The sequence below is a fragment of the Myotis yumanensis genome, unplaced genomic scaffold, assembly GCF_028538775.1.
Source record: "Myotis yumanensis isolate MYYU_CA2020_CCGP unplaced genomic scaffold, mMyoYum1.0.hap1 SCAF_3, whole genome shotgun sequence".
NCBI lineage: Eukaryota > Metazoa > Chordata > Mammalia > Chiroptera > Vespertilionidae > Myotis > Myotis yumanensis.
The window spans coordinates 132,931,867-133,076,045 of record NW_027223754.1 but is presented as its reverse complement, the minus strand read 5'-3'; the positions used below and the strand labels follow the sequence as shown (position 1 = coordinate 133,076,045).

At 37.5% G+C, this 144,179-nt stretch overlaps 2 protein-coding genes and 1 pseudogene across 4 annotated transcripts; 1 reads left to right on the top strand and 2 right to left on the bottom strand.

Annotated features, from left to right (window-relative positions):
• Window positions 1–53,794: 53,794 nt before the first annotated feature.
• Window positions 53,795–83,634, bottom strand: RASSF9 (Ras association domain family member 9). Its single transcript, XM_070407606.1, has 2 exons — window positions 83,333–83,634; window positions 53,795–56,132 (listed from the first exon to the last, which is right to left on the bottom strand). Exons 1-2 carry the CDS (start codon window positions 83,377–83,379, stop codon window positions 54,872–54,874), a joined length of 1,308 nt encoding a protein of 435 aa, XP_070263707.1. The 5' UTR covers window positions 83,380–83,634; the 3' UTR covers window positions 53,795–54,871.
• Window positions 83,635–87,441: 3,807 nt separating this feature from the next.
• Window positions 87,442–109,335, bottom strand: LOC139006333 (MSL complex subunit 3-like; annotated as a pseudogene).
• NTS (neurotensin) lies at window positions 93,594–122,575 on the top strand. 3 transcript variants are annotated; one of them, XM_070407609.1, is made up of 5 exons: window positions 93,594–93,757; window positions 116,148–116,233; window positions 118,508–118,569; window positions 121,255–121,479; window positions 121,909–122,575. In XM_070407609.1, exons 2-5 carry the CDS (start codon window positions 116,161–116,163, stop codon window positions 122,059–122,061), a joined length of 513 nt encoding a protein of 170 aa, XP_070263710.1. In that variant the 5' UTR covers window positions 93,594–93,757; window positions 116,148–116,160; the 3' UTR covers window positions 122,062–122,575. The 3 variants fall into 3 exon arrangements, with proteins under 3 accessions (XP_070263710.1, XP_070263709.1, XP_070263708.1); XM_070407608.1 differs by having other exon boundaries at window positions 93,595–93,757; window positions 116,060–116,233; XM_070407607.1 differs by lacking the exon at window positions 93,594–93,757 and having other exon boundaries at window positions 115,999–116,233.
• Window positions 122,576–144,179: the final 21,604 nt, after the last annotated feature.

Here is a 144,179-nt window from a genome sequence, read left to right as displayed (position 1 = left end):
TCTTTGTACCTATTCACTTTTTCCCCCCTTTTTTTTCCTTCTCTCTCTCTCTCTCTCTTCCTCTCTCTTTTTTTGATCCAGTTTCCATCCTAGTTATAACTGGAAATAGTGTATTTATACCATAAAAGAACTAAACTATGAAAAAGGGAAATCGGGTTAAAAGAAATAATTCTTGTAAATTAAGGATATACTCACAGAAATTGTTAAATAATAATAGTCTAATGCCATTACTTATACATATAAATACTACTGCATGCTGCCTCAAAGAAACAGAGAAACATTGTCCACAAACACTTGAATTTCCAAGGTAAAAGAAACTACTGAGTACCCAGTAAACTGAAATTCTATTCTAGACAAAAAGGGAAGTCTGAAAGCTCCAGAGAGAAAGAGAATAAAAAAGGTGATATACAAGTGTGAATGGGAAAGATATAAGGTTTCTGATCTGCTAGAAATTGGTGAAATGATGCCTTCAAAATGCTGAAAGAAAATGATTTGCAACAGTCTAACTTTTAATTTAGTAGGAGACTAAAACAAAGTCATTTTCAAATTTATGTTGATTTTTAAGAAATACATATATTACTTTTATGAATATATTAAATGAGTCAAATATTTTATTTCACCCAATTAAAACAAGTTCAAAGGGAAGGAAATTTGAATATGTATTTAATAGAAAAACAAAAATTAATTTATAATTATGAAAATTATTAATTCCTATGGAAATATGAGGTAATGTTTGAGATAATCTTTTCTGTAAGGCTAAATCAATTGTATCTCTACCTGCTAGATAAGACTTATTTGCATTACTATGAGAAAGTTCCTTTGAATGACTATCAGCTTCAACACCTTGACTTATACTCCTTCACAATTATAAAATAGTTTGGCCAAAGGAGATTTTCAAAGAATCACACTCCTACAGTTCAGGCAGTCCCTGAAGGGTTTTCTAGGTAATGGGCACAACTCCACCGGAAGGACACTTAATAATCTTTTTGTCCATTTTGAAGTCTATGACATTTTTTTCTGATATGATAGAGATCTCTCATTTTTAAATTCTTAAGCAGTTAGGAAGTGATTGAAATGTGATCTTCAACACAATAAGAAGTAACCCAACAAAAAAATAATTAGAAATTTCTGGAGGATAGGCAATACATCCAGAGCATCGCTCCATTATTGCAGGAGAAGAAAATAACAACTCCATCATATCTAAGCATCAATCACAACAGTTAACTATTCTGAAGGAGCAATATAAAAAAATTAAAAATGCAATTATATTACATATATGGAATCACTTGAGGTCACTATTGCCATGTTTTGACCAATCTTCTAGTATATGTAGAAAAGAAAAAAAAGTAGTAGATTCATAAGAAACTAAACCAGTGATGGCGAACCTTTTGAGCTTGGCGTGTCAGCATTTTGAAAAACCCTAACTTAACTCTGGTGCCGTGTCACATATAAAAATTTTTTGATATTTGCAACCATAGTAAAACAAAGACTTATATTTCTGATATTTATTTTATATATTTAAATGCCATTTAACAAAGAAAAAAAAATGAGTTCATGTGTCACCTCTGACACGCGTGTCATAGGTTCGCCATCACTGAACTAAACAAATGAAAAAAAATGTAATTATAATGCCAGGAAAAACCACACTATCTATCTATCTATATATATTGGAGTCCATGTTGATGAAAACACCTTGGCAGCTGTGGCATCCAGCAGTGGCAGCAACATTGGAGTGATGGGGGTGGTGCCTTCCTCTGATCAGCCCAGTCACCTTCTGCAGAGGGAGGCCCTACTGAACGGGCCTAAGCCATCAGTAGGACATCCCCTGTGGGCTCCCAGACTGTGAGAGGGGGCTGGCTGAGCTGAAGGATGCCCCCCCAACCCGTGCAAAAATTTCATGCACCAGGCCTCTAGTTTTATATAAAGATAAAATAAATGCAATGCATTTCTTGGATTGATAATAAGCCATTTTTATATATCAAAATAAAATAAGCACTGTGTATTAATTTAAGTCATACTTATGACATAACTAAATTGGGTTACTGCATGATGAGGAAAGGTGGTTGACATAAGAGAGATAAACCATCACCTACAATAACAAGAAATAAATAGGTGATGTCTAAATTTGATAAGTTAGAAAATAAAACTTTAAGACTATCTTTTTTAAATATTATTTTTAAATACCTAGAAAAAATGAATGTTTGTAAATGTTTGTCTCTGGGAAGAAGGTCTAGGTTGTGTTAAAATATGAGTGTGCTCTTAGTTTTCGTTAAACGTCATTTAGGAAAGATAAATATCACATGATCTCACTCAAAGTCCAACCTATGAGGGAAGGCGGGGGATGAGGGGGTAAGAGATCAACCAAAGGACTTGTATGCATGCATATGAGCATAACCAATGGACACAGACTGTGGGGGTGGAGGAGGGCATGTGCTGGGGGGTGGGGACTGCTCGGGAGAGGTCAATGGGGGGAGAGGAAAAAGGAGACTTATGTAATACTTTTAACAAAGAATTTTTTTTTAAAGTCATTTAGTTTTACTTGATTTCTCAACTATGTGCATTTATATTGTTAACAGAAATAAACATTAATTTCAAATAAAATGAAGAACAATGTAATTGCAAAGTGTAAGGAAGCAGTAGAAACAAGATTAATTTACGTAGGTGGGGGATGTTGGGAAATTATTCTTAGTTTACATAATATTTGATTTGGTTTCTGTAATGAGATTCAGCATTTACTTGATAGCAAAAGAGAAATAAAGGCAATTCAGCAGAGAAAATATTATGTAAGCTGGTCTTTACCATTCAAATAAGTAATAATTTTATTGAGTTATGGAAATACCTGAGTTGGGAACATAATTTTATACTCAATTATCTCTGACATTTCCAGACTACTTACATAAGATTTAAATCTCTATACAAAGAAATGCATAAAGATGACTTAAACTTAACTCTTTGTATCCTTGTCTCATGGGTGTCACATAGATTTGCCAATGCCTTTGCTTTTCTGATATCTAGTATTTTAATTTTCATTGTTCACGAGAGAACAAAAAGAATTTTAAAAAGAATTACATGTAGATTGCCATAAAGAATGTTCACATTCTTGTATAGATAGTAAGTCTTTAATATATGCAAGCATATATTTTCTTATAAGCAGAAAATATACAAGTAATTAAACACAGGTGGTGTGGTTGACATGCTGAAAATGCTTAAAAGAGAATTAGCACTTAGCAGAAGAGCAGATTTCTTTTTTCAGATAACATTATTTTGGCTTTAATATTTCAGATTTCTTTTTCACGTAATACCTTCTTGGAAAAGGCATGTTCTGAGCCAGTATGAAAATAATAATGCACTAAATAGAAATTATAGATATAAAGTGATTTTTGAAGGAATGATGCTACCTAGCATAAGTAAAAATGATAGCTAATACTATATTATGTATGAGTTACATTTATATATTCTACTTATTTTTCCCAATTTTTATTGTAGTGATATTATTATATTTGTTTTATTACTCACTGAGCAAATTAAGCTTAAACTTGCTGCTTTGATAGCATAGTATTCCTGATAATTGTAGTGAATAAGACCTGCATCATTCTATCAATGTTTCCTATAGAAAGTGTGTCTAACTACTTAAAGAAATTATAAATGATAGTAAGTGAGGAAGAAATTGGGGGAACAGTACTCTTAATTTTTAGCTAGGAGATAGATAATGATTTCAAATTAACATTTTTTATAAGAAAATAATGTTAACTTTTATTTTTTAAATGTAACACTAAGACATCTACACCATGTTCACAGCTTAGACTAAAAATATTAAATGTATTTGAAGTTTGTTTTTTTCTATCTCTCTTTATAAAAGAGGAAAAAGGGCAGACACTATCTCAAATTTCTGGTCTGTGCCAGATTTTTTATGTTAAAAAACATAAAAGATCTTGAATAATTTTATCCCCCGAAATCATCTCTTCTACACAAAGCTTTTTCCATTGACTTCAAAGTTGGAATCAGAGAAGTACATATTAACATAGAAATTAATGAAAAATAGATTCAAATTTTGGAATGAGCTTAGTGAATTGAAAGATAACTAGTAGAAATAGTAGATCAGGTGGGCTGACAGATCATTTGAGTTTCTATTATATTAAGTAAAATGTAAAGATGAGCACACTTTCTGCTATGGATATGGAAATTTTCAGACGGTGGAAATGCACATTCACAAGAGGGGAAAGAAGGAAACATTAACTTCTTACAATAAAATGTTACTATGACTTAATGAAGCAGAAAGAATACTTTACTCTTGGACTCTCATGCTAAATCTCAGGATACACAGGGACTTTGGTGACAGCAGTTCTTAATAATTCCCACAGAGAATCTTTTAAAAATTAAAGACCCTAGACGAGTTAGATAACTCTGGTATTGTCTTTCTGAGCACATGTTAATTCTTGGAAAAGAGTAAGATTCATATAAATCTCTTCAGAGGCAAGAGGAGAGTATAGAAGATTTATTTTGGGGACCTTTGAGTTTTATTCTTTCTATACATTTCTAAATTATCTTTTAACTCTAGGATAGAGCATTGCTGATTAGCTTAATTTATTAAATATGTATTGAACATGTTAAATAGTTTCAGGAAGGAAAAAATGTTACTCTATTTGCCGAGCCAGCTCAGCCAAGGGTTCGAAAGTCTGAGTGAGGGCGGTGAAAGGATGAAGAAATGACAGACAAAGAGAATAATCCGGGTCTAGGTGGATCCTCCTGTGCCTGGCTAAGGCCACAGAGAGAGATATCCAGAGGTAAGCTGAGCCTCTATTTTATACCAGAGGTAAACAAGGTAGTGGTCACCATAGTTACAATGTTCTTGTGAGTTTCACTGTTTTGGCAGCACTTGCTGCACCTCCCACAGCCTATTAGCTACCCAGAAAAGATACAGGGAGTGTCATAAGGTCAAGCCTAATTATGCTAAGAGGGCTGTGCCCTCTAAACTGGGACTTGTTTGTGGCTTTGCCAACAGGTCAGTCTGAGGCTTAACCCTATAGCTGTGCCCTCCAACTCTACATTTTGGCTGGTCTAACAAATTAAATCAACAGGAGACAGATTAACAAAAGAAAATAACCAAACTTAATTACACACATCGGCCCTGCCCTGAGTATGACAGTGGCGGTGCCCCAACCCCCTGATCGGCCCTGCTCTGTGGGTGATAGAGGGCGGTGCCCCAACCCCCTGATCCGCCCTGCTCTGTGTGTGACAGGGGTTGGTGCCCCAACTCCCCTGTCGGCCCTACTCTGTGAGTGACAGGGGGGAGCTCCTCAACCCCCTGATGGGCCCTGCTCTGTGCATGACAGGGTGCAGCGCCCCAACCCCCTGATCCACCCTGCTCTGTGTGTGACAGGGGGCAGTGCCCCAACTCCCTTATCGGCCCTACTCTGCGAGTGACAGGGGGGGAGCTCCTCAACCCCCTGATCAGCCCTGCTCTGTGCGTGACGGGGGGAGTTTCTCAACCCCCTGATCGGCCCTGCTCTGTGTATGACAGGGTACGGAGCCCCAACCCCCCTGATGGGCCCAGCTCTGTCCATGACAGGGGGTGGTGCCGCAGCTTCCCTATCGACTCTGCCTTGAGTATGACAGGGAGCGGTTCCCTGAGGGTGACTAGGCGTGACTGGGCATCAAGATCTGGGCATCGCTACCTCCTGATCTGCCCTGCCCTGTGCATAACAGGGGGTGGCGCTCAACTCCCCAATCGGCCCTGCTCTGAGCCGGACCAGAGGCTGCACCTGAGGATTAGGCCTGCCCTCTGCCACCCGGGAGCAGGCCTAAGCCAGCAGGTCATTATCTCCTGAGGGGTCCCAGACTGGGAGAGGGCACAGGATGGGCTGAGGAACCCCCTCTCCCCAGCAAGTGCACCAGGCCTCTAGTATTTCTATGATGCACAATCTGTATATTGCATTGTGTGCCTACCACCCAAGTCAAATCTTCTGTCACTATATATTTGACCCTCTTTACCCTTTACTACCCCCAATCCCACTTTCCTCTGGCAACCACCGTACTGTTTTCTGTGTCTTGTTTGTTTACTTGTTGCTTTCAGTTTTATATCTCACATATGAGTGAAATTAAATGGTTCTTAACTTTTTCTGTAGGACTTATTTTGCTTGGCTTGATGTCCTCAAGAACAATCCATGTTGTTCCAAATGACGATATTTCATCTTTTTTTATGGCTGAGTAATATTCCATTGTATATATGTATCACATCATCTTTACTCAATCATCTATTGAAGGACACTTGTTTTTTTTCCATATCTTGGTCACCATGAATAATGCTGCAATGAACATAAGGGTGCATATATCTTTGCAAATAAATGTTTTCAAATGTTGGGGGTAGATACCCAGAATAAGGGCTTCTGGGTCAAATGGTAAATCTATTGTTAATCTTTGGAGGAATCTCCATACTATTTTCCATAGTAGCTGTACTAGTTTACATTCCCACCAGTAGTGAATGAGGGTTCCTTTTTCTCCACAACCTCTCCAACACTTCTTACTTGCCTTGTTGATAATAGCCATTCTAACAGATATGAGGTGGTATCTCATTGTAGTTTTGATTTTCATTTCCCTAATAACTAGTGAGTTGAGCAGTTTTCATATATCTGTTGACCATTTGTATGTCTTCTTGGGAGAGGTGTCTGTTCAGGTCCTCTGCCCATTTTTTAACTGAATTATTTGTTTGGTGTTGAGTTGTATGAGTTCTTTATATATTTTGAATATTATACCCTTGTTGGAGCTAATGTTTACAAATATATCTTTTCCCATTCAGTTGGTTGCCTTTTTTTGTTTTGTTTTGTTTGTTTTGTTTTTTTTTTTCTGTGCAAAAGCTTTTTAGTTTAATATAGTCCCATTCATTTATTTTTGCCTTTACTTTCCTTGTCTTTGGGGTCAAATTCACAAAATCTTCTCTAAGACCAAGGTCCATAAGCTTAGTACCTATGTTTGCTTCTATGTAATTTACTGTTTTGGGTCTTATATGAACAGTAAGATTGGCTGAGCTTCCAAATTGATGAACACATTCACATGATGGCAGTGTGGTGCACCTCAGTTCCATGGGGTAAAAGCTCCTGAGCTCAGGACCTTTCAAGACTTTGTCCTACAAACCTCTTTATCTGGCTGTTCATTTGTGTCCTTTATAATGAACTAGTGAATGTAACAAAGTATCTTTCTGATTTCTGTGAACCATTCTCTCAAATTATGAAACTTTAGGAGAGAATTGTGGGGACCTCAATTTATAGTAGGTTTATAGCAGTACTTTTGTCAGAAGTATGAGGGCCAGACTGGAGTGGGAAGCAGTATGTGGGACCAAACCCTTACATGTTGGAGTCTGCATAAACTCCAGGCAATAGGTGACAGATTTGAATTGAATTGTCTAACACCCAGCTGGCATTAGAAGAAGAGAATTGGTTGTTGGTTTTGGAACAATAACCTTAAAATTTTTAAAATAAAGAAAATCGCAACATTAAGAGGAGAGTGGAGCCCGGCCAGTGTTGCTCAGTGGTTGAACATGGTTGGATTCCTGGTCAGGGCCCATGCCCAGGTTTTGGGCTCAATTCCTAGTAGGGGGCATGTAGGAGGCAGCTGATCAATGATTCTTTCTCATCACTGATGTTTCTATCTCTCTCTCCCTGTCCTTTCCTCTCTGAAATAAATAAAAATGTATATTTTTTGAAAAAGGAGAGTGGAGCATTATAAAAGATAAACATAATAATAACATCAAATTTTATATGAGAGTTAACATATACTGAGTAAAATTTGTTTAGCATAGAATATGTGTATAAGTACAGTATTTAAAATAACAATAAACCACCATAAGAAAACCAAATATAAAAATAACCATGACATAAATTTGTGGTGGAAAGGGTAGTAAAAAATAATGTATCAATTATTCAGCTTTCCTGGGAGCACCAATAGATATAAAAATGGAAATAATAAATAAACTTGTAACATTTAAAGTTATATAAGCAACTATCAGAATAACAAAAGCATAACTGTTTTTTGTCATTGTTAGAAGTCATAACATTTATGAATTTGGAAGATCAGTCAGTATATTTTCTTCAACATTCACATGTTTTATTTAATTTTTTGTACGTATCACCACCACCCCGATGGGCCCACAGCCCCTCCCCCTGGCCGGCCCCACCCCTGATCACCCCCCATACCCCAATAGGGGGCAGGGCCAGCCAACCTCTTGCAGACCCTCCCCCAGCTCCACCCCTAATGAGCCCCCACCACCCTAATCGGCCCACAGCCCCTCCCCCTCACCAGCTCCGCCCCCAGTTGGCTCCCCCACTCCGATCAGGGGCAAGGCCCATGGCCAATTGCCCATGGCCCCTTCCCCAAGCTGGCCTTGCCCCTGATAGCCCCCCCCCCCCCACCAATCGGTGGTAGGGACAGCTGGCCAAACACCCATGGCCCCTCCCCATGTCCAGCCCCACTCCCAGTCAGCCCCCACTCCACCAATCAGTCCGCAGCCCCTACTCCCAGCCAGCTCCACCCACAATCGGCTCCCCACAAACCAATCAGGGGTGGGGCCCACTGGCCAATCTCCCATGGCCCCTAACCCCAGCTGGCTCAGCCCTGATCAGACCCTGATCAGGGTGGACCAACTGGCCAACCTCCCACTGTCTCCTCCTCCTGACAGGCCCAGCCCCAATCCACCCAAATTGGGGCCAGGATGGCCAGACCACACCTGTGCATGAATTCGTGCACTGGGCCTCTAATACTTTATAAAATCCACATATCTATATATATAAAAGCTTAAGTGACCATTATGCCTGGACGACACTCAATGCAGGAACTGCCCCCTGGTGGTCAGTGAGCTCCCACAGCCAACCTCCCACAGCCAGCCAACCTTCCATGGTCCCTTCCCCTGGCCGGCCAACCTCCCAGTTTCAATAGGTCCAATGAAATGAGGATTGGGTGAAATGGCCCCGATTGGCCCCGATCCCCGGCCAGACCGAGGGACCCCACCTGTGCGTGAATTCATGCACCAGGTCTCTAGTTTGAAAATAAAAGACATAGCTCTTAGTATGTGTTTTTTTTTTTTAATTTCATTACACTACACATGCAGTACATTTTACACCTATTGTATATTATAGAACTCTTTGTTTGCTTATTATTAAAGTAATACCTACCTATTTCAAGTTTACAGATAGACATTTTGAACTACTTTTCAAATGCAACATACCTAGGTTGCGGTTCCATCCTGGGTCCGGGTGCATATGGCCTATTGATGTTTAGCTCTGATGTTTCTTCCTCTCATCATTATTTCTCCCTCTCTTTCTCCCTTTCTCTCTCTCTCTAAAAATACATCAAAAAAACATATTGGGGCAGATAAATTTTATTAAAATCATGTTTTGTTTTTTCAGATTGTATTCTAACTCATCCACACAAATACTTTCTTTAGATTATACAATTAATTATTCATAGACTACTATGTAGTGTAATGATATCAAGCATTAAACTATTTCTTTCAAACTTTATTCCATTACATTTAAAGAGGCTTTTTAGTGAATGTCTTAAAAATGCAGTTTTAAGGAACTTATACAGTGCATAATTAATTTATTCAAGAGCCATCAATGTGGTACGGTGAGTTTCTGAATAAGAGAGCTTTAAAACCCACTTGAAACTTTGTTAATTTTGATTTATAATGCATTTCTATCAGAGTAGTTAAAGTCTTCACTGTCCATGAATAAAATATGAAAAAAATTAGGGGAATAAAGTTGGAAAGTACTCTGAGAAACATAATGTCTTCCCATTTATGTTTTCATGTACATCCACGCTGGAATTTGTCTTTGTGAAGCTTTTTCTCCATGTAGCCGCTTCCTTGAAGTTTTTCTTTCATGAGCTCTAATGGGAGGAGGAGTACAAGGAAACTACCCCAGTACAGACTTCTAAGGATGGTCTCACTTGGATTTGAAAGTTGCTTTCTACAAAATAGTCTTTGTTCCAAAACAGACTCTAAGAATATGAGAACAATGTACCTGAGGGGAAAAATAACAAAACTTATAAATAAATAAAACTATTATACACATAAATGATAGTTTATTTTGGTTGTTTGATAATGTCAGTTCAAATCAATGGTAATAGTTCATTAATCTGAGATTTTTTAATCTTTAGTTTTATTAGGTAAATTTTAGAAGTCTTATAGGATCCCTTTGCAATTTAATCAATATCCATTTATTTTATAATTTCAATATGCTGCTCACTTCCTCAGTTTTTCTCTTTTAATCCATCATTTCACTTTATCCTTTTCCTCTTTTGCATGACTTCATGTTGACTGAGCCCTCCATGATCTGTTATTTTTATTCCTGTAGCTATTTTTCTTTCTGTGCAAATAGCTATTTCTGTGCCCAGGCTTCTTATGCTCTCCTTATTTCCTAGGGCTAAATGATCACTTCAAATCTGTGCTTTAAATTGTATTTCTAGCCCTGGGCTGGTGGCTCAGTTGGTTGGAGTGTTGTCCTGTAAACCAAAATGCTGCTGGTTTGATTCCCAGTCAGTGCACATACCCAGGTTGCGGTTCCATCCTGGGTCCGGGTGCATATGGCCTATTGATGTTCAGCTCTGATATTTCTTTCTCTCATCATTGTTTCTCCCTCTCTTTCTCCCTTCCTCTCTCTCTCTAAAAATACATCAAAAAAACCTATCCTCATCTAGGGCTAAAGGATCACTTAGCCCTAAAATGTAAAGTATCATGTAGCAAATGCAACTAGCTATTAAAAGAATGTTAATTTGTATTTCTGGCTCCTGACTCTATATTCTTGGGAAATTTTGTTTACTTTCCATAGAAAACCTTGTGTGTAAAGGGCTGCCCAATCAACAGATGGTCACAAGAGCCCAGAACATAACAGAAACATTCTCTTAATGGTGCTCCCTGGCTTCCTCCCTTTAAAGCGTTCACTAACGAAACTAAAAAGTAGTCAAAACTTTGATATCCTCTAGGGCAATAACATCTGGTTTAGGAGACATGACAAGTTACATTATTCTCTCTCAGCACTTCTGTTTTATCATCTTCAAACATAGGAATAATAGTGCTTACTTTTATAGTTTATTTAAGATTCAAATAAAACCAACAGATGTCAAAACTCTTAGCACAAGGTCTAATGTACAGAAGGTACATTTGGGGATTCTAAAAACCACTGCCTAATAAGTATTTATCAAAGGCCTTTTATTTTTTCTTTTGTTCAAGCCTGAAAAAGGGTATTTAAGAGAAGCTAAAAGAATCTGTGGATGCTTTCTCAGTTAACTGTAATTGAAGCTATTATATAGTGCTAGTTGCATTTGCTACATTATACTTTACATTTCAGAAAAATTAAAAAAAAATGCAATAAAATTACAAACCATTTCAAAGATCTTACCAATGACCTTGGTTGACCAAATATGGCCAAAATGGCATGCTCTAACTGCAGGCTTTCCAGGGAGGTCTACCACCACATCACATGCACACATGCAGATTTCTCCTTTTGAGTTATAATACTGTAAAATCAATGAAGTAATATATATATTTTTTACTTCAGCTGTTTGGCTTTCACTGTTCAGTGTAGTGTCGGTTTTTATACCACATGCCAACAAATAGACAAAGCCCAGGAGGTAGAGAAATCAAATTACACTATCTTAAGGTTTTTTAACTAGGTAGAGGGGAAACCCTTAAAAAATTAAATATGCACCTAATTTCACACAGATGAAAACATGTTTGTACAAAACTTAGAAACAAATGCTCAGAGCAGCTTTATCTATAATACCAAAACCTGAAAACCATGAAATGTCCTTCAGCAGGTAAAGCAATTTTACTATACTCATACAATGGATATTATTAAGCAAAAAATAAATGGTTGATACACCAAAATATTATTGAATCCCAAAATATACTGATTGAAATAAACCAGCTTCAAAAGAGTACATATCATATGACTTTATTTTTGTTTCATTTACACACAATTGTGGGCAATGTAAATTAATCAGTAGTGACCAAAAGCAGACCAATGGTTGCCTGACGATGGGGTGGGGAGATGTTATGGACAGGAGCAGGAGGGAAGGATTATAATGGAGCATAAATAAACTTTTGCATGGATATGAGCACGAGCATTATCTTGGCTGTGCTAATGGTTTCAGGGGTGTACAGTAGGTCCCCTCCCGCATCCTCAGTTTCACACTCTGAGGTTTTAGTTCCCCCAGTGAACTGGAGTTCAAATAAAAGTTTGAACAAAAAAGTTTCAGAAATAAGTGTTAAATTGCAGATTTCTCAGTAGGTGATGAAATTTCAGGCCACCCTGCTTCATCCCACCAGGACATGAATCATCCCTTTGTCCAATGCATTGCTGTACACATCACCTGCTCATTCTTACTTAGTAGCCATTTTGGCTATCAGATGGACTGTTCAGGTATTGTAATGCTTATGGTCAAACAAGTTTTATTTTATTTAATAATGGTCCCAAAGCACAAGAATAATGGTGCTGGCCATTTGGATATGTCAATAGAAAGCTGTAAAGTTCTTATTTTTAAGTGACATACTTTTAAATGAATGATGGTCCAATAAAAATAATCACTGTAAATATAAAAGGTATAATGAAAACATCATTTGGTTTTTTATTTGAACAATAATAAATTCCATTGGAGAAAAAAAACAAGTTATTTTTTAAATTTTACTTTGTATTTATATAGCATTTTTATATTTCTGGATATTAAGAAATCTGTAAGAAAGATATATAATCCATTTTTGTTTTCTTGAAAATAAATTCAGAAAGTGGTAGTAATACATTTATTTACTAGATTTATTTATTAAGCATCCAAGATATGCTAATTTGGAAAAGACAATTGTATTATGAAATACTTTATTATAGATTTTTAAATTTATCAAGTTAGTATAATATATTTACCTTATGGTGAGTGAAAATTAATTTTATCCTAATATTTATTTTCAAGAGATCTTAAAATTCTAAATTGCTAAATTACATAAAATACTTTCTTAGTAAAAATGAATCTCTTTCTCATTACAATATGATGAAAGAGCTATTGTTCCTTATTGCTACATGTAATATGATAATTGTTCTCTTTGAAATGCTTGACTAACTTAAAGTGGTGCTTTCATTCTTTGCAAAATTAAAGTAAAATCCAAAAATGTAACCACTATCTCAAAAAGTTATAGCTCTTATTTTTAGTTTTTAAATATGCTTTTATTGATTTTAGTGAGAGAGAAAGAGAAAGGGAGAGAGATAGAAACATGGATGAGAGAGACACATTAACCGGCTGCCTCCTCTATTCCCTCCACAGGGGATAGAGCCTGAAACCCAGGCATGTGCCCTGACCTGGAGTCGAACCAGGGACCTCTTGTTCAGAGGTCGATGCTCAACCACAGAGACAAGCAGGCCAGGAAAAAGTTATGTTTCTTTTTTTTGTCATTGTTGTTAATCCTCACCCAATGATATTTTCCCATTGAGTTTCAGAAAGATTGAAAGAGAAAGACAGAGAGAAACACTGATGTGAGAGAAACACATGGATTGGTTGCCTCCTGCACATGCCCTGAACAGGGCCTGGGCCAGGGAGGAGCCTGCAACAAAGGTACTTCCCCTTGACCAGAATCAAACCGGGATCCCTTGGTCCACAGGCCGATGAGTTATAGCTCATAATATCTACCTTTACTAAGTTAGGACACCTTTTTTATGTTTGATTATTTAATTAAGTATATCAGAAGTCTTTCAAAAAGTAAGTATGACTAAGAATGGTTTAGTAAAAACATCTTAATTACAGAACAGAAAATTAAATATAAAAAAATCCATTTCAGCTCTTGAAAATATTTTTTTAAAACGAGAAATCATTATTGAAATTTTTACTTTTATTTCACTAAAACTTTTATTGTATAAAAATAATTACTAAGACACTTTTTGCCAATATTTTATATTTTCATTTATCAGGATGGCAGTAAAATATTTTTTTCTCATGAAGTAATTTCCAACTTCTTTCTTCATTACTCACATTGAAGTATAAAATGGATAGTATTTCTTGTTTAAGAAAGAAAAATGATGAGATTCAGAAGTAAAATTGATGAAAACATGTTACTCATAGGATAAGCGAAACAAGAGAAAGAATCTTGGAAATTATGTTATCTTATTCATTTCACAATTGTATATTTAATGTTAGATGGATGCTGTGCTAGATGCTGGTAAAATAAGACACGGGCCTTGACTTTGTAGAACCTTTCCAACATGCATACAGAATATGTGTAAAATATATTTTCCAACTATAATAATGTGTAGGTACACGATCTGGGTCAAAATGATTACTCTGTTTTGACTAAGCAAGAAGAGAAATGGGCCCTAGCCAGTTTTGCTCGGTGATGAGAACATCAGCCCATGGACTGAAAGGTCTCAGGTTCAATTCTGGTCAAGGTCACATACTGTGGTTGTGCCTCGATCCCAGGCCCCAGTCAGGGCGGGTGCAGAAGGCAACCAATTGATATGTCTCTCTCACATTGATGTTTCTCTCTCTCAGTCTCTTCCCCTTCCTTCCACTCTCTTTAAAAATCAATGGGAAAAATATCCTCACCAACAACAAAAAAAGAAGAGAAATAGTAGAAAGTCATCTTTCTTCTTTGCCTGGAGATGGGAATTTTTATTTATTATAGACTTAAAGTACACTAGAAATTTCAAGAAAGCTTGGCAACAATCAAGAGGTATCAAATTATTTGATTCAGATCACACATTTCTTTTTAGGGATGAAATTTTACTCCACTCCTCATGATCCAAAACTAGTAGTTTCCTATGTCATGGCATAAAAGAATGGACTTAGCTGATCACATTATTGTGTATACATCACTCATTTTCTTATATATTTTAAAGAAAGAGGGCAAATCCCCCTCTTTTATTAAATTCATACAATTAAAAATTGATAGATAATCATATTTGGTATGGCTTTATAAATATTCTTATCTCTCTTTTGCTTTTTGTTTTTTCTTGCTTGACCTTAAAAAAAAACACAGCAAAAACCTCAGGCTATTTGATATTCTAACAATAAAGGACAGCTTGGACACAATACTGTCTCTGTAATTAAAACTTTAATTAGCAATATTTAGAAATCTTCAACATTACTTGCCACACTTAATATATAGTGTACATAAACCATTGTAATAGAAATTTAATTTCATTAGAACCTAATAACTATTTTGTATAAATCACTTTCATTTCTATCTACTTCTTTATGTATATTGTATTTTCATTTAATTTTATACTTGATAAGATACTGGACCAAGAAAATGAAGTTAGGGACAAGAGCAGAATAAATGAGTCAAGAATGACAATGGTTATAGCTTTGGTAACAAAGTCTTTTAGGCTTAGAGATTGGAAAGGGACAAAGTAGATGAGTTAGGAGAAACAGAGATAGAAGGGATATAGGCATATCACATTTTATAGCATTTGCTTTATAGTGCTTTGCAGATACTGCACTTTTAAAATTTGAAGGCAAGATCCTTCGGCAGCAAAAAAAAGTTATGACTTGCTGAAGGCTTTGATGACGGTTAGCATTTTTTAGAAATAAAGATTTTTTAGATTAATGTATACACACTTTTTAGACAACATGTTATTGCACACTTAATAGACTACAATACACTAGTAACATATAACTTACATGCCCTGGGAAACTTACCATTTTATGTAACTCCCTTTACTCTGATTTTCACTGTATTGCAGTGGTCTGGACAGAAGCTGCAATATCTCTAACGTACCCCTGAGGTAGGTTTACAGGTGAATTATAATGGGAACGGATTTGTATTGTTAAGCTTCCAGTGCCCGCATGACTGTCAGGTGGTAATGGCTAATAGGTAGTAAAAAATATAGATGTAGCAAGGAGAGGGAGCATGATGAAATAAATATGGTAAGACCTAGTATTTGAAGTTATTAGATTGTATTAAATTCTTTGCAGGAATCTTAAAAAGGGAGAGAGAAAAAAAAAGAAAGTGAGGAAGAAAGAAAAAAAGAATGGAAAGAGCAAAGAAAGAAAAAAAGGAAGGAAGGAAGGAAGAGAGGGAGGAAGGAAGGAAGGGAGAACAAAATGGTTTAGGAGTCAGACTAAGATTAGCAGTCTAAGATTAGATTAGTAGGAATAAGCCTAAAGGAGGACACAATATAAGAAATTTAATGCATGAAAAGAAAATAAATGATTCATAATTTGTGAACAGAATCTGAGACTCAAGTTTTCTAGCAAAGAATATAGAGGAAGCAGTTCACAGGATTCATATAAGTTTTGATGAACCACTGGAATGATCAAGCTTAATTTACAAGAATTGCAACTATGTAAAATTTTAAAATCAGTATTCTCATATTTCAACTAATGAATGGACTTAGGAAGATAAGAAATTTAACCAAAAGTGAGTTTAGAAAATAAGGAGCATAAAGATATTTATCAGAGAAATTAAGTTTCACCTAAGGGGTTTAGTTAAAACAACAACAAAACAAAAAACAACTCTAGTGCAAATACAAAGTAAACCCCTGTAAAGCCCCCCTAAGGTTCTCAGTATTTTCTATTGTGTCTACAGTGAGGCTCTTTAAGGCAGAGATAAATATAGTTAAGTCATTTCAGCTGACAAATCTATAGAAGTGGGAAGTCGGGCTTACGCACTCAGTCACAGGCAGCTGGGGAACACAGACCTGCCCAAAAGGAAAAATATTGGACCCAAACTTAAGGTGTAGGGCCTCAGGCTCGTCTTCTCTCAGGTTCTCCCCTCAGATTAGTCACTCTTTTCCTATGGGTAGATTAAAACTCAAAAAGCACATTCCCAAGAAAGTCCCTCCACAGAAGAACAAGAGAATTGAGCACAAATCATTCTCCCCTAACAGAATACTAGAGGCTCTTCTCACAGAAGGAGAAGATAAAGATAATGAGAAAATTCTATCATTTCCCCATATCCCTCTTTTAAAAGCTCCCCACAGAAGGAGAAGATAAAGATAATGAGAAAATTCTATCATTTCCCCATATCCCTCTTTTAAAAGCTCCCCCACCACCACTAAAAGCAGCTATGTGTGACTGAACAATGATTCCTCCCTTTTTGTACTGTTCCACCCAAAGCAGGAAGGGTGGGGTGCATGCTGTCTTCCACACTAGAGCTGAGGAAGAGCAAGGCAGTTAGGATTTTGATAAGAGGCTACATCTTGTTACCCTGCAAGTCACCAGAGAGGCCACAGAGGAGGTTAGTAATAGCAAGAGGAGTATTTATTTTATAGTGGTTTCACTCTGATAGTAAGACAGAATCTGAGACTCAAGCTTCTAGCCAAGATAGTAGGGCAGGATATTTCTCTTCTTCATCACCATCTTCTAGGCACAAAATTTGAAGAAACATATATAACTTCCTCAATAAAGGTGGAAAGTGAGTGTAAGTAGATGACTGAGGGCCTGCCTTAGAGGAAAAATGAGCTGGGGATTTCCTGTTTCCCCCCAAAAAACTTCCAGGTTCTATTTAAGTTGTTTATATTTACGTCTATAAAATATCCTCTCACCAGAAAAATATTATGTCCACTACCTGTCCTGTAATGTTTTTTTGATTCTGAGTTTTTGACTAAGACATCACTGTAGCCTTTTTGCTGGCATCGGTCTCTTCCTAACCTGAGCTTTGGGTGATTTCAATCCACCATGGAGGTATTTATCATATCTGTTTCTGTGAGTTCCTTCAGCACCCTCTCAGCGACTGTGCATTTTACAGACAAAAGAACATTGTGAAGCGATTTTAAAAATTAAATTTATTTGAATTCAATCCAGTATTTTTTCTTTTTTTAGTTTCCATGTGTAGCATTACATTCAAAAGTCCCTGGTAAATTAAATCAAATGGGCTTTTAATACTTCAAGATATTAAATCAAAGCCTCAGACATTTTCTCCTGCCACATTTTGCTACAATTAGTCCTTTATCGGCTTTATAATTCATACTATTATTCTTTCAAGCAGTCTTCAACAATTTTTATTTAGAAACTTAGTTTCCTTCTTTGTAAAGTTAGCCTTTTTCTTTTCATTTTTAAAAATGTAATTTGCCTTTTGTGTTTTGGAATGACTTCATACCAATCAAGAGTATTGTATTTATACAAGAAGATAAAAATTGCACACATATTATTGTAAGTTGTTGAAAAGATTCATAGTCACATGAAAAAGATAAGCAGAAGTTTATAATTTTTACACTCTGTTTTTTAAGTTCTGCAAAGGAGATAATGAAAATTAAATGAACAGTGATAGGCTAATTTCTAAAGAATTAAATGAATAAAAATATGTAAAATTAAATAATCTAGACACTTTTATTCCACATTCATGTATTGATAGTACATTCATTTACTTTTCACCCAATTCAGTCCTTTGCTATGGTATCCTCTATTGTTTCAGTATTACATTTGTGTCTGTATCAATGAGGGATTTTTTTGTTTGTGGTTAAAGCAAATAGGATTTTTTTGGGGGGGGGGGGCGGGTGGGGGGGGCTAGTAATAAAAGTTAAGAAGTAGATAATTGAGGTCAGGGCATTTAATTAGGGAAATCATCAAGGACCAAGGCTCACACTGGCTTCCTGATCTGCCATTGTTAGCATCTAACTTTGGACACTTGCAGAGTTCTCGACCACACTGCAGGCAGAAAGAAGGGCAACCAGCAGTCTGTCTCAGCAAGGGACCTCCATTCATAGCATTGGTTAGAACACAGCAACCCTCAATGAAATGATTTTTACATGTATGTTTTAACCAAATAAAAACATGGCTTTGGAAACCAAGATGGCGGCATAGGTTAACGCTGGAGTTTGCTGCCTTGAACAACCACTTCAAAAATACAACTAAAAGACGGAACGGACATTATCCAGAACCACAGGAAGGCTGGCTGAATGGAAGTTCTACAACTAGGAGGAACCGAGAATCAGAGGAGGTGCAGTGCTGAAGTAAAATACTAAGGTGCGGAGTGCGCGCAGCATGGGCTGGTGGCTGAGGGCGCAGTTGTCTGTTTCAATCCAGAGGGAGCCTCAGACTCTGAGCTCCAGATCCGGGGGAGTCTCTAGGGACCCAGACTCAAACGGGAGAAGCAGGACTGTCTGGCTACGGTCCCTCCGAGGTTTGCAGCTGTTGCTGGGACAGAGAGGCAGAGCCCCTGGGGACGGACTGAGAGCAGCCATAACTGCTCCCTCCTCCACCCTGTTGATCCCGTGGGACCCGCCCCGCCCAAGCCCTGCACAGAGGAATTTGCCGGATAGCCTCAGGCAAAGCTAGATTAGCACCTCCTTGGAGGACACAAGTTCTTCCACTGCAGACACAGCTGATTATCACAGCCAGTCGGCCTGGAGGTCAAATCCGTCTAGTATTTACTACAACAATCAAGGCTTAACTACAACAAGACTGCGCACAAAGACCACTAGGGGGTGTACCAAGAAAGCGTAAAAAATGCGGAGACAAAGAAACAGGACAAAACTATCAAGGGAGGGTATTGAGTTCAGAACCACACTTTTGAGGTCTCTCAAGAGGCTTCTAGAGTCTGTCGATAAACTTGATGAGATGTACAGGAAATCTAATGAGACCCTCAATGGTGTGATAAAGGACCATCTAGAAAGTAAGCATACACTGACTGAAATAAAGAATATTATACAGACTCCCAACAGCAGACCAGAGGAGCGCAAGAATCAAGTCAAAGATTTGAAATGCGAAGAAGCGAGAAACACCCAACTGGAAAAGCAAAATGAAAAAAGAACCCAAAAATACGAAGATAGTGTAAGGAGCCTATGGGACAGCTTCAAACGTACCAACATCAGAATTATAGGGGTACCAGAAGATGAGAGAGAGCAAGATATTGAAAACCTATTTGAAGAAATAATGACAGAAAACTTCCCCCACCTGGTGAAAGAAATAGACTTACAGGTCCAGGAAGCACAGAGAACCCCAAACAAAAGGAATCCAAAGAGGACCACACCAAGACACATCATAATTAAAATGCCAAGAGCAAAAGACAAAGAGAGAATCTTAAAAGCAGCAAGAGAAAGAAACTCAGTTACCTACAAGGGAATACCCATACGACTGTCAGCTGATTTCTCAACAGAAACTTTGCAGGCCAGAAGGGAGTGGCAAGAAATATTCAAAGTGATGAATAGCAAGAACCTACAACCAAGATTACTTTACCTAGCAAAGCTATCATTCAGAATTGAAGGTCAGATAAAGAGCTTCACAGGTAGGGAAAAGCTAAAGGAGTTCATCACCACCAAACCAGTATTATATGAAATGCTGAAAGGTATCCTTTAAGAAGAGGAAGAAGAAGAAAAAGGTAAAGATACAAATTAAGAACAACAAATATGCACCTATCAACAAATGAATCTAAGAATCAAGTGAATAAATAACCTGATGTACAGAATGAACTGGTGATTATAATAGAATCAGGGACATAGAAAGGGAATGGACTGACTATTCTTGGGGGGGAAAGGGGTGTGGGAGATGCGGGAAGAGACTGGACAAAAATCGTGCACCTATGGATGAGGACAGTGGGTGGGGAGTGAGGGCGGAGGGTGGGATGGGAGCTGGAAGGAGGGGAGTTATGGGGGGAAAAAAAGAGGAACAAATGTAATAATCTGAATAATAAAGATTTAATAAAAAAAAGAAATAAAAAAAACACATGGCTTTCTTAGTAAGAAAATGATATATCTATCATTGTACTGCTTTTTGACAGAAATGGGTTGCCACACTTTATAATGATTGCAGAATTTTTCAAACTTCAGAATGATTAAAATTCATCTAGAAAGTTTATCAAAGTTGTGGCGTTCAAGTCCTCAAAAGGACTGATTTTTATCCAGTGGGGCAGAGCAGGGTCCAGAATTTTATATTTTAAACTATCATCACAGCTCATTCTGATGCAGATGGTTCATGGAGCAGCCTTTGAGAAATACTGGCATACTCTTGTAAAGTTCATTGAAGATCTTCTTCATTATGATTAGCGAAGTTCAAAGATAATTGGTGCTTCCCATTTATTTGAATGTTATGTTTCAACTTCTGGTAATTTTACTTGCTTACTTCCTCCACATTTTTTCTATTTCTTTTTTTTTCTTTCTCTATTTTTATATGTGAGTCTATCTGACTCTTGCCATTTGCAAACCTTGCCATTTCTAAAAATAACAATACTGATTAGGTGAATGTAAAAATTATTTTCTATCTCCATTGATTCTTAAGTCACAGTCAGTCTGGAAACTGTTACATACTTTTGGAAATAAACTCGTGATCCATTACTTAAAGTAAATTTTCAGACATATTTGAAGATGTCAACATATTGAGAATTTTTCAAGTTTGAGAGTATGCAAACATCAACTCCTCAGAATTGCTGGTGAAAGAAGACTCCTTTTCTATATCTTCCTTTTGATTTTGGTACTTCTGGGGGGCCCCTGGCAAGACACAATGGGCGTTCTTAAAAATATTGTCAACTGAACCCAGGGCGCAGGCAGAGCCACGCCGTGGAGGTGGTCCTAGCCCAAAGGCAAGGATGTCAATCAGTCTGACCTTTCCAGCCCAGGTGCTAGGGCAGTGATGGCGAACCTGTGACATGCGTGTCAGAGGTGACATGCGAACTCATTTTTTTGGTTGATTTTTCTTTGTTAAATGGCATTTAAATATATAAAATAAATATTAAAAATATAAGTTTTTGTTTTACTATGTTTGCAAATATCAAAAAATTTCTGTATGTGACATGGCACCAGAGTTAAGTTAGGGTTTTTCAAAATGCTGACATGCCGAGCTCAAAAGGTTCGCCATTACTGTGCTAGAGGGTGGATCTCACTATGTCACCAGAAACTCAAGGCCTACACAGATGTGATGTAACTTCCTGTTACTTTGAGTATAAATTAAACTTACTTCCGGTGCTGGGGGCTCTGTTCATTTATCAGAGGGCAGACACCACACCCAGGCCCAGCTTTTCCCTCTATTTCTGTCTCAGTCTCGTTTTTCATTCTTCCTTAGCCCTCATCGCATTCTACTCAAGATTCTTGAACCCCCGCCTTCTCTCTTTTGGTGCTGGTTGCGGGAAGAGAGAATGTACCCCCATAGTACTTATTTTAGAAAATAGCTTTCTTGGCTTTCTAATAAACAGAATGTGGTCTACCCTAAAGGAAGCAAAGGGGCTTAGTAGTTATAAATTACTAAGCAAATCCACCCCTCCTTGCTCATATTCAGTAATATGCTAGAGCAGGCTCCTGTCAGCTAGTTAAAAGAAATTGTTAGCATGTATTGCCAATTCCATGTCCAGTGATATCAGGTTGGCCTTGGAGGGTATATTTTACACCACGGAAATAAGCAAATGCTACAAACCAGGCTTTTGATTTGCTTTGTTTTTACTAGAATATCACTGCCTATAAAGTTACTTGTCTTTCCTCACCTTTAGAATTAATCTTGTTTTAGATAGCTAAGGAAGGTTGAAGGGAGAAAGTGAAGAAAGAGAGAGAGAGAGAGAGAGAGAGAGAGAGAGAGAGAGAGAGAGAGAGAGAAATGGAGGGAGGAGAGGAAGGGAGGAAGAAAAGAAAGGAATAAAGTAAGAAAAGAAGACAGTGAAATCAATTAAAATCTGGACCTGCCTTGTTTTCAATTTTATTCATTTTAAAACAAAACAAAAAGAGGAAACATCAATTAGAGTCTGAAGATCTAAAATAGAAGTCTTCTTGATAAAATAAAAATAAAATTATTTTAATACAATAACTAGTTTCTACTTAAAAGGTTTTGGTTACATTAAAATTGTTTTACTCATCCTTCTCCAAATAAAGAATCCAGGCATTTTTGAAGGATGGGTCATGCCCCAGGGAGTAAAGGCATGGAATAACTCTAGAACAAAGTGAGTTATATAAATAAATGATTTACCATGTTCTATAAGATCATGGATTACTGAGACCATCACAATGGAAAATATTGATTTGCTTATAACAAAGTAGAAGGTCAGAATGACTCAACCCTCAAAGAATACTACATTGATGCCCTATAAAATCCTACAAAGACAAGCTGCATTGTTTGTGCCTCCATACAACCTTGTTTTGCAAGATGCCCTTGACTGATTCATGGAGTCAGCTATCCTTAAATCAACACAGTGCATTATTAATGAAGAAATAATTTTTAATTGCTTTAGTTAGTAGAAATTCTATGAAATTTCCAAGGCAAATTGTATACTGCAAAAGGGGTTAACTTATTAAATCAGTACTTCAAGATTATAGTCAAGATTATAGTGAATGATAAATGACCTGTAATACATAAACTCTAGTTAAAAGTTTGTACCTTATAAGTCAATCTAAATAAGTATGGCAGTCCTAGCTGGTTTGGCTCAGTGAACAGAGTGTTGGCCTGTAGACTGAAGGGTCCCAGGTTCAATTCCAGGCAAGGGCATATCCCTAGGTTGCAGGCTCAATCCCCAGTAGGGAGCGTGCAAGAGGCAGCTAGTCAATGATTCTCTCTCATAATTGATGTTTCTATCTCTCTCTCCTTCTTCCTTCCTCTCTTAAATCAATAAAAAAATATATTTAACTAACTAACTAAATGACTAAATAACTAACTAAATACATAAATAAGTATGGCACACAAGATGTGAAAAATAACATCTCAACTAAGGCTATGCATTAGAAAGGCAGACATACTAAAGAGACATTGAAAAAATAAAGTCACCACCCCTTCCAACATAATCGAAGGTTATTCTTAGAGTATCTAAATTGATAAATTGCAATATGAGTCAATAATTTCAAAATCACAGAAAGCCTGAAATAGATATTTCAAGAACACATGGTTTTTCCTGTTCATTTCATGGAAGAGCATCAGAAAGCCATTAGATTAAGACTTTGTTAAAAAATACTGGGAACAAGAATGCTCACCAGCAATGTTTTGTCCTGGAGAGAAAAGGAGTTATACCAACTTGAACTAAATTGGGGAATAGTTGATCAACCTCAGTTCTGGGAAGAAGGAGAAGTTGTTCTGTAGATAAGCAGCTATTTGTTGATCAATTCAAATTTATGAAGAAGGGTGGAGGAGGAAAATTTATGGGCTAAGGTCATGTGTAAGTTAAGTGGGAAGGAATAGCTGTAGGAGGCAAGGACATGCAAAAGCCACAGTGGAAAATCATGTCTTTCAAGGTTTTCTGCAATTTGATTCTACTTTATGGAGTATGGACTCATCTCTTATCACTTATGTTTGGGTAACATTGTTTAGATTACATATCAATATAACATCTTATTTACTTACAAGAAGGACTAGCGTTTTGGATTCTTTTTAAAAATAAATTATTTGAATTTATCCTGATCAAAACACAAAACCTAACCAAAACACAACAAACATTAAAAACCTTCTTTTACTTTTTGTTACAAAAAATTAATAAGTATGTAAATAAATAAATAAGTAAATCCTTGATAGTTTTACTCTGTGTTCTAGTGTAATATATAATTAGATAATAAAAAGTATGTAGGGCTTGTTTAATGAATTAGTACAATCTTATATAATAAAAGCCTAATATGCTAAGTGTCTGGTCGTCCAGTCAGCCGTTCAACCAATCAAAGCATAATATGCTAATAATATGCTAAGACCATTCAACTGCTCGCTATGACGTGCACTGACCACCAGAGGGCAGACGCTCTGATCAGCAGGTTAATTTGCTGCTGGGGTCCGGCTGATCAGAACTGAGCCAGATGGGCCAGACATGCCCTGGAGCCCTCGACGGTCCATCCTCTGCTGGCCAACCTCTCATGTCCCTCCCCAACCTCTATCGTGCACCGGTGGGGTCCCTTGGCTTGGCCTGCTTCCTCTTGCAATCTGGGACACCTCAGGGGATGTCGGAGAAGCAGTTTCAGCATGATGGCTGAACGACCAGTTGCTATGACATGCACTGACCACTGGGGGGCAGATGCTTAATACAAGAGCTGCCCCCTGGTGGTCAGTGTGTTCCCACAAGGGGAGCGCTGCTCAGCCAGAAGCTGGGCTCATGGCTGGCGAGCACACCGGCAGTGGCAGGAGCCTCTCCCGCCTCCATAGCAGCGCTAAAGATGTCTGACTGCCAGCTTAGGCCCGCTCCCAGGGACATCCTCTGAGGGCCCCTGGACTGGGAGAGGGCGCAGGCTGGGCTGAGGAACCCCCCACCTGAGTGCATGAATTTTGTGTACCGGGCCCCTAGAATATAATGTAATACAATAGTTAAAAGAATGAATTAATTTACCAATTTAATGCTAATTCATTTGATATCTATGTTACCTTTAAAATATATTACATGAAAAATAATATCAATAATTCATTCTTTGGAAACCACACAAAACCTTGAAAATGTATGAGAGCTGAATCACATTCATTTTGGAAATTTGTTTTTTAATACTGTATTAAAGTAGTGCTATTCATCATAAAATATTCTCAACTGATGTACAGTGGGCTTTCTTGCATAATAATTATTGGGTAATACATAGATAACAACTAATAGCTGTCAACCAATGGTCATTGGTGCCAATTCAAAGCCAACAGGAATCCCCAGTTTGGGGTCTGAGCGATACAGCTTGGCTGGGCTGTGAACACAGCATGGCTGTGAGACAGCCCTGGACTCAGGTGGCCCTGGGGCCAGGCTCCACTCCAGGTAGACAGTTCTTCTCTGCTCCTCACTGGTCTGCTCTGTGTGCTCTGTTCCTGCAGGCATCTTTGGTATTTCAGCTTAGCCAGGGTAAGTGTGCTCCCCCAGCCCAAGGGGAGCTGACTTGCATAGATCTAAGTCTCCACCCCTGGTCCCTGATTGCTCTGTCCTCATGGGAATGAGGACTCCAAATCCTCACATTTTGATTGATCCAAAAGGCACTGTTCTCATTGGTCAGAACGGAACTCTTCTGATTGGTTGGTGAAAACATTGATGGGAGCTATGGCTGCACAGTTGGACTGGATGGGAAAAGCCTCCGTCCTATAGTTGAAATAGGATTCCAGGAGCTCCTTTTAAAGGGCTGGATCAGTGACAGAAACAGTGCAGGCAGGCAGTTTAGGGAAGAGGCAGGCAGTTCATTGCCGACTTCTCCCTGAAGTACAGTTTGCATGAGGGACTCCTGTGTAGCAATGGCTGCTAGGCTCTGTCTTTTAAAAATGTGAGCCCAGTGAGCCACCAGAAGCCCTTCTTAGTAGGTGTCTTCTGTGTCCACACAGCCTAATTTGAAACTACTGATTGCTCTATTCTTGTGATTAAAATATGTCCAATCTGCTGTGTATTTAAATGTATCAATATGGTGACAAAACAGGTTTAACTGAGTTTTAAGGGTTCCCAGTCATCATCACAAAACAGCATGAAAAGAAAAGCAAAAAGCAGGACTGCCTCTAGACACACAGTGTATTGATTTGACCCACTTATCTTTAGGTCAGACTGGTTTTGAAAACAGAGCATTTGTATAAATAATAAACACAGTTGCCGCAATAGATAACCTCTCTGTTATAAAAATAAATAAATAAAATATACTAGTTACCTCATTTCTCCCACAGCATAATCTGGTGAGTATAATAAATGCTTCATCTTCCAATATTTCATTGACTATATATATTTTAAATGAACATTAATATAATGTAGTGCCATTGTGCCTATCATACATAGGAAACTGTTTTCATAATTTAGGTAATTAAGGTTTACTCAAACACAACTGCTTGCCAGTGGATTAAACTGAAGATGTATAATAAAAATTATCTGAAGTAGGAAGTTTGTGACCAAATAGTTAATTTCTTGTAAGAGTAAATGTAAATGTTACCTTCTCTCCTAGCTGAGAGCCTGTCAGAAATAAATGCAGCAGATTGAGTAATGTTAATTGCTTCACCTCAAAATAAACATTTTAAATGTATCAAAGCCACAGGACACCCTCTGCACAGCCTTCTCCATCCTGCAGAAACCCACTGGCTTTACATTTCTGCCTGTAAAGAGGAAAATCCCATAGTGATTAGACAAATAGGTTTAGAGACAGCAATCTGGATTCAAACCTCGGCTTCACCACTAACTACCCTTAGAACTTTTGACAAGTCACTTAAAATATCTGCCTTTTTGTACTGATCTTTTCAAAAAAACAGAAATAAAATTCTAACTCAAAGTATTGCTTGATGTTTAAGTTGTTGGATATGTGCAGAACACTTTATTTTTTGTTACAATATTATATTAGCTTCAGGTGTACAACATAGTAATTATACATTTATATAACTTATAAAGTCATCAACATGATGAGTCAAGCTCCTGACACCACACACAGTTATTACAATATTATTGACCATATTCCCTATGCTGTGCTTTACTCCGTGATTGTTTTTATTGCTGGAAATTTGTGTATCTTAATCCCTTCCCTCTTTTTACCTATCCCCTAACCCACCCACCCCCAATCTGGCAGCCATCGAAATGTTCTCTGTGTCTGAGTTGTTTCTGTTTCATTTGTTCACTTTTTTTTCTAATTCCACATGTAAGTGAGATCATATGGTATTGTCTTTCTCCATCTGACTTATTTCACTCAGCATAATGCTCCCTCGGTCCATGCATTTTGTTGCAAATGGCAAGATTTTATTCTTCACTGAAACTCTACACAACTGTTTGCCTTACTCCAGAAATGCTACATGTTCTAATGCCTTTAGTATCCTTTCTTCCTCCTCTTCATTCCTTAAGCTAAGATTCAAATATTTTTCTCCCCTGAATTTTCATATTCTGGGTTAGCCAGTGGGGTAATTATTGTTTTGTTTTTATCTGCTCAGATCCCTTTTCTCACCTCTCACAAAAGTAGGAGGACAGATCCTTACTCCACTGGCAATAATTATTGGTCTAGGACTGATTTAGCCTGTTCACTCAGAGTCCCTTTCAGATATATGTTTCACTGTACTATAGGAAAACTCTCTATTTTCTTCCCAGCACATAGAACAGGAAATATGAACCTACATCAGCTAGTAGCCATATTCCCATCACTTGGAAAAGTCCTTCTGTAAGATAAAGAATGTTGCCAAGTAGAGAAGAAAGAATGGTAGATAATATTGGCAGAGTTGAATTCTTCTTCTAAAACCTGAGGATCCCAGGGATACCAATGTTTCTATAGAACTTCATTGAATTGTGATAATGTTTTTTTATCTTTTCAACATACCTCCATTTTTGTATAACAAATTATTAGGTTTCTGTCACTGACAACCACAGATTCCTAACTAATAAAAGTATCCACCCTGAACCACATATATCAGAGCACTCGTGTTTTCTATTGCATTTCATTTGTTTATTTTATTCCCCAAATAGACTGAAAATTGGGGGAGAGGGGACAGGTGGTGCTTCATGTCTGATTCAGCAAAATATTAACAAAATAAATAATACATATTGTTGAATAAATATGTTAATATATGACTAACTTAGCAAAGCTTTCAAAATAAAGCCCATTTAAACATTATATATAATTATAAACTTTGAAATAATAAATTTTATAAATTGTATTTTATTTTTTTATAATAAAGTTATGGGTTATAATATTTGACTGAAGTTGTCATATAACCCAAAAATATTTTGCAGATGAAAGATATAGGTTTCCCCCAAATGATGAAACTTTACAAAGTCACATAATTAAAATGTGACAATCTTCTCAAACTTATACTGGGAAGAGGAAAAAAATAGTAAAAAAGGAATATACAAGCAAAACTAAATGAGTTCAATCAGATAAAATTGCTTAGTTATCTTTGTGTCATTGCTTTAAAGATAACTAAGCTGTCTTTATTTATATTTATTGTGTCTGCTTTTAACAATAAATTTTCCAGAAATTAGAATTCTAGTCATTATAAGAAAATTAATTTCTTTCTCTTTTATAATTTATGTTTGTCTAACAGAGAGTAAATCAATAGTAAAGAAGAGAATGAGTTTGTCAATATGACATTCCGGGATACATAATTGATTCTTTAGCTTTTGACATTTTCTCTAAGTACGTACTATAAGTATCATCCATCAAGACTTTTTAAAGATTTTTTTTCCTTTATTAGAATAAACAGTAAACATTGATGTGAATAAGTTTTACAAAATTTTCTCTGAGAAAGAGTTCTCACAGAGTACTTAGTGAGGAAATAAATCTTCAGAAATATGTGTAAATGTTTTGGTGTTAAAGTTATAAAGAATGCTAAATCAAATAAACAGCAAGTGAAGTTTATAAAGGCAATACTCACTTTTTTCACTAAAAAAGAAACCTTTAGTTTAAGCTCTTTATATGAAACCTCTATTAGTAATGACAGGGATTAATTTCATCTGTTTAATTTAGTATCTGTGCACAAATAAAAAACCCTCTTTTGTTTAACACATACACCACATGTATTCTTTCAGTAAGAAGTTCATAACATCAAAGTAAATCTCAAGTTTGATTACTCCTCACCACCTCCATTTCTATACCCTTCATTTAAGTCACCATTATATCTGACCCGAATTATTTCAATAGATTCTTAATTAGTCTCTGTGTATTCCTGTCCAGTATACTCTACCTTCAGCTTTCTGTTCTACATGCAATACCCATAGAAATCCTCTTATAACAGTTTTGATTTTGTCCCTCCTACGTCTTCCCATATTACCCTGTGATGACCCACCAGGCCTACACAATCTGGCAGTTGCCTCTCAGACTTCCAAGTACAGAGTCCTCATGACCATACTTCCAACAACCCTCACTTTTTTACTGTCCTGTGAACATATCATGCATTCCCACAATTCAGGGTCTGTGCTTTCTCTTTCCTCTGAAGTGCTTAGCACCCTGTCATTTATATATACAGTATATATATATATATATCTTATTTACTGCTTTAAGTTATTTATTCAAATGTCACCTATTCAGAGACATCTAGAATGACCATTGTCTATCACCAGCTAAAGTGGTGATTTTCTATCTCCATTCACTATTATATAAGGTGCATGAGGGCAGGGACTTTGTTTTGTTGATAGCCATACACTCAGAAATAAGTGATGGTTCAAAAATACTGAATGGATAAAAGAATCCTATATAATAGGATAATCAGTAAGATATGCAAATTAACTGTCAGCCATGATGGCAGCCGGCAGCCACGCAGCTGAAGCGAACATGAGGCTTGCTTACTCCAGTGACCAAGGAAGCCAAGGTTCCCCGCCTGCCGCAGCTCAGCTCTGAGCTCCGGATGCAACAATGTTGCAATTATAGAAGCTAAACAAACTCCAGAAACCTGCTTTCAGCTGGCAGCGGGCTCAGAGATTAGAGCGCCAGTGATGGCAACAGAGTTTCAATTATGGAAGCTAAACAAACCCAGATACCTGCTTTCAGCCAGCCATGGCCTCAGAGCTGGAGCTGGCTCTCAGCTCCAGTGACAGCCATAGAAGGTAAATAAATCCCAGAAGAAAAAAAGAGGCTGGGAGCTTCAGTCACCCGCCAGCCTGAAAACGGCCCTCAGCCCCTCAGCCAGACTGGCCAGGCAACCCAGTGGGGACCCCCACCCTGAAGGGGGTGTGACCAGCTGCAAACAGCCATCAGTCCATCATCCAGGCTGGCCAGGCACCCCAGTGGGGACCCCCACCCTGAAGGGGGTGTGACCAGCTGCAAACAGCCATCGGCCCCTCATCCAGGCTGGCCAGGCACCCAAGCGGGACCCCCACCCTGATCAGGGACACCCTTCAGAGCAAACCAGCCGGCCCCCTCCCATGCACCAGGCCTCTATCCTATATAGTAAAAGGGTAATATGCAAACTGACCCTAACAGCAGAAAGACTGGGAATCACTGGTCACTGTGACACACACTGACCACCAGGGGGCAGACTCTCAATGCAGGAGCTGCACTCTGGTGGTCAGTGTGCTCTCACATGGGAGGAGCTCTGCTCAGCCACAAGCCAAGCTGAAGGCTGCCAATACAGCAGTGGTGGTGGGAGCCTCTCCTGCCTCCTCAGCAGCCCTAAGGATGTCCGACTGCAGCTTAGTCCTGCTCCCTGCTGGCAAGTGGACATCCCCTGAGGGCTCCCAGGCTGCCAGAGGGATGTCTGATTGCCACCTTAGGCCCAATCCCCAGGGGAGCGGGCCTAAGCCAGCAAGTGGTCACCCCCGAGGGGTCCCAGACTGCGAAAGGGCACAGGCCGGGCTGAGGGACTCCCTACCCCAGGGAGTGCACCAGGCCTCTAGTCCTATATAATAAAAGGGTACTATGCAAATTGGCTGAACGGTGGAACAACCGGTCACTATGGTGATCACTGACCACCAGGGGGCAGATGCTCAATACAGGAGCTGCCCCCTGGTGGTCAGTGTACTCCTATAGGGGGAGTGCCGCTCAGCCAGCAGCTGGGCTCATGGCTGGCAAGAGCAGCGGCAGTGGTGGGAGCCTCTCCCGCCTCCGTGGCAGCACTAAGGATGTCTGACTGCTGGCTTAGGTCCGCTCCCTGCAGACATCAGTCGGACATCCCCCGAGGGCTCCTGGACTGCAGGCTGGGCCGAGGGACTTGCTCAGTGCATGATTCATGCACTGAGCCTCTAACAAATAAAATAAAAGAATAAATGGAACAGCAGCATCAGTAATCTATATCAACGTACACTGATCTGAGTCTTCACTGGAAGATAGGGGTAGGGTAGAAGGGTGGAGAGATTTCCTGGAGCACAGAAATCAAGGGGCAGGGATGGAGAGTTAGATTCTCCATTGATCCCAAACTGTGGCTGCCTAGCTATGAACCTGAGAGTTGAAAGCTATAGCTCCTGTAATTCAAAAGGGTGGTGACTGACTGTAAAGCATAAAACATCTCTTGTGTCTTAATAGTGTACAGAACCCAAGCTCTGCTAAGGGCATGTTATAGTCCCTCCATTAAAAACATTTGAAGCTAGTGGTAGAAAGAATCTTCCCAAAGCCAAGACAAAGCCCCTACCCAGCTCAATCATAGATTAGATAGATTCAGCCTCACCAAAATGATGGTCTGAGAAAGAAATGTGTGTGATCTTATCTGGCAGTCAAACATTCTTTACTCAGTCTTTACTAATGGTATTTTTTATATACAATGTCTGGCTTACAAAAAATTATTAATCAGGAAACAAAGAAGCAAGGAAATATGACCTATAATTAAGAAGCAAAGCCACAAAAAGCATACATTATTTACTATCTGGTTATTTTCAGTAAAAGTATGCCAATCCTTAATGTAGGAAAAGAAGAAATGATATGTTTAGGAAGCAATATTAAGAATGTCATCAGACCTCCCATAAAAATAATGGAAGGTAGAGCAACATGTTTAAAATGCTGAGGAAAGAAAAAAATTCTCAACCTAATTCTGCTTTGGCATTCATTTGCATTTATCAACAATTTTGTTGTGAAGTGCATAGGAGCCAAACCCAAATATTTTTATAATTACACCTAAGAAGGTAAAGTTAAACAGTATCAAACATAGAATGCATAATTAAATTTAAAAAAAAAAAGAATATGCTCACAAAGAAGTTAGAGGAGCTATGCTTTATAATAATACTAGTGGCCCAGTGCACAAAATTTGTGTGTGGGGGGGGCATTGTCCCCCAACTACCCCCCTCTGCTCGCCCCCAACTTCCCCTCCCTGCTGGCCTGATTGCCCCCAAATGACTTCCCCTGCTGGCCTCATGGCCCCCAACTGCCCTCCCCAGCCAGAGGCCCTCCACGGTCAGGCACAGAACGCTTGCCTCATCACTGGGGCGATGACGCAAACATTCTGCACCTGGCCAGGCCAGAGGCTCCGAGGGCGGGAATGCTTGCCTCGTTGCTGGGGTGATGATGTAAGTGCTCCCCGCAACCCCGGCTGCTCCATGCCCACTGCCCAGAGGCCCTCCGCGGCCATGGTGAAATTCTTGCCTCGTTGCCACAGTGACAAAGCAAGCATTGCGCCAGGTCGCTTATGCTACCCGCTCTCAGCGGCAGCCCCCCAAGGACTGGGGGACTCTGGTGGGGCTGAGAGGACTGGGTGCTGCCATCTTTGTGGCAGAGTGACAGTTAATTTGCATATTCCCTCTTTATTAGATAGGATATGTGATAATAAGTCAGAGTTTTAAAGGACAGGGCACTCAATTTTAGTTACCCTGTTATGTTGTGTGGTGAATCCAACAGCAGTTGGAGATAGGAGATATACATAGAATGGAGTCATAAGTCTACCTCTTCAGTGTTTTTATGATAACTTCTCTCAGTAGTGGTTTCCTCCTTTATAAAATAGAGTTAACAGCTTTCCTACCTACTTTGTATGGTTGATTTTAAAATCATGGGAATGGAAATGAATGCCATGACCAATTGAATGCCCCCAAAATATAAGTTGAATTAGTAAAACAGAACAACCAACCTCCTACTATCAGTGAAAATCAGTAAGTGCACTCTATGTACTCTGTATGCAATCATAGGTCACTCCAGGAGTGTTGATTTCTGAAGTTCACTCATCAAAAGAGCAATAGACCTTTAAGGGACATGTTTAGGGGACAGGGTTGAGGAGAATTCTAAGAGTCTTAAGTGCAGAATATTTGAAAGAGTGGAAGATTAGATGAGTAGTATCCTTGAGGTAAGAGATTCAAGGGGTCCCAAATATATATCTACTAAATGATTTAAAAATATTTATATTTGTTTATGGCTATTATCATTACTTCAATCACTTTCATTTCAAAGTTTTTGGGTTTTACTCTAAATTCTGCAATTAAAGTTAGATGTGACTTTTAAGTAAATACAGAGGTCCTCCTTCTCCTTGGTTTCACTTTCCACAATTTCAGTTACCCACAGTCAACCATGGTCCAAAAATGTTAAATGAAAAATTCCAGAAATAAGAATTTATAAGTTTTAAATTCTCTGCCAATCTGAGTAGCATCTGTTGCTATCACCCTCCCTTCAGCCTAGGACTTGCATCATCCCTTTGTCCAGTGTATCCATGTTGCATGTGCTATCAGCTTTGTAATTACTTAGTAGCTTCCTTGTTTATCAGATGAACTGCTGTGATAGCACAGTGTTTTTATTAAAAATGAAACCAGAAAAGTTGGTGTTTGTGCTGCCTGTCACTACCAGAACCAATGAGGAGAGATGAGGATTGAATCTTTATTGGGTCTTTATTCAGATGGCCGGCAATCTGGAAAGACAGTGGGTTGTGCACCATAAAGTTCTTCTTACATCTCATTTCAAGTTGATCCTTTTTATAAGAAGAAGAAAAGTGTAGGTAAAGGTTTTGGAACTCAGGAGAAAGTAGGTAAGGGGTTAGGAATTTAAGGAAAATGTTCAATCAGATAAAAGCTGAAGTCCAGCGATTTTCAGAACAGCCCTTCATCTGCTGACCTGTTATTCTTTTCTAATGTTTTTTAAATTAATTTTAGAGAGAGAAAAGGAGAGGGAGAGAGATAAAAAGATCAACGAGGAGAAACATCAATCAGCTGCCTTCTGCATGTCCCCTACTGGGGATCTAGTCTGCAAACTATGCATATGCCCTGACTGGCATCAAACCATGACCTCCTGGTTCATAGGTTGATGCTCAACCACTGAGCCACAGCAGCCAAACTGACCTATGATTTTTTAAATCTGCATTTGGAAGTTCTCTCCCTGGTGCAGATACCATCTTGGTTGTTTGCTGTCCTCCTGTGGCACAAGGGTCAAATTGCTTATGGGTCCCCTGAAGTCAGGGCAGGTCCAGTTATACATTCCAGTCCCTGGAACAATAGCTTTCTACATGCATCAATTACCAAGCATATCCTATATAATAAAGAGGTAATATGCAATTAACCCTTACACCCTCACAAGATGGCTGCCTATGACCAGGCTGGCAGTGGGGTTAGTGAGGGACGACCAAACAACTGAACAGCAGGCAGTGTGGGGTGACCAGGCTGCGGGGGGGGAAGTTGGGGGTGACCAGGCCGGCGGGGGGGAGGGGGTGCAGTTGGGGGCGACCAGGCTGGCGGGGGGAGGAGCAGTTAGGAGTGACCAGGCTGGCATGGAGGAGGCAGTTGGGGGTGACCTGGCCAGCAGTGGGGGGAAGTTAGGGGTGACCAGGCCAGCAGGGGGGCAGTTAGGGGCAACCAGGCAGGCAGGTGAGTGATTAGGAGCCAGCGGTCCAGAATTGTGAGAGGGATGTCCTACTGCCAGGGATTAGGTCTAAACAGGCAGTCAGACATCTCCCGAGGGGTTCCAGATTAGAGAGGGTGCAGCCTGGGCTGAGGGGACCCCCCCATGTATTAATTTCATGTACCAGGCCTCTAGTTAACTATATAACCACAACAAAAATTTTTGACTTACTGAGTTCCCCATCAAAATCACTATTTTCCTTAATAATGCCATACTCACATAACCTTTATTACATTATATTTTTGTAATGTTCTATTTTATTATTAGTTATCTCTGTTGATCTTTTACTGTGTCTAACATAAACTTTTTATATAGAAAAAAAACAGGGTTTTATGCTATCTGTGATCTTAGGCAACAACTTGGAATCTTGAAACATATCCCCTATGAATAATAGGGAAATACCCTATGGCATAAATATGTATTTCTTCCAGGTTAGTGAGCTTGAGAATGTATCCTTCCCCATGTGAGCCTTCAGATGAGACCATCTTGATTATAGCCTTGCAAAACTTCTGAAGGAGAGGACCCATCTCAGCTGTTTCCAGGTTTTTGACCCACAGATACTGTGAAATAATAAATTCATATTGTTTTTAGGCTACTATATTTGGGGATAATTTGTTATGCAGCAATAAATAATTCTGCATGAATTTATTTGTAGATAAAAATTAAAAGAATTTTTCTGGTGTTTCCTAAAAATATTTATTTATTTATTTATTTTGGGGGGTGAGCAGTGCAGTGCAGTAATTTATCATTAGCAAAGTAAAATTTATCCCAAAATAAATTTTTCTTAACTCTCAATGGCATCATCACTTACTCTAAAAATAATCAAAGCTTTTTAATGCTTTTTTAAAATAAGGAAATATTAGAGAAATTATTCCATAATATATTATATGTAAAAGTTAAATATACATTTTTAAAATTTTGCTATTTGTTTTCCACATACTCTTTTATTGTTTTTAAAAGAAGTTGCTTATCTGTGGAACTTTCCATTTCCTATCTCAAATAGAGCTTTTCTGATTGTTTATTTCGTTTTGGTTTTGGCACATTCCTGAAATTATTCTTTGCCTACATAATCTCTCACCTAATTTTATGACCACTTTTTTCTTTGTGATTCACTATTGCTTTTCTTGGTTTACTGTCATTTTTCTTTCCTCACCGTGATATTTTAAATTTTCTTCTTTTACTTTATATAATTAAGGCATTGTATTTCAAAACAAAACAAAACAAAAAAACCCAAAACCAGAGACCAGCAAGGCTTTAGGAGTTACTATTATACTTGAAGGAAATCACATTAGCACATTTGTGCCACAAAAATATAATAGAAAAAACTCCATGAAAGAAGTGGATGGTTAATAACTTGACTATGAAGAGAATCATCCAGTCATGTAAAGTATGCTCAGGTTTCAACAGGTGAGATTGAAACAGAGACAGTCTTACTATTTTTAAATAGTTTTACCCTGAAAAGAAGCAATTACTGGTCCTTTTTCTCCTATCACTGAGTTGCATTATATCTCTATGTAATTGCTTACTGTAACTTGGCCCAAACCCTTTATCTCATTAGATTACTGAAATAAAACAACATAAAAACTGCTATATTTCTTTATTTCCCATCACTTATGTCTATTTGTATAAATTCAACATGGAGCTTAATTATGTGTCTTCAATATAATGCAATTCAAACTATTCGTTATTTGTTCTCAGAAGTCCTTACCTTCAGGTGTAAAAAAATAAGAAAGAAAAAACAACAAAATGACTTTTTAATCCTGAACAATAAAGGCATATACTTTCTTGTTTCAAGTTATTTTCTACACAGGAACTAGTCCTTGGTTCAGCAGATACATTCTATTGTAAATTATTAATATCCTGATTTCCTGCAAGTTGAAGTGTTAGTTTGAGCCCATTGAAATTGCAGATTCCTTAAGTGAAAGTGGTTTAATAGCAGTAATTATACTTGAAATAAATAACCTTAGCACATTTGTGCCACAAAAATATTAAAAATAAAACTCCATGAAAGAAGTGGGTAGTTAATAACTTGACTTTGAAGAGAATTTTATATTGCTCAAACTAGCAGGATACCAGATTTCCAATTACACTTTTAAGAAACATTAACCTACATTTGGGTTATTGTTCTCTTGAAAGGAATATTTTTTCCCAATTTGTTTTTAAAACATTTTAAACACATTTGCATATGAAAAGATTTTATCTTTCCCAACCTCAATCATAATCGTATTTTTCAGCATATGTTCAGACTAGAGTAAACACAATATTACATATAACATCGACTAGATTACCTCTTGACCCAGGTGTGCACCTGAAGTTGGCAGTTTTTTTTTCAGTTTTGTGTTTGTAATTTGCTGTGAAACATAAATCAGCCTTTTAAAGCTAGGACTGAACTTCTCTTGTGACCAGTGGAACATGTAGTCAAGTTGATTTTATATTGTTATTGCAGATGTAGTATATACTCATTGTAGAAAACTTTAAAATATATAATTATTTGTGTGTGATTACATAGAAAAAGGTATGATTAATGTGCCTGTTAACATTCTTTTTCTGAATTCTTGTTACTGTATTAGCTCTATTATGCTGTATCTATAAACACTTTAAAATATTTTTATTGATTTTGAGAGAGAGAGGAAGGGAGAGAGAGAGAGAGAGAGAGAGAGAGAGAGAGAGAGAGAGGAAAAACATGGATGTGAGAGCAACACATTGTTTGATTGCCTCCTGTACACCCCATACTGGGGATGGAGGCTGCAACTTGGACATGTGCCCTGACCAGGAATATAACTATAACCTTTCTGTGTGCAGGAAGATGCCCAACCAACTGAGCCACAACACCAGGGCTGCATCTATAAACATTAGGAGGCAAACACTAATCTATTAATAATTCTATCATGTCATATTTTTGTAAAACTATGAGTATCTGTATATTCCTTTAACACTAGTACAAATGTGTGCTTCAACTCACAGAAAATTAAATGTAATGAAAATGAAGCTTTTTCTACTGAGTTAAAGGCAAAATAGAATTAGTGGGCTACTTAATTCAATAAATAAAGTAAAATTGAAAAAAGAAAAGAAAATCCAGACAAATTTAATTACTTCTCAATGAATGTGGAAAAAATCATTGCTAAAACTACATTTCAATTTGAATTTGATTGGCCAATGTTTTCCAAAATGTTTCATAAAATGGTTTTTTAGTGGATCTTTGTGGATGTAACAGAAAAAAGAAGTTCAATAAGCAAATAAGTTTGAACACACTTAAGTAAAGCAGGTTCTTTGTTACTTATTATTGTGTATTTTTTGTCTCTTCTTAACACAGACATTCTCAGAGCTTTTACTATGCTAATATCCATTACAAATATTCATAATAGAAAGTAGGATACAGTATTTCCCTGAATTTTTGCTCTTGGAACTCCTTCACTCCTTTGATTTAAAAGATCTGACTAGCATTTCTTTTATTTTTTTTCTTCCCCTACCCCTGCTATCTTTTTTAAAACTATTTTTTATTGTCTTAAGTTTTACATATGTCTTCTTTTTCCCCAATTTACCCCACCTCCACCCCCACCAACCATCATTCCCAGCCCTGGCAAGCCCTCCTGACTAGCATTTCAATGAGCAATTTCTGAAAAATGCTTGTGTAAAAATATCAGAAACTATTTTCCTTGAATGCTTAGTCTGCTATTTCTTTTTGTGGCTTCCATTTAGTTGTCTTTGTAGACTATAAGCCTTATGCAAATTTTCTAATATCAGTGACATCATCATATCCTTTAAACTCTGTAAAATTAGTGACTTTTAGTCCTCTGAATCTTTAGTCCCCAAGGCACTTTGATACCTATTTCTACGGTTTAAACTCTTGAAATATTTATTGTTAACCACTTTTTCTCTCCTACTTCTTAACTTGACTGAACAAATTCCCAACCACTAGAATCACAGTATTTCAATGAACCTCTTTTTTTTCCCCTCCACTTTGATTTTATCAATGAAACCAATTGGAACTCCAGGCTCCACCATTTTTATAACATGCTTACTATTGTAAAATCTCTCAGAATCTGTTGACCTATTTTTCTGTCCTTGTCAATTTCTAATCATGTGTGAGTCATATCAATAGCAAACATTTCACAATCACCCATACCCAACTTCTCTAAGTACAGAGCTTTATTGAGAGTTGTCTCAAGACTATGCTAATAAGAGTTACCACAAATTTCTGTTATGCATCTTCATTGAGCCTCCACTGCTAGTCTGAATGTTGTGTGTGTGTGTGGCTTATTGATAAGATTACCAAGGTTTGCACATACCCCCTGCCTACTTGATAGTCCTGAAGGTGCCTATCAGACCTTAAAACCCTAAGAAAACCGTCTTGTCTCTTCATTTTCAGAGACTCCCAAATCATTCTTCCTATTTCATATCATTTTCTAAAAAACAAAACTTTCCTATGTGCTAGAGAAACCAGAAAAGACAGTGTTCGATCTACCTGCCACTACTAGAACCAATAAATAGATACAAGGATTGAATCTTTATGGGTACTTTATTCAGTGATCTGAGAAGACTGTGGGTTATGCACTCTAAAAAGACAGTCTTACACCTCATCTCAAGACGCCCCTTTTTATATGGCAAAGAAAAGTGTAGGTAGAGGGTTTGGAATTCAAGAAAAAAGATTCATCAAATAAAAGCTTCAGTGCCGTGATTTTCTGAGCATCCCTTTATCTGCTGACCCATGATTTTTAATCTGCATCCTGGGCAGTGGACAGTATCTCCCTGGAGTACAGTAGCCCAAATACCGTCTTGGTTGCTTGCAGTCCCCCTGGAGCACAAGGGTCAAATTGCTTGCATGTCTCTGAAGTCAAGGCAGGTCCAGTCATACATTTCAAGGCCCAGAACAACAGCTTTCTACATGTATTAATTACCAAGCCTATTAATTATATATCTAAAGCTAAAAAAATGTTAACTTCTTGAGTTCCCTATTATTCCTTTTTAAATTCTTGAGTTCCCCATCACTAAGAATAATCCTCTGCATAGATTTTGCATCTCATTGTTTCTTACTTTCTCCTAAACCCAATTTCTCAGTGTTTTATATACATCTTCAATCTGTCTCACAATCCTACTTCTTTTCGTTCAGTTTAAAATACTCATATGTCTACCATAATATAAGTTATCAAATTTCTTCAATTCATTTCTTTCTCTTCCTCAGCTCTCAGACCACCAAAGTGTTAATTTACATGAACTCCTTTTTTTCAACACCTATTCTCTCTGTCAATTGTAATATGACCTTTCCTACATTCCTGAAACTGATTCTTCAATCAGGAGGTAACTTCCTTATCATAAACCTGAAACCTTTTTTCAGTCCTCTTTCTAATTGTGTCTGAACAGTTGGCCCATTGATTATGTCTTTTTATGTGACTTCATCACTTGGCCTTTGGGTTCTTGCACTATCTGCTTTGTCCTACCTGTGGCTGCTTCTGTATCATTTGCTGACTCAGCATTCTCCTGAGTGAGTATTTACTCACCATGTGGTGTTCTCATCCATATTCACAACTTCAAATCTCACTCTCTATGGTGGTGCTTCTCAACCTTGGCTGCACATGGAAATATTTAAAAATGATTGAAGTTTAGCTGCACCCCCAATTATTATGATTTCATCCTTGCATACTGGGATCTCTATAATCTTCTAAAAGTCATTACAACAAATAGCCAAGTTAAGGCCACTGCTCTGTGGATTTTCTCTTAGTTATAGCAACTAATTTTTAAATTCTAACAATATCTCAAAATCAGTGAATCAGAATCTTTATTCTTATCTGTTCTTAATTATTACTACGTCCCAATCAATTTATAATTTTATATATTTTCTCTCCTTCTTCAATCATAACCCAAATTTTAAAATACTTCCCTACAAATAATATTGTGAAACATCTTTTATTCTTTTCCTCTATAATCCCATTTAGTCTCCCTTTTGTGCTTTATTGCCTCTTGCCAAGACTGTTGTAATAGCATCTCTTCATATACCATCCCAGAACAATGTTCTCCAAAAATTTTTGATCATGTTACTGATCATTTATTGACTATTCATATTCAAAACAAGCAAATGCAACATTTTTTATCACTTTTCTTTTTTTTAATCTTCATTGTTGAAAACATTACATAGGTCTTCCTTTTTCCCTCATTAACCTCTTCCAGCCTGCTCCTATCCCCCCACCATTTTATCACCTTTCTTGTCTGTTTCCTTTAGCCAGACTCCAGTTCTAAGGTCTTTTGCTTATTCATTTATCATTTTATTCCTTTGCTAATGATGACCTTTTTCTCTCAACTTATAACTTTCCAAGTTCTTCATATTCCAAATTAAGATCTTTGACATCATGCATTTAGTTTCAGATCTCACTTTATTATCATGGGAACTTTGCTCCACTCTTTTTGTCTGTTTTTAAAATAGGTTTGTTGGAGATGATAACATCTCTCAGAGTTGTAAAACTGAAATAAATTAATTATTGTAAAGTCCCTTGTTAAATATACATTCTCAAAAATATTGGTTCCTTCCCCAGATGATTTTCCCTTCCATTTAGACCAGACTACACCCCTCTCTTGAATCATACTTCTTATCTGTTCATCACAGTATTTACCTTGTATTATATTCATGATTGACATCATGAAACTTTTCTTGAATGGATTTTGCTAAGTAAATGATGAAATTTTCTATTGATGTACAAACCAAACTCTTGCAAGTTTTAATTATGAAAAATTTCTCAGGAGCTCCTAATATATAGATTTAAAAAGCTATGTACATTTTGGTATTTAAAAAGAAAACACAAAAGAAAGAAAGAGGAAGAACAAAACATAAATGGAAATCTTATTGTTGAAAATAAAATGCATATACAGTTTAAGATTAGATACTGATACAAGTGAGCCAGAAAACTAGTTTTATTCCCTGCCTACAATGTTAATTATATGGTAATGCTGGGAGGCAAATACTCTGATCTGCTTTTGTTTCAACATCACTAAAATGTAGGTAAATACACATTTAACCTCATCCATGTGAGTTGTGATGGTAAGACAATATCATATATGGAAAAATTGAGGGTTTTTTTTTTTTTTGTATAGCTTCAAAGAGCTACATATATAAAGTAAGATCATCATTGCATATACTAGTACTATAGGTATTGTATAGGTGTGTTTCTTCACAGATATAGAATGTTTGGTTTATTCTTATAATTTCTTCTTATTAGTCATGATTTTGTGTTTACATGTCATTCACTATACATCTGATCTATTCTTACTCCCCCGCCTCTCTTGAAGATTGTGCTACCTGAAGTCCAGACCTATTCAAATTCAGCTTCCTCGCCCATCCTAGGGTTGTGTACATTAAGTTTCAGGATAACACCCAAGATGTCTTTATTGTAATCACACTACTGTAAACTCTTGACTATCTATGATGATGGATGCCTGGGAGAGCCTGGATAAACAAATCAGTTTGGAGATTTGTCACCTTGAGTGATCTCTCCCATGTTGGTCCTTGGGAGTGGCAGAAAGGGTGAGAAAAACAGGCACAGTGACTGAAATTCCAGAGGGTTAGTTCACAGATAATTCTGGAATGTCCCTTGTCATTCCCCTCTGAAGGATGAAAAGACCAACAAAACTGAAGGCTTTTAGCAACAAAATTTGTTGAGTAAATAAATGAATGAGAGAGTCACTTAGTGTCTTCCATAGAGGACTCTTCTTTCACTCCTTCACAAGCTTGGAGTAAATAAATGAACTCAATAAACAAAGATTGTGGTAGTGCTTACTCTTAATTAAGGAAGCTGTACTTAGATGAGAGACATATCTCTAAGTGTTCTATAAAATATGTTCAAACTATATTGCAATAAAGCAACATATAATGTAACATTTAAAAATAAATGCTAACTATAGAATAACATTTCCTTACAGATTGTCAGATATTTATAACATTCAGAAATAGTCTCTCTTCTGCACTTTTGGAAATGGCAGCTGATTTTCCTATAGTCAATACACGGGAAAATATAAACTGCTTGTTGCGATAGGTGAGGAGGTTCATGCCTCATAATTGTGCAACGGGTTGTCAGATGACTGATGCAATTTGAACTCAGCCAATATTCATTGGATACTTGTCAGTTGTAGGCATTTTTCTCATGATTAGGACAAAAAGATAAACAAGATACGGTACCTGTCAATTTGCTGCTTCTAAGAATGTAAGGGGGGAGTTACAGAAGGATTTGAAGCTAGTCTCCAGCTCTTCCGGAACTACATGGTACTTTCCTATCAGTTCTGCTGTTTTTTTCCAAACAGGGAAATGACACAAAGGAAAGCTGCAGCTTAATTAGAATATCAGAATTAGAACAGCAAGTGTTACGTTCACACAGGGACTGTGGGGAATCCACTTTTCTATTAAGAGTTCAAAGGCCTGAATATCTGTCCTATTTCCTCCATTACCTATCTATAAAACTCCAGCTGTGCATGAATCACTTTACTCTTTTGTAAAATGACATATTTAGACTACACAAACTCTTTGCTTCCTCTCTGGCTCCAGCTGCAATAAGACATTGATAAAAGAAAAAAAAAAATGGGACTGAAAAATACATGGATGGCAAAAGCCATGGGACTTGAGGACACCGAACATAGTGATTTGATATGAGGAGTCTAAGGAGATTCTAAGTATTTCAGTTTGGATCACTGATGTCTAGGTAAGTTTTAGAGAAGTTAGTGAACTGGTAACTCCCTGAAAATTCAGGCAACACAAGGAGAAAGCACCAGTAGGATGAGTCACCTATTTTACAGTGGAGCACTGATTACCTGGGAAAGCTATAACCTATTTTTCCCCTCTTTCCCTGACTTGTGTATTCTAGTTCTAACCATCTGGAAAAATTCCTCTGGCATTATGCATAATAGTTCATTACTCACTTAGCAGGGAGAAAGCGCACACACTTCAAGCCTCATTTAATGAGTGTGTACAGGGAATGATGAATGCTAAGCAGGGGCTCTAATTATGATTTTAAGGTAGTGGGTAAAGCATGAGGTAGTGCCCACCCATGATCCTCGCTAATGGTGGTGTCACATGCAATAAGGTGGAGACAGAGACTCACAGAGCCAGTTTCAGCTGCGCTCCCATGGCAACGGAGGCCTGCCTGCAGAAGCAGTCAGTTTGGAATGACACATCACTACTACATCAGGCTTCAAGTAGTGAATTCATATCACATACTCCAACTCTGCTGTACGTGGAAAACTGCTTATTTATTTTTTAAACATATATATTTAAAAAGTTGGAAAAAATTTAAGATCAAAATAAGCAGATAATTTTATTTTTTTGTAGTAATTTGGGAATTCCTCACTCTCAATCCTTACAACTGGTATTTAGCACGTAAAATTTCCCCCCTCTGGTATTATTATTGCTCATCTCTCCAATTCATTAGTTGCTAAAACAATCTTTTGAAAATTTTAGCATTAGGATAAATGTCAGATATGATATATTCCCAACTGTATCATAACCATCATGTACTTCTTTATACAGCAAATTCAGTCACAAATTCAGTCTCCTCTCTAGCTCAACTACAGTGAAGTAAAATTAAAATCAACAATCTCTTGCTTCTTTTGGAAATTGGGACTTGCTTTTGTCATACTTGATGTTATCTGTTACTTATTATAAAATACAATGTATTATACATATAATGCATATTTGCTCAATAGTAGGTTTGTAATCTTCACCTGAGGATATTTTTTCCATTGAGTTTTAGAGAGAGTGGGAGGGGGAGAGACACAGAGAGAGAAAAACATAGATGTGAGAGAGTCACATCTATTGGTTGCCTCCCGCACATGCTCCAACCAGGGCTAGGGATTGAGCCTGAAATCTAGGTACATGCCCTTGACTAAAATCAAACTCAGGACCCTTTAGTTCGCAGGCTGACGCTCTATCCACTGAGCCAAACCTTATTCATCAAAAGCTAATGAATAAAAGAAACTACATGCTCTAGCATCTTTAACCAACAATTATATCACTTTCCTTTTCTGTTATAACAGTTTAGTTTTAGTCTTCCCATTAAGAATCCCTAAACTGTTCTACATCACTTTTGAGCATTGGCAATTATGACTAGTTCATATGTTTATAAAATACTGATTATCAGAGCAAATAATTATGAACTTGATCTTTTTATCTTGAGAAAAATCATCTATCTATCTATATATATACTAATAAAAGGGTAATATGCTAATTAGACTGGGAGACCTTCTGGATGTCCTTCCAGAAAAAGCCATGGTGGCGGGGCTGAGGCAGAGGTGGTTAGGGGCGATCAGGCCAGCAGGGGAGAGAAGTTAGGGGGATCAGGCCAGCAGGGGAGGGCAATTGGGGGGAATCAGGCCAGCGGGGGGGCAGTTGGGGGTAATTGGGCTGGCAGGGGGGTGGTAGTTGGGGACAAGCAGGCCAGCAGAAATGGCAGTTGGGGGCGATCAGGCCGGCAGAGGGGGGCAGTTGGGATGATCAGGCAGGCAGGCAGGTGAGCGGTTAGGAGCCAGCAGGCCCGGATTGTGAGAGGGATGTCAGACTGCTGGTTTAGGCCCGATCCTGCAGAGATTGGGCCTAAACCGGCAATCGGACATCCCCCAGGGGTCCCTGATTAGAAAGAGTGCATGCTGGGTTGGGGGACCCCACCCCATGCACGATTTCATGCACCGAGCCTCTAGGATATATATAAAAGCCTAAGCGACTGGCTGACTGGCCAACTGGCTGACCGGCTGACCATCCAGTAGCTATGATGTACAATGACCAGCAGGGGGAAGATGCTCAATGCACAGGCATGGAAACATGGAACAGACTGATGAATCTCAGAGGGAATGGGGGAGGGCAGAAAGAGATTAACCACAGATTTTATATGCATAATAGAGACCCTGCACCCTCTTGCAATCCGGGACCCCTCAGGGGATGTCGGAGAGCCAGTTTCGGCCCGATCCCCGCAGGTCAGGCTGAGGGACCCCACCAGTGCACTAATCCATACACTGAGCCACTAGTAGAATATAAAAAATCAGCATCTCTCTTCTGGTATAATTTGTTTTCTTAACATAATTACTTTAAATATTGTTGGGAATGAACTTTTCCTGAAAATCAGTCAGATGTTTTTGACAAATTGTTATTTGGTGCCTGAGAGATAGGCTTCTTAACACAAAAGTTACTCACCCTAACAATACCTCTTAACTTTGAAAATTCTGTCGTCTGTTCTGAGGTGCTTGGCATTTTTACTGCCTTTAATTGTATTATCTGTTCTGTGAATAACCAATCCCTTCATAATGTATTTCAATGACCAAATATAGTGCAACTTTTTCTTGATTTATTAGATTTTGTAAAATTTTTTATTGTTGTCTTAAATTAAATATAAATATACAGTCATCTTCCAAGGAAGGGTGCATGCATTGCTTGTAAAACTTATATTAAATACCTCATTTCAAAGCTCTATCTGTATCCTCTTTTTTCCCCACACACACATTTTTAATTTTAATGCTGGATTGTAGTAAAAAATGTTAAGTGAGTTTTTATGATGTAGTACAAATTGTATAAAAATCCAGCTGAGCCCTAGCTGGTTTGGCTTAGTAGATGAAGCATCGGCCTGCAGACCTAAGGGTCCCAGGTTTGATTCTGATCAAGGGCATATGCCTAGGTTGCGGGCTCTATCCCCAGTAGGGGGCATGCAGGAGTCAGCCAATCAGTGGTTCTCTTTCATCATTGATGTTTCTCTCTCTCTCTCCCTCTCCCTTCCACTCTGAATCAATAAAAATATATTTTAAAAAAATGGTGTTATTAAAAAAAAAAATCCAGCTGAAATGGCAATGGGATACATAGACCGACATTCTATAAATGATCCCACAACACTGACAATAAACACTGCAGCATAACTTACTTTTCAACCTGGTAAGCATTTAAATCTTTTTTTGACATAAATAGAATGATCTATGTTTCTTTTATTATCATTAACATATTAAAAAGTAATAAAATCATGAAAGTATTATAGCAATAATTATTTCCATAATAATAAAAGCTTACTATATGCCAGGTGCAATGCTGTTATGCCCAGATTTCAAGATCCCCAAGAAACCAACATCAGGGAGCCAGCCAGTCCGATGCAAAAGCATAAGAATCTGTATTTCAAGCTAGCTTGAGCTCCCCGTCCACCAGACTCGCCAACACAATGGCAAGCCAAGTGGCCGAGAGAGTGAACCCCCCGCGTAGAGATGGGCTTTATGGGGGGGGGGGGGTGTTGGAGTAAGGAGGAGAAAGGACGTAGCCCTTACCCTGAGGCAAGATGGAGGGCGTAGCCCTCGCCCTTTCAATGCAAGTTTATTTTTCAAGCTACATTTCTTATCCTTAAAGCATTTCAAAAAGCCAGATATTATTATCTCAATTTTCTGAGTGGGGAGACTCAGGCACAAAATGGTTAAGTAATTTGACTAAAGTCATAGAGGTAATAAAGGCTGGAATCCAAATTTGAAGAAAATCTGTCTGGCTTCTTAAATGAGAACTGCCTCAGCTATATTACAGAAGGAATCACATTTAATTTGAGGCGAGGAAACACAACACTTTTGGGCAGTTTATTATTCTTAATATGCAAGCACATCTCTGGCACATTTGAAGGAGTATAACATCAAAAATACCTAGAGCACTCATTTGGTCACAGTAGTCCCCCAATAGCCAATTTCTTCTGTCATTTTTACTTCAGATTAAGCACTATCTAGAAATAGAACAATAAACCTCTGTCCTTGGGCAGAAGTCTGCAGTCTTTGGAGCTGCTTTTTAATAAGTTTCTGTTTCCAGACTGCCTTTGGCTTTGGATCCTGGAACTGTTTATGTCTTTTCAAAGCCAATGACCGCTCTTGGTCATCTTGAGAATGCTTGCTTTTCACACTTTTTAATGTTTGCTTAGTAATGTCTTCAGTTACTCCCCAACTCTGCTAGAATCAGCAAACCACACTTGAATGCCATTGCTTTAAAAACATTTGGGAAGCTAGTTAGAGCACAAAAGTTGGGGCCACAGTCCAGAATTCTTCAATCGAATTCCCCAGGGTAAATTTCAGGAATCTGTATTTTAACAAGTACTCTTTGTGATTCTGTTGTGGGGGCAGGTTTGGTAATTACTGCAGAAAGGCTCATGGCTCAGGGTGGCCTAAAAGTGAAATCTCCTATCCACAGGCATTTTCCTATCTAGGCTGTCTTACTTTTGAATTACCAATCCCAGTTAGCATTACTATACTCCCATCCTTAATAAAACTGCTGTTCCTCTCAGTATTTGACATTTGTGCATTTTATAATCATTTGGAAGATGACCGCAGAAATGGGTCTTGCAGGCTGACACTAAAAAAAAGGTAGATAGCTTTCTCTTTGAGCTTTCCCCCCTTTGGGTAACTTGAATTTTGGTCAATGATCTGTACTTGAAAAGCAGAAAAAGCACTAACAATCACTATGTCAAACATCTGCCCTTACTAAAGGAGAATGACTCATGAAAAATTCACATACCTGAATGTAATGCTAAGAAACATTTCAAAATCTTAGTTTTGGTTCTAAAAAGGTATAAAACTTTCTGTACTCTCTTATCTGGGTATGACAAATGCTACCAAGAGTGGAAAAAAACACCCCACTTTAAAAATAGGGTTTGGAATGGAAAACCTTATCTTGAATGTGTATCTTTATGAGTGCCAGTATATTTGTGCTGAGTGATAGACGATGGTATATACTTTCCCAACTACTTAAATTATAACAATGAAATAATTAATTTACAGGAGAGGAAGAGGTAGTGTTTATTTTGAATATAGTATATAAGCATAGTTTACTGAAGAACAGAAGCTTTACTTTTCTCTCATTTATATTCACAGAACAACTCATATTCTGGAAACTGCTAGCTCTTTCCTTACATATCTAATTTTATTAATGTGTGTGTGTTTTTTTTTGGCAAATGCTAGATGCAAATCTTATTTAGACAGTAGAGAGGTATAAAAATAATAAATACAGGTTACTTTCCTCCCTGCCTCTATTTCCAGCATAGTTTTTCTGTTCTGGAAACTCAATGATATTCTTTTTCCCTGGCCACATATTATTTAACTATCATAACCATGACTCATTTGTCTAACAAGGCTCATACTAACCACTCTATAGCCCTGTCCTAACTAATTTGGAAAAAAATAAGAGATAAGAATACAAATGTTGACAGAGGCAGAGTTTTGAGTTTTACTCACTCTTTTGAGAGTTTTTGCACTACTTTATTTTAATCCTGTGTAGGCTCTACCAGAGATAAAATGAAGAACAATATGTAAATATCTAATATTTGTTGTGCATGTATCAAATCCATTGAATACATTAGCTTACATAATATAACAAAGTTGAAAGGACCTTAAGAATTATCTAATTTATTTTTTTAACTTTTTATTTTCTAAAAAAATTATTTCATTTGTAGAAATCTGCCATCCTTGGATGCAAATTATAATTCTCAATTTTACCAGGTGTTGGAGACGAGTTAACTCTAACAAAATAACTGCTGAGTGTTTTCTCTCACTATTGAGATATACCGGCTAAAAAAAACAGTGTTAACTTACTTCTAAGTGTTGTTACTGAACATTATAGACACTATTTATTAGAGTCATTTTATAACGATTTATAGAATGAGCAAATGTTTCCTTATTTTTAAATGATTTAGTTATTAAACATTAGACAAAATTAAACATCTATTTTGAGAAATAAGGATAGTGACAAATTAAATAATAGAAAAATTTACACTTGAATATTTTTATTTTGAAATGGAGTTTATTGTTTTATTTATTTATTTATTTATTTATTTATTTATTTATTTTAGTCCTCACCCGATGATATTTTTTCATTGATTTTTAGAGAGTTTGGAAGACAGAGGAAAAGACAGAGAGAAACATTGAAGTGAGAGAAACACATCAATTGGTTGCCTCCTGCACGACCAGGAGATGTCTGCAACCGAGGTACCAGCTCTTGATCGGAATCGAACCTGGGACACTTTATCCACTGAGTCAAACCGGCTAGGGCTGGAGTTTATTTTAGAAAGCAAGATATCAGGCCATAAACCCGGCCACTTAGCACAGCAGTCCCCCTTATTCACGGTTTTGCTTTCTGCAGTTTCAGCTACCCATAGTCAAATGTTAAATGAAAAATTCCAGAAATAAATACTGTATAAATTTTAAGTTGCACAGTTCTGAGTAGTGTGATGAAATCTCTCACCATCCTGCCCCTTCCCACCCAGGATGGGAATCATGCTTTTATCCAGGGTATCCATACTTCATACACTACCTGCCTGGTAGTCACTTAGTAGCTGTCTCAGTTATCTGATTGACTATTGATATTGCAGGGATTGTGGACAAGTAACCCTTATTTTACTTAATAAATGCCCCAAAGCCATTCACATAACTTTTTAATTATAGTGTCCTATATAATAAAAGGCTAATATGCAAATTGTCTCTTCCACAGGGAGTTTGACCAGGGGACGGGGCCTGCCAACCACCTGCAGCCCCTCGCCCAGGCCAGCCCTTCCCCTGATTGCCCTCCCACCCCAATAGGGGGAAGGGCTGGCCTGCCAATTGCCTGTGGCCCCTCCCCCTGGCCAGGCCCTAATTGGGGTGGGCCAGCTGGACCTCACCCATGCACGAATTCGTGCACCAGGTCTCTAATATTGTTTTAATTTCTATTTTATTATTAGTTATTTTTAAATCTCTTACTGTGCCTAATTTATAATTTAAACTTTATCATAGGTATGTATGCTTTTGAAAAAACATAGTATAAATGTTTTGGTATACTATCCACAGTTTTAGGCATACACCTGAGGTCTTCAGCCATATCTTCAATGAATAAGGGGGAGTTACTGCATAAAAGTGAGAATATTTTTTAATGGTAAATTGAAACAAATATGTATGAAACCTAATAAAAAGTTTTGTTAGATCTTATTTGCTATACATTTATATTGTCAGAAAATACTATCTGATCTTAGATTGTGTGAGTTAGGTGAGCAATTATATAATTTCAACTGATATAAAAAATTTATATATATATATATAATTTCAGAGAAGAAGGGAGAGGGAGAGATAGAAACATCAATTATTAGAGAGAATCATTGATCAGCTGCCTCCTGCACACCCCATACTTGGGTTTGAGCCCACAACCTGGGCATGTGCCCTTGACCAGAATCAAACCCAGGACCCTTTAGTCCACAGGCCAATGGTCTATCCACTGAGCCAAACTGGCTAGGGCTAAAAATTTATTTTTAATATAGCTAAGTATTACACCCAGAAAGACAAACAATACCATATAAAAGGGTACACTATTTCTTTTATTATTCTAAATTAGTTACATAGAAAGAAATTATATATTTTTTTATACTTGTCATGACAGGTTTGTTAAACCAATCAGGTAGTATGAAAATAAATAGACTAATTTTTTTTTTAAAAAATCTAGATCTGGATAAGAAGATACTCCTTTTGTCACTAGAAAAATACATTTTAAATAAAACCATAATCCTACTTTGAAAATTATAAAATGCAGCCACAGAAATATATTTTGTCAGGTACAGTAAATGTTTAAATAAATATAAAAATAAATTTTAATGAATTAAAATAGCTTCTATGCATTAATAAGGGGCAATAATTTTTATTAAAAGAAGAAAATAGATTATTTCATTTAGGATATTTCAAAATTATTTTGTGTTCTACCATTTCAAATTCAATTATATATAAGATATACATATATATATACATATATATATATATATTATGCATATAATGCAGAGAAAAATGCCATAATTAACTGAGGGGCTTTTAAAATGACATTTTTTGCATTGCTTTAAACCAGTAAACTGCTAATTAGAAATAAAATAAAATAACTGATAACACATTAATTTTTTTCATAACAACATGAAGATTTAGTACTTCCCCCAAAGAATTTACAAGTAGAATTTCTGCTAATATTCTGCTAAAATGCATATATAAAATGCACAAGCATCATTTGCCATATATACATTTTTTAAAGTTATAATTTAGCATTTGTAAAATCTTCTAAAATTTCAAAATTCAGCTAAAAAACTAAGTAGGGGCAAAGAGGTTGATTGGAGGGAGTAGGGTTAACAAGATAAAAGACAAAGTAATAGACAATCAAAAATACATTGGGGGAAGGAAGTTAGATAAATTCATAAGTAAATATAAGCTACGCCACAATATAAATGCTCTTCTCTGAATAGCACACCTAAAATATTTGTGGATTCAGAGATAAGACATTTGAACTGGTTGAATGCAATAAATTTTTCCTAGAAGAGATAACATTACTGACTGAGAACTGAGAACGGGTAGGATTTCAGTATATGGCAGATGAAAAAAAAAGAGACATTCTAAGTGGGATGACAGTCAAGGCACAGTAAGTGAAAATCTAATTTTTGTTATAAGAAGGAAGACTAGTCAGTTTTGTTTGCTGATTCTAGCTACATAAAGCAATTGCATAGTTAACCTGTCAGGTTACTCAATAATTTATAAACACTTTGTTTTAAAACTTCTATAATCAATTAAAATATTACATTTCTGTCAAGTTCTATATTCATAATTCAAAGTCTGTTAATTTAATAAAGAATAGTTAAGTTTCCAGAGATGAGTGCATTGTATTTTATTATTTTTATTTGTATTAGTATACTACTCTAAATTAGAAATTCACCATGCTATCTGGGGATTTAATATTATAATAAACCAAAAGCAGAAATATATTTGCATAACTAAAAAACAAATGGAAAATCTAGAATGAATTTAAATATCAACTTTACTGCATCCAGATAAGAGTTTTTAACATTATTTATTATAAAAATGTGGAAGAATTGGTTCTTAGAATGCATCACTGTGCTTAACTGTGTAAAAGCAAAAGTTAAGTCAAAGTTTCTGAAATAAAATGACCTGTCTGGTCCTGCTTCTATATCAGAATCTCTTTTTAATTCAGAAAAGTAAGCAAATTTATAGCACATAAGCACTTTTTAAAATTATTTTTCACTAAAGTGTAATCCAGAGATTACTTTCACTTTAGAACAAGCATTACAATTTGTTTGTCATTGATGATAATCTAAATTTGATCCCCAGAAATAACAATAACACTATCTAAATAGCTTACCATTTTGCTGAATGATTTGATAGATTAGACAGATAAACTACCCTTTCTCAGATGTCTATTCAATCCCTTCTCATTTTTTAAAAAATTAAACCCGTTAGCATTATTACTTACTCTTTATCAATGTACTTGTTCTGAAACAAAAATTCCTACTTTTCTTGCCAGTCAGCTTCATATAAAGCATTTAGCAGTATTTTGGTGCAAGAATTGATAACATAGATTCTTCCCCAAAGTGAAATTCAAAATATTTTCCCAAAATTTGATGAAAACTCTGGAGGTTGGAGGAATAAAAAAAAAAATAGATTAAAAAACAATTAAAATATGCACTACAGTAAGCATAACAACAAACAGAAGAAATGAGAAATTCTGGAAATCTTAACCAATATTCATATGTTAGTTATTCATATATAAGTAAAATAATATTTCTACTTACATGTGCTGTGGCATACAAGATAAGTGTCAGCTAAATAAAAATAAACTGTGACAGTATTCATTTAACAGCACAATAAAATTGTTTCCATATGATTTATCATGTTCACTGGCCAGAAGCAAGGAAGTGAGAGGAGAAAGAGAGAAAACAGGAGAAAGACAGGAACTTCTAAACTAAAAACCAGGCAAAACCAAGGATAGTCTGGCACTATAATGATTGTTAGTCAAGGCAGGATGTAAAAAAAAAAAATTCATTTTATTTGTTGTATATTTACTAGCATGATTGGGGGTAGGGGATTGAGCTAGTACTTTTTTTAGTTTGCACCTTACATGAAGTACAACAAAGATGATCTGAATTACAGTACAGCAGAATAAATGTGTTTTTGTCCATGTGAGTTCCTCTCTGCACTCTGCATGTTCACAGATAAAATGGCCTATAGACTCTATTTTACCCATTCAAAGGACTCTGAGTTGCATCCCTTCAACTTTAGTAGGAAGTAAACAAACAGGACTATGACCATGTGATTTTCTCTTTAACCCACACCATACCTCCTTCAAAGAATGAAGCTGCACAGACCATTGGTGTAATCAGAAGACTGGTATTGCCGGCGAGAGAAAACATATGCTTATGTCTTAGTCACTTCAAGCTTCTTTAGAAAAAAATTGCTCTTGCATGCAGCCCTTGGCCCTTTCTCATCTATACCCCCATCCAATCCACTGCTGGTCTTTGTATATGTCTCACCAGCAGCCCTTCCCACTTCCTGTTGTTTAAGTCCAGAAAGGTAGAGAGGGGTTCAGGAAGTGACAAAAATAATGTACATTATAAGTATCAATGAGATGAATCAAGATTTGAATTAATATAGTTACAATACAGTGCCTGTCATATACTTTACAGATATAAAAAATTTCAATAATACAGCATCAAAAAAATCTATTACAGCATTTTAACTGTTCATGAGTGTAGCTTGAATAATATGACTGCCTAATATTAAGAATTTGTTTTATGTCTGAATAAATCATTTCTCATAGAAGTTATGGGAGGTTATAACTCCCATCAAATCATTTCTCTTATACGATTGCAAGCTATTTGTGCTGCATTCCTAATAAACAGTTCATCATTTGAACTAGTAATAATGAGGTCACCTTGGATATCTTTAATCAAAAACAAGCTTACACATTTCTCTAGCTTTTATTAACTAGTGAAGATTTTAACAGGATTAACTTTTTTTTTCCAGCATGTAATATTTGAAACAAAGTTTCCTGGTAAATTGAACAAGCATGAACAACACGAAAGTAGGTCAGAAAGAAGACATTCCAATTACGTTGACAACAGCACCACATCAGCTACGGTGGTTTCTGAGTCCTGACTGTGATTGGAGCTGATGCCAGTGTCCGAGTCTGTGTCATTTGCGTACACATTACATAGTCTTTGAGAAGAGGGAGGAACCTCCCCACAGCTGCCGGGGGCCTCGGGCTCCTTCCCTCTGCTTTCCTTCAGCTGGCATCCATCTTTGTTGCTAATATGAGCTGAACTGAACTCCTTGGCCAGGAGCTCATATTCTTTTGCTTTCATTTGGAGCAGTGAGTCACTGTATTTAATCTCTTTCTGGATGCCACTCAAGTGAGAGTGGATTTTCAAGCCAGCTTTCATGCTTTTCTCCAAGTCACCCTTAACGCTTTCTAAATTCAGGCTTTCAAGTTCACTTGCAGCTGCCCCTTCCACATCTTCATGTATCTCCGTGCAAAGACTTTTGACCTCTTTTTCGATTTCAGCGGAGAGCTTATCGATGAGCATTCTGTAATATACGAGCTGTTCCTCCAGCTGCAGGATTCCGTCACTTTTGCTCAGGCTCTCCAGAATCTGGTTTCCATCACACTGCAATTCTAGCTTCTGCTCCCCGTCACTGAAACTGGGCACTAAATAGGCATCCTGGACGTAATTTTCTCCGTTATTTTCTACCCGCTCCAGGTGGAACTTAGCCTCACACTTTTCAATTTCCAGATCCAGTTCTTTCATTCTCTGGACTTGCTGATGAATGGTGTGGTCCTGGGAAATAATCAGATGAACTAAGGTCTCCATACTGTCTCGATCATGGGAAACTGTGTCCTGCTTAATTTTAGCCAGTTTCCGGAACGTTTTCCTGACTATTCTTTTTTGCTTATCTGGTGGTAGCGTCTTCATGTAATTTGCAGGGCTGAGCTCCCACAGTCTTTCTGTGTTTTGTACTAATTTGGCTTCAGCTGTCCGCCACAAGGGAACTGGTAGAAAAGCGTCAGTTTTAACCAAAACGAATTGCATGTTGGGCTGCTCATCCCCCCATGCTTTCCAAAGCTTCAGGATTCTAGTTAGGGGAGGCAGAGCCCGTTCCGAGCCCCTCCACTTTTCTATGATGCAGTAATCATTGGGCTTCCCCAGAAGAAATCGTTTCTCCCCAAATGTAGTCTCGTGTTCTTCCAGCAAAGCCTGAATGACATCAGCCGAGGTGGTACGTTTAGTTAAACCACAGACAATCTTCTCTTCTTGGCAAACCCAAACCACAATTTCCTTCTCTTCCGAATCCATGTCTTTAGTTGGAGATCTGAAAGAAAAACAAAGCACATTATAATCCTGTCATCACCTGTGTAAAGTCAGAAAGATGGTTTAACTTAAATACCCTTGAAAGACACACATTTTGTGGTTGGTACTACATAAGAATCAGAAGTTTTAGTCCATGGAAAAATCTTAAAACCATGGAAGATATCTTAATTTCCTTTCTTAGTGGTCTCAGAAAGTGCCAATTCTCATCAAAAACAACTGAGGCTATTTTAATTTATTTTTAGAAGTCAACCACAATATAACTAAGTTCAAACTGCTAGAGTTAAGACAATCAAGACAATTATCAAAGTGAAGGTGAATCGGGGGAGAAAGAAAATTTTCAGGGAAACCTTTTTCGTATGTTCTTCCTGGAGTAGTATGCCTTGAGGGTGCCACATAAAGTGATAAATAACTAGCTTTCACAACAAGCCAATTACTACTCAAAAATTGTATGTCTTCATAAATCATCTGGGGTATAATTCATTTCATTTGTTTCTTAGCATTGTTTAAAAGAGATATTATGACAGTCAATTTTATTTACAGTCATGATAGAGCCTTAGGACTAGGAAGGACCATGGAAGCAAAGGTAGAAATGCTGAAATTATATTAAAGTCATAGAGTTGAAAACAGTCCATTTTTAAAATTGTCATTCTTTCATTCAACAAATTTTTTTTTGTTTTTTTTTAGTTTTAAAGATGTTTTTGCCATAATGAGTCTAAAAATGGTATAGTAGTAATTGTGTTTTTCTTTTTTTAAAAAAATATTTTTTTTCCTTTATTGAATAAGATATTACAAATGTGTCCTTATCCCCCCAATGTCCCCTCATCCCCCCAATCCTGCCCTCACCCTCACCCCCTGTTGTCCACATCCATCACTTATGCTTATATGCATGCATACAAGTCCTTTGGTTGATCTTTCCCCCTCACCCCCACCCTCCCCTGCTTTCCCTCCGAGTTTTGAGCATCTGATCGATGTTTATTGTATGCCGATCATGTGCCAGATATTTCTGAAGATGCTAAAGATACTATAAGCAAAGGAAATGAGGACACAGACACAAATGTGTACTTAATATTAAATCAGACAGTGGTATATGCTAGAAAAAATATTAAATGGATAAAGGGATACACAGTGACTTGAAAGAAGTCTATTTAGAGTGTTTAAGACTTAAGACTTCTCTAAGAAGGTGATATTTGAATAAGAAAGTAAGTTATGAGAAGGCAATCAGAGGCCTAAGGGAAGAATTCCAAAAAGAGTGAACAGACGTGCAGGGACCGTGAAATATGTCCCAGGGACAGAAAAAAAAAAATGTGACTAGAGTTGGAGGCTGAGGATAGTGGAGTCAGGGTTGTTGCTGGTGGGAGAGAGGGGTCAAATGACAGGTGATGAGATCTAGAAGACAGGCGTAGCCTGCAGGCCATGATAAAGGATTTGGATTTTGTTTCAGTTTTAATGAGAAGCCATGAGAAAGTTTTAAGCAGAAGAGGAATATGATCTAATTTATGCTTTAAGTGTATCTGGCTTCTGTTTATGGAATAGACTGTAAAAAGGGCAAAAAAAGGCAGGAAGTCTCAATTGAAAGCCTAGTGGAGTGGTCTGAGAAAGGGATGAGGACTGCCTGGACTAGAGTTGTAACAGTAGAGATCATAGGAAGTGGTTCAAGTTGGGACATATATAGCAAGTAAAAACTTGATAGTAATTTCCTTTATGATATAGAGGAGCATGGGGGGAGGGGAACAGTTTTCTGAAGAAAAAAAGACATAGGTAGTGAAAGAACCAAGAAAATTGCATAATTTCTAGGCTACACCTTTTGGCAAAGTTTTACAATCACATTTCTATCCTAACTGTAAATAAAAAAGGCTGTTTTTCATAATATCTCTTTAAAAAATGCTAAAAACAAATAATATGAAATGAATTATAATCCATATGATTTATGAAGACATACGATTTTTGAGTAGTAATTGACTTGCTGTGAAAGTTAGTCATTTATCACTTTATTTATGTAGCACTTCAAAGCATATTACTGCAGGAAGCACGTACCGAAAAAATTTTCCCTGGCTTCTAGAATCATTGAACACTTAGAATTTAGTTTATAGTGTTTATGTTTCAGTAGCAATAGTGATTGATCATATATTGTTATCTTTATTTTAAATGACTGACTATTATACTTTGGTTATTGACTCTCCTGAGATCATAAAGTGACTACTAAAGAAGAAAGAACAAATTGGTGATACCAAATAACATAGAAGATTAGATCTAGTTCAGTGTACTAATAAAATTTTATCAGTTATTGTTCAAAAAGTCATTCTGAGTTGTAATTTCTCTCTTATAAAACATGTTACATTTAATGACAATATGGATTAATGTGATATCTGATATTTATGACACATCATTTAATAATTCTAAGCAGCATAAGGATAGGTTAGAAATTAAGATAAAATTACTTTCATATTTCAATTACTAGAAAAATAATACACAAATACACTCTAAACCAAACAAATATGTTCTCCAAGTAATTAACTACTATCTGCTTTATGACTGACTTTAACAGGACATTACCTCTAAATTAATGCTTACCTTGATATGTTTTAAGCATGTATATAAAATATTCAAATTTAACAAACATTTTTATACACTGTGTAGTTAGGAGTTTACTAACTAACTTGGATAATTTGAAAAGAAGTAACACAAATTCAATGTACATACTGTATGTTAAATTACAACTAACTTCCATATGAATTTTTATAAGTCATGGTAAAAATAACAAAATAGAGTAATTGTCATAATTATTCGTCTCATAAGATAATGGCAATAGCTATTGTGTTATAACTAAGGACATCTTTATTTTATACTAGAGGCTTGATGCATGAATTCATGAATGGGTGGGGTCCCTCGGCCTAGCCAGCAATCGGGGCCAGCCGGCGGGGGGGAGGGACCATGGGAAGTTGGCCGTGGGAGCACACTGACCACCAGGGGGCAGCTCCTATGTTGAGCGTCTACCCCCTAGTGGTCAGTGTGTGTCATAGCTACTGGTCGACTGGTCATTCAGTTGTTTGGTTGACTGGTTGCTTAGGCTTTTATATATATAGATAATGTTTTAGCCTTTAGTGTTAAACTCTAAAATAAATACTATTAAAAACAACAAGCAGCAGCCCTGGATGGTGTGGCTCAGCTTGTTGGAGCATTGTCCTAGATACCAAAAGGTGGCAGATTCGATTCCCAGTCAGGGCACATACCTAGGCTACAGGTTTGATCCCCCATTGGGGCCTATACCCAATTGATGTCTCCCCCCTTCTTCTCTCTCTCTCAAAAAAAAGCAGCAATAAAGATTATAATAATCAATTATAAACTTTTAATATATGCCAAGCACTGTTCGAAGCTCTTACATATAGCAGTTATTTAGTCCTCACAAATCTGAGGTAGAATGTTTGTAGGGTGGCAAATATTATCTATCTATCTATATATATATATATATATATATATATATATATATATATATAATCTACATATCTACACTAATAAAAGACAAAAATGTTAATTGCCTGTACCTTTGCTATGCCCATCAGCCAATCAGAAGAATATGCAAATTAACCCAACAAAGATGGCCGTTAAATTTGCATACTGCAGGCGGGCAGCACAGTGCGATCCGCCTGCTCAGCTGCCTGCCAGGCCTGCTGTCCATGTGCATGGCCCGGCGGGCGGCGGGGCGGGGCTCGGTGGATTGCGATCCGCCCTCCCTGCTCCCCGCCCCACCCCGCCACCTGCTGGGCCTGCCTTGTGCGGCAGGCAGCGGGGCGGGGTGACGCTGCAGAGGGCCTGCCATCTGCGACCCAGCGTGGGTTCCGGGCCTGCCATCTGCCACCCAGGGAGTGGGCCTAAGCCAGCAGGTGGTTTATCTCCCAAGGGGTCCCAGACTGTGAGAGGGCACAGGTCGGGCTGAGGGACACTGCCCCCCCCCGCCAGTGCACAAATATTTGCGCACCAGGCCTCTAGTATATATATAAAAGTGTAATATGCAAATCAACCGGATGGCAGAATGACCGGTCACTATGATGTGCACTGACCACCGGGGGGCAGACGCTCAATGTAGGAGCTGCCCCCGGCTGGCAGGCTCTGATGGGGAATGGGGAACCGGGGGTGGGTGGTGGCGCCAGACCAAGGCAGGTGTGAGCAAGCCGGGCCTGTTTGCCCCGCCAGTCACCCCACACACAGAGGGTGACCGGTGGCAGGGGGCAGGGGCAGAAGTGGGTGGGAACAGCCAACTTCTTGGTTACTCCCCCTGGCTGGTAGGCTCCGATCGCCTGATGGGTAACGGGGAACAGAGGGTGGGTGGCTGCAGACACGGGCAGCAGGAGGCAAGGCCGGCTGTCGGCAGCCAGGGAAGATCAGCCTTGATCGCAGGCCAGGCCAAGGGACCCTACCCGTGCATGAATTTCATGTGCTGGGCCTCTAGTTTTATAGATAAAGAAACTGAAGCACAGAGGGGTTTAGTGACTGTCTTAAGGTCACACAGTTAGTGGTGCAGTGAGGATTCAAACCTAAACAAGAAAGCTGATTCCAGAATGCAGTTCTAACCATTACACAAGAAAAACAAGTTTATAAATTTGATGAATTAGATATGCAGACTAAATTGAAAAAAATCATAAAACAGACTATTTTTAGGAGAAACTCTATGACATAAATTAGCCTTTGATAGCAATTGGAACTGCAGTGCCCTATTGGAGCACTCAACTGGTCAAGGAAGGCTGTTTCCCAATGGCCAGCCTTGGAAGAAAGTGTGTGGATAGGTGTTATGTTCTGTGTCTTTTTCTTCTTAATCTTATTCCTACTCTGATTTAGTCAAAGGGATTTCTGACTGGCCTGGTGCCTCCCTTAGCTGACAAAACTCTCACATATATAGAAGCAGTTATTGTTATCTCCTTGGAGTAGTTCCTATGTCTTATTCTACTTTCCGGCTTGGAAACACCAGTTCTGGGTAAACTCAACCCTACGCTATATCTGTGAAGAGGGCTGAGAAACAGAGGTGAATAGATTCTTTAGAATAATAATAACCACTTATGTGCCAACTCTCTAATACTTTCATGACCCCTATTCCAATTGAAATTCTTATTGTTTGGAAGGTTCAAGTTCTTGTATATTATGTCTTTCCCTAGAGATCTGTTAGTTTTCAGCTCATGTGGATAATATAACACTGATGGGTATTATTCACAATCAAGAAAGATATTTTTATTTCTGTATAACATATGAGGAAGTTAGTGCCTTTATTAATAACCTCACAATCCTTTCCAGCCTTTGCTTTTAAGTCTGCCCTAAACGTCCTTATATTTTCTTGGGACCATTATTTCTAAATGTTTTGTGTAATTTTTACAAGCGTTATTCAAACCAGAAAATTTTCAGAAATTATGCCGCTTGACTGAACATATTTAAAAGCAATGACTGCTCATTATTGAATTTAGGGAATAAATCTTTCACACCTAGTATAAGCTTCATCATTTTAAAATTCTGCTTTGTAGCCCTAGCCGGTTTGGCTCACTGGATAGAGCATCGGCCTGGGGACTGAAGGGTTCCAGGTTTGATTCTGGTCAAGGGCATGTACCTTGGTTCAGGCACATCCCCAGTAGGGGATGTGCAGGAGGCAGCTGATCAATGTTTCTAACTCTCTATCCCTCTCCCTTCCTCTCTGTAAAAAAATTAATAAAATATATTTTTAAAAAAATTCTGCTTTGTTAACATGCTTAGGATTTGGGAAAACTATATTTATTTTATAGTATGGCTCTGATTGAGTTTCTATTCATTCATTTGACAAATATTTGCTGAGCACTTCCTGTGTGTCTGGCACTGTCACAGAAATGTGGATTGTATAAAGACAATACTATTTATAAGACATTGTCCCTGGCCTATTGTGGGAAAGAGTGCTAGAGTTGGACAGAGAACACTTTAGTGTCAATTCTAGAGCTATGTTTCTTATTTCATTAGTGCTTCCCAGAAACGATAACCCTCAGCATCATATAAAAAAAAAAAAGAACCTTCAAATAAAAAATATTCATCAAAATTAAACCAATTTATTGATCTTAATTACAATATTTTAGAAGTAACTGTTTTTATTTCTTCATAGACCCATGCAAATCTAGTCATCTGATATAAATAAAGAATTTAACACTAGAATTGGGACTAAAAATAATGTTTCCTTCCAAACCAATGGAAATTTATTATCTAGTATAAATAATGACATCTATAAACACATACATAATAAAGGTTAAAAATACAAACTTAGACTACATAAATTGGTTTGTCATGTAATATAATGTAACAAACAGTTCTTACCTAATGATTCAAATCTAGTAGTTAGTCATATAGCTTCCAATTATAATGCAGCAAAATCAAAATAAATACAGACACTGTATGTCTAAGAGTATTGTTTTTGTTTTGCTTTGCTTTACTGTATGTTTGTTGGGGAGAAGTGATAAAAATTTTACTGGATCTTAAACTTCACAGAGAATGTACTTTAACCATGTAAAAACTGAAAAACCATAGAGCTTTAATTTATAAAGTTTTATCTCAGTCATTCACTTCTATTTTTAATTTTATCCCAGTATTTTAGTTCCATTCTTCATTGTCAATTTGATTAATATTATTAATTCTTTTCTTTTTCTTTTTAGCTCCTCATACTCTGCCCTTGCACACTTGATGTTACTTAATAGTGCAATTAAAGTTTTTTTTCTGTATAATGAAGATGTTTCTTGATATTTACTATTTCTAACTCAGCTAAGTTACTTTTTATTTTATATGTTTCTTGGTTTGCAGCATCCTTTGATTTTAAGAACTCATGTATGTGGTAGTTAATAATATCATCTCCATTTTACAGATGAGAGGACTGAGACAAAGAGAGGGCAAGTAACATGCCTAAAGTCACAAAGCTAGAAAGCAGAAATGTTCCTTCCAATTAGATGTTACTTTATCTTTAGAACTATTCCCTAAAAGTCATTATGGCTATCCACCTACAAATAGTTTTCAATTTATGAACCGCTTTTATTTCAAAAGTTGTTTTTAAATTAACTGCTTGAATCTCAATGCATTTTCACCATAAAATTAATGACCCACCTGTTTTAATCAACCAAGTTCCTGATTCGATTAAAATTTGCCTTCCTTAACTTTCATTTAAACATCTATATATATAAAAGCACAGTGACCAGCATGGCGGAACGACCAGAATGACCGGGACAACTGGTGGCTATGATGTGCACTGCGGCAGCCAACCAGCCTGATCTGGGCCCTGATTGCCTCCCTCCCCTCCTGGCCCGGTCCCTGATCGGCCCCCAACACCCTGATCAGGGGTGAGGCCAGCCACCAACAGTGCACCGCTCCTCTACTCACATGACCCCACCCCTGATTGGCCCCCAACACCCCGATCAGGGGAGGGCTGGCTGGCCAACCACCCGTGGCCCCTCCCACCCACCAGCCTGACCTGATGAGCCCCCCATAGGGGCAGGCCAGCCAGACCCCACCTATGCATGAATTCTTGCACCAGGCCTCTAGTCCAATATAAAGGCAAGTACTGAGGGACTTCTATGTATCTGAATCCATAATATTAAGGCAGTAGGGACAAAGAGAATGGCAGCATATGGTAAGCTTAATGTGGATGGTAGAAAAGCATCGGCTTTAACCAAAATGAGAGGAGATAACCTGGCTTATAAATACAAATGCAACATTCATAAAAACGTTTCTTCAACAAACCTCAATTGAGTAACTATTATGCACAAAGCATTAAGGAATAAGTAAGCTATTTAAATCTATACTTAAAGCTATTAATATAAAATACTGAATGATATTTCAATGCTAATTTGAAGATCCCATAAAATGTATATTTACAGAAAAAGGATTCCTAGTAATGACAGAGATAGATAGGCAACATTTGTCCATGTTTACTCACTTGTGGAGAGGAAAAAGGCACTGAAGTTGTAAAGAAGGAGTTTAAATCAAAGAGTATCATTACTTTATTGAAAATTGATGTATCAAATTATCAAGACAATATTTCATATTAACTCTACTTTTAAAAATAGAAGAATCATTAAAATGGAAAATTATTAAAAATAATTACAAGAAATGCCAGTATATGAACATCAGAATGCAAGCTATAGATACTTATGAAAAATACATGGACCTCTGTATGGACTTTTATCTTTAGAACTATGTTATAATACAATCCTATATAATAAAAGTCTAATATACAAATTGTCCCCTCAACAGGAATTTCAACAAGGAGTTTAACTGGGAGTTCGACCAGGGGGTGGGCCGGCCAGCCACCACCCATGTCCTCTCCTCCTGGCCGGTCCTGCCCCATATCTCCCCCCAGTCGGGGGCAGGGCCTGCTGGCCAACCACCCTCGGCCACTCCCCCTGACCAGCCGGACCCAATTGGTCCCAATTGGGGCAGGCCGGTCAGACCCCATTCGTGCACTGGGCCTCTAGTTATAAATATTTATAGAAAATATTTGGATGTTAAAATGCATTTTTCCATAGAATTTATGACACAATTATTTCCAGTCCAGAAAGTATGCTACTGACACAATCTAGCTGCCATGTATAGGAGCTTTTATTGCTTAACTCTGCAGAACCACACTTCTGATTTAATGAAGGATACATCAGATTGAAGGGTAAAGAACTATGAAGCCTTAGGGGGAATACCTGAGTCCTGTCCCACCACCCAAAGACTCTAGTTTCCTTTAAATTACCATTACTTATTCTTTAAACTGAAGATTCTCTTTTTCTAAACCAGTGATTCTCTACCAGGGATGATTTTGCCCCACCCCAGGGGGGACTTTTTGAAATGCAGAGATATTTTAGTTTTTCACATTAGAGTGTAGGGATGCTACTAGCACCTAGTGGGTAGAGGCCAGGAACATAAACATCCCACCATGCACAGAACAGTATCTTCACAGCAAAGAACTATCCGGCCTAAAATGTCAGTAGTCATGCTGTTGAGCAATCCTGTTCCAGATTTACAACAAAATACCCTTGCATTGCAGCTTCACCTTTACTCTTTTGTTTCTTTCATCTTGAGAAACTAATAGTAAAATATATGGAAACAAATTTACAAGAGAGACATTTCTAATCTCAAGTAGTCTAAAATTAATGATGAAAGTTGGCATTCTACTTAATGGAATAAAATGGAACTTTTTTCCTCTCCTCTCACCCCATAGCCAATTGGTATGATTGTTATTATTAATCTTGCACAACTGGACTTCCCTCCTTTGATACCAGAGCTGGTCCTAAGGAATACTGATATTTGCATTTAGATGTGACAGAAACACAAACCCTATTCAGAATAAGGTTAATTTTAGCACAGAAAAAAAAAACTTATATCCACAGACTAGTAAATCTCCCTTCTTCATTAAGAAATAGTATTTGAACATCTGGCTGCCAACTTTGGGGAGGGAGGTAAAAAAAAGTGTATTTAGAATGACATGATGGGAATGGTCAAGGAGACAGTGGAGAGTCAGCTGAAGGGATTTCCATTGTATTTCTCTCGTACTCCTTCTTTGCAGTCCATTCTGCCCTGAACAGAGGGGACAAAGGAATGGAGGTTTCTAGAGGAAGACAAAATAATACCTGCCTTCTTTACTGGATGAAAGAGAAGGTCCCAGAGATAACTGGGAAATGAGAGGAGAAAAAAATCATTGCTATCACCTCATAAAGGTTAGGGGCATTGCAGGCATGGAAGCTATGCCTAGGTAAGTCAGAAACAGTTTTTAAAAATATCTTGGGCGGGGGGGGAATGCGGGGATTAGGACACATATGTAATACCTTAATCAATAAAGAAAAAATTTTCTTAGCAATAAAATAATACTGAATATAACAATCTGCACTGTAACACGTCCTGAAGTCACTATTATTCAAATGGATTGGCATGAAAAAGATATAAAAAAATCTGGTTATTTGTACTTTCTCATTGCTGAATACAAAGCAAGGGCTACTAATATTTTAAGTTTTATCAGCCTTTTGGCTAAATAAAAATATTGTCATATTTTTCCCATGCAGTTGAAAGTAAATAAATGTTTTTCAGTTTAACTTCTCCTTTCATAAGGAAATGAGAATTGTGTCACTAATATTTTTTTAACACATCATACAAGCTATGCCCTTCAAATTTTTAGTTAACCTCAAAACACATTTATATTCCTCAAAAGATAAAAGTTTATTTTTCCCTAATATCACATCACTATGCAATCCAAAGTGATATCAAAAAACAGTCAGAATTAAATATCTGTTATTTGTTTATGTGTCCTGTATTATTCTGATCCAGCTGGACACAGATTTTAATCCCAAATAAATTATCCATTTTGAGTTAGGATATATGAATTTTTATGAGTTGCTTTACCATTCATTTGTCAAAGGAACAATAATTTTAGCAAATGTGAATAAATGCTGAGGATAAAATTATATGGAAGATAAGATTATCCTCATCTTCAGGAATTTGTCATACAGCTAGGAGAGAGAAAAGATATCTCAGAGAGAGATTTTAAAATTTTAAGACCATGTTAAACACTTTTTAAAATTATGAGATATAATCTGTACAAATATGTTATAAAGTTTCAAAAAATAAAAAAGTAATGGCAATAATAAAAGTTAAGTAATATTGAATGCATAATAAAAATGACATAGAAGTTGACCTCAATGTCTTCAATTCATTCTGAATTCCCATAACCCTTTGTAGAATGTCTGATTACATTAAAGAGCCTCAAGAGATTTAATTGATGCTGATTTTGGAAACTGTCTATAAGAAGACCCTTTGACATTGTGATTTAATATGATTATGTGTGGGCCTGGTAGTTAGGAACAGGTACTTAAAAACTAATAAAGTGACTGGGGAGAAGAACAGTGGAATCTGTGTAAAAGGATCCACTGGATAACAAACATTTATTGAGTGCTTAATATGTACCAGACATGGTTATACATATAAACTCATTTAATTTTCATCACAACCCTATCAGATAGGTCCTATTGTCAAACTCATTTTACAGATTAGGAAACTGAGGAACAACAGATTAAGTACTTGCTCAATACTACCTTCAGGTAATAAGTGGGGGGAAATAAAGATAACAAGGAAATAAAGAAAATAAGGATAATATGGATAAATAAGAATTGAATAAAGTCATTGATCAACTCTATTAAGTCTAATATAATGATCAACATATTTCATTGTTTTCTCTTCGAAAACAAGATAGGAAATCTGAGTCAGATACATGAACCTATTCAGAAACAGGTTTAACTTAGTTGACCTTCTTGGTATGACATCTCACAAAATTCATGACTTACAGGAAACATTTGCAATGCACAAATTCAGCGATTTTCTTTACTATATGAAATAAGATGTTGTTTTTCTCACAATAAGCCACCAGTATTTAATAAAAAAATTAAAACAACATTTCTCTCATGTAACCAAAGCATGAAATATACATTATATACTAGTGGCCTGTTGCACGAAGATTCACCGCAACAGCAAGGATTGGCTTCTCCACTCAGGCTGCTCCCAGCCCCTCCCTTTTTTTTTTTTTTTCAGCTCCTCGAGTGGAGGCCAGGGCAGGCTGGAAGCCTGGGTCAGCCCTGGTGATCCAGGCCCCCAGCCACTCCTTGAGCAGAGTCCAGGGCCTGTGGGAAGCTTGGCTTCCTCCATCGCCAGGAGCAACCCAAGCCTCCTGCTCGCCCCAGCTCTGTGGCCGCTGCCATCTTCAGTCATCTTCAGTCTTCGCTCCGCACCTGTGTATGCAAGTTAACCGCCATCTTTGTTGGGTTAATTTGCATAGTCACTCTGATTGGCTGGTGGGCGTTGCAGAGTGACACCAATTTGCATGTTTCTCTTTTATTAGTGTAGATATGGTATATAGTCATGGGTTCTCTTATATAAAACATTCTAATTTTTGAAAGAATAGATGTTGAATAACAACCTAAGAGAGAGTTTCAGGTTTCTTTATGTCTCAGAGAATTGTTCATGAATGTTATTTTTTTGTCTAAGGTATTGTGTGTTTCCCATTCTTTCAGCCTTTAAAAGTTATGTTGACTTTTTAAATCTATTTGAAGTTTGTTTTGGCTATTTTCTGTACTTAAAAATTGATCACCTCAGGAAGACTGATGGCATTTGGGGTAAAGCAAATATACTACAGGACACAATAGCCCTAGATAAGGCACCTTGATATGCTGAGTATTTTTAGCTTACAGAGGGAGAAAATGGGAGAAGCAGGAAGTTCATTCAGACTTTCCACACACGCCTCTTTCATGAAACAGGTCATAACACCCTTACGCGAGAAGTGCCCTCCCTACACCTGGAGGGAATGAGCACCGTTATCTCTGAAGACAGAATAACAAGAAGAATCCAACAGACATGACTTTCCAAGTTGCCTCCAGTTTACTACATTACCTGTCGCTCTTTATCAAAGCTACCATAAAAATATGCAGGTTTAACCTTTTTTTTTCTCTTCATTTCCTTAGAAAGGCTCCCAAGTCATATAAAACTTACAATAAATGTGTGTGCTCTTTTCCTGTTATTTTGTGTCAGTTTAATTTTCAGACCTACCCAGGGACCTCAAGAAGGTTGAGGAATTTTTTTTCTCCCCTACACTGTACATAAAATTGAAAAGGGAATGTTAAATGACCATTTTGATTGTCTTTCTTTAAAGTGTGTGAGTGTGTGCATACACACACACACACACATACACACACACACTCTAAAGTTTATTAAAATTAATAAAGCAGGCAAATAGGGAGGCAGTTCTGGGCCACAAGCTCACTCTGGTTATTTTACCCAGAGTGTGGCAAGTGGCTTCTGAAGTCACATTTTGGGGACCACAGTGCTGTCGTCTGTGCAAGAGAAAATCACACAACCTTTGAGCCATAAAGAATGCGTCTTTCTCAGGTCACTAAAAAAATTTGAATCACTGTTTTAATAAATGAAGCATGAAAGTAGTTCTATCAAATAGTTTTCACTAAACATAAACCATTAACTTTTATTGTAATAGTTTTCAAATTGGGGTCCTTCAGAAAATATCCTATACATAACTGCAACAGTGAAAAATAATAATTTAAGACACACTGAAAATTAAAATTTCATATATATGTATATATGCAAATCTTTAGAAAAATTCACTATTATATGCTCTATTAATGGCAGCTTAATTTTCTAGAAAGTAATAATATATGCCAGTCATGGAGGATAAGGAAAACCCTAGATGTTCCATAAACTGCAGGGTAGCTCTAATACATAATTCCCATTCACAGAGAAAAGGGAAGGGAATGTGTAAAGAATGTGTATTGGAGACTACTGAGGGTTAAGTAAACTAAGCTCATAGTTCAGATTCCAGAAATTGATTATAATCAAAATGCAAATATTTAACATGTTGTATTTGCCAAATGAAATGCTGAGAAAATATTTAATCTCATTGGAAATTCTAGTGCTTACTTCCCAGTGTTACCTGTACTAGCAAACACCTAAAGTTGCTTATTGATTTGCACTTTGTAGAGAAATATTTCATAAAGCAAAGGATAAGTATATTTATTAAAGGAAAATTCCCTAGCCTGAGTATTTAGTGTAATGATTGCTGTAGTTATATCAGCGATTAGCATTTGTTTTCCTTTTGGCAGCTAAGTCCACAATTGGTTTTGGTTCTCAGTGAAATATATTCCCTAGTGGTGATGATTTTCAGCTTGTATCTGCCTGCAGCCACCTGCTCTTCCCTCTCTAAATGTATTCTCAGATATGTTGGCATATTTGAATGGCACTAGAACTATGTATGAATTTGAATTATACAGTAGGATAGCTGAAGGCACCAGATAAGCTTCTTTATCCCTGATTTTCTGAACATACTTTGTAATAAACTGTAATAAAATATGACCTCCAATTGGAAACTTATCTAAAATAATTAGCTATTCACATTAGTCATAAATAAATTACCTAAAGGGAAACAATAAATTAGTAACTTGTAGAAACAGGAATATACGAGGACCTGTCATATAATTTTGTTAAGGAAAAGGAGATACTTGAAAACATCATCTATAAGAGAAAAACACTGGTTATCTATATCAAAAGTATCCATTTACTGGTTATCTATATCAAAAGTATCCATTTACTTCCCAATATCTTAAACTCTTTAATATGCTCTGAACTTCACTGCCTCCACCTCCTCGAGGACTTTGCTTTATGGTTTATTCATTCTTAATCTCTTTTTATCTTCTCCCTTTTCCTCTGGTTCTTCCTACTACCCTGTCACATAGCCTGGATATGAGTTGACCACATATTCCACTCAGTTATCTTTCTTTACCAATAGCAACCCACAGTTACTTTCTCTAGTTCATCACTTTAGAGAAGCAACAACCCACCATAATAAAATGACTTCCACCCTTTCCCACCCCGAACCAACACAATTCTTGTTTATCAGAACTCTCCTAACTGTCAAACCCAATAGCCATTTTTGGCCCTGATCTGACTTGACCTCTTTGTTACATTATGCATTGTGACCTTTCTCTTCCATTCTTGCAGCAATCCATTGCTTGACTTCTTGACTGCACTCTCCATGGTTCTTCCTTTACCTTTCTAGCTCCTCCGTCTCAGTTCCTGCATGGGCCTCACTTCCTCTGCACATTCTGCAGATGTAGGTGTCATGCAGGAATGGCTACAGATCCTTCGCAGCTGAACCGAGGCTGTTGTTTGATGAAAAAGCCTGAGATAAAAGACTATATGGAGAGAGACCCAGCCATGTGTTGTCCCATCTGACCCTAGTCCTCAGCCAACCCACTGCTCAGGAGACAGCCAGGTGAAACCAGAAGAACCATCCAGTTTATCAACAAAATCTTGACAAATAATAAATTTTTGTTTTGAGCTACTAATTATTAGGATGTTTTATTATTCAGTGATAACTGATATAATTGGCATCCCCCAGGTTTCCATGACTCACTTATTGTTTCACTATACACATTTTATGAGTGACTGTAATATCGCCCACAAATTTATCAGCCAAGTGTATGATAATAGTTCCCAAATCCAATTATTTTGCCCTTGAATTCCAGACCCATGTTCCCAATTTCCTTTCTTTGCATATTTACTTGATATTTACATATGTATAGCCCAAGGCACTTCAAGTTTGACCAATCAAAAACTAATTCATCATCCAATCCTATCATATCCCAAACTATTCCATCTCCTGATTTCCCATCTAACTGAATGTAATCATTATCCCCGTGTCCCTTTTTCAAGCTTGAAAACTGGATGTCTTCCTCAATTCTTTTCTCTCTCTCTCATCCCCAGGAATATTATTCTTCCTTCCAAATGTCGCAAATATGTGCCCTCATTTCTATGATTACTACTTCAATTCAGACAACTCTATTTTACAATAGATTACTGTAGTAAGCTATTACAAATTATATTATAAACTCCTGCCCACTTCACATTTGTGCACCATAATATTGCCAGACTTCCCTTTTAAACTGCAAACTAATTGTGTATCTTCCTTAATTAAAATTTTAAATAGCTTCCAAGTCCTTTATTTTTAATCTCTTTACCTCTCTTCCTCTCTATTTCACCCTTTCTCCTTTCTCTATCTCTCATGCAAACCTCCCCCATTCAGCCTCCCTCTCCTGTCTGCTCCTAGGATTTCTTCTATGATCTGTTTTCCCCAACTCATAACCAAGCACATTCATCTAGCGATTCCTAACTTCTTGCTGATATCTGACAGGTCTAACATGAGGGCAACCTGACTTTTCACATATACCACCCTATGGATTACTAGACAGAATTGAACTATATCTGCCATATTTTTGTTTTCACTCTGGGCTTTTCTACTATTTGTTCCCTTTGTCTGAAAAACCCTTCTACCTCCATCTCCATTGGATTAACTCTTGCTCTACTTCAAATATTGCTTCCTCTAGGAAAATTCCCTTACCTTCTCTGAATACCTACCCTCCACCACCTCAGACTGAAATGAGTTTGCATTCTTAATGCTTCTACAGAACCCAGTGACTTTAAGTAATAGCATCTCTAACTTTTATTTTTTGGTAGTTTTTCAGTCAGGTCCTGGATTGAGTCTTTCATCTTTGAAGTCGAAGTGTCTAACATAGTAGATGTTATAAATGTTTCTTTTAATTTTTGGACTAGGGGTGGGGTGGTAGATGGGGATGTGGGATTATAATTGAGGTGGGAGACAAATGAAGGGAATTTCTCAATTAGGGTCTGGTGGTTACAACTGTCCCACCACCTGTTTTTGTAAATACAGTTTTCTTGGAACCATTCATTCACATTTAATTATCTATTGTCTACAGGTGTTTTCACACTACATTGACAGAGTTGAGTAGCTGCGAGGGTAAGATTATGGCCCCCAAACACTGAAATAAACTTAGTATGTGGCCTTTTACACACAAAAAAATTGCCAACTCCTGACCTAGACGAAGTCCCTGCACCAAAAATCTAGATTTTTATTTATTTAAATATGAAAACATTCTTTGAACTCCATTGTATACACAATGATTCTGTATCTGACTCTCTAAGGGATAAAAAAGGTAATAAACACAAAAAATTTGCAATCCCATAGAAGTGATGGCCCTGTTTAGAAGTAATTTCAACCAAAGGTAGTGACTGAAGGATCACTAAAGGGATGGTTACTAAATGCTCCCTGGAAGTTGGGCGGGTTTAATATAGGGTTAGTCAGCTTGAAAGCCCTCTCTGGGAAACCAGTGTGTTTTGTCTTTAAAGCCCCTTTCCAGGTGCGGTATGTTCCACATTAATCAGCCCCGTATGGACATCAGGAGGTATCGAAGCAGGTTGGATGAAAGGCTGCTTTCACAGTCCCATCTCAGGTGCAGCATGTCTCAACACCAGGTGGTTGGAGGTGGAATATTTGGAAACATTCAGATGATACCTTGCATTTTTTCACTCTTCACCCTGATGTTCTTCCCTCCCCAAATTAACCTTGCCATTTTTTCTGTTCCTCATGATGACACACTATATTCCCAATTACTCAGACCCAAAATTATTATCAGTGACTCTTTTTCTCCCATCCTGACACTTTCTACTGCCCTTACCAACTCAATTTTGAATTCCCCAAAATTCTGTCTCCCGAGTGAGCCCTAATAGTAACCAATATCTAAAATGTCTTGTTTCAAACAGTATTTGAAACAATAAATTGTTTCATTTATTGTTTGTTTATTATCTGCTGTTTACCACTGCACTACAAATTCAGTGGGAGTAGAGACCTTGACTATCTCATTATAAAATAACATATGGCACATATTAGGAAGTAAATATTTATTGTTGAATACATAAATTTTATTATGATACTTTAAAATGCCTGCCTTGCATTTTAATTATTTATGTATGTCTGTGTGTCCACTAATCAGCAAAATTCTTTCAAAGTATGATCTATATCTGATTCATCTTTACTCTCTCATAATGTGTGGGGTTCATTTAATATTTCTGTATTTTTAAAAGTCATCAAATAACCATCATTTTGTGTCACAACAAGCCAGATATATACAAGTAGATGCCAAAAATGACAGAGTGGGATAGTTCATGAATGTTTTGTTTTTAGGTGCCAAGATAGATAAAGCAATACAAAAGTCTACCTAGACTTCATAAAGCATTACATAGTGCAAACTGCCATTTTACTTAATCCTCTAAACTGTAATTACAGCAAAAAAAAAAAAAAAAAATAGAACCACTGAAAATAATCAGCATTTAAAAAAAGTAAGTTGGTCTAAGATTCATGCCTATTTTAGTAGTCCTAGGAATAAATTCTTTCACTTTCAATACTAGAGTAGACAAGCAGACAGTCAAGAAACCAAAGTGTATATGTCCTGGTCCCATTGCAGTACGGGCTTTTTCTAATTGTGTAAAGCTCTTTTCTTCATGTGAGATTATAGTTATTATATGTCTAACTGGTGGAAACAGACATGGTTTTAATAGCATCTCTCGAGCTTCCAGGCAAATGTAAGGTCTTATGTGCAGAGCTGAAAATAGGTATCCTCAGACTCTACTATGAAAGACTGTGGTCTCCCCAAATTAATGCCCTGCTACTAGATCATAAGTACCCTCAGTTATCCATACTTCAGGGAATTCCAGGAGGGTTGAAAAAAGTCCGAGTAAATGAGGAGCATTAGAGTAACCAAAGGCACTTGAGGTGACTATCAATGTCCTAGTCATTGGTTGAGAAAAAAGCATACACTGTGCAGTATACCAATAAGCCGCAGACACAAAACTCCTATCGTTTGCTGAAGTTAGACCACTATATGCATTAATGGAATTCAACTCCAAGAGATCCACACAATAGTAGAATAACTCAATTCTATGAACTGATAATCTGACCTATTTAATATGATTATTAGAATGAATAGCAATTAACTACAGTTGACTATAAGTCTAATACGGTTTGTCATAAACACATCTTTAACATTTTTCTATACACTTCTTCAATTGTAAATGTTGTTTTCTACTAACATAACCAAGATTATGGATTGTCGCCACACTAATCGTATTTCTGCCTGCTTCCGGATTCCTCTTTTTTGATTATCCTATCTGAGTCAGTCTTAGCTTTGGGTGATTCAGCCCCCTCCTACATACTTTATACATCTTATTGTGTTCCCTTCTCTTGTCCAAGCCTGTCACCTAACTGTGGGAGTTTAATAAATGCTAATTATGATGATGCTCTTTTTGTTTTCCTGTACCTCCATTTACTTCTCTGTTATATACTTCCACTTCAAAAACATTTATTGAGTACCTACTCTACAGAAAAACAGCCTTCTCTAACTCCAAGATACTAAGCTTTCATTTTCTTAACTGTCTGATAAAGATTGTGCTTTTATCTACCCTGTCAAAGGTAGTCTCCCATGAAAGAGTGAATTAAAAATAAGTTCATTCATGAGATTTGAACTATAATGCTGTTTTCTCAATTAGGAGTTTAATCTCTTAGGAATGGAGGTGTGTCTTTGCATGTCTGGTACAATACCAAATCCAGAGTTTACCGGTCTGAAAGAAATGTAATAAAAAAGATAACTACTCTAAGGATTTTTTTAAAAAAGGTAACTACTCATAACATTCATGTATTTGTATTACTAAATTTAAAATTATGGTTAGCAGATAGCAAATACTCAATAATTCTTAGATATTTTAGATAAACAAAATAATTTATAAACTAATCACATGTGATTATAAGTAGAAATAAACACATTTGACTTTTACCATAATGCTACCTTTTATGGTGGAGGCTATGTGACAATGCATCACATGTCTTAGGTAAAATGAAATCACACTAAAATAAATTTCTTCTTATAATTCTATTTTCTAAAGTAATCTTGAAAAGCTAAGCAAAGGGGACAAGAGAATTAAACTCTAATTTGCAGAGGGTTATTTAGAATTATAGAAGCTTAGACATTATAGGGACCTTAAATATTCAATCTCTCTTTTTATTAAAGGTAAGGTTAAAATATTTAAACTATGTACCCCTTCTTTTTATCAAAACTTCACAAAAACAATAAGGAAATATCCCTTAACTATGTTATGCATTGCAAAATCATTAATGGTCTTACAATTTGGCTCAAAAAAGTGTGAGGATTAAACCTAAAAGATGTCAGAATTCATATTTTCATCAGGATTCAGAGATAGTTTTATATAACATTTATAGATTCATTTTTAATTTTATTAATTAATTTATAATCAACTTCTCTATATCCAAGGAGGAAAAGAAATCAGTGGTGATACAGAAGTTTTAGAGTGTCCAGATTGACATTTCAAAACCCAAAATATCACACCATGTTTAATTATTAAATAGCATTTTTAATCCAACAGGACTGAACAAGGAATAAGTATTTATTGAGATTTTATTATCTGCTAGTATTGCATTGTCTTTAACATAAAATCGGATTTCTTGATGGTTTAGGATTAAGTCTATTTTAGAGATGACAAAATTTAGTCCAAAATAAGCCATATACCACAATGGTTAAAAGCATGAATTTAAATCCTGCCTCTGCCACTTAATTGTTGCACTCCTCTGTGTCTTTATTGCCTTACATGTAGAATAGAGAAAATAATAGCTCCTTCTTCACATCATTATTTTAAGTATTATGTAAATTATTTAAAGCAGTTCTTGGCACATCATGTTATAAAAAGTATTAGCAGAGGTGGATTTACCCTGAAACTAATGAAACTTAAGCATAAGGGCTGCCTTATTTGCACAGTGGCCTTCCAAGACCCCAGAATGACCTTAGCAATATTTTTATTCATAATTGTGTATTATTTCCTTAAAGAGCATGTCCTCTAATTGTCAAACTTGGATTTACCTTTACATGTTGTTGTTGTATTAGAAAGATTAAGTATTTGCCACAGGGCATACAATTAGTAATAGCATATCTGAGATATGACATAAGGTCTATGTAAATAAAAAGCTGGAACTCTTAATCAAGATATTTTTCTTCCTAACATTTTCCCTTTGTCTCATAACTGTGATTATCTTATACAAAGAGCATAAATTATCATTTCATGTGAGAAAATAAATGTTTCACAATCATATTTTGCTCTTATCTAAAAAGAAAGAGAAAATGCTCACATTTAGCAGTGGTGTATAGAGTAGCCATCCACCATTGTCTGTCAAACCTCACTCACACATACTCAGTTGTGTTCAAGGAGAAGAAGTTGAATATGAGTATCACTGGTGAAGAATGTGTTACCTTGGTCTGTTTGCTACCAAAAGCCAAGCCATATTTCTAAAATATCTTTTACAGCATTTTTGTCAGATATAACCCTTCACCATTTGACAGAAAGGAGGTGTTGAGCCTAGGATCAGAGATATAAAGAGGTGAACCTAATGAACAAAATAAATTGATGAACAAAATAGATGCAGGGACATAGAAGCATGAAACAGACTGTGGAATATCAGAGGGAAGACTGGGTGTGGATGAGTGGGTGAGGAGAGATCAACCAAAGAACTTATATGCACACTAGGGACCCACTGCAAGAATTCGTGAACCTTGAAAGGAACTGTGGGCCGTGAGGCTGCGGTGGGCACAGGGGTGGGGCTCGGCCCATCCTCTGTGCCCATGCCAGGCCCCTCCTGTTATGGCCTCCAGTCCCGTGTCTGCTGGCAGCCCTGCTCCTGCCTCTGCAGCTCCCACGCACTGATGACGCCAGTCCTGCTCACACCTGCTGATGGTGCGGAGCGACTGGGGCCAGCGCCAGCAGTGGTGTGAGTGGCAGCTGCCAGCCCCAATCGCCCCTCAGGAGCAGAGGGAGGTGGAGAAGCCCTGAGGGGCAATTGAAGCTGGCAATTGCTGCTTGCACCCGCTGACAGTCCTGAGCGAGCGGGGCCAGCGCCGGGCACTGGCAGTAGGTGCGAATGGCGGCTCTGGTGCCGGCAGCAGGTGCTAGCAGGGCCAGTGCTGGCAGCATGTGTGAACTTTGGATGGGACCACGGTGCACGGGAGCAAAGAATTTTCAGTAATCACCAGAGGCTTGCCCGGATAACAGCAACTGGTGCCCCACCTTGGCCTGGCACCCCTGCTCACCTGCTCCATAATCCCACCACAACCAATGACCACCATGTTCTGCGCTCTGCCGCCTGATGCTGACGCCTTCCATGTTCCGTGTGTGCCCCCGGGTGGTCAGCACACGTCATAGTGACCGGTTGTTTGGTTGTTCCGCCATTCGGTCTATTTGCATATTAGCCTTTTATTATATCGGACTAGAGGCTTGGTGCATGAATTCATGCACGGCCGGGGAGAAGGGCTATGGGAGGTTGGCCGCCAGCCCTGCCCCTGATCAGGGCCCAATGGGGGCTAGGCCAGCCGAGTGGGGGCTGCGGGGAGTCAGCTGGCCCCACCACTGATGGGGGAGTTGCTGATCAGGTTGGTTGGCCAGCCGCAGTGTGTGTCATAGGGAACAGATGTTCTGGGCATTCTGGTCATTCTGGTCACTTGGCTTTTATAAATATAAATATAGATATGCATAGTCCATGGACACGGACAATAGTGAAGTGAAGGCCTGGGAGGAGTGGGTATGGGTTGGAGGGGGTCAATGGAGAAAAGAAAGGGGGGGAACATCTGCAATACTTTCAACGAGAAGGACAAATTAAAAACATTATTTAAAAAATTTAAATAGTTACATATTTTGAACTACTATTCATTCAAATGCAAAAAAAACCACCACAAATAAAAAAAAGAAGTCAACCTTGAATTTCTAGATTCATTCTTTAAGTTGCCCATGCATCAAACATACTGCTCTATTGCTGTGACCCAAGTTCTGTACAGAGATCAGCTATATTTGGAGAGTATATATTGAATCCATTTATTCAATCAACAAATATTTACTGAGCACCTATTCACTAGTTACCTAGAAAAAAACAAGATAAAGTCCTGCTCTCACTAAGCCTATATTCAATGAGAATTTTTATAGCTATTTTCAGTTACTTAATTTATAAAACACACACACACACATACAAAAAAACACACAACAAGAGGGCTTTATAGTCTGCAGATATAAGCCTTTCAGGATAATTTTCTTTGTCAGCATATTTAATTCTCATTGATTATCCTTATCCTTAAAACATCTTGTCAGTGCTAAGCATCTTCCCAAGGCTCTATTCAATTCACATAAAGTAATAACTTTACCCCTGCATGACTATTCACATTAGTAATTGCTTTACTTTATAATCAACAACTATGCAAACTTCCTCTAAAAAGTAGTATTACAACAGGCTCCACAGGAATGGAATCAAAATATATTTTAAATAATTGATTCTTGAGAAATCAATAGTATATGTGTTGTGTATATTTATTTAGCCAAAAAGATGTCTTTAAAAACTCCTAAGCAAACATACATTAAAAAATATTAGAACACAGAAATATGCTGAACTTTTGACTTTCACATGTACCTGGTGTAGATTATTGCCTCACTTCAGAAAACTAATAAGCTAGAGACAAAGAGATTGCTTTTCCAGAACTGGAATCCACATGCACCTGAAAGAGGTAAACTCATGCCCCCACTTCAACTTTCTTCCACCTTCGGAATTAAAATAAAGAGAGCCAAGTTCTGTGAATTACTTAAAGCTACTATCAAATTTCCTTATAAATAAAATCGTCAGCCAGCTACAGCATTTTTATAACGTTTTTTTCAAAAAAAATCCATTTAAGAGCTTTATACCTTAATGCTTCATGAATTAGTACAGGGCATAATAACACATCTTATGTAGTGGATTTTAAGTTGGCTTATAGTTGTTTGAGTAACAATTCAAGATTTAACCTAGAGCTCAATTTCACCACTGCTACTGTTCTCAGGATATTTTTGCCAGGAATAGAGCATTCCATTCATTGTTCTGAATGGGCTGTCTGCTGCCAACTAGTAACTACTTAAGTTACCAGGGAGTTTTTTTTTTCAGGAACTCCTGGGAACTAAGAAGATGTTCATACTCAAATATCTGGCATTTCTCAATCCAGTTTTGGGACCATTTTAAATATTCATTGTAGGTCAAACAAAACATTACATAATAACTTCCCATTCTGCAGAATTCACGAATTACCATACTTCTAATTACAAAGGGAAAATATCTATCCTGCCAGCAAAACTTAATTCTTCTAACCACAAAACTTAATTATTCCTTCTGATGAAGCATTCATGGCATGATGTACTTATGGGAGCAATATAAAGCACCTGGTTTTAAAAAGCTTAGCAGATATGTTCTAATTGATTCAAAAGCAAGTTTAAATGCAGATTTCATGTATCAACTATAAACAAGATAGCTGTATTTTTTTTCTAATATATTTATTACAAGAACATTTTTGGAGACTTTTAATTTCAAGTTGGTATTAAGACAATATTTCTTATCACCTGCGATAGACATATATCCATAGGTACAGGGAAAGCCAAAGGAAAGGCAAAAGTGGACTAACTAGTGCTTAACAATAATTATAAGGCCATGTTAACCAGATTAGATCCTATCATAATCACTGTTAATTTCCTTTTACAAATCACCTAAATAAATATTCTATTTTAAATTTCAAATAAACATATGGGATGCTGCTTTACTATGACAATTTTCTGCTTCTAGCAAAGTTTAGCAAAACGTCCAAGCAACTCTCTGACCTCAAATTTTATTAATGAAAACCCCAAGGAATCACAACTCACAACCAAGTATCCCTAAAAGCTTTACTAGTGGCATTCTACTTCACTGAACTTTTTAAAAAAGTTGCTGGTTGCTATTTAGTAGCAATATTTTTTAAAACAATCATTATTTTGACCATCAAATCTAATATAAAAATGATCAGGATCACAAATGGAACCTATGAGAACACTTGAAAAGGCTAATAATTTAAATCCCATTACTAAATGTCCATATGAATGCCAAGTCAAGTTGGCTTCACTATTTGCTTCTTTGGCTTTTATATGAGAAACAATATCTATCTAGTGACTTTTAGAAAGCACTTACAGAATCTTAGTTTATTGAAAAGAAAATATCTAGAATCTCCAATATTTTTATTCTTCATGTTGAACAAGAAGTTGCATAAGGTCTTCATGGATCTTTAGGATTCAGTCACAGAATATTCTATTATTCTGGAACCAAAAAAAACGGCCCATCTTCTGAGACTAAAAGCTCTTCTGAAAATTACTCTCGCTATTAAATACTAATGAGTTAGAAAAATGTTAAAGATTAATTCTGATTGTAAACAAATAATTTTATGTTGGCTCCACTTCTTTTATTTATATGCAACATAGAACTGGAAAGCATAAAAAGTTTGCTGGCCCACAGACAATCATTTTGTGACCATATATTTTATTCTCAAATTTCCTGCATACTGTTTCCTAAAATTTTTTAATTATTTTTTTAAATTTAGAAGATGATCTGGTAGGGTAAGATTAACTTCGTGGCCAAATCCATATAATTATTTGTCTATTTCCCTGGGTTTTGCATTATATCAAATATCAACCAGGTTTTTTCTTGTTTTTTGTTAATCCTCACCCAGGGATATTTTCTCCATTGATTTTTAGAGAGAGTGGAAGGGAGGAAGGTGGGGGAGGGGAATAAGAGAGGAACAGGTGGAAAAATGAAACAGAAGAAAACAAAAATATATCATCAATAGCAATACTAAACACTGAAAAAATAAATACAAAATAATTATATTTCAATACTCTATATGGCTTATTTACTGCTTAGTTTGAAATACCCCTATTTTTACAGACTCGACTACCACTGTGGTTTAAATTTTTCTTAAGGGTTAGAAAAATACAAAGTTGTAAACAGAAGCTCTTAATTATAAGAGGAAAATATCACTTACCACCTTTGCGAAAACACATTCATAATAAAGCATCTCCTTTTGGAGCACCATTCCATTTACTCAGAGAAACTTGAAATACTATGAAACTCCTCATTTTTTATTGTTCTTTCCACTTTTTCATAATTTTGCATAGAAAATGTTATATTAAAAATGTTTCTATACTCACCTCCTTGAACGAAAATTAGTTTTATGGGCAGAGTAGATGGAGCAGTAGCAAAACTGAGGTAATGAAAGTGGACACGTATTCCCCTGAGGGAAACTCAGAGGGGTGTGTGCAAAGCCTTCTTGCACAGTTATTTAGCATACCAATGACAGAATTCTTGAATTTATAATAAAAAAAAAACAAAAGACAAACACACGCGCATGCACACAACAATCCTAAACTACCTGGGAAGTATTCAAAATATCAGTATGGCAGAAATATATCTTGTCTTATAAAACCATCAACTTTCCCAAAGAAATTTCTATATATTTTGACAGCATTAAAAAAAACCCATACTCATAAATAATGCTACTGAATAATTATTTTAAACGTAGTAAGGATTTTATTTTGAAAAGGGGAGTATTTTAGAATTTTTTTGCATGTATAAGATACAAACCTATTTTTGATAACCATCACTAACATTTTTTTAAATAATACCCAAATACATTTATTTATTTTAACACAGTTTTACCAATTACCAGATATATCATATTTGTGGTATATTGTAAGTTATTAGCAAATAAAACTGGTTCAGAAAATTTTATAGTATAAATTATTGCTGTTTTAGTTTCTTAAGCAAACTTAGTCAACTGAATCATGAATATATTTGGAATGAGTTAAAAACAGAATGTTTCAAATAGACATTCATATACAAATTAAACTATGGAGATTTACTTTAAAGTGGTATCACTCCCATATTGTTATGCAGACACTTTAAAATAATTGTATCATTTCCTACCATCTAATTGTATGCTTTTAAATTTACACAAGTAAATTACAAGTACAAACAGGCATGACTGAGAGAAGAGTTGTGGAAAAGCCTTTATGCCAAAATAAATATATTAAGAAGTAAAGCCCAGTATAAAATTATCCTCACATTTTTGGCATAGAGATGTAACATTGAAGGTGTTAATAAAACATTTAATAGGACTGAAACACACATATTGACTCAAAAAATCTGAGAGAGAAGAGAGAGAGAGAGAGAGAGAGAGAGAGAGAGAGAGGAGAGAGAGAGAGATGGAGGGAGAGACTGAGATAAAGAGAAATTATTTACACTATGGGAATTACAGGCTTGAAAGTGCAAAGGAAATCAAATCAAAGTAAAATATTAATAATAAGGATTAAGGAGGACAGCTGTTAGAATCCTCCTAAAACCACCCAAAGTTCTGAAACATTTGCTAAAGAACCAGTTCATGAAAAGTTTCTCTACAGAGTATTTTCCCTTCAGGAACTTTTCAAGTTTCAGGACTGCCCTACTTTAAGGAGAGCCAAAGCATTGTTTCAGGATTGTATCAGCAGCTGTGTTTTTCATTCTAATTAGTGGTTAATTAATTTTACTTATGTTTTCATAATAATTTAACTCTTCCAAAAACACATTAAATTTTTGTCTAAAACAAAATGAAACTTGCTAGCCTACTACTCTCAAATATGTAAAGCAACACAAAGAGAAATTTTGGTGATAGTGTGGTACAACGACTGGCCAAATGCGGAGGGAAATGAGTTAAAAAAAAAAAAAATGATTATTTTCAGCGATCCTTGCCCTGGCCACTGCAGTCACTGGTTCTGAAACAATATCCTCGCCAGTTAAGTACAAATACAAGACCTCACTCCCTAGGGCTCTGCCCCCGAAGAACAATTTTCACCAGAACCCAACTGCAGCAAACCACATACTTTCACACAAACTCCGGAGCACACACATTCGCTGGACTTTACCTATTTTTATGCCGAGTCTTGAGCAAGTTTCTTCCAAAGGGAGCCATGGTCGCCAGGTAATTGAAGAGCAAGGACTTAATCTCAAAGTTATCTGAGGATGGGAGGCAGGAGTGCCGGGTGTCTCTGATGAAGGGAGGCGGACTGGAAGCTTCCTGCTCACCTCCTTAGATGTCCCTGGCTTTCAGCTCATTAGCAGCAGGCGAAGGGAGCTGCTGGAAGTTGTGCAACTGCTGCTTAACTTTGAACTGCGGGATTGTTGTGGCTGCTGCACCTTTGGAGACCTGCCCAGCTTCAGCCTCGAAGAAAGCATTTGGAAGCAGGAAAAGAAAAAAAAAAAAAAAAAAAAGAGGGAGAGGAAGGGAGGGGGACTCTATTGTGTTCTGTACTTATTTGCAGACTTGCTAAACTTTAAGAACTGCCAACCCCGCGGGCAGGTTCATGCCCATGGAATGAGAATTCCACTTGGTTTGGAAACCCCCCTCCCTCCTTTCCACACCCAACCACACAAGGTGAGCTGAACACACATAAAAGGATTAACAGTAAATACCCCCACCTCCCAGCAGCTCCAGTCGGTGAAAATCATCTGATCTGGCAAGTGGGAGTGAGGGCCCAGAACTCTGCCTGCGGATTCCACACCGAAATCCCCTGCCCGGGGTGCCGGTGCCGGGAAGCGTGCGGGGAGGAGCGCAGCTGGAGACGCAGTGCGGGTGGTCACAGACTTCCCCGGGATCTCAGCCCCCCGGTTCCCACTTCTCAGAGCAGCCCCAACGCCACTCCTCACACTCTTCCAGGTCACCTTCCTTCCGAAAGGTGAAGCGCCAAAGGGCCCCTGACCTCAGCACCGGCCTGGGAACCAGTCGGGGTTTGCAGTCCGACTTCCCAGGGGTTTAAGCCTGCCCTAGCTCACCTTGGGCATTTCCTGGGCCTTTGGGGGCCTGGGAGTTTTAAGGAAGAGCCACATGTTTGTTCCCGCCCCTCATTCAACTGGGAAAGTGACAGGACGCGCCTGGAGGAATTTAGGGAACTTCAAGTGCGCAGTGGAGGTCGAGGGGTAGGCAGGCATCACCGGGTCCCAAGCTAGCTCGAACCCAGGGCCCGGGCAGCCAGCGTAGTGCCCCCTGAGCTCCCCTGCGCCCCACGAAGGCGTGGGAAAGCGGTGTGCGGAGACGAGGGCCTGCTGAGTTTTCCCAGGATATTTTTTTCTAGGATTTCCTGTCCCTAATCCCCTCCCTCCTGCCCCTCCTCCCACTCCTGGCGCAAAGCATCTAATCATTGGCTTCCTCAGCAAAGGGAGACAGGGAAAGAAGTCAAAGGGACTGTACCAGTAGGTTCACTGGAAATCAGACTTTAGGCTAGTGGGTCTCTGGACCCTGGCGGAGAGCATGATGGTTCACACTTTCTCTGGGAGCTCTAGCCTCATCCCCAACAACATCAAACAACGAAAAAAAGGAATCAAAAAATGACTATCCTTTTATATGAACTGATTTATAAAGGAATCTACAGAGCTCAAAATTTTCCTCCAATGTCTACCATCATAATTCTTCTCTAGTCCTCTATATTGTATAGCTATCTATATATACATATATGCAATTTATATATTATTTAAAATGTGTTATTTATTATTTTTAATGTACTTGTATATGCCATATATATATATATATATATATACATATATATATATATATATATAATATCCATCTTGGGTATACATCAGTTTCAGTTCTTGATTTTATTTTACAAGAGCATCACAAAAATTTTTGATTTAAACTATTGTGGATGATCACCCAGTTATTCTAAGTCGTTCTAAACACAATCACCTAAAGCTATACTGTTTACTTATTAATATAATGCCTGACATCAATTTGCAAAGAATTTTGTATTTACAAATACCTGTTTCCTGTAGTTTCGGTTCTCCACCCTTATTAAGATTATTTGTACAGACAGTTTTCATATAAAACTTTTTTCAATAAAGGAATTTTAATGAACAAGAGGAAACATTACATCTTTATTAGTATAATCTTATGTTGAGTTTCAAGTTAGCTCAAATGAGTCTCATTTATGATGTTGTTATTCCTCACATAAAATATTCTATTAATACTGTTCATGACAAGCTCTTTGATGTGTAAGAATTAAAACACAGGGTTAATGTCCCTCAGACATTAAAAGCTAAAAGGACTCACAACATGGGCACTAACATCTAAATAGAAAAATAAGCAAATAACAATTTTAAAAGAAAAGAACAAAACCATGTTTTTTAAAAAATCAACTTTACTAGTAAGCAGATATTGTATAGATAACTGAAAAAGAGATTTCATTTTGCATCTATCGAATTGCCTGATTTTTAAAAATGATGATGCTCAAGTCTATCAGTATGAATGTCAGAGTATACTACTCTACATGAGTAGTACAGATTGATAATATCCCTGATAGAAATGAATCTGGCTATGTACATCAATAACCTTCAAAATATTTAAACTCTTTTATTCAAGTTGATTCTCATAAGGAAATAATCAGAGTTTCATATAAAGGCCTATATTTATTGATATTCATTTGAGAACTAGATAAAATATTGTGTACAAGTGTTGACACAGAGTATTAGACAAAGTACTAATTTTTTTAAAACAGGGATTATAGGCCAACTCTGACTGCATGTCTTTGCAGTGATATCTTGGAGCATTGCATAGTTCCTCCCAAAGATGATTCACTTCTTTGGAAAAAGGCATTTTTTTAAACTTACTTTTTACTATTAGTTAGGCCCATACTCTGAAAACTTAGATGTTAAATTGAAAAACAAAAGAGTGAGTTGCAAATTATTTTTTGGGGGGTGCAATACAAATGATTTTTGACTAGTAGAATTATAACTCAAAAGGTTTCTATCCTCTTTTGAACAGCTTTATACTTCTGCTGTATTCCTCATTAATAAATTTAGCCAATCTCTGTTACTTGCCTACTATACATTTGTATGAGATTCATACATTTCAGATTTTTAAAACTTATACTTTAAAAAATTCAGAATGTATTGTTCTTTTCTGAATCAACAGGAAATCTTTGTAGGAGAAAGATTCCGTAAAATCTCCACCTTCTTAAAAGATAAAAATGAGTAAAATAAGTTTTGATGGAAGAACATAAAGTGTCCTTTTACTCATTTATGAGTATGAAGTTCAACCAAAATATATAGAAAAGGTGTATTTTCTTATACATTTAAATTAATGTGAAAAATCAACATGGAAATGAGACATTACACTTGATATGAAAAAAAAAGTGAATGAATATTTTTCACAAATGAGAATACTTAATCTATGCTTGAGTTTATCTCAAAAGCCAAACAAGGTTAAAACATTAAAACATGTATTCTGGTAGAAAACCCTTTTTGCTTCTGGAGAGGAGGTCTCTGCTTTATTCAGAATATTAAAAAAAATAACATTAACATTACATAAAATAACCATAACATTACATAATGAAGTACAGCTGTAAAATCTGAAACAACTCAAGCAATGCTTTTATTTAGATCATCAAAAATAAAGTTTTACAGAAAAGAAACTGTAACAAGCAAATGTATAGCTGCAAATTTTCTTTTGCCTTCGATATCAATTCCCTCTAACATAATTTTGGACTACTTTTGCAGTTTCCAGGGAAAACTAAAATTTCTTAGAGTTGCTCAGTGTCATCATAAGAATGAAAACAGTTTGCAACACAATTTTACTAGTGGTAACAAGTAACTAAAAACTGTGGTTATTGCTAACAACTCCAACGTGTACTGAAACAGCCTAACCGTTGTGTCCTGCTGCAGGCGCCTGGGCTGAGGTAACAAGTGGTCGGCAAACTCATTAGTCAACAGAGCCAAATATCAACAGTACAACGATTGAAATTTCTTTTGAGAGCCAAATTTTTTGAACTTAAACTATATAGGTAGGTACATTGTTGTTAACTTAATTAGGGTACTCCTAAGGCTTAGGAAGAGCCACACTCAAGGGGCCAAAGAGCCGCATGTGGCTCGCGAACCGCAGTTTGCCGACCACTGGTAACCTATATACATTTTCATAAACATTTCACTGGGAACATAGCTGCTCTTTTCCCACCATCACAGATGATGCGTACAGTGGCTACGGTCAGATGTTGGAGACTGTTCAAGCACAAAGGAAGTACTCCTTTACAGAACTACGGTATGTAATAATTCAAATAACTGGACCCTCCGCACGAGCCCCCCCGGGGATGGACATCACATCTCCCACTCTTTCCCCAGTTCCCCACTGGGAACCTAGAGTGCAAATCCGGGCAGAGATGCTGTTCTCCAGAGCCATGGGAACTCTAGTAAATCGCCATGGGGCTCTTGGTGCTGTGGTGTGCCCCCAGGCAGCGACACTGGCGGACTCTGGGACCCTGGGGCCCTAGGAGAGCCTCTGAAAGAGTGTGCTGAAAGAGATCAAAGGAAAGCCTTCAGATTCTCCTCAGAAAAGGACATCTTTCCAAGGATTTTTGGAACCCTCACAAACAACCGAAAGTGTTGTGCTCCATAAATGGAAGTGTTGTGCTCCATAAATGGAAGAGGTGGAGGCCACAGGTCACCTGGAGTGCAACTGTCAGGGACAAGTCTCAGGGAGAGGACGTTGCTTATTTTATTAGCTCTTCTGACGTCAAAGCTGGCACACACCACACTCCCTTCCTCATTAGGGGTCCTGGGAACAGGTGGGGATGATCTGCTAGGCACAGGTGTCTTCCTCTCTAGGTGCAGGATGTGATGGCGGACATGTCCTGCTGTGTCCTGCTGCAGGTGCCTGGGCTGAGGTAACAAGTCATGAAGACTTTTGGCAGAGTGATGTTTGGACCGCTACAGAGACTGCATGGCTTCTGGCTCAGCTTCCTACCTTTTGGGGGAGCCCGGTTCACCTGTGCTGGGCTGACTCTCCATGGACTAAGGGGTAGACGGGTTCAACAAAGGTGGGCTTGGAGAGAGCTCATCCTGTTTCTTATTAGTATTTGTGGCACTTTCCTTAATCAGAAGGGAAAATAGGGACGTCTCCTTTATATACTGACCTTGCTCATATGGATACGGCAAAAACAGTGGAAGCGTATAACCAAAGGTTATCCTTAATCCACCACCATCTCCTTACAAAGGTCAGCGTTCTGTTCTGCTGGGATACAATGCACATCCATGTTGGCTGTGGCAGCCTGCTGACGCGAGGCCTCTCATCGGCTGACAAGATGCACTGATAGCAAAACGCGTCGGTTTGGATTCCAATACAGTTAAGGTGTTGGTTTGGCACGGAAGTTTCACTCACTCTTTCCTCTTTCCTTGAGAAAATAACAATCGTCCTCCAGCTTCCTCAGGACGCCAGGGATGTCTAGTCATTGCTCCTTCTTCCGTCTGCCTCTGTGTGTGCGGCTCCAGTTTTTCCTTCACGTCAGTCTCTTCTGCAGGTCACTTTCTTCATGTGTTGCTTCATCCTTTTCTCCACTACTGTCCCAGAGGAAGTGCTTATGGAGTTCTCATCACTTTTCTCGTTTTCTTCTAAGGGGAGGCTTTTAAGGACAGAATGGACATCAGGTAACCTGCAGCGCTTCTCCCTTCTTTTTGTGGTTATATGAGCTGCAGCTTTTCTTGCTAATTTATTCGATAATCTTCGATTTTCACCGGTGTTACGAGCACATGATCTTCAGCTGCCCACCCATCCCAGCTTCTGTTCCAACTGTTAAAATGATCCTGACATTCTGGGATCTTTCTGCCTTTTACTGTCTTTCCCAACAATAACATCAACAACCTGGATCAGCAGGTCAGGGCGTGGCAAGGGAGCCCATGTGACGCTGCTCTTCGCGGGATGAGAGATGTAAGGCCCCAACCCCTATAGCACAGGAGGTAAGAGCATTAGTTTTGGAGCTACATAGACTGGATGCATGTCATAGCTCTGCCACTTCCTAGTAGAGATCTTGAATAAAATCCTTAACCTGTCTGAGTTTTCTGATCTGCAAAATGAAGAAACTAATAAAAATGCATTCTCATTTTCCATCAAAAGCAAGTTAAAGGGGATTTTTTTCTTTAAAAAAAATAGTGTCTTGTTCAGATGATTTTTCTTATTACTAGAAATTTACTCTTCACATATTAATGATAAAACTGGCTTAGTGGTATAATTATCATACGCATCTGTACTGGTAAAAGCCAGTTTTCCCCAGGGCCTGCATGAAAAGAACAGCAGATCTAAGGTTCTAGATCTTTGATTACACACAGTTACTTGATTCTGAGCTATTCTATTACCACTTATATGGTAATTTGTGAGGGAATAACATACTACACAGCTTGTTATAATAATCAGTTTATCTGATTTACTCAAAAGTCCATGCTTAATTAGGGAAAATAATAGCAAGATACAAAATCTGTTTTGTTTGGACAGTAGAGAACTCACAAATAATTAACACTAGCCAGAAAAGTGGGGTCAAAATTTAAATGGTCATTTTTGGACCATCACGATTTAGCAAAAGGGCACCATGCAGAACGGAGCTGTTCATAGAAGAAGGTAGAAAACCACAAGAGAGTTAGTGGAGTATAAAAAGTCAGACTGAATTCCAGAGTTGCTATTATTATTATTATTATTCCAATGAGAAGCTACCTTCTGAAGTTTTTTCCTGCCTTAATTTTTCTCATAGTAAAATAAATCATGTCTTAAAATTGGAATGGATGTGACTTTTCTCACAGGATCTTGTAAATACTGGACGTAGGTATCACGAGTAGTGAGCTAATTTCTCTAAGAGGTTTGAGCGTGGACAAAATAATTATCCTGAATGTTAGGAAAAGCCCAGAAGCAGAGATCTTATTGTGGCAATGTCCTTTCGATTTTCCAAAAAAGTTTAGAATGCCACTCCTAAGCTTTTGTAGGCCTTATATAATCATGTGTCTAATTAGTCATCCAGCTTCAATAGGCTTTTAATTAATTAACCAATATTTGAATAGCTGACAGGTTGGGTGTTAGCTAGATTCCTGTGTCCTAAATAAAAGTCCAAATTTCTTCACTTCATAGCAATGACATTTATTAACTCTAAAGAGATAAATTGGCAAATCCCTATAAGGGTGACTACTACTATTAATCACTCACCTTCAAAAAAAGTGTTGTGAAACACAGATAGTTTAATAAAATCAAATGTGTGCATATGATTAAACACTGTCAAATAGACATCATCTACAGTACTAAATAATAAAATCATATTATTATATAATAATGTTTTCACAAGGTATTTTTATATCTAATATCTCATTTGATCCCAATATTGCTAGCAGAAAAGAAAATTTTATTTCAGCACTGGCTGCTGTGGCTTAATTGGCTGGGTGTGGTCCTATGCACCAAAAGGTTGCCTGTTTGCCCGGCTGGCCTGGCTCAGTGGTTGAGCATTGACCTATGAAAGAGGAGTTCACAGTTCAATTCTGGGTCAGGGCATATGCCCAGGTTTCAGGCTCAATCCCCAGTGTAGGGGGTGCAGGAGGCAGCCGGTCAATGATTGTCTCTCATCATTGATGTTTCTATCTCTCATTCCGTCTCCCTTCCTCTCTGAAATAAATAAAAATATATTTTAAAAATGTTGCCTGTTTGGTTGCAGGCTTAATTCCCAGGCTTCATCCTCAGTAGAGAGTATGCAGGAGGCAGCCAATGGATGTTTCTCTCTCTAGTGGATGTTTTTCTCTCTCCCTCTCTCTTCCTCTGTCCTTAAAATCAATGAAAACACACTTTTAAAAAAGAAAGGCATTATTTTAATTTTATCAATTAAAAAGTTGACATTAAGAATTATGTGATGATTTTAATATTACTCAAAACAATGAAATCAAACTGGGACAAAAGATAATTTTAGAGTAGGTGAAAAACATAGACACCCTCAATGTAAAATCTCTCATTATAGAAATGAAGAACACAAGAATCAGAGATAAATGCACTTGCTCAAGGGCATGTGTTAGCATAGAGGAGAAACAAGAACAGACTTTATCAACTATGTTAATAACTCACATATAGCTTTTTAGTTAACTTGTAAAGTAGAACAAAATAAAAACGTAGGGACTTAAAACAGATCTTAGAATTCATCGATGCAAGGTTTCCTGCTAAGGACATCAGAATAAATTAATTGCCAACCACACAGTAGTAGGCTTGAAACAATTCTCCCAATTCAGCATTCTTTTTAAATTGTATAAATGTATATGATCATTCTATATGCAAGCATTTAAATGACTTGGGTTTAATCTCACAGACCAAAATGACCTGTATTTTATAGTTTATAAATAAAGAAAATAACTGGTGGGAATGCAGACTGGTGCAGCCTCTGTGGAAAACAGTATGGAGTTTCCTCAAAAAATTAAAAATGGAACTCCCATTTGACCCAGTGATCCCACTTCTAGGAATATATCCAAGAAACTAGAAACACCAATTAGAAAGGATATATGCACCCCTATGTTCATAGCAGCACAAGTCACCATAGCTAAGATTTGGAAACAGCCTAAGTGCCCATCAGCAGATGAGTGGATTAGAAAACAATGGTACATCTACACAGTATAAACTACACTCTTGTAAAAAAGAAAGAATTCTTACCATTCACAACAGCATGGATGAACCAGGAGAGCATTATGGTAAGTGAAATTAGCCAGTCAGAGAAAGATAAATATCACATGATCTTACTCGTTTATGGAATGTAATAAACAACATAAACTGATGAGCAAAAATAGATTCAGAGACAAAGAAGCATCAAACAGACCATCAAATTTCAATGGGAAGGCAGCGGAGACGGGGGCGGGGTAAGAGATCAACCAAAGGACTTTTATGCATGCATATAAGCATAACCAATGGACACAGACACTAGGGGGGTGATGGAATGTGTGGGGGTTGGGGGTGGCTAGGGAGAAGTCAATAGGGGATTAAGGAGACTTATTAATACTATATGTAATATATTAAACAATCAATAATTTTTAAAAATAGTTTTAATTCAGTGAAAAGAATTTTGATGGACTCATGAAGCAACAGCAGATTTTTAAAAATAGTCTTATAAAGATACTAGAGGGCTGCTGAATGAAATTCGTGCTTTGGGGTGGGAGGGGGAGGTGTCCCTCAGCCCAGCCTGCACACTCTCCAATCTTGGACATCTTTCTTACAATCGGGACTGCTGGCTCCTAACCACTTGCCGGTCTGCCTGCCTGATTGCACCTAACCCCTTCTGCCTGCCAGCCTGATCACCCCCTAACTGCTCCCCTGCCGGCCTGCTCCCCACAACTGCCCTCTCCTGCCAGCCCAATGGCCCTTAACAGCCCTCCCCTGCAGGTCCAATCACCCCCAGCTGCCTTCCCTTGCAGGCCTGGTCCCCCCCAACTCCCCTCCCCTGCAGGCCTAGTTGCCCCCAACTGCCCTCCCCTAATGGCCATCTTGTGACAACATGGGGACAGCCATCTTGTGTTGTGAGGGCATGAGGATCAATTTGCATATTATCTCTTTATTATATAGGACTAGAGGCCCAGTGCACAAAATTTGTGCACTTGGGGGAGGGGGTTCCTCAGCTCGGCCTGTGCCCTCTTGCAGTCTGGAACCCCTTGGAGGATGACCAACTGCTGGCTTAGGCCCGCTCCCTGGGGGATCGGGTCCAAGCTGGCAATCAGATATCCCTCTGGCAGCCCAGCAGCCTTCAGGGGATGTCCACTTACCAGCAGGGAGCAGACCTAAGCTGCAGTTGGACATCCTTAGTGCTGCAGAGGAGGTGGGAGAGGCTCCCACCACCACCGCTGTGCTGGCAGCCATCAGCCTGGCTTGTGGCTGAGCAGAGCTCCCCCTGTGGGAGCGCACTGACCACCAGGGGGCAGCTCCTACATTGAGTGTCTGCCCCCTGGTGGTCAGTGTGTGTCATAGTGACCAGTCATTCTGCTGTTAGGGTCAATTTGCATATTACACTTTTATTATATAGGATAGAGGCCTGGTGCACAGGTGGGGGCCAGCTGGTTTGCCCTGAAGGGTGTCCTGGATCAGGGTGGGGGTCCTGCTGGGGTGCCTGGCCAGCCTGGGTGAGGGGATGATGGGTGTTTGCAGGCTGTTCAAGCCCCCCCCCCCTCCAGTGGGGACGCTTACCCCATGGAGGTTTGGCCAGCCTGGGTGAGGGGCTGATGACTGTTTTCAGGCTGGCCACACCCCCTTTAGGGTGGGGGTTCCCCACTGGGGTGCCTGGCCAGTCTGGGTGAGGGGTTGAGAGCCGTTTTCAGGCTGGCCACGCCCCCTGGTGGTGGAAGCTCCCAGCCTCTCCTTTTTTTCTTTTTTATTTCTGGGATTTATTTATCTTCTATAATTGAAACTTTGTAGCCTTGAGTGGAGCTCAGAGCCGGCCAGGGCAGGCGGGAAGCTTGGCTTCCTCCATCACCAGGGGCAACCCAAGCCTCCTGCTCGCTCCAGCTTCGTGGTCACAGCCGGCTGAAAGCAGGTATCTGGGGTTTATTTACCTTCTATAATTGAAACTTTGTTGCCTTGAGTGGAGCTCAGAGCCGGCCGAGGCAGGCGGGAAGCTTGGCTTCCTCCATCACTGGAGCAACCAAGCCTCCTGCTTGCTCCAGCTCCGTGGCGGCCAGCCGCCATCTTGGTTGGGTTAATTTGCAAATAGTTGCTCTGATGTGCTGGTGGGCATGGCTTAAGGTATAGTGAAGGTACAGTCAATTTGCATGTTTGTCTTTTATTAGTGTAGATGTGATGTATGATTACTAGAAATTTACTCTTTAAGTTTTAATGTGCCAAACACTAGTAATAATTTTAAAATGTGGAAGTCTCTTTAAAAAATATGGAATGGATAAGGAAGGAAAAGCTGACACCATGTTTCTAGTCTTGGCATTAAACACCACTTTAGGTAGTTCAAGTGAAGCAAGGTTTGGTGCAGAGAGTTATTTACAAAGGTGTTGAAAGGAATAGAGAAACAAAAGCAGAATACCAGGAAGCTGCTACCGTACTGAAAGCCATGAGCCAGCAACAGCTTCTCAGCTGCTGGGGAAACTTCTTTGACCAACCACACCTGTTAAAACTTCAGGGTGCTCCTGGCAAAACCCTGCAGTGTGCACTCCAATGCTGCTGGGTCAATATTTGTAAATCCCTCAGACCTTCCCACTTTCAAAACTTCTGCCCATATTTCTCAATGTCATAACTTAAGAGAAGTTGGCACTTAAGCTACTAGCTTGGCAAAGTGTCTCAGAAATAGAGTTTTCAGGCTTCTAAACTTATTGGCATGGTGGAAAATACAGAAGGACATGGACCAAGAAGAATTAAGTCATATAAGATTTGACATTAGCTAGTTTGCCCATATATAGCTACCTGGAAGAGTACAGAGACAAAAGACACACTTTCTGTATATAAAGTAAGTGGAGGAAAAAAAAGTCAGAGATGTGATACATATTGCCAAGGGAGAAAGGCTAAGTAAAGGGAAAGCTGTTTAATATGTCCTATCTTATGAGTGATGTAAATTATGTGTATATAAATATACTGGTAATAGAAAACTCTCTGTCAAAATTTCCTCCCCTTAGAAAAAGATCTTATGCTGAACTACTGCCATGCAATATACTCCTACTGACCTAGATCATGAGTTCTGGAATCTAACATCTGAATTTGAATTTGGCCTCTGTTATTTACTAGCTGTGTGACATTGGGACATTGAGTTCTTTAAACTCTCTGACCCTTAATTTTCTAACTAACCTCCAATGATAGAATTCATACTTAATATGATGGTTTTTAAAAATTATAATAGGTAACATACACAACATTCCAAGTACATAATATGTAATCAATAAATGTTAGCTCCATTTCTCAGCATTTCCTGACTATTTGGGGCTATGTATGAAAAATTATTTTGCTGGAATGGATTGTTTCTAGAAGAATTAGGACCACCTCTTTTTTTCCAATCCTCCTCAACTACTCACACATGAAAGTGCTAGAATTACTACAAGTTGAAGGTTAGTCTTTGGCTCTGACTAAGTTCTAAATATTATCAGTAAATATTAAAAAAGAGTCTACATCTGTACAGCAAAAAAAGAAATAGAATATAATTCAATTCAGAGCTTTTAAAAATGTTAAAAAACAATCATTTATTGGTTTAAGACTTTGAGGTTTACCTCAAATATTATTAATACCAAAAATAAGAGCCTTAAATCTGTCTTTTACCTCTGAAGTACCTTCTGTGAGTGATTCAAATTAATCTATAGTAATAATAACAAATGTTGCTGATTTTTAATAAAGGTTAAAATAGTTAAATTATTAATGTTAAAAAGATACAAACATAATCTTAATAAATTTGCTAATCATATTCTTTACCATTTATGTTTGGTTCATGTTTAACAAACACATTGATTTGAAGCTCATTAGTTCTTTGACACAATAAGCATTTTTTCAAATGCTAGAGTTTTCACTTAACAAAAATTTTAAGCCTGAATTAAAAGCCTACTATTCAAAGATTGAATGGCACAGTACTGGCTTTCAAAGAGCTTGAATTGAATTGGAAAAACAATTATAATATAGTTATGCATAGAGTGGTAATATGGGGAGAAAAGCAATTAAATTGACTTAGGAGAGTTGAGGAAAACTATAATAACTGAAAAGTAGCTGTTATTATTGCTACTATCATTTATAGATGTTAACAACAATAATGATTTAGAATTATAATACAGCCACAAACATGGCTTTTAAGTGATATTTAATTAAATAGCTTTAGAATTGTTTCCTTTTTTTTAAATGATTACCGATTTAGTGAATATAATTTTAGTTCACCTCACTACCAGCCATCTTTCTTTAGAATACAAAGAACAGATTAGTCTCATATTTATCAAAGCACTAATACCAATTGTTATGCACTAAACAGTCCCACCAAAATTAATATGTTGAAGCTCTGGCCCCCAATGTTACTGTATTTGGAGGGCATTTAGGGAGTTGTTTAGTTGAGGTTAAATGAGGTCATAAGGGCAGGTTCCTGATCCCATAGCACTGATATCCTTATAACAAGAGAAAGAGATAGCAGAGCTCTCTCACACCGAGGACACACAGAGAAAAGGCCATGTGGATACAGAGAAGGCAACAGTTTAAAGCCAGAATGAGAGTTCTCACCATAAACTGAATTTACCAGCATCTTGATAAATGACTTCTAGCCCCAAGAACTTTGAGAAAGTGAATTTCTGTAGCTTAAGACATCCAATCTGTGGTGTGTTTTTTTGTCTTTTGTTTTTGTTTTTTTTTGTTTTTTTTTTATGATAGCCCGAGTAGACTAATACACCAATAATATGAAACATGAACTTGGACTAATTTTTTTTGAAGAACATCACAGTACCTTTTGCTCTTTGGGAAAATCACTACTTTCTTTAATACCTTTGTGTTCTGAGAGAACTGGCAGGCGAATTTGCACCTGGATTGGGTGCCTCCTGGGAAGTTCATGGATCTCAGTCCACACCTTCCCTTTGAGATTCAATGTTACAGAATTTCTCAATGACTAAAAGTTTCATCCTGGATTAAAAGGATACCAGGGTTGCTAAGGGTGATTTGAATCCAACTGTAAGCAAGTTTACAGGTTGCATCTTTCTCACTAGGGTTCTATGGACAAACCTGCAGCCGTATGAGGGACGACTCATTCTCAGAAATTTTCAAGATGCAGCCACCATAAATTTCCAAATTCTAGCTAAGTTTGTTAGTGTAGGTCAGAAAGAAATGTGTGACCCTCAATGCTGCCATTTCTGCACTTGCAGGGATCTAAGCTTGTTAGATACATGGGAACAGATCTGATTTTACAAATGCAGATTTTCAGATTGGAACCTGTGAGAGCAATAGAAACAAGGGCAGCTAAAAAGCTGTAACTGCAGCCCTGACCAGTATGATTCAGTTGGTTGGGCACTCGTCCCAGGCAACAGGAGGTTGCTGGTTCGATTCTTGGTCAAGGGCAGTGCCCAGGTTGTGGCTTTGATCCCTGGTAGGGGGTGTGCAGGAGGCAGCCAATGGGTGCTGTGCACTCACATCATTGATGTTTCTCTCTGTCCCTCTCCCTTTCTCTCTCTCTAAAACCCACTAAACTAGTCTTAAAATAAGTTTTAAAAGCTACAACTGCAAGTAAACTTTTCATTTAAAAAAAATTCCCTTCCCATGTTCTCTGTAAGCAGAACTGATTTGTTTTATAAATAAAGAGGAAAATGAAGGAGAGAGGGAGAAGTAATATTAGATTTTCTGATGAATGCTGTAGTCCCCCCTTATTCATTGCTTTTTTTTCTGATGTTTCATACACATGGTCAACAATGGTCTGAAAACATTAAATGGAAAATTCTAGAAATAATCAATTCATGTTATAAATTGGTGCCTTTCTAAGTAGAGTGATGAAATGTCATACTGTCCTGATCCATCCTGCCTGGGACCTGAATTGTCCCTTTGTCCAGAGTATCCTCACTGTATACACCACCACCCTCAGTCACTCAGTAGCCACCTCTGTTATCAGATTGACTGTCATAGAATCACAGTGCTTATGTTCAAGTAACATTTATTTGACTTAATAATGATCCTGAAGCACAAGAATAGTGATGCTGGCAGTTCGGATTTGCCCAAGAGAGGTGGTATGTGTGTATAGGGAAAACAAAAACAAAAACCTGTGTATATAGGGTTTAGTACTATCCTCATGCCAGGTATTCACTGGAGGACATAGGCATTTACTCAAGTGATTGATGGGAGAAACATAAAAAAGGTGGTTCTATTGTCACTCAATATAGTGGCTTAGATCTTGTAGATTTTCACATGTAGTGAAGTCCTAAATATTACCATTAAAAAATGGTCATGCTTGTGAACAGGCAATCCACAGGATTAAAAAAGCTCAGTGCTGATGTGTTAAAACTGTATCCACAGATTCTTCTATGCTCCTCGCTTCAATAGGTGAAGCTTAATCCCCTCTCCTAGAGTGTAGACAGGTCTTAGTGACACACTTCCAATGAACAGCAATAGGGTAGACTTAGTGACTTGTTTATAACACACAATGGCAGAAGTTATGATCTTCTTTTTTAATATTAGATTATAAAAAGACTGTAGCTTCAGTCTCGCTCTGGGGAAAGTCATGTTGTGAGCAATCTATGGAGAGTCCACATGGTGAGTAAGTGAAGCCTATTGCCAATGGCCACATGGCGTGAGCATAGAAGGGACACCCAGCCCCTTCAAACACTGCATCCCTGCCAACAGCTTGGCTGAGAGCTCATTGGAGACCTTGAGACACAACCACCCAGCAAAGCTGCTCCCAGGTTCTTGCCTCTTATAAACTGCCTGAATTAATAAATGGTTTTTAGCTGTTAAGTTTTGGGAGAAATTGTTACATAAAGTGTTTTTATCCTAATCACAGTTCCAAACTGTTGGGTAAAGGAAAAGCAGTGCTCCAGACACCCCTGGGTATTCAACAATTCAGCTCAATTCTGAGACTGTCTACATGGAGATAGCACCAGATCCCATGGGTGAAGGGTTCAGTCCTACAAGACTGCCACCTCCTAAACCCCCCAATTTTAGTTTCCATTAATAATCCAGGTTGGTACCTGTACTTCTGACTGAATGGCTATAAATCAGAAGTTCCCATGATCCCCTCCTTAGGTTCAATTAATTTGTTGGAGTGGCTCAGACAAACATTTTACTTACTAGATCCCTGTTTTATTATAAAATGGATATAACCCAGGAACACCAGATGGGAGTGATGCATAGGGCAAGGGTTGGGGGAAAGGTGCAGAGCTCCCAAGCCCTCTCAGAACGCACCACTCTGCCCACATCTCCACGTATCCACCAACCCAGAAGCTCTCTGAACCCTGTCCGTTGGGAGTTTTCTGGAGCCTGAATTACATAGGCATGACAATTCAATCATTCGTCATTGGTGAGTGAATTCAGTCTTCAGCTCCTCTCCCCTCGCTGGAGGTGAGGGCTGGGAGATGGAAAGTCCCAACCCGCTAAATCACACAGTTGGTTCCTGATAGCCAGTCCCCCATCCTTAGGTGGGGTCCCAAATCTACCTCATTCATATAACAAAAGACACATTTATTACTCTCTCACTTAGGAAATTCCAAGGGTTTTTAGCTCTCCGTGCCACAAATGGAGACAAAGACCAAGTATGTGTTTCTTATTATAAATCACAGTATCATACAGAGTTAGATAACTATCACAATTCAACTCACTAGATATCAGAGAATGCAAAAACAAAACAAAACAAACAACAAATAAACAAACAAACAAAAAACCCAGACAATTCTTAAATAGTAGATTGGCCAAATTTTAAAAAGTAATTATTTATCAGGGCATACATTGTTGGTGAACTAGAGGCTCAGTGTGGGGGGTTGTCTCTCAGCCCAGCCTGTACCCTCGATAATCTGGGACCCCTTGGGAGATGTCCAACTGCCGGCAGGGATTGGGCTTAAACCGGCAATCGAATATCCCTCTCACAATCCCGAACTGTTGGCTCCTAACTGCTCTCCTGCCTGCCAGCCTGATCACCTCTTAACCACTCCCCTGCCAGACTGATCGATGCCTAACTGCTCCCCTGCCAGCCCAATCACCTCCAACTCCCCTCCCTGCCAACCTGATCGCCCCCAACTTCCCTCCCCTGCCAGCCCAATTGCCCCCAACTGCCATCCCCTGATGGCCTGCTCGCCCTCAGCTGCCCTCCTCTGATGACCTGCTCACCCTCAGCTGCCCTTGCCTGCAGGCCTGGTCACACACAACTTCCCTGCTCTGCAGGCCTGGTTGCCCCCAACTTCCCTCCCTTGCAGGCCTGGTCATCCCCAACTGCCCTCCCCTGCCAGCCTGATGGCCCCCATCTGCCCTCCCCTGATGGCCATCTTGTAGTGGCCAGCTTGTGATGATGTGAGGGCGGCCATCTTGTGGTGGTCATCTTGTGATGATGTCACGCAAGGTGTCACGCGAGGGCGTTGTGCAAGGGTGTGATGCCACCTAGGCTTTTATTATATAGGATATTTAATTAAAACACTCCGGAGAATAATTTTCCAATATACTATCTATAAATGTTTAATACACATGTCTAACTCAGTGGTTCTACTTCAAAAAGATCCACCTAAAGGAGTATGTGTAAATGTCCAAAAGGGTGCACTTTGTATCATTGTGTACAGTAGTGAAAAACACATTATTCGTCAGGGACTTCCTAAATCCTTATAAGAGTCTATGAGATAGGTTCATTTTTTTAAAAAAACCTCACCGTAGGGTATTTTTTTCATTGATTTTCGGAGACAGGGGAAAGGAGAGGGGTAGGAGGAGAGAGAGACAGGGAAGAGAGAAAAAGCGAGAAACATCAATGTGAGAGAGTCACATCCATTGGTTGCCTCCCACATGTGACCTGAGCAGGTGAGGGATGGAACCTACAACCCAGGAGTGTGCCCTTGACTGGAACCTAACCCATGACACTTCATACTTGTGTGCACAGGCCAATGCACTGAACACACTGGCCAGGCCAGATAGGCTTATTTTTTTAATCACCATTTTCTAGATAAGGGAAACTGGGATGCAGGGAAGTGAAATAACTTCCTTGAGATCAAAAAGCTACTAAGTAGCAGAGCAGAGTTTCAAAACCATACTCTTAAAAATTACAATAGGTTGCTTCTCAAAGAAAGCAATATTTTTCATGTATTTTAATAGCAGAATGCTTAAATAAATAATGCACTCCAATTATAAATAACTCAATGAATATTAAATTAAGTATTCATGTACAATTTAATGAAATGATATCAGTAATTATTTTCTTTCAAGCTAAACCACATGTCCAGGATTGCTACTGAAAACTGCCTGAAAATGTTAAGCAGGTGATGCTAATGGAGTAGCGTGAATAGCTCTAGCAGATTGCCACTATGTGGAATGTGGGTCCATCATTTCTAAATTCTCAAATTCTTTTTCAAGAGAACATGTGAAAATCTGAATTTTTTAAAATGTGAAACCTTGCCATATGAAACACAGAGCAACAAATTACTTTTTTAAAAATGCCAAAGCCAAATATAATAATTCTGAATGCAGACACTACCCACAGTGCACCAGGTTGACAGCTCCCTATAAATTTACAATAGTGGATTGAAAAGAGTTATTCAAAGCCACCTGACAAACCTCACTGAAATATGGTTGAATTCATTATGATCCCTAAAGAAATAATATCTTAGTTAATGCGACATTAGGCAGCCACTGAAACATAGAAAAATAGATAGAAATAAGTGACATGTTGAGGCCACCTCAATGCATGTACTATCATCTCAAGAATCAATATATCAGATCTTGCTGTCTTGGACTCTGCATAGCACTATAACAGAGTGGCTGAGAACTAGAATTCTTGAATGAGTCTTTATGTGTTTGAATTCCAGCTCTACCACTTACTAGTTACTCAAGCTCTCTGTGCCTCAGTGTTTCTATTTGTAAAATACGGATTAAAAGTGTATGATAAGACATTGAAATTCTGTGAGAAAGTAGTGGCTTAATAAACATTAACTCTTATTGTTGTGAAGATGAAGCAATTCGGAGCCTGGTGCCAGGAACCATTCTTATCATTCAAGAGTCTTTGTGCTGATGTCATTCTCACAAAACAATTCCTAATTATAATAGATCTGTGTACAATGAAAGAATGTCTTGGCCTGAGGGGGTGAGAACAGACACTGTGGTAGTTAGAGGTCTGAATATAAATTAAGAAATTTATAATCTGATTAAAGTACTTTACTCTTGCCCAGCCAGTATGGCTCAGTGGTTGAGAACTGACCCGCGCACCAGGTCACCGGTGGTTTGATTCCTGCTCAGGGCATATGCCTGGGTTTTGGGCTGGATCTCCAGCAGGGGACATGCAAGAGGCAGCCAATCAATGCTGATGTTTCTCATCACTGTTTCTATCTCTCCCTCTCCCTTTCTCTCTCTCTAAAATCAATTAAAAAATATTTAAAGTACTTTCCTTTCTGGCACGTTCAGTTATCATGAATGAGTTGACAAAGATTTTGTTATATGTAGTACTAGAAGGTGATCAGTTTTCTGGTTCCCAAAACCATGCTGAATTCATCAAGATAAATGCCAACCAAAGAGAAGAGTTGGCATCTAGGCTTTGGGATGTTCTTTTTTTTCACAATGAAATTTTTCTTTCAGACTTTATTTTTCCAAACCATAATAAAAGAATGATGTCTCTCTTATTCACTGTCCAATCCTCCATCTTTAGTTCTGATCTTTCAAAATGTAAGTGTTCAATAAATGTAAATAGAATGAATGAATTAAAAATGAATGAATCCACCCAAAACAGATTTTTACCAAATATATCAGGTTGTTTGTTGCCATTTGCCTTGTTTCATTCTAAGTGTTACTTAGAGAGTTATTTCTGATTTATTGATGGTCTCATTTAATTGAATTCAAAATATTAAATACTTTGCTGTGTAGTTTACAATCAGAGCAGGAATTGGAGAGTGGTAAATGAGAATTGGAAGAAAAAAAATCCTAGCCATTTGAGAGAATATCTTTCATTCAGCTGAGGGTAAGGAGTTGCAATAATGATGTATATAGAATTCCAGTTCTGGCCACAACAGAGTAATGGCTATTAGGTTTACCTTCCATCCTTAAAAATCAACAAAATAGGATAAAATATAGTAAACAATTCTTTTTAGGCTTTGGGGAAAGCACAGCATATAACTATAGTTCCTGAATAAAGGAAAACTTATGAGCTGAGTCCCACATTCACCCTGATTTTCTGCCTGGGCACTTTTCAAACTACAGCACAAGGAAGAAAACCCCACAAAGAAGACTGAGCCTTGCTGGGCAAAGAAAACACTGATCCTATTTTGGAACTGCTGAGCCTGTATTCGGTGGCACAAGTAGCGGAGATGAGGGAATTGCACAGAGAAGGAGCCTCAGACATCTGCAAACTGGTTCTTCAGATATTTGACTAAACACAAGGCTTGACTCCACAGGCCTCAACAGAGTAATTGTTGGAACAACAGAAGCAGAACAGAAATTCTAGAAGTAACCAGGTGCTGGAAAAAATTGGATTTCCAAACTGTTAGAGTGAAGAAGCTTAGAAAGGCCACACCTTAAGATTAAGAACCATGTCTGAGAGCAGTGGTCCCTCATGTCTGGCTCTTAGAACAATAACAGCAGCAATCATGTATCAACTTGTTGGAAATGCTAATTTTCTGACCCCTACCTGATCCACTCAATCTGAAACTTTAGGGGTAGGATCCAGGACTTTGTAGATCAAATTTTAGTTTACAAGGAAATTTAAAAAATATTTTAAAATAAAGGTTTATGAAAACACAACTTATCAAAAAATAGTGGAAAAAGGCTAAAACCATGAATTGATGGAAATTTATAGATTTACATATTTATATTACAAAAGAGAAAAAGTTTGAAATCATTGTTCTAAGCATAATCTAAAGAATATAAAGAGGAAGAATAATTTAAATCAATAGTAAGTAAAAGGAAGTCATAATAATGATAAGACTGAAAAATCAATAAAATAAAATAAATGATAAAACAAAATCAACAAAATCAAAAGTATTTTTTGAAAAGATAAATGGAACAGAAAAATTTCTAACAAATTGATCAAGAAAAAAAGGAAAATACAAGCAACTTTAGCAATGAAAAGAATGCTCCAAATAATAAAAATAATAAATATGAAGAAATACATATGAATGAGTTTAATAACTTAAATAATATAGTGAAATTCATTGAAATACACTAGTCACTAAAACAATGATTTATCCAGTCGGGATATATATGTTTAAAAATAGTGGGATACTTACTGAAGCAGCTTCTCAATTGGTATTATGATCATATTGTCAGAATTAGTAGTCAGCTTCCTAGCATGCTCACAATGAAAGACAATTATTGGGATGAATAAGTATTAACATTTATGTTCATTTAAACAGTTAACTACCTATGTCTTAAATAATGTGTGTTAACTGCTCAACATTTTGTAGACACAAATGAAAAGACTTACAAATAAGCACAGATGACCCTTCTATCATACTTTGTGATTATTTTTAGAATAAAACTAAATTAGATAAAATAAATAGAACATATGAATAGGACTAGATTTACTTTAAAAATTTTCAAAAGCTTAAACTTTTTCACCAGGCTGAGGCATTTTCACTGTATATTCTAAGCAAAGTTAAAACAATAGTACCAATGTTATACAAACTTTTCAAAAGATAGAAGAGGATATATTACTCTCCACCTTATTATATGAGGTCAGAATAATCCTGATACCAAATTAGTCAAATGTATTCCAGGAAAATTACAGACTATTATCTCTCATGAAAAGACTTGAAAATAATATTTAACAAACTATAAGCAAAGCAAACCAAACATTTATTGAAAGGATAACAAGACAAGATATAGTGAAGTTTATTCCAGCAACAAAATGTTGATTTTTTAATTTTAAAAGTCAATGATAATTCAACATATTAATAGAAAAAATTCATATGATACCTTAATCAGTTAACTGTCATGTGTCTAAAACAGAAACCATCTCAAAGATATTTTGAATTTAATTTAAATATCAGTTTGCAATGAATATTATAAAAATAAATACATTACAATTCGGGTGTTCTTGAATATTTTCAGCTGAAAGTTCTCATGAAAAATTATTATAACTTCAGGAATATACCAAAAGCTAGTAGATCTGGTAAGTGAATTTAGTAAAATTTCAGGATACAGGGATACTATGCAAACATGCTAACAATAAGCAATTAAAAAATAAAATGTAATAAAACAGACCCTTAGCTGAAACATTTGTGCAATGAGAAGTTAAGTTTTTAAAGACATAAATAAGTGGAGAATATCCAACATTGAAGACTCAATATTTTGAAGATATCAATTATCTCCCATTTGGTCTCCCAAGGTTGAAGCAATTCCTAACCAATGATGCTTGAGCAACTGAGTATCAAAAGGCAAATTTGAATCTGGACCTCTACAGCATTCATAAAAAACAACTTGAGATGTTTTACAGATATAAATTTAAAAGCTAAATTTAGAAAGCTCCTAATAGCAAATATGAAGGAACATTTTCATGACATTGAAGCAAAGATTCCTTAGAATATTAAGAGCACTAACCAGAAAGAATAAAGTGATAAAATTAAATTTCATCAAACTCAAAACCTTTTACTCAATGAAAGACAGTCTTATAAAAATACACAAGTTGCAAACTGGGAGATAATATTTCCAATACATATATTTTGCCAAAGAAACTTCATAATGCAACCAGAAAATGGCAAATCAGTCAATTAAAAATGAATAAAGACCTAAACAAACACTTTCCAAAGAAAAATATAAGAATGTCCACTCCGCACATGAAAGAATTCAACATCATTAGTCATCAAAATAAAGCAAATTAAAGTCAGAAAATGCTTTACACCCAGTATAATGGCTAAACTTCAAACGAATAGCAACACCAAATTAGTGAGGATATTACTGGTGGAATTTTATTTTATTTTCTAAAATGTATCTCTATTGTCGAAAGTATTACAGATGTCCCCCTTTTCCTTCGATTGACCCCCTCCATCCAGCTCCTGCCCCTTCCCCAGTCCTTCACTGCACTAGTGTCTGTGCCCATATAAATTCTTTGGTTACTCTCTTCTCCTCCCCTTCCCTGGTGGGATTTTAAAATGGTACAACCACATAGGAAACTGACAATTTCTTTTGAAGTTAAGCACCTACCTACCCTATAACTCAGTATTTTCACTGCAGGTATTTCTAGAGGAATAATGAAATTATATGTACAGGAAATACTTATATCTGAATGTTCATAAGAGGCTTACTCATAATAGCTCCAAAGTAAAAAAAACACAATGTCGATCCCACAGCTGTATACTATAAACTAAATTATAGCATATTTCTACCATAGAATAATACTCTGGAATAAAGAGCTGCGAACTGCTGATATATGCAATAATGAAAAGCAATCTCAAAGCATTCAATTGAGCAATAGTACACACTTGCAAAAAAAGTACACAATGTTTGATTCCATTTATATAAAGAACAATAAGCAAAATTAAATGTTTGCCTATGATATCAGAGGAATTCAATGGAAATATGCCTGAGAAAATAATCTACAAATTTATTAGGGTTTGAATTACACAAATTCAAACATTTGTCAAAACTCAATCTTTACATTTAGGGATCTTTGTCTTTCATAAATTATTCTTCAATTAAAAAACAAGCTACATAGGGACAAATGTTATATGTTGGGCTATCATTTAAAGACCTCAAAATTGGAATGCAAAGAGGCCAAAGAATGTTCAACTTTGGTGAGGCAGGAGAAGGATAATGTTCACATAGAATCTTTGAGATGGAGTCTGATATAGGATTTTATGAACAGATACTTAAATAATTTAAAAAGACTAAGATATAAATGTAAAATACAAAGAAAATGGGAAAATAAGAACAAATGGGAGGAGTGAGAATAGCTTACAATTAGATGCACAAGCTAACATTTATTGAGTGCTGTTACTTACACACTTTGTGATGTATGTGACCATATAGGAATAAAAATAATCAATATTACTATTTTTAGACAGTGATTATTATTTTTATATTACAGATGATGAAAGAGCCCCAGAAAGATAAAATATAATGCTTCAAAGTAGAAAGTAATAGGGATGGTATTTAAACCAGGGACTAGCAAAATGGTAAATCTTAAAGATGAATTTGATACACAGACATTTTCATTTGTCTGGTGAGTGTTTTTTTTTAACTGAGCTAAATATTTGCATCTAAATATTGTGACATTTCCATAAATATCGGAATTTCTGAAAAATGCTTCCCCCCTCCCCTTTGGATTAAATTTATTGAGGTGACATTGGTTTACAAAATTATACAAGTTTCAGATGCACAATTCTAGAAAACATTATCTGTACACCATATTGTGTGTCACCACCCCACGTCAAGTCTCTATCACCATTTACCCCCCATACCCTCTCTCACCCCGCCCCAATCACCACACTGTTTTCTGTGTCTATTAGTTTGTTTTTTTTCTTGTTTTTTTTTGTTTAATCCCTCCACCTCCCACACACCAACACACCACCCCCCCTCCATCCCAGCTGCCAATTTGCTTTCTATCTATGAGTCTATCACTATTTTGCTTGTTAGTTCATTTTGTTCATTAGATTCCACATATGAGTGAAATCATATGGTACCTGGTTTTCCCTGACTGGCTTATTTCACTTAGCATAACACCTTCCAGGTCCATCCATGCTGTTGCAAAAGGTAAGATTTCCTTCTTTCTTACAGCCTAGAGTATTCCACATAGTATTCTATTTTTTATCTACTTGTCTACTGATGGGCACTTAGGCTGTTTCCAGATCTTGGCTGTTGTAATTATGCTGCAATAAACACAGGGACACATATATTCATTTGAATTAGTATTGCAGGTTTCTTCAAATAAATTTCCAGAAGTGCTGAAAAATTGAAATATCTGCCTTCTTGGGTCTATGTTTCCACATGGAGAAATTTATCTGAAGTTTAGTAGCAAGCCAGATGGCCCCTTAAAATAGGACATGTCATCTGCCTGGTCCTTGCAGACATTTGGATAATGATCCCTGATGTATGACCATGTTTATCTGACTCCAGGGTCAGAAGAGACAGAGAGAAAAAAGTGACAATATTAAACAGTGAAAGGGGTCAGAAGATCATATGTGTAGAGAATTCACGATTTAGGGCCTTAAACATTTTTTAATTGAAAGATAGCAATGGAAACTGATAATGCCAACAGCCAGAAAAGTACCAAAAAGAGAGGCCTGTCCAAAATGAAAAGTCCATTTTATAGTAATGAATACTCTTTGGATGTTTTCCAACTTGTGGAGATGCTATACTACTAATTAAAAAAAAAAACCCACAAAAAACACAACTCACAGAAGATAAATTGATTTCTCAAAATAGCTTGACTGATAGTAGAGAATAAACTTTCTCTGGGATAAGAAAGGAGGTTGGAGTTGGAGCAGTTAAGACCAATGTGATTAAGAACTAGAAAATACAGGAAATTTATAACCCGCTTAGAGTATCTATGTCTGTGTGTCCTTCTCTGTAAAATTAAAGTATAAGACTAGTGTTCCACACAGCCCTTTTCATCTCCAATATTCTTTGGCTTAATGAATTAGGATCACATTAAAATGTGGCCTAGTACCCCAGGAGTGCTTGTCTATTTTCATTCTATACATACTAGTGCTTCCACCTAGAGGACGACATGGGAACTGTTCTCTTTCCCAGGCCACTCACTGACTCCCTTGGGCTGCAGCCTCACTTTCTTTATGATTCTTCCTTCATATTTTTTTCACCTCCCCCCACAGTTAAAATAATTCAATGAGTGCAGATCCCATTTCAGTGCCACATAACAAGAAGAAGGATTCTGAGATAAACAGTTTGTTTATTTGTTTAATATGTGTAATACACCCAAGCCTGGAAAGAGAAACAAACAAACAATAAAAACAAGCCAAGGTTAAAGTGATGAACTGGAATCAATTTGATAATAGAACCCAACCTGCCTTTTACTAAGTGTACTTTTAGGTTAAAAGCATTTACCTGTTCTTTATTTGCCATAATGTTTTTCACAGCATGTTAATGCTAGATTTCCTTGGACTTGTCATTGGATTTGGCATTAATATTACAAAGATTAGCTGTTGCTTTAGAAATGAAAGCATCGTTTAGTGCTATTCAAGCTCTACTTAATAAGTCCCCTTATCCTTATTTAAACTCTCTAAACCTCTTTTTTTAAAACCTACACAATGGGAAAAATATCATTCTGTGAACCCCACTTCACAGTATGCTATGTTACATGGAATAAAATTAACCTGGCATGGTGCCTGTAATAGAGTAGGTTTTCAGTAAATGAATTTCAGGTTTAATCTTAGATTACTATGAGGCCTTTGGTATTAGTTATGGTGGCTGTGTCTAGACCCAGAATGCTCTATTGTTCACTCTAGTCCTCTGCCTCTAGCAACTTGTCCCTACCTATTCTTTCTGCACAGATTGGCTCACCAAATTGGCAAGGCCAACCTGTGCCTTTAGGACCACCATACTTCCAGTTTTCCTTCATGGTAACACAAAATGTCAATTTTCATTCAAAATGATGTTCAATACTTCTTGGAAGGCATTGTCTCATACCATTTGGCTAGGAATCTCTCCAAAAGAGATTTGCTTCCTGGGTTTTACAGTTCACAGATTGGAGAATAAAAATGTTCTTGTGAGAGTGAGTGAGATATAGCTACCCTAAAACCATCAAGAATGTCATTAGTTCCTTAATTCATTCAGTTAACAATATCTACTGATTGCCTACTATGGAGCAGCATTATATTATTATTATTATTATTATTATTATTATTGTTATTAGAATAAAAGAGAGAAGACAAAGAAAAAAGATATCTGCTTTTACTTACAACACACACACACACACACACACACACACACACATGCACAAAAGGACAAATAAAGACTCTAGGGATTGAATGGGGTAGCAGTAGGATGGGTTTTTAAATAATGGCTGTATCAGTCAACTGTGACCACAAAAATGCTGTACTACTCTAAAACCCAGTTACTTAAAACTAATCATTTAATCCTCTTCATAGTCTGTGAGTTAGCCAGGGTGACCCTGCTTTACACTGCAGTTTTGTAAGACAGCTAGTTTGGCTCTGATTCACGTTTTACCTCATTTGGAGACCATACAGGGATAGGTTTTGGTCAGTGGAAGAAGAGAAAGAGGGCAAGCCCCATGCAGCAAACACCTTGCAAGTCTTTGTTTCCCATATGTTTGCCAACATCCCATTGGCAAAGCAAGCCTTATGACCAAAGTCATGGTCAAAGTATGGGAAAGTATATTTCACCCACTCTGGAGGAGGCAGGGAATGAGTGTTTGCTGCACGGTAATCTAACTACAGTCTTTATTGAAGATCTCTGAGAACAAGGGATGTCATGTTTGAAAAAAAGCTTGAAGCCCAGTGCACTTGAAATACACAGACAGGGGAGAATGGCGGGATATGACTGCAGAGAGGGAGGCAAGACCCACTCAGGATAATATAGGCCACAGTCAGGAATTTTCTCTAAATATAACCGGAAACCTTTTGAGGGGGTTTTAAGCAGAATAATAAGCATAGATCTACATTTAAAAAATACTTCTCTTTCTACTGTGTGGTAACTGCATCAAAATGGGTCCAGACTGTTGGTAGGGACACTGCCCAAGTGGCTCTTGCTGTAGCTCAGGGAACAATGATGGCTTGTACCTGGGTGATGCTAATGGAATGAGAAAAATTCTCAGGTTTGTAATATATGTTAGTGGCAGCCCTGCACTCCTGAGGGTTTTCATAACTTAGAAGTGGTGGGTGAGGAGAGAAAAAATGTAAATGGCTTCTAGTTTTTGGATTTGTGCAACTCAGTAAGTAATGGTTTTAATTGATGAAATGAAGAACACTAGATTAGGGGGCTATTTTTAGCAAGGTGTTTGGAGGAATCAAATGATTTATTTTAGATAGCAAGTTTGCCTAATGATCCTTCAAGTACAGGGGCTGAGCATGTGATTGTTAGACAATTTGGGTGGGCAGAGATGCAAATTGGGAGGTGGCCAGGGAATAGATAAAATTCAAAGCCAGGGGCACTAGGGAAATAATCTACTAGTAAGTGTGTGTGGGGGGGAGATAAAACCACAAAGTGCTAATAATATAAACTACTGCGTTCTGAATTTACATCTAAGATCTTCTTAAGATAAAGGAAGTGTTTCTCTGAATCTGCTCCTGCTAGCTCAAGTGTATCTGTTTGATTTGGGTAGTAAAGAGGCTAGAGATATTTTCTTAGCTATTGCAACATAAATAAGGGTGGATCTTCTTTCAATAAAAATTCGTCTCATTGTATTATTGCACTTTAATTTGTAAAACTGAGAAAAGAAGATAAAACTGTTAGGAACGTGGGTTTTTTGTTTTGTTTTATTTTCTGTGATGCTTTTATTTTAGTCTTATAAAAATGAGGTTTACATGGAAAATTACTTGAGCATTACACATAGTGGGTAGTAATTTTGTGAACATCGCATGTTTTTTTTAGAGAAACAAGATTATAAGTGACATCAGCAGTAACTACAACATGGAACATTTTCCCTTAAATACGGCAACTTGTTGCCATGTGAATCCCAGCCAAAGTTTGTGTTGTAATTGGAGTTATAAAATTCAAAGTGGCAAAATGTTTTAACTACAAAAATCTATTATCAATTTTTCCAAGTTGATTGCCTATAAAGATGCAAAAGCAGAGACAGAGAGAGCCAAAGGGAAATGATGTGGTATTAATAGAGATTATGGGCAAAGCATGATTACATATAGATTGGGAAATTGGATATTTGGTTTATACTTACCTAAGTCTCCAAGGTCTGCGTCATATGCATTTCGTGTGGAAGAGAGTATATGTGGGTGTGGTGTGTGCATGCGTATAACTATCTGTACATCTAGAAAATGGACTTTAATTGAACAGAAAAACGAATTGAGTTTACAAAGAGATTAAGATCATTGTTTGTTCAGATGAATCAGGGTTATGGTTCCAAACCAGAGGCTCATTTAGAGGAATGGTGTAAGCCCACAGTTTATCCTAAGCACTCAGCAGATGAATGCACATAATCCCAGGGCTCTGTTCTTAAAAAGCTTTTTAAAGTTGACTTATCCAGTCAGGGGGGAGAAGAATGACTAGAGAAAGGGCAGAGAAAACTGACAGCTAAAGGCTCACATCAAATATTAAGATTAATGATAAAAGAAAGAGTTTTAAATCACGGAAATTAGAGATGTGGCTGAAAGCAAGGTTGCAAATAGAAACATGAAAAAATATGTTAGAAATTTAAGATAATCAGTATTTCGATTCAATTTAGTAAATACATATTTGACACTTCAGGATTGTAAGTCTTGGAAGAAGAGGATATACACGGATGAGTGGCAGTCCTTCGCTTCTAGAAGTTTACAGTTGTAGGGGAGGAAAAATAACTTTCTCTCTACCTTTCTAGGTTCTTGTTTGAGACCCCTCTGTCATAAAGAGACAGATTAACAAGAGAAAAAAAAAAGAGAAAGTATGCCTCCTGTATTGGAAGATACCCAGAAAAACTGAGTAACTCCCCAAAATGGCCTAATCTACTACCTTAAATACCATCTCCAGCTAAGGACAAAAGAAAATGGTGAGGGCTGGGAGAAAGCCAGTTATGGGAGGTTACCAAGAAAAGCACACTAAACAAGGTAAAGGTTGTAATGCAGATTCGCCTTCTTCCCTGATAAGAGTTTCCAGAGATGTAGCCATCCTTCTCATTGAGGTACAGAGAGGAAGACACCCTTACAAAACTAGAAATGCTTAATTAATGTAAACATGCCTTATCTGGTTTTCAGACTTCTTCCGTGTTTGCTGTTTCTTAAAAGTAGCCAACTCGAGATATTCAATATGCCAAAGAGGCATATTTTGGGGTGGCAGGTTCTGTTTCTCTTCACAATTTACCACAAATGAATGAGCATTTAGCAGACACTGGGAATAGGAGACGTAGATGAGACTACTCTCAGGATTCAAACTTAGAAAAGTTTACTTGGGTTAGGCCGTAAAATAGAAATGAGAGAGAAGGTCAGGAAGCAAGAGACAAGGAAGTCAAAAGGATAATGGAGGGCAGATTCCAAATGGTAAAACCCCACTGACTGCTTCAGTTTTAGGTATTAAGCTATAAAGAGGTTGGAGAGATTGGGAATCTGTTAATGGGGTGATGAAGCCTCTAAACTTTAGAACCACTATTCATCAAGTAGTTGTTGAGCTTTCCCATCTCCAAATTAAAGAAGTTTACAGACCACTCTTTTCAATTGTCAATACTTTAGGTATCTCTGTTGATTATTTTAACTCATTAGCTAATAAATGCCTAATTAAGTCACAATAGAAGCTCAGATATCTACATATGGTAGAGATGCTGCAATCTATATGCATCCAGATAAACTTATTTACCTAAAAACAAAGATAAAACCTAGAATTAGCCACTCCATGCTGACCTCAGACTGAAGGCCAATACATGAAGAGTATCAAAGTGTAATGTTCAAGCTCTTAATGAGTTAATTAAAGAATTAAAAAATATATTTTATTGATTTTTTACAGAGAGAGGAAGGGAGAGAGATAGAGAGTTAGAAACATCGATGAGAGAGAAACATCGATCAGCTGCCTCCTGCACATCTCCTACTGGGGATGTGCCTGCAACCCAGGTACATGCCCTTGGCCGGAATCGAACCCGGGACCCTTCAGTCCGCAGGCCGACGCTCTATCCACTGAGCCAAACCGGTTTCGGCAAGTTAATTAAAGAATTAAATAAAAGTTAGAAGTATTTTAGGAATAAAGTCTTTAAAATAAAAATAGTTTACTCATCTCCATAGAAAGGTGCCTAAAATCCTGCATTAATGACATAATTTGGGTGCTTCTTAGAATACTTTTGTATATGTTTTATTGATTTTTAGAGAGAGAAAGGGAGAGTGTTAGGAACATTAATGAGAGAGAAACATCATCAACAGCTGCCTCCTGCATGCCCCCTACTGGGGATTAAGCCTGAAACCTGGGCATGTGCCCTGACCAGGAATTCAACCAGTGACCTCCTGGTGCATGGGTCAACAACACTCAACCACTAGCCACACTGGCAGGGCCCTAGAATACTTTTTGAAAGTATCTACAGGTAATGTAACCTTCTAAAACAAATTATTCACTTTTTTTTTTTTTATAGCTTGAAGGCATTGGTGTTGAAAAAGAAAAGAATAACAGATTTTTAAAAAATACCAATTAGAGGCCACAAAAAGTTACACATACTTTTTTCCCCAAAAGAAAAACAGTGCATAGCACCTATTTGATTTTGAATCATTTGACATTTCCCCATTTCTTCAAATATATTCTTTATTTAAAATAATTCTCACATTGGCAACTAATATTCAAGTGATATATTTAAAACAAAATTAATTTCCTTATTCATTCTGTCCCCTTTTTTCTAATAAATTATAAATAAATTTTGTCAACATTTTCCTTAGCTGCATATTAAAGGAATCACTTGAAAATAGGAATCACACTTTCTTTTTTACTATTAGGCCTCTTGCACACATCTTAAAAGATTATTCTTTGTATTTGCAATTCTAAAGAAGACAAAAGAACACATTTACATGTCATGCAAAGAATATGTAATTTCCTTAAGAGTGGCTTTAAAAGGTTTCTATCAAAAAGATGCTCAGATATTGAGAAGCAATTAAGCAAAATCCTCATAATTCTGTGATCAGTTAAAGCGAAAATACAGCCTTTAAACTTCTATTTCTCCCCCTAGTGGCAAGAGATAAAATTGCAGATGTATATATTTTACAGTTCTTTGCCAATTAGACTTTATATAAAACTTTGCTCAAGTGAGTCATGTTTAATATTGTGTTGTATGCAAGTTTGTAAAGCAAAATAAAAGTAACAAAAGCATCAGCTATTATTAAATTCCTAAACCTTACATTATATGAATGACTCTTTGCTAATTTAAATAATTATTGAATGTTTCAAATTAATTCCTTTCTTTAAGTTTAAGGCAAAATGGAGAAGCTAATCTCATAGACATATGCTATATAAATAAACTCTTTGTAGAAATCAATTCAGATTTTTTTTCTTGCTTGTTACCATATGATCGATATATTTAAAGAGTGAACAAGCCTGACACCTTTACCTTCAAATATTCACATTTCCGACAGCAGATGACTCCATGTATCCTGAAATACTTAATGCAAGAGGATTGCTTCACTACAAAAGACATTTTGAGCAATTTTTTGTAACAATGAAACACATAAAGGCACTCTCTTAGAAATGTGACTTTGGTGAATGGTGGTTATTTAGGATTGTCTCATTTCTTGAAGTTCAGTCTCATTTTTATGACTATAAAAGGGAAAGAAATGTAATATAATGGTGAAAACCAGTGAGAAGGAGATTATACAACGAATAGGATATAGCATCAAAGATGACAGAAAAAGAGGAAAATATCACAAAATAGCAATCAGTGATACAATATAGTTGGATTTTAAAACCATGAAATTGTTTTCCTAAGAAAAGTAATCAAAAGTCAGCATACATAATTTAATTATTCTCCCAGTTACTTATTATAAACAAACTCTTCAATTTGTTAGGAAATAATATCCCATTCCTTAGGGTTACTAGTATTTTTTAATTGTTTCCTTAATCTAAATTATTTTGCTTAGCCCCAATATTACAACTGATTCTCTGCTGATCTTTTACCTTTTTCCTTCTTTTAGCATGTGTTATCTAAGACCTATATTAGTCTTGAAACCACAAAACACTGAAACGTTTTATCAGAGTTATCAGAAAAGAACCCTAACTCTTTAAGAACTTCCAAACCTAAAGAATCACTAATGTCAGTCATTCATCCTCGAGATGTTCCTGGTACTAGAAATGACAGATCTCATGCTTCACAAAATCAAAATGACAACTTCTTGGAGTCCATGAGAGGAAATGGGGAAACAATTGTACTGAAAGTTCTTTTCTAGTATGTGCTCTTTGGAATTGCTTAGGAATGACTCCTTCTGTGTGTCAGAAATCTGGAGTAGCAGCTGCAATTAGGGAAGATGTCACTTTCAGAGGAGGGGGGCCAAGGAGAAAAGGAGGAGGAAGTGGGGGAGGAATGGAGATGAAGGGAGGGCACATCCTGAAGAGATAAACCCTGTATGCTCTCATGACATCATCCTGCTGCATGCATGTATATATATAGGGGATGGTCAAAGCAACTCTCATACTTCAGTCGCTTTCAGAATCAGCTGAAGGCAAGAGGAAGCACCACGGAGAGTCCCCCTTCAGCCTGTCTGACGTTTATGAACTTGGCTGCCTAGGAACCTCAAGGAGATGATGGCAGGAATGAAAATCCAGCTGGTCTGCATGATCCTCCTGGCTTTCACCTCCTGGAGTCTGTGCTCAGGTAAGCTCAGCTGCATCTCATAACTCCCTGAAGTGATTTCTTTTTCCTTTTCTTTTTTGTAGTGTGTTGCCACTTACGTTAATGTATTCAGGGAGGGGAGTTTCTCCCTTACTCTGGAATTGCTTTTAAGTGATAGGAGCTGCACATTTTCTTTCTCTGTCTTCATGATTATAAGAACGAAAAGATTACTGTTTTTAAATCTGCAAGGCAATAAGAGGGATTTTAATGAAACACTTCAGGTCCTTCTTTGGAATATAATTACTAGAGAAAATTAAAAAAAAAACAACAACACCTAAAACTTAAACTAGGCTGGTCACTACCTAATGAGAAGTACAGATGCAGTGCCTGTCAAAGTGTGAAGCCTTCATGAAAACCCATGCCATTCAATTGCTTTGTCTCATTCTCAGTCATTCTCTTAGGAGGCAGGGGCTTCTCCCTCCCCCAAATGATGTGTCTTAAATGTGTGTATGCTAAGAAACAATGTGAAAATTGATGATTAATTAATAAATAAATGAAGCATTATTTGTAAACAATTATTTCTAGAAAATACAAAAATATTCCAAATCCTTTTTGAGAATATACTTCACATAGTATTTTTATGTGACAAATAATAGTCATCCTTTTAATTAATTCATTTTTTGCATGTCATTTAAGTTGATACAAATATATTTGGAAAATTGGCATTCTTATATTAATTACAAGTATTTACCTAGAGTGTTTTGCATGTGATAATTAAGGAGAAGCCATATATTTCTAAGTAATTATCAATAATTCATCTTAAAAATGAGATTTAAATTTAGAAAAATATCAAAACTATAGTGACTACAATATACTTCAATTAGTTTTTAAAATAATTAAATGATCACATCAAAATGAAAAAGAAAACAGAGACTGAATGCTGGAAAAATAGTTTAACCTGTCTTATACTTTTTATCTGGTAGATATGACATTGAAATGTTTAATTTGAACTTCTATGATTTTATTTAAATTATGAAATTTAATCTAGCAGAAGATACAAATCTTATCAAAAAATTTAATTCTTTTGATTTTTAAAATACCTTGAACTCCTGAGTTTGTAAATTTTTTAATGAGATAAATACCACATTTTCTAAAGTTATGTTTTTATCTAATAATTGCAAGAGCTTAGAGGTATACTTAGAGCATGTGAGCAAAACTTGATTATTGATTAAATATTTCATTTATACAAATTTGAAAGTTCTTACTGTGATAAGCCAAAATTTATGGGGATTTCAGGATAAATTTTTCAAGAATGCCTAAAGGGATTTTTATTTCTTTTGAAAAACAGACTGTGCCCCTAAAAATAATAGGAGAAAATGATCCCTGGTATAATTTAGCTCCTAGATACAATTTAACAAGTGGTTTCTCCAAGTGCCACACTTCTTAATAAGAGTGTATAGTGCAAAGAAGATAGAGTCTTTTTAAATTCTGCTTTGCTTTATGAGATACATGTCAGTGTGTTTGAATTAAGCCATCTTATTGTAGTGTTCTTTAATTTTTTTTTATTACTTTTCAGTCTGTGTGTGTGTGTGTGTGTGTGTAGAATATTCATTAGTGGAAACTGGAAATGACAATCTTAAAAAATCAGAAATCCATTTTTAATGCTACCATACATGTATTAATGGACATAAGTGTTATTTAAGCAATTTCCTTAATGGACTGTTATAAAATTGCTAAGTACACATACTTGGATTTTCTTTTAAGTAGACAAACACAAATAATAGTCATTCTTTCATGTTTCACAGTGTGTTTTGTAAAATAGCATCTCAAGTAAATCTGAATGTCCTATTTATTCTAAAATTATCAGTAAGCAATTCTCTTTGTTTTGTTTTTGTCTTTAGAAAGTCTGCACACACCTTTTCATGATGCTGCTTTTAAAAAGATCAGTGTGCATATATTCTATATATGTAAACTATTGCTGGTGAACATTAAGCAGCATATATGATGACATTTCTAGTATACGATATAATCAGTTTTTTAATTTTGAAATTTAGAGATTAAATAACTCCAAATCATCAATAGTCCTTTTGCCATACAATTATGTGCTTATTTTCTTAGAAGTGCTTCTATTACTCTGGCTGCCTCTTAGTCTAAAATAAAAATACAAAATATTTTTCTGACTACTATTTTAAGTAGAATGCATATATAGGAAAGAGCATGCATCTAAGAGTAATTTTTTAAAAGATAAATCTAAAATCTGCAGGTTCAATATGATATGTGATTATATAGTAAACATGTGGTTTTGATTTCACTCAGATTCAGAAGAGGAAATGAAAGCATTCGAAGCAGATTTATTGACCAATGTGCACACATCAAAGGTAAGTTTTTCTTTTTTTAAACCATGGATTGGAAAACATAGGAACTCTCATTATAAACATGGTGTCCTTTTCCTATAGTAATAACTTCCCATAACGGCTGAAATGTTCATTGGGAGGCATTTCCTTTTTCGGGGAACTTTTCCTTGAGTTCAAAGGAGTTAAGGGTGTTGATGTGACAGGGAAAGAAATTATAGTGGCTATCAATCAGTATATTGTAACTTTAATTAAATAGTCACATATTATTTATGTGGATGTGTACATGTATTTAAAGGAATCTTGTTTCCATTCCTACCAAATTGTGTGTGATGAAAGGTATATTGGCCTCAAGTTAAATACATAAATGAGAACTCAGTGACACTTTGCCTTTTTTATTATATTGGGGAAAGTAAAATGGAGTTCCTAAATTAAAAATGAAAGTTCATGACAATTCATGAAAGACATGTGGTAGAGTGTAAAGAGCAACAGAGTGGCAAACAGAAGCCTTGAGATTTAATCCTGCAACTGTGACTTATGAACTATTTGCTCTTAAGGAAGTGGGTAGTTACTGTTGCTTGCTTTCATTCATCTTTTATTTTGAAATGCTGTGGTTGGAGTTATGACCTCCTAGGCATTAACATTAAATTCGTTCCTGGATTTAAGTTCTTCCTATAACAGAAGTGTTATCTGTACCTGCTCATTGTTTTTACTGAATTAAGTAAAACTTTGTATACTGGACCCTATTATTCCTCTCCTGGGGTCTTGAAAACAAGGTTCCTATTGGTAACCTGTACCCAGGAATAAAACTCAATTAGAATAGACCTGCTTATGTGCTACCACACTGTGTTGACATACCCAGTGTGCATCTGAACGTAGAGTTAGAGAGCAGGGTTCCCATCCAAAAGAAGTTTTCAAAGAAAATCAAATGCTGAGGTGAGGCATCACCTGGTGCAATCCCTGTTATAACACTGGGATGTTTAATAAGAAAGCTCCTGTCTAATTTCTGAAGCAATGCTCAAATTCAGGTCTTGTCATCTCAAGTTTCTCTTCTCTAATTGGGTGAGCATATCTTAGCTACAGCAATCCTTACTGTATACATGGAATTATGTTTGCTGGTTTGGTATACTTTTATTAAGAAAGGTCCCCATAAGTACACCATTGAGTGTACTTGTACTTTTTAAAGTCTGATCTAATGGTAGCCAAGCTGAACATCATTCCACATATTTCTTTCATGTGTGATTCTGTGACTTGTCTGCTCACATTACTTATTCAACATTAAAATTTACTTTTTTAAATTGGGATATTCAGCATTTTCTTTTTGAAGAACTCTACCTTTGTTAAGAATATCAACACATTGTGCCAGCTTTTACATGATAGCTTGTTTTTTATTTTAGTTCAGGGTGTTAATTTTCCAGAGAGATAATTTACACATTTATGTATTTAAATTATCTTCTTGTTTATGAATTCTGGTTTGGATATTTGTTTAATAATACCTTTCCAAGCTTATAAAATGCATTGTATATGTTTAAACAGTGTTTTATTTATATCTGATCCATCTGGATATTTAGACTATAATATGTCAAGAAAAAATATTATTAGCTCTAAATCAAATTTGCTCATAGCCAAACTATCCCAAGGATTTCAAATAAAAACTGTGCTCTAGGCTACACCGTCATATATACTTGGATCTATTATTGATCATTATATTCTCTTCTGTTGAGTTTTATGTTTATTCATGCTCTATTAACTCACTCCTTTAATTCCTGAAGTTTTAAAATACATTTTAATATCTGGTAAAGTAAGTTCCTCCTCATTACCATTCCATTTTTCTAAATCTTTGTGGTTAGAATCACACATTCAAACTTCCCAATTAACTTTATAATTATTTTGACAAATAGCCTCTTCTAACTTCTAGCCTCCCCATATTTTCCAAATTGGAACTTTGATTTTCAGTTGGATTATATTTGGAGAATAATTCAGAGATAATTGACACCTGAAATTATTGTTATTGAGTCTTTCCATCACAGCTTAGTAGTCATTCCATTTTTTAATGTCATTTAGAAAAAAAATTGTGCTTTCTTTCATCTATGCTGTTTGAAATATTTCTTAATTTTTACTAATTATGTCACATTTAGGTTCTCCTTTGTCCTATGTTTTCTCATTGATTATAGTTGGCACATGGGAGAGTGGTTGATTATGGTAATAATGGTAAAAGAAAAGATCTCGAGAATATTATAATTTTCAAATAAATTGGTGAGCTGTGATGTTGCCTATGGCATCTCAATGTGTGAAATAGATTAGAGGCCTCTCACTACTCTGATTGTCCAAGTCTATTAGTAACACCTTAGTTCCTGCTCCATTAGACTCTAAACTGGAGTGTAATTAAGAAGGAATGGTATATTTAATATCTTCACCTGTGCTGTGATATACATCTATATTTATATATTTCTACTTACTGTCATTTCTTTTTTTCTTTCTTGCTTTGTTCATGTATGTGTGCATTACTTATTGCAATTTTTAAAATAGAGAATATAAGACTAGAGAATATTGGCACTATTCAACTTTGTGATATGAAGTGACAAAATTAAGGACAGTGTATTTATTAGACTAAAGTAACAATTAACTCTAAACTATAGTAACTTAACACAATATAAATTTGTTTCTTATTCATATAAGTTTTAAATGCAATATCTATTTTTTAAATTTCAGGTCAGTAAGGCAAGTGTTCCCTCTTGGAAAATGACTCTGCTGAGTCTTTGCAGCCTTATAAATAACCTGGACGGACAAGCTGAGGAAACAGGAGAGTTTCATGAAGAGGAGCTTGTTGCAAGAAGGAAATTCCCCATTGCCATGGATGACTTTAGCTTGGAAGCAATGCTGACAATATACCAGATCCGAAATATCTGTCACAGCAGGGCCTTTCAACGCTGGGAGGTAAAACAAAAGCAAAATATACTAGTATATGTATATAACTAAGTTATCTCTCATTTGCAGCAATTTTTAAAATTCTGATCATTATCATAACAAGAAGACATTAATATAAAAAAAGAATAAATCAACCTTGCTGGTTTGGCTCAATAGATAGAGCATCAGCCTGCAGACTGAAGCGTCCCAAGTTCGATTCCAGTCAAGGGCACATGCCCGGGTTGTGGGTTCAATCCTCAGTAGGGGGTATGCAGGAGGCAGCCAATCAATGATTCTCTCTCATCATTGATGTTTCTAACTCTCTTGCTCCCTATCCCTTCTTCTCTGAAATCAATAAAAATATCTTTAAATAAAGAATAAATCATGTGTTGAAATTAATACTCTGAAATGGAAGACTTCATGCATGTAAGTTTCATTCATATCCTGTCTGTCTTGCAGGCAATTCAGGAAGATGTTCTTGATAACGGAAATGACAAAAATGAAAAGGAAGAAGTTATAAAGAGAAAAATTCCTTACATTCTGAAACGGCAACTATATAAGAATAAACCCAGAAGACCCTACATACTCAAAAGAGATTCTTACTACTACTGAGAAGTTAAATATTTTACTTCCATGTGAACATGACTTATCATTCTTTAATTAAATATCAACTTACATCTGTGTGAAAATGTCTCTTCTACAATTGTGGTTTATTTGATGTGATTTTTCTGATTAATTGAAATTGGACTAAATGTTTTCAAATAAATCTAGATCTTGAGCATGATATGTTGTGTATAGCTGAAGTAGATATTAATTAAGTCATATATAGAATATTTTTTAATTTGGCAAAGCACTTAATGGGTTACTTAAACAGTCAAAATGTTTGACATTTTAAACCAAATTGTGAGAGATTATAACAGTGCACTATAGCAAAGTCTAGCCTAAATATCATTAGCTCCCCAAAAGTAACAGTACTGCTTTTGTTATTTGACTGAATGTGTTTGAGAGATAAACGTTTTCTTTTCCAATATTCAACTCCTGAATCTCTCAGATATGGGGAGGTAATAGTGATAAAATAGGATCATCTTAAAAGGATGATCAATGAACTATTGATAATTATGCCTATCTTAATAAATAATTTTCAAATGAATTTATTTTCCTGTTAAATGAACTTATTAGCCAATAAAGAGAAAATAAGCCATAGGGACCACATGTTTTTCTGATACCTTTTTAATAAATATGTTTTTATGGAATTTAGAGGGAGAGGGCTAAAAAGATAGAAACATAAATTGGCTGCCTCCTGCATGCCCTCTACTGGGGATCAAGCTCAAAGCCTGGGCATGTGCCCTGACCAGAAATCAATCCATGACCTCTTGGTTCATGGGTCAATGCTCAACCCCTGAGCCACACCGTGCAGGATGAAGATTAACTTCTATTAGAAGGGTTACAATTTATAGGCTCCCCCACTATGATTTAGTAAATGATAACTACATTTTTAACTTCATCAATAAATATGTGTGATTGATTTTTTTTTCTAATTGGGAGGGAATTTTTGAGGCAAAAGGAATACTGGAAATAAATCCTCATAAATTTTGTTCGAGACCATATTTATGGTGGGTCTCATAGCCTTCACGATCCTTACATTTCCCCATTAATAGGGGCATCCTAGACTCTCACAAGGGTCTAGGAAGAACACTCCTCATAGCCTGCAACCTAGTCCATCTATGAAAGATATCAGGGAATAAGTTGTTCTGGAATTAAGACACGTTGAGAACTCATGTCCTTTGATGAGATTGTTCCTCCCCTAGCCTGAACCCCACTCAGTAGTACTTAAGAACAGCCCACTGATCTCTGGGTTTTCCTGTTAAAATCATGCCTTCTCACAACCACCACCCCACCATCTTTACTATCCTATAAACTTCAACGTTAAAAAGTGCCGAAGCGTTGATCCTAAGAAGGAAACTATTTTGTAGTGACTAGAGTGTGTGCTCTGAAGTCAGAATGCCCAGATGCAACTTCACGATTCACTAGTAACCTTGGACAATTTATTTAACTTGTTTATTCAACTGCAAAATGTGGAAAGTAAATGAGGAGTGGAGAAGGATATGAAGTAGTCCAATATGTGTAAAATGCTGAAAAAGTTGCCTGGAACATATTAATAGCTAGGTGTAAGTTTTTCTGGCCACTTTCATGCCATCTTTCCTTTTCCCTTACAAAACTATCGAGCGTAATATAATTTCACATATTAACCTTCTGTGTTTAAAACAAAACAAAACACCTGCTGATCTCCTAATTAATTACTTGTTTCATTCATTATCCTTGAGGACTTCCACATACTTGTAGAAGATCTATTCAATAATTTTCCTTCCCAGTCCCTTACACCTCCACTTCTGATAATAAACACTTTATCCACTTCATCTCACCCAATCACTTCCACAATCATATCACAGAACTTTTCACTACCAATAAATTCAGCCTCCCCAAAATTTCAATTCTTAAGCACTCTACTCTGTAAACATCATATTTTGTTTCCAGTTCATATAATCTAACACTCTCACTCCAACATTTATGATCCCATTTAACCCATTGTCCCCACCTTTTTTTACTCTTCACTTTCTACTCATGCCCTCACTTTGCTAGTTACTTGATCTAGATTCTATGGTCCAAATTAAAATCCCTCCCCTGTGTCCCTCAACTTCCTGTGCTGCATTATGTAAACCTGTGAAAATACTATTAAAATGAAATCTCCCCCAATTCTGGCCTCACCTGAGAAGCTGAACACAACTGAAAAAACACACTCAATGCTGCTGAAAAGTCACACTTAAATTTTCTGATCACAAATCTCAAGTCCTTAGTGCTACCCAGAACTCCTACTACATTTGCTTAATAAAGTTTGCCTCTGATTCTCACTGAAGTTTGTTTTATACCTTCTCTCCTATCCCCAGTTGTAACACTCATCAGTCTCCTCACATCAGATGTTGTTCTAATTCTTTCACTAAAAATTAAAAGCAATAAAAAGAAAATTACATACTTTCCTTACCATCAAATATAACACCACCCTGCATTTACCCCTCACTCTCCCATTCCAATGGAGGAACTGTTCATTTCAATAATTAGTCTATTCTAGTCTGAGGGTCTCTCCTTAACTCCCTCATCTCCCTAAATTGTCCCACAACCTGCTCAGGCTCAAAATCTAGTAGTCATTCCTAACTCTTCCCGTTAATACATACCTGCCATTTCTCCCATTAAGGACTTTTGTTGGGTTTCCACCCAAATACATCTCAAGTCCACCTACCTCTTGCCACATCCACCACTACTGCCCTAAGCCACAAGTTCTCACCCTGGGACTATGGTAATTTCTTCCTAGCTGCTCTCCATTTTATTATTTTTATCCATCTACATTCAAAACAAAAAAGTTTTACAATTAGATAATGCCACACATCACTTCTCAATATCCCACAATGTCTTTCCATCACACTTTGAATAAAACCCGAATTCTGTCCTGGATGGCCTTAAGTAATCTGGCATTTGCCTGCTTCTCTGTCTAACTCCACTCATTCTCCTCCAGTCACACTGGCCTCTTGTTATTCCTCTACATATCCAGCTTGTTTCTCCTCGTTGTAGCCTTCACAGCTGCTGACACCTCTCTCCTGGAAAGCTCTCTGGCAGAAAAGCCTTCTTTGCCGCGCACACAGGACATCCAGTTAGAGATGCATTCCCAGCCCCCCTGTCACCAGGAACGACTGTTGGAGCTAATCAGATACTCAGTGGAAAAAATGGGTACAACAGGTGGCTCCTTTAGAACTTTTTTTTTTTTTTTTTTCGCTTAAAGTATTACAAAGGGTATTACATAAGTGTCCTTTTTCCCCCCCGCCCTTGACAAACCCCTACCCTCCCTTACCCCCCAGTGTCTTATGTCCATTAGTTATGCTTATATGCATGCATACAAGTCCTTCGGTTGATCTCTTACTCCCCTCCCTCCTGCCCCCCAACTCTCTCTGGCCTTCCCACTGCAGTTTGACAATCAGTTTGAGGCAGCTCTGCCTCTGTATCTATTATTGTTCAAAAGTTTGTAATGGTCTTTATTATCCATGAATGAGTGAGATCATGTGGTATTTTTCCTTCATTGACTGGCTTGTTTCACTTAGCATAATGCTCTCCAGTTCCATCCATGATGTTGCAAATGGTAGGAGTTCCTTCTTTTTAACAGCAGCATAGTATTCCATCGTGTAGATGTACCACAGTTTTCTAATCCATTCATCTACTGATGGGCACTTAGGCTGTTTCCAGATCTTAGCTATGGTGAATTGTGCTGCTATGAACATAGGGGTGCATATATCCTTTCTGATTGGTGTTTCTGGTTTCTTGGGATATATTCCTAGAAGTGGGATCACAGGGTCAAATGGGAGTTCCATTTCCAATTTTTTGAGGAACCTCCATACTGCCTTCCATAGTGGCTGCACCAGTCTGCATTCCCACCAGCAGTGCACAAGTGTTCCTTTTTCTCCACATCCTCTCCAGCACTTGTCGTTTGTTGATTTGTTGATGATGGCCATTCTGACAGGTGTGAGATGGTACCTCATTGTTGTTTTGATTTGCATCTCTCGGATGATTAGTGACTTTGAGCATGTTTTCATATGTCTCTTGGCTTTCTGAATGTCCTCTTTTGAAAGGTGTCTATTTAGATCCTTTGCCCATTTTTTGATTGGATTGTTTATCTTCTTTTTGTTAAGTTGTATGAGTTCCCTATAAATTTTGGAGATTAAGCCCTTATCAGATATGACGTTGGCAAATATGTTTTCCCACGAGGTGGGTTTTCTTGTTGTTTTGTTGATGGTTTCTTTTGCTGTGCAGAAGCTTTTTATTTTGATGTAGTCCCATTTGTTCATTTTCTCTTTAGTTTCAACTGCCCTAGGAGCTGTATCAGTGAAGAAATTGTTTTGGCATATGTCTGAGATTTTGTTGCCTTTGTATTCTTCTAGAATTTTTATGGTTTCCTGTCGTACATTTAAGTCCTTTATCCATTTTGAGTTTATTCTTGTGTATGGTGTAAGTTGGTGCTCTAGTTTCATTTTCTTGCATATGTCTGTCCAATTTTCCCAACACCATTTATTGAAGAGACTATCTTGGCTCCATTGTATGTTCATGCCTCCTTTGTCAAAAATTAATTGAGCATATTGGTTCGGGCTAATTTCTGGACTCTCTATTCTATTCCACTGATCTATATGTCTGTTCTTGTGCCAGTACCAGGCAGTTTTGAGAACAGTGGCTTTGTAATACAGCTTGATATCTGGCATTGAGATCCCACCTACTTTGTTCTTTCTCAGGATCGTTGCAGCTATTCGGGGTCTTTTTTTATTCCAGATGAATTTTTGGAGAGTTCTTTGAAGAAGGCCATTGGTATTTTAATGGGAAGTGCGTTGAATGTATCGATTGCTTTGGATAGTATGGACATTTTAATGATGTTGATTCTACCAATCCAAGAACATGGTATGTTCTTCCATCTGTTTATGTCTTCCTCTATCTCTTTTTTCAACGTCCTGTAGTTTTCTGAGTAGAAGTCTTTAACCTCTTTAGTTAAGTTTATTCCTAGGTATCTTAATTTTTTTGGTGCGATGGTAAATGGGATTGTTTTTCTGATCTCCCTTTCTGAAAGTTCACTATTGGTGTATAGAAATGCCTCAGATTTCTTGGGGTTAATTTTGTATCCTGCTACATTGCCAAATTCATGTATTAAGTCTAGTAGCTTTTTGATGGAGTCTCTAGGGTTTTGTATGTATAATATCATGTCATCTGCAAATAAGGACAGTTTTACTTCCTCTTTTCCAATTTGGATGCCTTTTATTTCTTCTTCTTGCCTAATTGCAATGGCTAATACTTCCAGTACTATGTTGAACAGGAGTGGTGAGAGTGGGCATCCCTGTCTTGTTCCTGTTCTTAGGGGAAATGGTGTTAGTTTTTGTCCATTGAGTATGATGTTGGCTGTGGGCCTGTCATATATGGCTTTTATTATGTTGAGGTATGATCCTTCTATTCCAACCTTTCTGAGAGTTTTTATCAAAAATGGGTGTTGGATTTTGTCGAACGCTTTTTCTGCATCAATTGATATGACCATGTTTTTTTTTTCTTTCAATTTGTTTATGTGATGTATCACATTTATTGATTTACGGATGTTGTACCATCCTTGCATCTCTGGGATAAATCCTACTTGGTCATGGTGTGTGATCCTTCTGATGTACTGCTGGATCCGATTTGCTAAGATTTTGTTGAGGATTTTGGCATCTATGTTCATGAGGGATATTGGCCTGTAATTCTCTTTCATTGTGATGTCTTTACCTGGTTTTGGTATTAGGGTGATGCTGGCTTCATAGAATGAGCTTGGAAGCGTTCCTTCCTCTTGAATTTTTTGTAGTAGTCTGAGGAGGGTAGGTTTTAGTTCTTCCTTGAATGTTTGGTAGAACTCCCCTGTGAAGCCGTCTGGCCCTGGGCTTTTATTTGCTGGAAGCTTTCTGATGACTGCTTCAATTTCTTCCATAGTTATTGGCCTATTGAGGTTTTTAGATTCTTCCTGATTGAGTTTTGGAATGTTGTATTTTTCTAGGAATTTGTCCATTTCCTCCAGGTTGTCTAGTTTGTTGGAGTAGAGTTGCCCGTAGTATTGTTTAACAATCATTTGTATTTCTGTGGGGTCTGTTGTTATTTCACCTCTATCATTTCTGATTTGGTTTATTTGGGACCTCTCTCTTTGCTTCTTGGTGAGCCTGGCTAGGGGTTTGTCAATCTTGTTTATCCTTTCAAAGAACCAGCTCTTGGTTTCATTGATTTTCTGTATTGTTTTTTTGGTCTCTATTTCATTGATTTCTGCTCTAATCTTTATTATCTCCTTCCTTCTGCTCACTCTGGGGTTTTCTTGTTGCTCTCTTTCTAATTCTTTGAGTTGTAGAGTTAGATGATTGACTACCATTTTTTCTTGTTTTTTGAGATAGGCCTGTAGAGCTATAAACTTTCCTCTCAGGACTGCTTTCATTGTGTCCCAGAGGTTTTGGATTGTTGTGTTTTCATTGTCATTAGTGTCCAGGATGTTTTTAATTTCTTCTTTGATGTCATCGGTAACCCAATCAATATTTAATAACATGCTATTCAGCTTCCAAGTGTTTGAGTATTTTGGGTTGTTTTTATTGTAGTTTATTTCTAACATTATGCCATCGTGGTCTGCGAAGAAGCTTTTTATGGTTTCAATCTTCTTGAATTTGTGGAGACTTTGCTTGTGACCCAATATGTGGTCTATTTTTGAATATGTCCCATGAGCACCTGAGAGGAATGTATATTCCGCAGCTGTGGGGTGAAGTGTTCTGATGATGTCAATTAAGTCCATCTGATCTAGTGAGTCATTTAGGATTGCTGTTTCTTTGCTGAGTTTTTGTCTAGCGGATTTATCCAGTGATGTCAGTGGTGTATTAAAGTCCCCTACTATGATTGTATTGTTGTCGATCTCTCCCCTGATATCTTCCAGAAGTTTTCTTATGTATGTGGGTGCTCCTGCATTGGGTGCATATATGTTTACCAGGGTTATATCTTCTTGTTGTATTGATCCCTTTAGTATTATGAAGTGGCCTTCCTTATCTCTGGTTATGGCCTTCACTTTGAGATGTATTTTGTCAGATATAAGTATTGCTACCCCAGCTTTCTTTTCCTTTCCATTTGCGTGAAAGATATTTTTCCATCCCTTCACTTTCAGTCTGTGTGAGTCCCTTCTAATGAGGTGGGTCTCTTGTAGACAGCAGATGTATGGGTCATGTTTTTTTATCCATTCAGCCACTCGATGTCTTTTGGTTGGAGCATTTAGTCCATTTACGTTTAAAGTTATTATTGAAAGGTACTTGTTTGTAGCCATTTCTTTTTGTGTTTGTGTGTGTGGCTGTTTTCTTTCTGAGCTTGATATTTCTTCTTTTTACACCAGTCCCTTTAGCATTTCTTGCATGGCTGGCTTGGTGGTGATAAACTCCCTTAGCCCTTTTTTGTCTGTGAAGCTTCTTATTTCCCCTTCAATTTTGAATGATAGCCTTGCTGGATAGAGTATTCTTGGATTCAGTCCTTTGCTTTGCATCACTTTGTAGATTTCCGTACATTCTTTTCTGGCCTGATGTGTTTCTGTTGAGAAATCATTTGATAATCTAATGGGAGATCCCTTATATGTTACTTTCCGTCTCTCTCTTGCAGCCTGTAAGATTCTCTCTTTATCCTGAACATTTGCCATGGTAATTATGATGTGTCTTGGTGTGGGTCTTTTCGGGTTCACCTTGTTTGGGACTCTCTGGGCTTGTGTGACTTTTTTCTTCCCCACCTCAGGGAAGTTTTCTGATATTATTTCTTCGAATAGGTTTTCTAATCCATGTTTATCTTTCTGTTGTTCTGGCACCCCTATTATTCGTATGTTGTTTCGTTTCATGTTGTCCCAAAGCTCCCTTAGGCTCTCCTCCTGTCTTTTAATTTTTTTCTCCATTTGCAGTACAGTTTGAGTGTGTTTTGCTTCCTTGTCTTCTAATTCACTAATTCGGTCCTCCGCTTCTCCCAGTCTACTGTTGATACTTTCAATGGAGTTTTTTATTGAAGCTCTGTCACTCTTCATTTCTTCTTGGGACTTACTTAAGTTGTTGATTTTTTCATCTGTTTCTTCTAGCTTCTTGCATAAGTAGTTGAGTTTTTCATCTGTTTCTTCTTGCTTCTTGAACATCTGGTGCATGTACTCTAGGAACCTTATTCTGAATTCTTTTTCCGTCATGTTGCATATCTCTGTCTCACTTAGCTGCTTTTCTGGGGAGTCCTCCTTTTCTTTCCTTTGGGGGTTTCTTTGCCTACCCATGTTTGATCTCGCTGACATATGTAGATGTTGAGATGTTCAGTGGCTGCTCCCTGGGTGGCAGGGGCTCCTTGGGTTGTGGTTGCTGCTCAGACGGTTGCGGTAGCAGCTGCTTTCCAGTTGGCAGCAGCTCCTCTGGTGGGTGTTGTTCACAGCTGTGTTGGCTCTTCTGGCTGGTGAGGGGGAGGCTTCACGTACAGCTGCTGTTCCACAGACAGAGGGTGTGGTGATCAGGAGGCTGTGGTGATCAGGAGGCTGCGGTGATCAGGGGGCTGCTGTTGCTTGGATCTGCTGCGTTGATTTAAAGGCACAAAATACAACAGAGCAAGGCACAACGTACCAGGCACTGAACACAAGTATATTCACAATATTAATAACCCCAAATAAAGGTGACCACCCGAATTAAGAGAATTAGGGGATAAGGGAGAAAGAAGAGAAGAAGATAAAAGAGAGAACAGAAAAGAAAAATAAGAAAAAAACAAACAAAAAAGGAGTGCAAAAATAGAATTGGGAAAAAAGAGGGGGGGAAAAAACAGAGCGAAAAAAGAGAATGAAGTAGAAGCGGGGAAGAGACTATTGGTATGAGGAGCAAACTCCAATAGAACTGCCACTAATCTCAACAAATTCCAGCAACAGATCCCTGGAGATGAATGCAAACTACAAACCACCAATAATATCCAGAGGGGTAAGGGAAAACAGAAGCACAAAAATAACCGGGGTGGGGTGGGGGAGGGAAGGGAAAAACCAGCAAAAAAAAAAAAAAAAAAGAAAAAGAAAAAGAAAAAGAAAAACAACCTCACAACCAGTCCTAAAAAAGAAGAAAAAACACAAAACAAAACAAACAAACAAATAAAAAAAAAAAAAAAAAAGCCCAATATATTCAACAATCAAGAAAACAATAGAAAGATAAGAGAGAAAAAAATGTTTGGAAAGTGAAGAATGATAAAGAATAGGTGTATAAGGATTTAGAGCAGTAGATTGGAAATAGGATATATAAGTAGGGTGGAATTAGACAGGGGATAAAAAGAGGGAATTGGGAAAGTCTGGAGCAGGAATAGGGTAAGAGAAACAGGACACCAAAAGGGGAAAAGTAAGGAAGAGGGTTTTAGCAAAGAGGTGAAATTGAGATAGGGAAAATTAATGCTAAAGGAACGATGAAAATAGAATGGAGAACACTAATCCCAAAAGAAAATAAAGAGAAAATAAAATGGCACTTTAAAAAATGGTAAAATGGTAGCAGTAATAATACTGGTTAAAAATAAAAATGTGGTAATTGAAAGGGTAAAATCAGGTGATGGAAAAAGAAGAAAAAGAGAAAAAAAATTGGTTTCTTAGTAAAAAGGTGAAAAAATTAAAAAGAAAAAGAAAAAGAAAAAATTTGCAGTAGTGATGGTCTTTCGGTTCTTCTACTCTTCAGCCTGGTTCGCCTTAGTCCTGCCAGGTATTTAGGAGAGTGTTGAATTTGCCTGCATTACACTGTTCCTCCGTGTTGTAAATCACAGTCCTGATTTTAAAGCAGGCCGTATTTGTGATCCAGTCTGCCTTAATTTGTATTCCCCTAAGAGTCAGTTTGTGGCTCAGCCTCTGGGTGGCAGTGTTTTTGGGTTGGCCTCTGAGGCTATACAGCTTCTCTATCCTTTTTTAATCCTTACCCTGCTCTGTGTTGTTGGTGGGACTGAAAATCCCTCTATAGGCCAGACCCTGGTAACTCCCAGGGACTAATCATCTTGTTTTAATCCTTTATCTCATACAGGGTGGAATCTGGGTGTGGCTGTGCTCCTTGCCTGGGGGGCTGGGGGGAGGAATTCCACCCTCTGGAGGAATGGCTGCCCCAGTCCTGGGCCCAGGGGGGTCTCAGCACTCAATTCGCTGCCACCTCCTCCGGCTCCCCCTCTTTCCTCAGCCTCTCCCCAGATTCCCCTCGTCTGCACCTTCACCCTCTCTTCAGCACAGGTGAGTGTCTGTATCCGAACTGTCCTATGAGCAGGGTTCAGTGAAAACAAAGAAACAGACAAACGCCGGCCGGCCGAGGAAACGCTCCTCTCTTACCGGTCTGGGAAACGCTCCTCTCTTACCAGCACTGCATGGTCTGGGAAACGCTCCTCTCTTATGGGCACTGCATGGTCTGATCAGTTCCTCAGGATGCCCCCTTTAGTCTCAGTTCTCCGCAATCACAAAATCCAAATCTCAAATCTCCTGGCACTAGCAAACCCGCGGAACTCCTTACCCTGGTCAGGGTCTGTGTCTGTCCCAAGAGACGCGGCTGTCTGCCATGCGGTCTCCCTCCGACCCTCTGGGCTCAGGTCTGGCAAACTTTCCTGCCCAGATCCCTGGTTTTTAACCTTTCCAGGGGAGGTCTGCCCTTCCCGGCTGCAAACCGTCTCACCAGCTGAGTAAATTTGCCAATTCGGGGTGGGTGTTATTGGTTTCAGCTGCTTACTCCGTTTGCTCCGGGACAAGACCTGGGACGTGTCTGCCTATATCGCCGCCATCTTGCTTCTCTCTCGGCTCCTTTAGAACTTTAAGAGAAACCTCATACCCTGAATTTTGCTTTTTTGCTAATTGTTTTTTTCCTAAATGTGAATTTTTTTAACCACACAAATGGGTACCATTCTCTTAAGGATGACACTGATCAATAGAGCCTAAGGCCTTTACCTACTTTGCGCTACAAAGCTGTCTCACCAACCTGGACCAACCAGACTGTTGAAAAAGAAATGAATATATAACTTATTTAAGACATTGCATTTTTCAGCCTCATTGATACAACATATCAACCATTACTTTAATTGTTAAGATGTTTTCCAGGCCTTTTCATGGTATATTTCTTCACATCATTTAGATCTCTGCACATGTATGCATGCATAATGAAGCCCTTCCTTAACACTCTATCTTTAAAAAAAAAAAACCACAAAAAAACATTTATCCCTGAGTCAATATCTCCATTTAATTTGCTTTGTTTTTCTTCATATTTGAAAAAAAAAAAAAAGCAACCACTGACAAGCCTTCATCTGGGAGCTGTCCTGGCACCAACAGCGATGCCATGGTGTTCTCCTGTTAAACGTAAACAATTTCATAGAACTTAAACTTCAGACAGGGTCATTCTATGGAGGATGGCAAAAGACAATAAACAAGACCTACCACTTTGTAATCATGTCTGAGCAAAAACAAAAACAAGAACACTACAAACCACAGAAATGATCCCATATCCCTTTTCCCACATAATTTGAGTGGCTGCTGCTTCTTTACTACTGCTTTACTTCTGCTTCATTTTTCCACCTCATGCACCAATACGACAACCCTGGCATTGCCTTCACTGTCTTAAAGCATCCACGCCAGAGCAAAACCACACTTCTGGAATATTCTTCAGGTCCTTGAACACAAGCCCCGATTCTCTAAAAAACCTCTATTTGTACCCTATTATTGAGAGGCCAACCCCACAATTACCCACACAATATCTCCAGTGCCAGTAAACCCCACTTTGTGTGAGTGTGTTCCTGGTGGTCTCTGGCTAGTGGGCATCGGCATGGCTCTCAGCATAACTTGAAATTGTGTCGTCATTAATTTGTTTATGTGTGGTGTTTATAGTCTGTCACTCCCCATTAGAATGTGCACATTTTGTGAGGACAGGGATTTTGTTTTTCTTATTCATCACTGTATTCCCAAGGTTTAGCAGAAGACCTGGTTAAGTGTCATAAGAATTTGATTCATGAATGAATAAATTAGCAGCAGAATGACTCTTTCTCTTATAATAAAATGTACTAGACATATTTTCTACAGATCTTTAAGCCCCAACTCAGAGATTACATTTTACAAGTTTTGGTATGAGCTCAAATGTCTAGAAGTCCCTGATCCTATGTGAATCCGCACAGAGTCTGAGATGTTGAAGTTCACCTCCCAGTGGCAGCCTGGGAGATTATCCTTCAGTTTTTGTTCCTTAGGTCCCCAATGAGATGAAAACAAAAAAATTTGCCTAAATGATATATGAAGTACTCATACAACTCAACAAAAGGAAGACAAACACTCCAACTAAAAAGTGGGCAGAGGACCTGAATAGACACTTCTCCAAAGAGGACATACAAATGGCCAAGAGACATGAAAAAATGCTCAAAGTCACTAATCATCAGAGAAATGAAAATTAAAACCAAAATGAGACATCACCTCACACCTGTCAGAATGGCTGTCATAAAAAAAAATCAACAAACAACAAGTGCTGGTGAGGATGTGGAGAAAAGGGAACACTGGTTTGCTGCTGGTGGGAATGAAGACTGGTGCAGCCATTATCGAAAGCAGTATGGAGTTTCCTCAAAAAAATAAAAATGGAATTTCTGTTTGACCCAGTGATCCCACTTCTAGGAATATATACTAAAAATCCCAAAACACCAATCAGAAAGAGTATATGCACCCCTATGTTCATAGCAGCATTATTTATAATAGCTAAGATCTGGAAACAGCCCAAGTGCCCATCAGTAGATGAGTGGATAAAAAAGCTGTGGGACATTTACACAATGGAATACTATGCAGCTATAAAAAAGAGGTATCTCTTACCCTTTAGGACAGCATGGATGGACCTGGAAAATATTATGCTAAGGGAAATAAGCCAAACTGAGAAAGACAAATATCACAGGATCTCACTTATTTGTAGAATCTAATGAACAAAATTAATTGACCAACAAAATAAGACCCAAAGCATAGAGACATGGAACAGACTGACATACCTCAATGTGAGGTTGGGGAGAAGAGAAGAGATAAACCAAAGAGATTATGTACTTATATGCATAGCCCATGGACATGGACAATAGAGTAGTGAAAACCTGGGCGGGGGGTGAGTAGAGGCTGGGAGGAGGTGGGTAGGGGGGAGGGAAATGGGAGATATCTGTAATACTATCAATAATAAAAAATATTTTTTAAACAAATGCCAAGTGAAATGGGGAAAAATGGATTTGTAAAACCTAAAAAGGAAGAACTAACATGAACTGGTACTTTGTATATATTATTATGTATATTATCTTTGATTTTGTCAATTTTATATCATCAAAGCTGAAAAAAAAGTAAATTCAGTCCTTATACTTCCAGTCCTCATCCCTTTGGAGCCTGAATGCTTCTAATCAAGTGTAGACTTTAATGCAAATTATATTGAGAATGGCTATATTGTATGGAAATTTCTGTTTAAATGTCCACTTTAGAAGCAATAATAATATTTACAATATAATTTACAAAATTAGAAATCCAATTATGTTTCTGGGATTTTATGTACATATTCTGTTATTGTAAATGTATATTTAAAATATATATACAAAGAGTACATTAATGAAGATGTGAAATATTATTTAAAGTTAGATATTATTAGTCCTCTTTTACAGATGAGGAAACTGAGTGTTAGGGGAGATTAAATGACTTGCCCAATGCTGAAGTGAAAGTAAGTGACAGAATCAGGATTCAAACTCAGGTGTGTTTAACTCCAAAGGCTATTACCTTGTCATTCCATTCCTGTGTGACTCAGTACGAACACACCATTGACAACATACTTGAGTTTTAGATAGCAAGATTCCCATATTTGAAACTATATAAATAATGGTTAAAAAATATTTAACTAGAATCTTTTGGTGGATGAACATTATATTCCTAAAAATGTAATTTATAATTTTGTATTGATGTGCTAATATATAAATTCTCAAAATAAATATTTCAATGTACTCTAATCTTTTTATCATATATATATAAATACACACACACACACACACACACACACACACACTAGTGGCCCAGTGCATGAAATTCGTGCATGGTGGGGGGGGATCCCTCAGCCCAGCCTGCACCCTCTCCAATCGGGACCTCATGGAGGATGTCCTAAACTGGCAGTCAGACATCCCTTTCGCAATCTGGGATTGCTGGCTCCTAACTGCTCACCTGCCTGCCTGCCTGATCACCCTAACTTCCTCTGCCTTCCTGCCTGCCTGATTGCCCCTAAATTCCTTTCCCTGCTGGCCTGATCTCGCCCCCAACTGCCCTCCCCTGAAGGCCTGATCACCCCTAACTGCTTCTGCCTCGACCACCACCACCATAGTTTTGTCCGGAAGGATATCGGACATCTGGAAGATGGCGGGTCGACCCGGTCTAATTAGCATATTACCCTTTTATTAGTATAGATAGATTATATAGGATAGGATTGCTTATATGGGGTGAAAAGCCTTTTTCAGCCGGAGGAGATGATCTTGGCAGACAAAAACACATAATCCCTATAACTGGACTGATAGCCAGTCATATGCACTATACTGCCAAAATGGTCATTAAAAAATTGAACTGCTTTCTTACACCTTACACCAAATAGCTGTTGCCCTTAAAACTCCTCCTCAGCCCCCACCTTAGGTTCTGCCTTTGCAGTTCACCCATATTTGGTTCTGATTGGTCAGTTTCTATGCCAGTCAGCATCAAAAGCTTCGCCTCCTAGGCAGCCATTGACTCCTTACAATTCACCCAGATTTGGTTCTGATTGGTCAGTTTCTATGCCAGTCAGCATCTCTGGACCTATCTCTGGGCCTGATCAGAGAGGTGGGGCTGATCAACAGCCCCCGCAGCTGCTGGCGAGGCCCAGAGAGAAAGAGAGGCAAGAGCTGATCAACAGCTGCCACAGAGGCTGTGGATCAGACCCTGCTTCTCTCTCCGGGCCTCTCTTCAGGCCTGATCCACAGCCCCCTCGGCAGTCAGTGCTGGGTCACCATGGCGACCCAGCACTGACTGCAGGACTGACTTCATGGACTGACGTTATGGATCCTGGCTATATATATATATATATATATATATATATTAGTAGTTGAATAAAGATTGACAACTGTTCAGAAGATTACCTTTCCAAAAATGTTTGTTAAATTATACATAAATATTTCTATTTCTGTTTTCTTCTGAGTAAGTTTCTGGTTTGCTTTTGTGCAAAATATAATCATTAAATGGCCATAATAAAATGTCAACAAATTATATTTAATATTTTTATACTAGTACTGTAACAAGTATGGACATCTTTTTACCCTTTTAACAAATGAAAAGGTTAGTTATTATCAATTCACATTTATTTACATATGAAAACATAATTCAGCTTTTTATTTATTGCCAAAAAATAAGGATCTTGAAAGAAAAGCCATCTATTTCCTCCAAATGTATACACTTTTATTGTACTAAAAATAACATAAAATTAAACTTATCCTTTCCCAATCTTTTAATTATTTGTGAAATACAACAATTAGCATTATAAACAAGTCTCTTTCAATCTTTCACTTAACTTAAAAATGTATTAAGAAGATTTTTAAAAACTTTATACTCTTTCTTGCATTTTAAACCTAATAAAAATGAGCCTGAACTTGCCTCTGCTCTGAATTTCTTTAAGTATCAAAATATACCTGAGCAAGCCACACAGCCTCTAGCATGGCACACACACATATGTAGGTATGGATTACCTCTCTGGCTGCACCTTTCCTTCCTTTCACTGTGCACTTACACTGATGGTTTTCTTGTGCTTTTTGCTCCACACCTTTTGTCATGTCATTTCTTCTACTTCAAAATCACTTCTATCTTCGTCCAATTGATTGTACCATTCTTTTCGAAACTAACATAAATGCCACTTTTTGGGAAGCATTTTCTAGCCTACCAACGTGGCATCCAAAGCTCAGTTAGGTCTCCCTTGTGTTTCTTCTCTGCACTGATATACCTTTCATATGCCCCTGCTAGCACATTCACCATATGGTACACCTTTAGGCTGCATGCTTTTCTGAAAATATTTCAAAATCCTTTAAGCTAGTTATTATGCCTTGTTCATCTCTGTGTCCCTTCACAGTTCTGGGCACATAGTACACACTCATGAAGATGTTTGCTGAGTGAATAGATCATTGCTTAGCTAACGCAGACAATGGTGGCAGCCTCTCACTCTCACCCTACTCCTTTGTGGATAACCCGGTAGAAAGAAGCCCTCTAGAAAGAACCAGATCTACCCCTTTGTAGACTCAACTACAAAACCCCCATGTATACAGGGATTCTACCTTTAGCAATTTTCAGGTTCTAGAGCAGAATGGTCAGGGAGCTCCCCACAAATGGAGTGCCATCAGCATCTTAATGAGTGAGGGGCCCCAGGGGTTCAGTTATGCAGCTCAGTGTGTGATCAGTAGCATACACAGCAAAGTCCCTCTCAGAGAGAGTAGTCCTAGTTGTGCAATATCTACCCAGGAAGCATCCAAAGCTTAATGTCTTTTTACAAAGCCCACCTACCCTGGTCAGCAAGTCGATTCCCTTCCCTGGGCATTGTTAACCAAGACTAACACTAACCAGTTTTTCTCTGACTAAGAACAATAGCCTAAATTCAGTCAGGGTTTCTGTGACAGAAAATCTTTCAGAACTTCCAAGCATTTTGCTGGGCTTTATAAAAAGACATTAAGCTTTGCATGCTTCCTGGGTAGATATTGCATAGCTAGGGCTACTCTCTCTGAGAAGGACTTTGCTGTGTATGCCTCTGATCACACACTGAGCTGCGTAACTGAACCTCTGGAGCCACTCACTCATTAAGATGCTGCTGGCACTCCATTTGGGGGCGCTCTGTGGCCATCCTGCAATAAAAACCTGAGAATTGCCTCCACTGGGCATTGTTGACCAAGACTAACACAAACCAGTTTTTCTCTGATTAAGATCAACAACCTAAATACAGTTAGGCTTCCTGTGACAGAAAATCTTTCAGAGCTTCCAAGCATGTTGCCAATGATGGCACCTGATTTTCATCTTGTTCCAATTTGAATTACTTCAGACACTTTAGGGCAGTGGTTCTCAACCTTGGCTGCACATTAGAATCACCTGGGAATCTTCAAAAAATCCTGATTTCTGGGCCTCATCCTCCGGAAATTCTATTTCTTTGTTACTAATGTTGTGGCCCCACCCCATAACAAAGAAACAGAATTTCCAGAGGATGAGGCCCAGAAATCAGGATTTTAAAAAGATTCCCAGGTGATTCTAATGTGCAGCCAAGGTTGAGAACCACTGCTGTAGGGCATTGAATACAGTGGGGCCTTGACTTACGAGTGTCCCAACTAACGAGTTTTTCAAGATACGAGCCGTCTCTCGGCCGATTTTTTGCTTTGAGTTGCGAGTTAAAATTCGGGTTACGAGCCAGCTTCAGATACCCCACCACTAGTTGGCGCAGAGAATGTCACAGTGAATGCCACAACATCAGCCCAGCATCACACGTCTCACTCGTTCACAATTGATTTGACATACAAGTAATTTGAGTTACGAGCTCCGCCACAGAACGAATTAAACTCGTAAGTCAAGGCCCCACTGTATATGGATTTTCACTTTAGGAGAAGCATTCAGATGAACACTGAGATATTGCCAGTTGGAAATCTGTGCAAATGAACCTAAATAAGAGTTTTTTAGTGTTCTCAGAAAGGTCCTGGGAAAAATAAAGTAAAAGAAATTAAGCCATTTTTTCTTTTACAATCTTATTATTGGTAACTTTTAAAAGGAGGTGTGAAGTAATATTATATGAGGCTGCATTTACCATAGCACAGCCTAATGAAAGCCAAGGCAGCTGACATTTACAAGAAAAGGTTTCATGTACCTGGCTTTAAATTCAGTGACTGTAAAAATACCCTCAGTGTAGTGCTTGTAAAACGAATTCCTGCTCACTCAAGAACTTACCACTCCTCTAGTAGATAGAAGCCTGCTGTTTAATAGTATTCAAGAAGCAATCTGACTCACTTGCTGTTCTTAACCAATTTTTAATCAAGACAAAGCTGCCTACAGACAGGACAGTTAAGAATGTGCAATTTATTTCTTCCTATATCTAAAATGTGCCAAAATGAAACTGAGAATTTCCAAAAATGTTTTTTATGTAATCTCTGGAAAACAGTCACAAAGTTTGTACCAATGCCATATTAGCTTTCTGAGAACATCATTTTTTGGGGTTTAAAGTCTTAGAATTTTGTTTCATTTTCAGAAAATTTTCCAAAAATTCTTATTTGTATTTTATCATGATAGAATGCAGTTTAGTTTTTTTAATTAATTAATTCTTTTAATTAACAATTATTTCTCGAGTATATACTCTTTGAGGCACTGTGCCTACCACTGGGGAGACCAAGTTAAAGACATACCTTACTGTGTACAAATATCTTTCCAAACCATGTTCTGTGTCTATGTGACTAAAGTTTGGCCACTGGATTAAAAGAAAAAGTGTTAACATGGCAGTTTCCTAATATTTCCTTGAACAGACAACTGAAACAAATTCTTTTTTACCTTATGTTTGATCTTTCCTCCAGCCTGCCTCCTGGAACACATATACCATTTTGGGCTTTAATGTTGGCATTACTGGGAGGGATTTACCCCTAGGGCAACTGGCTGTGAGGACCAGCTGTGAATACAGTGGAAGAACTGCTGTGCAGGAGCCGAGCCTATAGAGCAGGACTTGCTTCAGTGGGACTTTGGTGCTCACTGACTCTGCCCCTCGAATGTGGCACTCATGAAAGTGGTAGGGTTTTAATCTGGCGTGGTGCACTGGCTCTGGGGGCTTCTGAGAGGTGCAAAGTCAGCCACTGCCTGTGCCCTGCTTGGGACCACCTGGCACGAGCTACCGTCTCTGTAGATGACTGCTACTCATGTTGGACTTGGAGGTGCCCTGGAGAGGCCAAGCTGTGAGCCAAGGTTGGCTGCCACTAGTGCCAGGCTTGGGGCCACTTGTTGAGAGGTATGGGGCACACTGATTCCAGCTGCTGCTTGTTTGAGAGATTTTAAGAAAGTTGAAGTCATGAGGCAAGCAAGGCCGGTTGTATGGAAAAGCCATTGAAAAAGCTTGGATGAGCCTGCAAGTAGAGAGTGGCAGGGTCTAAGGGAATCACCAGGGTGGGGGGAGGGGTGGGAATGTGAGCCAGGTTGATGGAAAATTCAGATAGGATGCCTACCTGTCAACAACGGCCTCTGGCAGCACTTCTGTCTGGGAGAAAACTGCCCCTCCAGTTCTTGCCCTGATTCCCGACAAGTTAGTTCCTCCCTAAATGCCCCTGATGCCTTTCAAGCTGCTGCTATTAGTCTGAGAAGTCAGTGTGTAGGCCCTTTAAGAGGAACTACCTGGGACTCAAGCAGCCTCTGTTTCACTCAGCCAAAAATCCCTGCTGGTTTTTACAGCCAGAAGATATGGGGACTCTGTTTCTGGCACTGAATCCTCCACAGCCAAGATATCCCTCCTCATTTTAAATTGCCACACGTGGGTGTGGGTCCACCCTGTCCCAGGCCTCTGCGGAGTCTTCACCCCTCCTACCAGTCTCAGTGGCTTCTTCTTTAATTTCTTAGTTGTAAGACTTGCATTCAACCAGATTTCAGGTAGTTCTAAATTATGGTTGTTAGGTAGTTTAATTGTAATTTTGATGTGGTTGTGGAAGAGGTGAGTACTGGTTTACCTACATCACCATCTTTGTAAATCCTGTATCTTTTCTCACATAATTTTTCTTGCATTTTTATCTCTTCTCCATCCTACTGTCACTGTATTTTTGTCATTTCCTTTTAATTTGTCACTGCTAAGAAACTTCTGTTTTCCTTGTTTTCAGTGACACTTCCATCTAATTGTTTCTTTGTATTTTTGAATTGAGATATCCCTAAAAGCCAGTTCTATGTTCAAAATTTTTGAATATTGCTTAATTAACTTAAAGAAATAAAGCTAAAAAATACTTAGCAGAGTAGCAAATTAGCCGTTTCAAATATATTATCTGAGCCTAATATTTTCACATTACTTCATGCAGTTCCATTTATGGATCAGATTCACTATGCCTCTAATTCTATTAAAGGTGTCCTCTATCACATGCCCTTTCCCCTTATCTGCCACTTACATGTTACTCTTCATAATTCAGCTGAGATTCCACCATCCCCAGAGTCCTTTGTTGTCATCACAGTGCTAAATGAGGTGCATTCTCTCTGGATTCTCACAGCACTCTGCCCACATCTTATTGATAGTACGTTTTACACTGTGACATTATGAAATGCATTAGGAAAAATACCTCACTCAGATTAGGTCTTCAATATATGATTCTTGCAGGGGACACAATTCAACCCATAAACAGTAGGAAAGTCACAGTTTAGGAGCTGACATGGGCTCCTATTGGGTTCTGTATATGTTTGAGACACCTTTTGATATTTTCAAATGTAAATTATCTGGTAAGTGGTTGAATATAAGGAAACAGAGCTTAAAGGAAAGATCAAGCTGGCGGTAAAAATCATAACATTAAGAATCATAATCTTACAGATAGTAATTGATTGTATATGCATTGCTGATACTAATTAAGAAATAAATAAAAGGGAGAACTAAACAGCACATTGAGTTTTATTGAAGAAACATAACTAGAATCACATTCATTCATAATATAATTATTTGACTATCTGTAAGAATATGTGGGAAATACTATATGAAGACAGAAACATGAAAATCATTAATTAAAGAAAACACATTACCTTTCAGAACGAAATAGGAAGTTGAGATATGCTGAACTTCACCAATTATATTGTCATTCTCTCTCTCATTCCATAACAATCAATTTAAAATTTTATTTCTTACATTTTGTGCACATTTATGTGATATGGTAGAGTAACAGAAGATTCAAAATGAGGGTATTCTGAATGGAAACTTAAGAAGAAACTTTAGTTTAAGGAATTGCTAGAGATATTCCAAACTAATTTTGTTTTCCACCAGCTCCTGCTGACCTTTTCAATTTTTGTTCAGTTTTTTCAATCCTACTTAGAGAAATAATGAAATAAATAAACGTGCTGAGACCAGAGTCAGATTCTCTATGTATTTATGGACAAAGTATCAACATGTATTTTGGACATTTATATGATCTACAAAGGAGCATGACAACTTCAAACAATTTATGATTGAATTAAAGAGTCTATAGTGAACCTTATTTTGCCCTCTTCCCAGGAAGCCAAACAGTCTTTGAAATAAGTACACAGCTCTATTTGGATCCTTCCACAGGTGCAAAGATGAAAAGTAGCAGGTACATAAGTGACTACATCTTTGAAAGAAATCTCTTCATCTTTTTGTGGTGGGCTATGCTTCAACCTGAGGCATCTGTATGCTAGGGCCTTGCAGCTAGGTAATAGGTGATTTCTGAGGATTATTCACTGTAGCTCCTATTGAAGCAATCAGCATGATGCATCAATCTAGGGTACCTTTCAGTAATGATGCAAAACCTTCTGTTGTCTCCATTATTTGTGGCTAAAAGCTAGAGAAACACTCCAAAGGGCATTCTGCATCTGCAACAAGGACACTCTTGTTAACTGATGGAAAGGGAGAGAATTATGCATTTCCCCGAATGCTCTGGTCCAGGGGTCAGAAAGGTTGCCATAAATATGTAAAGAAAAATAGTCTCTGTAATTTTATTAAGGGAGCATGGACATTTATGCCAATTTAAAAATGGAGGAAAATAGCCTTTCTCTTTTCTGTAGCTCAGTGACAGGAACTGATGAAATCCCTCAACTCTATAATATCAAAAGGAAAATAGAATGAAATGCAATGTTTGATATACTTTCAACTTTTATTTTTTTCTAAAATAATCAAGAGTGACCCAAGTTTTACCTCTAGGTTGGAGTGGCATGACAAATTTCAAGCTAGCAGACATTGGCTATATTTATCTGAAAGCAAAATAGATACATGAAAATTGAAACTTTGTCATGTCAAGGTATTTTCACCCAAGGTGCAAATAGAATACATTTTTTTAAAAAAAATATTCAGTTTAATGTGTACATACTTATTGCATTGCCTACCTGAGTGTTTCTAAAATATTTACATGTAATATTAGTTTCCTGGAATATTATTTTTTAAGAGTTTTTTTGGTGGAGGAGGCCACTGGGTCTA

Excerpts from the sequence above, each read along its gene's own strand:
- RASSF9 (XM_070407606.1), bottom strand. The coding sequence starts at position 83,379 with ATGGCTCCCTTTGGAAGAAACTTGCTCAAGACTCGGCATAAAAATAG. Across the intron at positions 56,133-83,332 it reads AAGACTCGGCATAAAAATAG|ATCTCCAACTAAAGACATGG; the intron begins GTAAAGTCCAGC and ends TTTTTCTTTCAG.
- NTS (XM_070407609.1), top strand. The coding sequence starts at position 116,161 with ATGATGGCAGGAATGAAAATCCAGCTGGTCTGCATGATCCTCCTGGCT. Across the intron at positions 116,234-118,507 it reads CTCCTGGAGTCTGTGCTCAG|ATTCAGAAGAGGAAATGAAA; the intron begins GTAAGCTCAGCT and ends GATTTCACTCAG. Across the intron at positions 121,480-121,908 it reads GGGCCTTTCAACGCTGGGAG|GCAATTCAGGAAGATGTTCT; the intron begins GTAAAACAAAAG and ends TCTGTCTTGCAG.